Raw genomic sequence first — 101,050 nt, 5'->3', positions numbered from 1 at the left:
TGCTGTTGCAGTTTCAGAGTGAAGCAGTAGGAGTCGCTGTAGGCTGAGGTTGGATTAGACTTTTGCAGAAGGCTTGTTTTCGTTGTAGTGAATCTCGTTGAGAGGCAAGGGCAGATAAAGATTTCGTATAACGCAACAGGGGGATTTTTCGTTGGCGGGGGAGCAGAAAAGTGGGAATGGTTCTAATGCATGAAGATTTTTTCACACGAGGGGTATTTTCACCTGTGTAGGTTTCATTGTGGAGGAGTTTCACTGTATTGCTTAAACAAAAAAAGTTATCACAAACACAATACTAAGACTGTGTGCGAGACAGTAAACAGACTGGCGATGATGCGCAGCCAATCAGCTGACCGGATGAATCCACTTGTGCTCTCATTGGTCGATGTAGCATTGGGAATGAATCACATACCTTGTTTGAGTGGGCATGTACAGTACAGGCATGTACAAAGCCTCTGAGTCATGTCAGCTCTTTGTTCGGCATGCAGGGAAACCTCTTGCACATCAACATAAAACAATGTGTCTTTTCGCAACATGAATGACAATATGGTGATATTTTTAAGTTTTTAAAATTATTATTTTTGAAGAAAAAAACCCCCACTGAAGCACCTAAATCTGTAGCGCAAAGCAGCGAGGGCTCATATCTACACATTGTCATTCTGTCCCTGGGACGGAACGATCCGTCTGTGCATCCCAGATGGACACCCATTTGCCGTCGGCAAGTGCTCTTCAAGAGCCTTGCTCTTTTGTTGTTGTTTTTTGTGGTTTTTGTGTTTTGTTTTGTCACATTGCGTTTGTTGTTATGTCGTGCGGACCTGCTGTGGATTGTTTTCAGTATTTTTTTTGCCCACGACATTCGTCAAAGGAGAAGAATCTGTGCTTGGTGGTTGCGTCTTCTCGGCAGCATGCGTGTACCAGCACTGATTTTGATTGGGAGGAATGTCGACGCCATTTAACTGGACAGCCCCCGGGGCGCTTATGTTTTTTGCGGCTGAAATGGGCAGCATTTTTCACAGCGCTACAGCTTCTTGTTGCTTTCAAACTTGGCTTGTAGCAGACGTGTGCACATTTTCAGCATGACGTCTTTGATCCACTGGTGAAAGGACACTTTGATTCACTCTTCTTTCATCTAAAACTGCTTCAAACAACAAAGTGTATGCAGGAAGAGTGGTTAAGATTGCACGACTGTCTGTGTCTTATGTGTTATTTTGTCATTTTATGTTAACCGTTCTTTTGATGGCAGTGCGGGCACCCGCAGCAGCTCCTCTCTCTCCTGAGGAAAGAAATGTCATCTGTGCTGTATGTTGCACAGATAGCACATTTTGACAATAAAGTTGACATGACACGGCATGACATAACATGACATTTTCGGGACAGTTTTTTTTTTTTAAAAAGGATGAACTAAGCAAGGACGAAGTGTGTTTTCGTCCGTCCCTTTAATCGTCTCTAACCGGGTCAAGTACCTATGGACACCCATTTCATTTACGGACACCCATTCACAACGACTGACAGAAAGACGCCCAACCTGTTTTGCCTGTGTAATCCGCCAATACACGACTTCAGAGTAGACCAAATGGGAAATATCGCGACGCATGTCTCGTGCGTGTTCACTGCGTTTGTATGCGGGAGGGAGTGACTTCTCTTTGCTTCGAGCGGACAAGAGGGGGAGCACTCCACCACCATGATAAAAGTTTCCACATTGCCAGTCAGCCTGGTAACCGACTGTGTTTGGCATGGCAGCTAAATGCTATCTTGGTTGAGATGTAAACAGTTGTAAACAATGGAATCCAGACGGTTGAGAACATTGGTTGTGTTGTATACAGAGATGGGCACTTTAGCCGGTCCGTCCTTTGGCTTCCGTCCACAACCTGGGTACCCTTCCTCCATTGTCCCTTTGTCCTTAATCATATAATCGTCCTGCGTCCACATCCATTGTCGTCCTTTTAAAGCGCTTCCATCCCAGTCCGCCCCCCAGAAAAAAAAAGGGTCCGTGCATGAAGCCGTGGGAGTCAATGCCGTCAATGCCGCAACCGTATTGGATGTGGCAAAGTGAAGCAAATTGCGAACGTGCTTCCTCCATGGACATGTATCATCAAGCAAAAACACACTGCATTAATACGGAATGATTGCTTTTGATTGTATGTTATCCTAGCTCAGTTTTTCCATATACAGTACTTAGCAGAATTAATGGCTAATATTATAACCACATACAATATGGTGGATGGGCTGACAGTTTCGCTTTGACTCGGTTCAACAATTGTCTGCTGCAGTCGACACTAATGTAATACAGTATGTCCTTCCTCACTGGCCCTACTCTGTACAGCGTACAGTGATGCGACGTAACAGTCTAAACCCGTAATGTAGGAATCTACACGTGGCCTAATCCGCCAAAATTGCGATCGGTGGTCACCAAAATTTAGATGAACATCTTTACTTATGTTAACATCAACCTCTAAAAATATGAAAATGATTGCCTAAGTACTAGAGATATTAGGGTGTTTTCCTCTTCATAGAGGCACTCACTAAAAAGTTTATGTCACTTGATGAGAGAAATGCATCATCCATAAAATACAAATCACGTGACATGTCTTGACACATTGCACAATGCTGCACTTTGAAAAATGTGCAGGACACTTGCATAAAAACATTGACATATTCATCGCCAGCGGGGTGGGGGATCCCTATGGCAGGTCAGAGTTGCTGTCCAGTCAGTGCAGTGGTGGGGCGAGCGAGTCCATAGTTGGACGAGGAGGCCACTCACAGTGCTTATTGTTCGTGGGTAGATGATAAAGTCCAGGCCCACACCTTGGCCGAAGTGGCCGCCCACAGTGCTTATTTTTCAGTAACCCAGCTCAGTGAGTTGCCCTGGAGGCAAACTGAACTCAACTCTTTATTTTTAGTTTGTACATACCTGAAAGAATTTGGGCTGTAAGCTATTGAGGGTTATAAAATGGCAGCTGCTCGCTGGTCCAATATGGTACAATTTACACAAAATCTGATTACCATATTTTCTGTACTATAAGGCGCTTCAGATTATCAGGCGCACCTTCAATGAATGGCCGATTTCAAAACTGTTTTCATCTATAGGGTGCACCGCATTACAAGTGCATATAATGGAAGCTACAATAGTGGCTGCATCCACAAGATGGAGCTACGTTTAAGGGAATACAATACAATACAATAAAGCTTTATTTGTACAGAGCCTTCACAACCGCTGCAGCTGCAACAAAGCCATTATAACTGGTCACAAACATGGACATTAAACATACAAATGACATTACAAAACAATAAATAAAAGAGAAACGTTATGAAGACAATTGATTCAACAAAAAGGCTCACTTCCACAAGGGGCTAAATATCTTTATTAGCCTTGCTCGTCTCCTTCTTCTTTCGTTTGGTCAATCGTCAACTATGCTTTTGGTATTATCTTCATTTCGTAATGGCTGTGCAGAGCTCACAAAGTAGTTGTCTGTTTGAGTGTGTGTTGGCAGATGCACATGTCAATTCGTGTCGGGCAGAACATTTTTGGTTCCAATTGGTTCCCCGTTAATAATCACCACTAGATGGCATAGGAACACCTCAACGGGGAATACATATAAAGAAATGGTGTAACACCATACATAAGGAGCATCAGTTTATCGGGCTTTTGGAAAAGTTGAATGCTTTTAGGTGTGCCTAATACTGCAGAATATGCGGTAGTCAACTAATGGCAGCTCGAGGTGAGAATTCTTATTGCATAGCCTACACCGACTGGTTTAGTGTGCAACAATAAGCTGTTTTATTCACGTGACATGCAGGGAATACCCGAATTAGAAATGTGTGTGTGTGTGTGTGTGTTATAACCTACTGCCGGTAAAACTGTCTAGAACCGCTCGTGCCATTGTCTAAATGGGTGGAGTATATTTTGCAATATCCGACACTACCGCCTTGGTGATGGCTTGCGATTATTTACCTTTCATATCATATGTACTTCCTTTTGTGAATGACTCTTCCTCAAAAAGTTTTTGGGCTGTTGAATTTTTTAAAACTTGACATTTCATTCATTTTGCTGGATGCCTCATTGCAATAGCTTTAAACAAACTTGGGCCCACCCTGAACTGGTTGCCAGCCAATCGCAGGACACACAAAGACAGGCAACCACTCACACTAGCAATCACAACTACGGATCGATTAATACATGTTTTTGGAATGAAGGAAGAAACCAGAATACCCGGGGGAAAAAAACCCCACACAGGCACACACAGGGAGGACATTCAAACTCTACACAGGAAGGCCAGGGCTGGAATTGAACCCTGGACATCTGCACTGTGAGGCGGACATGCTAAATGGTTGTCCACCGTGGAGATGGGGCAGCCACATCTCCACTCTATCCAGCGTTATGGTGCACTGCTTCCTCCTGATATGCCAGATGGCGCACCTGAATTTCCACAAAGTCGCCCAGATGTCATGCGCTCTGCACTCGCGCATGGCAGTGGCAAGAGTCAACAGCCGGTTGCGAGTGTAGCAGATTATTTGTGCGGCGACGCCACATGTAAACCGTCATAATATTGTATTGCTCCACTGACCACTTTATCTCTGCTTGATGACTCTGCATATTGTCGCACAGTTTTCACTGGGTGGTACAACTGCACAATGGTACCCTCAAATGACGGAAAGTCTTTCGATACTTATTTGTCATGTCTTTGTTTATCGCAGTTGCCTGTTATTGCAAAGCTAGTGTAGTCTGTACTACCGGAGAAAAATACCTTCTTGTGTTCTACATACATGGCCAATAAAGATGATTCTGAAATGTCGTCAAAAGTGGAGAAAACATGGTGAAAGTTTGAGAAATACATCACAATATAACCCCAGCAGACCTCACAGGGTACATTGTAATGTTACAAAAAACAATTAAAAATAACGTCCTGTTGACAGTGCAGCAGAATCCACAACGCACCACACAGAAAGAGCTTCGTCTGCACGATGACACCTAAACCGCCCACTCATACAACTCGCCAGTCCGGGCCTTGTCTGCTGAGCTCACTGTCATTCCTCACATTGCAGCAGCAGCAACAGTGCATGCACAGTTAAATGTCTTGTCGCTTGACATGTTATACTCTTGAACTGCTCCTTTGTTTGCATTGTTTTAGTGTTTGAGTGAATGGAATGTTCATGCCCATTGTAGTGGGTGTTACTGATTTCATAGCTATATCTAAAATTAAGCCTTTGTAAAAAATACATGTAAATTACAAATGACACTGTCTCACATAAAACGAAACTGAAGCCTGAAAGGCTCACAAACAAGACTGAGTGAATAAAAGCTTACATAACTTCCTTTTTATTTATTTTGGAATCTGGAATATAGTTAATTTTGAAAATTCACAGGATTCTCTGTTGCATCCATCTACACTACAGTATGCCACGCAGTGGCGGGCCGTGCATTTCAACCTTCGGCCTTCAATGACGTCACATACCTGTACATTAACACAATATAGTCTCATCAAGCAGCACTTAATTTCAGGAGCATTTAAAACCATCAAATATGCATTCACAATTAAGAGCAGGAAACTAAATTTACAGATATTGTCAAAAATAAAAAGATGATTTAAAAATACTAAATAAAATGTCACCCAAATTACGCTGTGTGATCTTAAACAAGTCTGTCCAATAAATTGCGCAATGTCGCAGTTTCATATAAGACACCAAACAAACAATAACAAAACAAACTATTCTTTGAAAATAAAGTTAACAGATCATTTGCATTTTAAGAATAGGCTATACAACAGCAAATAACTGAAGATGTTGAGCAGCTGAGATTGAACGAACTTTAGTGCACGAAGGTAACTAAAATGCGCCATTATAAATTTCAGGTGAGCAGATTTATTTGATACATTTTTGTATCTTTGTCATTTTATTTCGTTACCATTAATTTAATACTAACGAAATAAAATGACAAGAAGAAATGTAAAATAAAATTCATTTACTCACCAAAGTAGTGCCTGTTCACCGAGCTGCAGATCTACGCGAGTGTCCCCAAACGTTTTTAAACGCACCGTAGCTTGTAAGTGCCCAGCCGTGCTCTGATGGTCATGTTGGTGCCTTGGTAAAACAACTTAAATGGGTAAATCCAGTGTGGCTCCAAACACCAAATCGGTCCGTTACAAGTAATTGGCATTCCCAGCAGTACAATTTGCAGCGTTTCTCAGAGGCTGTGACCCACAGGTACCGTTCATAAATGCTTGTCTGAAAATGACGGACAAACCCTTTTCCTTGCTGGGACAGGCTAGCTAGCGCAGGAGTTGGGCACAATATCCAGCTTTTCGTGAAAGGTCCGTCTTGAAAATTGTGTGGAAAGTAGTTCCGCAAACTGTCTTCCTCTTCAGCCATTTTGGGTTAAAATGCAGTGATAGCTCTAGCAGGCGCTAATCCAATCACCGAACGCGCACGTCCAGTCTCGACGTAAGGCATTCTAGCTGGCCCCGGTACGCAGACTCGTGATCTGATTGGCTATTGCAACCTGACTGTGCCCGTTCACGTACAGCGCACAGGGGCCTGCTCTGTTTAATCTGAAGGCCCCGCGCAAGTTTAATTTACTTGGCAACACAAGCTAGCTGAAATATGATTGGTTAAAAACTCTACCATAATAAATAGGTTATTTATCGAGTGGCTTTCAATGTTATTTAAAATAACAGTTATTTAAAATAACATTGAAAGCCACTCGACTAAGTGGAAATAATGTGACGTAAAGAATACAGAGAATAATTTTGTTGACATATTTATGAAAATAAAAGAACATAAATTAAATTTATGTTATTGTATGAATGTTTAGGCCAGCAGAGAAGGCCTTGCTGGCCCTGAGGGTCCGCCACTGATGCCACTCGTGACACAGTTCAAGGCTCGCTTCTCGGTCACGTGATTGGTTATCGCTAAAATGAAACCCAGGAGCTGGCAAAATGAGTAAAAAACAAACGTCTTTGGGAAGGGGAAAAGGCCCAGCCAGTAGTCAGAAGAGGAACCTTCGACTTTTAAGAAAAAGAAGGCCACATTTAATCGACAGTGTCAGGAGTCCTACTTAAAATACGGATTCATCTCAACGGGAGATTCCCACGCACCAAGCCCACTCTGCAGAATATGTGGCAATGGTGAGTCGTATTTTTCATGCACTTTGTATTTGAGGTGTATCTTATTTTGAAGGCGTTTTTAAACATTACCATAGCGACCAGAGAGTTTTGCGGCCAGATTGGACGAGTCTCGCGTCATGATTCGTGTTAATTATTATGTCTATAAAATACCAGTTTTCATGCAGGTCAAATCATATTATTTTGTTGGGGACCTCTGCATCACAGGACATTATCCATCCATCCATCCATCCATTATCTGAACCGCTTATCCTCACAAGGGTCGCGGGCATGCCGGAGCCCATCCCAGCTGTCTTCGGGCAGTAGGCGGGGGGACACCCTGAACTGGTTGCCGGCCAATCGCAGGGCACACATAGATAAACAACCATCCGTGCTCGAAATCCCACCGAGAGACAATTCATAGTGTTCAGTCAACCTTCCATGTGTGTTTTTGGTATGCGGGAGGAAACCAGAGTACCTGGAGAACACTCACACAGGTAGCACACAACATTAAAACTCCACAGAGGAAGGCCGGGGCATGGAATCGAACCCTGCACCTCTGCACTGTGAGGCGGACGTGCCAAGCAGTTGACTACCGTGCCAATTTACAGGACATTGCGATGAAGATTACTCTTCTTGTGATGTTGGTTCTCTGTTCACCGTTTTTATTCCACCACTCTCTCTCTACCAAGTGAAACTGACAATCATTTTGAGTGAGTGAAAGTACAAATAAAATTAAGCAAGGCATAATTTGTTTTGGCAGAAGCATATTTCCCTTTTTAAGATTGGGCTGAAACTGTCATGCCTTTTTTTTTTTGTGCATGGGTACATTTTCAATTCTGATGCTCAATTTACACCTTCAAAGAAGAGATGTTATTTATTCGTAAAGTAGAGCCATCCATTCAAAAACAACGAACCCCTCAACTTACATTATTACCTTGAGCTTAGAAGCTGAGTCAACCAGTTAAGTCATCTTAATTTGTCTTTTTCCATCAAACTAAAGAGTGAAGACTGCGACTAGCTGTTTTGATGCATTATTTTCAATTTTCGTAGTTTCAGTGAAGGAATTGTTAAATTACGTTTTTCGAAGGCGGTCATGAACGCCTCTCGAGTCGAACGGAAGAAGAGAAGGCACGGAGACGGACAATGTATTTGTTGAGACTGTGAAAACCAAAAATTAAGTGTGCGTTTTACAAAACAAGTCAGTATTTGTTGGGTCACTGTGAGTGTCTGTGTGCTCCTGTTATGTTTTGTTTTCTGTCATAGGTTGTTTGCTACTTTGGTTCCTTGTGGTTTTCAGGACTTTGTTCGAGTACTTTAGGTAGTTTTTTCCAGTGTACTCCTTTTTGCATTTTTCTGAAATACATTTTGGTCAGCCCACCCTCTCATGCAAAAGCTGACACTTTCTGTCTGATAAAAATCCTTACTCCAGCTATAAATCTTTCCTCTAAACCCCAATTTATTTAAATTAATCTGAAAAACCTTCTGCCCACATCATATAAGCTTTTATCAATATTCCCTACCCCTGCCAAAAAAATAAAAATACCGCCACTACACTCTCCCTATTCACTTACGCCAATCTTACTTCATGCTTTAATTTTTTGAAACTCAACGACTTAAATACTGAATGGATAATGGTCACTGCCTATCGTTGTTCCACTCACGACATCCCATTCACACACCACCAGCCAACCCATCTGAAGCCATTGTGAGAGCCATTGCTGACTCTAACATGTCCTTGTTCCTCTCCTATTATTCATACACACCACCTTTTTCATTTCTAATATCTCTTCCACTACGAGTCCATTGTCATCATTAAAATGTTCCCACAAAGTACTGTGTGTATTAAAATCCGCCACACCAAACCATCTTACCTTTCAGACACCTCATCATGTCCTCCACTCTGTGAAGGAACCCTCAGCTTCTTACATTAATTCTACGACAGTACATCAATAGCTGATCTTGTGTCATTGAGTGTGATTTGAAAAAAAAAAATCACGAGATACATGTTCAAATCATGTTGGAGGTGTCTTCTCTGGCTAGTTGTATTGTAGGAGAACATGTTTTATATTAACTCAACAGAATTAAGAGTGTATGTGTGCCCATATTTAGGTGATGGCAGCTACCAGTGGAGCTGCACAAATCAGTTCAGCGGCTATTTATAACATCTTGACATTGAGAATGTGGGTTGATCCAGTCACTCAGGATAAGGCCCAGGAGGTGATTGTCAGTGGCAAACTGATGAAACAGAGCAGCACTTTTGAGAAGACACTCCTCTTCTACGACACATTGCTTATGTGTAAATATGGTAATTGTACTCTGTGCAGCTCGGTTAGTGCAGATCCCAGCTGTCTTGGGGCAGTAGGCCGGGGTTGTCAGACAATCGCAGACAGTCTCCAGCACGCCCCGCGAACCTTGTGAGGATCAGCGGATCATCAAATGGATGGCTGGGCGGATGTACTCTGTGCAGTGCTGTGATACATGTCGAGTTGTTGCAAAATAAGGTATGAGCACACAAAATATTCATTTATGACATTTCTCACCGTAATTGCTCACTGCTGTCACGTCTCCAGTTGGTCCAGAATGCTGCTGCTCGCCCCTTGACTGGCAGATAACTCCAACTCTGTCATCCCTTCACGGCCATCCCGATACATTTTTGAGTTCTTTTTAAGATCCTGTGTGTCATGGTTTGATTTGTCTTCGCTTTGTTTGAGTGTTTCAGCACCAGCTGGAGTGTGGGGCGTCACCTTCCAGCGGTGCACCTGTGCTGAATCAGGCAATCTGTGCTGCCTACTTAAGACACCGACCACCTGTCTCCTTCGTCGGACTATTGCTCTTGTTCACCGCTTTGCCCATGTGCTTTATGTCTCGTTCATGCTTCTAGTCGCCCTCCTTGTCATCGTCGTTCGGGTTTGTGAGTATTTGTTTCGTCTTGCTATCGCACTTGGTTTTGTTTCTTGTACTAACCTCTATTTGTTTTATATTCTCGAAAATCATTCTCTCCTTGTAGTTGGCAAGTGCTTTGTGTTCTCGTTTGATTTCTCTGGCTCCCTGTTTTGCCAGCACCTTTTGTTGAATACTTTGTCGGTCCCTCGCTTTTCTTTAAATAAACCTTTTTGTCATCGCCATTTATCTGACTCTGCATTTGTGGGATCCACATTCTATTCGGTCTGCTATCAGACCCCAACCTGTCACTGTGATTTGTTTTCAAATCTTTAAATGGCCTCGCTCCATCTTACCTCCCTGAGGTCCTGCACCCCGACACCTGCCTCAGGTCTGTGGATCAGTCACGATTAGAGGTACTGAGAACCAAGCGGAGGCACAAAGGGGATCGGACCTTTTCCGTTGCTGGTGCCTTTCTTTGGAATGATGTACCGCTACAGGTTTGGCAAACACCCTCCTGACAGTCTTTAAAACTCGCCTTCAAACTCATTTTTATTCTTTGGCTTTTGACTCAGAATTTTTTGTTTATTCATTTGTTATTTTATTGTTTGTTGATGTGTGAATTCTTTTTGTTCTGTGTACAGCGGTGGTTGTTTTCAAGTGCTCTATAAATACCATTGAGTTGAGTCAAACTTTTTTTTTTTTTAAGTTACACAAACATTTTTCGTGTAATAGCAAGTTTTTTTTACTGATTATCTGTGTGCATTTCCACACTCCTGTCAGTACAGTGGCACCCACACAACTTTAAAAATACTGTAGTAACGTGTGCAGACATGATACAGTAGGTTGTCGGTACGATATATTTTTTACCCGTAGTTATGACTATGCATTTGGCTCATCATCCCATTTTGTTAGTAGTTGGTACCTTTTAATTTGATGATATTTAGGGAGTCATAATCCCTCATGTCTTCACGGTCATAAAAGATACTCTGCTGAATTAAGAAAACAAATAAATAAAACTGAAGCCAAATACAACTATCCATCCAATTCAGTTAAATACAGACAGACGCAGTGCTACAAAAGATTCTTAATCAATACTGTACATCGATGAATTATATTTTGCTGTAGATCAGGCATGTCCAGGTCCGGGCCACTATCCTGCCTGTTTTCTAGCTCTCCTGGCTGCAACACACCTGATTCAGATGATCAGCTCTTCAGCCAGCTCTGAAGCAGCATTCGAACGTTCCTGATTATTTGAATCAGGTGTGTTGCTCTTGGGAGAGCTGGAAAACAGGCAGGACAGCGGGCCTTGAGGACCGACTTTGGACACCCCTGGGCTAAATCAACTAAATGGGCTAATGTTTTTTTTTTCATAGTTCATTTTTAAAAACAGAGATGGACTTATTTCTTCTCAGAGCAGCTGGGAAAAAAATGGCTGAGATTCAAGAGTTTTGCATGCTGCTCTTTGAAAGTATTGCAGACACTGTTTTTGGGCTGTCAAATGTATTAAAAAATGTACAACCATGCCATTGTTTTTAAAATTGATTTTTATTGTCTCGGTCTTGTCTTGCTCTCTGCTTGTTCGTCTTGGTTTTGTCTTGGACTCGGTGTGCTCGGGTCTTGGACATGTCTTGGTCTTTGATGTGTGAGAGTAACATCACACACCATCAAAGACCAAGGGTAGAGTTCTTTAAAATGTGTTATGTTTAGCATCGGGGCGGCCCGGTTTCTTCTTCTCGCGTATGAGGGCAGCTTTGCGGTGTTAAATGTCCAGACGTTGCAGCCATTGGACAGTAGATTCATTAGGTGCTGTGAGGTTCAAGTTTCCATCTGGTGGTCGATGAATGGGACAGTAGTAGAGGAGATGTTCTGGTCCACAGTCGCAGAATGGTGATTCGACGAGACCCCATCGGAACATGTTGTCGTTGAAACGGCCTACCCCAGTTCTTAGGCAGTTGAGTCGTACCCAGGCTTTCCGGGGTAGCGTTGAGCCAGGTGGGGGTTCGGTGTTGGGTTGGACCATGAACTGGTCTTGCAGTATTATCCCAACTACTTCTCCACGCTTCCAGGATGTTAAAGTTGGAATTGGCGGCCCGGTGGTCGACTGGCTAGAATGTCCGCCTCACAGTGCAGAGGTGAAGGGCTCTGGCCTTCTGAATGGAGTTTGCATGTTCTCCCCGTGCCTGCGTGGGTTTTCTCCAGGTACTCCGGTTTCCTCCCACATTCCAAAAACATGCGTGGCAGGTTAATGGTACACTTTTTGTACCATTTGCCCCGAGGTGTGAGGGTGAGCGTGAATGGTTGTTCGTCTCTGTGTGCCTTGTGATTGGCTGCTAACCAGTTTAGGGTGGCCCCCGCCTACTGGCCGAAGGTGCTCTAGCAGGCCCGCGACCCTCGTGAGGATAAGCGGATTTGAAAATGGTTGGAAGGATGGATGGATGGATAGATGTTTAGCATATAGCTCCAAGAGACTTTTTATAGGTCTTAGGCTTTTAACATCCACTTCCAACTTTTCTTGGTGAAACATAAAACCTAAATTTCTTGGCGGGAGCTCAACTAAGCCAATTTTTAAAAACCGTACAATAACAACCCCTGTTGCAGAGGACAGAGATGTAGTCTGAGGCTGGTCTGTCTGCCTGTACCGCAGCCCTTTTTATTGTTCTTACTTCATACTGCTGAGCATTTGTCACTTCGAACTTGGAGAGGCCTTTCTGCAGTCTATCGCCAGGTTAACTGTTCGAGGGCTGCTGCTTAATTGGTCTGGCCGATGTTCACGGCATTTAAGTCCCTCTTACACACGTCTTTGAAACGAAGCTGTGGTAAGTCTCCTTGGATGTTTTCCCTGCACAAATTCTCCAGTTCCAGACTTCCATGACCTGTGGTAAATATTCCACAATTATTTCTAATCCCAAGGCTCTCATCAAATGATTTTAGGCTAGTGGCCTTGACCCCTTTGGTAATGAAGGCAATAGAGAGGATTATCAAAAACTCCATCACCCAGTCTGTTGAGCCCTTGATGGATACTCTGCAGTTCACCTACAAGACCACCAGGGGAGTAGACGATGCTAAGATATTCATGTTGGAGACTAATCCAAACATCTAGAGACCCACGAGACCCTCACCAGATTTATGTTTATGGACATGTCTTCTGCATTTAACACCATGCAGCCACACATCCTTGCGGCGAGTTATTAACTTGCTTCAATCTCAATCACCAGCTCATCAAGTGGATTACTAACTTTTAAACCAACAAGTGAAAGAGGGTGCTTGTTCATGGTTACTTTTCCTACATTCTCCACGGTCTCCCCACAGAGATGGTTGTTAATTGCCTCTGCTTAATATTATTTCCATTGATGAGTGCAGGTCCAAATTGCCATCTGAAAAAATTTACTGACGTCGCAGCCCTGCTTTCACTGCGCCCTGACCCGAATCTACACCATTGCTCTGTTCTGCAGGATTTCTTCACCTGGTGTGAAGGTGCTTCTCTCTAGCTGAACTCAACCAAGACCAAAGAGCTGATTGTTACATTTTCCAACTAGGAGAGACAACTGCCAGTGGCAATCACGACCAACATCCCGGGTAAGCCTGTGGAGGTGGTGGAGGAGTGCAGATACGTTAGCACACTATTTGACGGCCTCTTGAAGTTATCCCTTAACACCGAAGAGATCATTACGAAGTGCCATCACAGACGATGTCTGCTCAGTTGAGTTCATTTGGGGTCAATAACGAAATTCTGTTGACTTTGCATCATGTATTCATTGAGAGTATTCTGACTTTCTCATTCATCCCTTGGTTTCATTACATCATCCTGCAAGATCGGACCCACCTACTTAGCTTCCCCAAAGTGTGTTATAGGTCTGTCTGCCTTTTGCCACCAACAAACCTTGCACTCTGTTCACAGAATCCTGCACAACCCCTCACATGCACTACCTTCATTGTTAATGCTGTAGAAGACAGTGGAGAAGGGTCACCTTTTTCCACAAAGGAGTCTGGCTCTTGAACAATAAGCCCTTCCTGTTCCAACTGCATCTGATGTTTCACATGCACAGCACCTGCCCGTCATCATCAGTCTGTTATTTTTTCAAGCCAAACCAAATTTGCAATCGTCAGTTGGTCCGTCATTCATCTCATTTTAACTGCACTTTGGTCATTGTTTCTGTCAGTAAATTTCACTGGTCCGTCGATCGTCAGTGTATGGGTCTACCCCCACCCCCCCCAAAAAAATCCATTGTGATGAAAATGGTAAATGGAGTGCACTATCTATCAGTGCATCTACATTGTACGGTGCCTACACAAAGCGCTTTACACACACACACATTTCACATCCACTTATTTTCCAATCTATTAAACTGATAAGTACAGGGGGATCATGCTGGTGGCTGCCTGCCGCTGTTTTAACTCAACGGCAAAACATTTACTTTAAAATGTAACTTAACCAGAATCCCATGCCACATTGTAGGCAATGGTAATCCAAGTAGCTCACGCTCCTACTCCTGTCTGTAAATGGTCATAGCTGTCTTCTTCTTCTTGTTTCATTGGTTGATAACAGCTCTTTGGTGCATACCACCATACAATGTACAAGAAGCACAAAGCATTCCCAAATATAGTCAATGGAAGCAACCCTGCTTGTATTAAGGTCCGCGAACAAACACACGAGACAGACGGGGCATGTTTCTGTCAGTCGTCAGAAAACGTGCACCCATCAGTAACGGACTGGGACTCGGGTAAAATACAATCTAAGTAGTGTACTCCTACCTCTGTAGATAAATGCTTGTCGTTGTCTTATCCTTCGTCTTTGTCTTCTTCTTCTTCTTGGTGCATTAGGAGATTGCAGCTCTTTGGTGTACTGCCACCTACTGTACAGGAAGCACACCGCTTTTCCATATATCATCAGTGGAAACGGGTTGCTTGTATTCAGCCCTGCAAACACACGAGACAGTCATGAATATAAATAATTTCACCAGGACTTAACAGAAAATCACACCCATAAAGGTTGATCTGCAAATAAATATACATACATAAAATCTCAAATAATAAATATACATACATAAAATCTCAAATAAAGATTGGAGTTCTGTGTTGTCTGAACAAAGTGAAGTCACATAATATGGTTCCTGCTTCTTAGCTAATCACAGCGAGCCAACACGGTCCCCCGCAGAGGTCCGATTGAAATTATTGAAAAAAAACGAAGCATTCACTTGACACTTGCTCAGCAGCTGCGCTCAAACCGAATGTGTTTGTACATCGGGGTGACTTCACACTGAGTGTTGCTTTGAGCAGACAAGAGGAGGCTGAGAGGTTGAGGGGGACACTCCTCCTCTGACAGGGGGAAAGTTCACACATCGCCAGTCAATCTCATGACTCACCGTGGTTGTGCTGCCAGCTAAATGTTATCTTGGCTCACAGTTGTATTTGTAAACAATTCAGTCTACTCACAAGACACTTCAACTTTCTTGCTCCCAATTGTCCAAGCCTCCTGTTCCTTTTTTGTCTCTGTCCGGGCGGTACAGGAAGCTGGCTGTGCAGCCCCACAGGGATGTGTCCTCTCTCCACTGCTCTTCTCTCTCTACACAAACGATTGCACCTCAACAGATCCAGCTGTCAAACTCATAAAGTTCGCAGACGACACCACGGTCATCGGTCTCATCAAAGACGGCGACGAGTCTGCGTACCGCCAACAAGTGGAGCAGCTGGAGCTCTGGTGCAGCCGACACAACCTCGGGCTGAACACGCTCAAGACTGTAGAGATGATCGTGGACTTCAGGAAACATTCTTCTCCACAGTTGCCCCTCACACTATCCAACTGCCCTGTGTCAACCGTCGAGACCTTCAAGTTCCTGGGAATCACAGTCTCCCAGGACATGAAGTGGGAAGTCAACACCATCTCCATCCTGAAAAGGGCCCGGCAGAGGATGTACTTCCTGAGGCTGCTGAGGAAGCATGGCCTGCCACAGGAGGTGCTACGACAGTTCTACACGGCAGTCATCGAATCAATCCTGTGTTCTTCCATCACGGTTTGGTTTGGGGCCGCCACAAAAAAGGACAAAATCCGACTTCAACGGACAGTTAGGACGGCGGAAAAAATCGTTGGCACCGCCCTACCCACTCTTGAGGACTTGCACACTGCAAGAATCAAGACAAGGGCACGGAAAATCCTCCTGGATCCCCCGCACCCTGCCCACCACCTTTTCCAGCTACTCCCCTCAGGCAGACGCTACAGATCCATGCGCACCAAATCCAGTAGACACTCTAACAGCTTCTTCCCTCTAGCCATTAACTCCTTAAACAGTCACTGACGTAGTCACTCTTCTTGTACTACAAATACTGCTACTGGTTACTCTAAAATGGTTCAATGATTTGTTGTTTACGATGATACTAATGCAGCGTGTTATACCGGAGACAAATTCCTTGTGTGTTCTACATACTTGGCCAATAAAGATGATTCTGATTCTGATTCTGGTATACCCCTTGGTCCCAAAGACTGCAATGATATTGTTGTCCCACATTGTTTTGATTTCATTGTTTTTGCGCATGTGTGGTTTTTAAATTCGATAAGTATATGTATATCGTCGGCGGCCCGGTAGTCCAGTGGTTAGCACGTCGACTTCACAGTGCAGGGGTACCGGGTTCGATTCCAGCTCCGGCCTCCCAGTGTGGAGTTTGCATGTTCTCCCTGGGCCTGCGTGGGTTTTCTCCGGGTCCTCCGGACCGGTTTCCTCCCACATTCCAAAAACATGCGTGGCAGGCTGATTGAACACTCTAAATTGTCCCTAGGTGTGAGTGTGGGCGTGCATGGTTGTTTGTTTCTGTGTGCCCTGCGATTGGCTGGCAACCAATTCGGGGTGTCCCCCGCCTACTGCCCGAAGGCAGCTGGGATGGGCTCCAGCTCCCCCCGCGACCCTAGTGAGGATATAGCGGTTCGGAAGATGAATGAATGAATGAATGAATGTATATCGTCGACGGTGGGGGGCATCAAATGAAATCTGGCCTCCGGCGCCAGCTTTGCTGGCACATTGCCCTGGCTCACAGGCCTCGTTCATGTACTTTGTTATTTGGGGGGTGGGGGAGGGCGTTTCTCAGCACCTGACTCTTGATGCCTTTTCATTTATTCAATAAAATGTCTGAACTACTTTCACAGTAGTGTGCAGATCGCAGATGTGCCAGAGCCTCACCCAGTTGTCTTCGGGCTGTAGGCAGGGGACACCCTGAACTGGTTGCCAACAAATCACAGGGCACTTTTCATGCCATGGTGTTAATATTTCTGAGAATGTCATTCCAAAATATATCGCTCCATATATGTATTGGCCTTAAAATAGTCCTACAGAAACTGATGTCAAGGAGGAGGCGGGTCCGAGAGCGACTTGGCACAGCACCCCGGTGAACAGCGTTGTGACGTCACTTCCCCGTGAGAGGTGAGAGCAAGGCAAATGAAAACTGACTGATGTTTTGAATTTACTTTTTCAGTTTATTGTACGAACAATAGCACGCACGTAACATTTGTGCGTATACTGCTTAAAAAAGACGTTTTGGTTCTCTCAGACCATGTGGTACGCAGTTATATGCCAATAGGGAGCGGCGGCCCTTTTACGAGGTCTGTCTTCACATGGACTCAATAACTGTACAATGTGATGTCTGAGTGAAAGCGTGTGTATTTGTGAGAGCAAGAAAGGCAGGCAGCATCATCTTCGGTGCGGGGGGGGGGGGGGGGGCTTGGTCCTTGTGAATGAGAGGCTAGCATGACGTCAGCAAACCAATGTCAACAATGCAGCCCTTGGAGGAGAAAAGGCGTTACATCCTAACACGAACAGAACGCCGTCCACGACGCGCCGATTGATGCTTTCACCCCATAAAAATCGCGATTTTTGTTATTCGAGGACAAGTGTGGATTAACCATTATGCAGACGTACTTTTATTTTTGAGAACCAACCGTGGGCGAGCAGCAAAAGGGTGAGTTTGTCGCTACGTTACGTTCACAATGCGCGAGCGAGCACTACGTGTTGTCAGCGTAAAAAAAAGAGAAAGAAAAGCGGCGTTCTGGAGCAGCGAATTGGCGTCTGTTTGCTTGCTTCCTTCACTTGTTTTTGTCGTAGCAGTCCTCTCGTCGGTTAAACCTCAGCGTTGATGTTCCTTGTGCGGCTTGTGTGTTTTTGCCACTGTTTGGTTGTGGTTAGCAGGGATGCTGATATTACAGTGGCATGAGGTGTTTTAAATCACATTTGGTTCCTGTACGCCTCCGTGCTAGCAACCCAGGAGCTCCAAATGGCCTTAGCTTCGTTCCTTTTGTTTGTATTCTCTGCCAGGGAGTGAAATAAGTCTTGGCTGAACATAAAGGGGAAGGTCGTAGTTCCACGGTACCTTATGTCAGACTGCGACTGACCCTGTTTGTGGCATGGCAGACCACACGCGCCCGTGAATTTCACAAGGAAGTTAGCGATTTGAGTCCATGTTAATATTGCGTCGAAAATACGAGGTGGGAAATATGTTGTGCGGGCGACTGGTTCTGCTTCTTGTGCCGCTTTACCTGCTGTCATTGTGGGGCAGAAAGGCACTGGCAAGGGACAAAGGAGCTCAGCAAAGACTCTACCCCCGCCCCTCTTCTCATCTTATTCCCGCCCTCTGTTGCGGAGCACTCGGTTCATTCAACGGCCACCGCGGAAAGAATGCGTAAGAATGCGAGAATTGATTATTCTTACAGTTTTTCTGCTCAATTTCCCCATACTTTACGTAGTACAGAATTACTACGACTCCGCGTCGGCAATGTGAGAAATTGTATCCTCAAGCAAACTGAATGATTGAGAGCAAAGATTGTTTCGGTTCAACTCAAACTAAGTTGAAATTTGAAATTACTAGGATGAACTTTCATTGTTTTAGAAATGTCTAGCACTGTGTTTACCCATGAACCGATCTACATGCCCAACATAACAGCCGTTTCCATCACAGTGCTTGCAGCACTTTGTTGTGGAGAGGGGGCTTCTCTTGCTCAGTCAGCCCCCTCTTGTGCTTAACACACGCTTCAAGTGAATGGATTACAGTAGATGCGAGGTGACTGAAGCCATCAAATATTTACTACAGTTCTGGCTGCAGACTTTGTGCGCGAATGTCACTGAAAGATTCCTCAAGTTTATTTGCGCTAAATGAGGCTGCTATGCTGTGTGTGTGTGTGCATGCATATATACATACATACACACACACACACACACACACACACACACACATATATATATATATACCTGTATATATACTGTACATATTTTTTTTTTATAGCGGCTGGATAGCTCAGTTGGTAAGGCATCGGTTTGGCGTACGGGAGACGGTGGTTCGAATCCCGCTTGGGGCAAAAAAATGAGCACATAACACATCCAGTGTGGGTCAGACGCCGCCCGGCTAAACAACGTCTACGTCAGGTGCTCGGGAACCAGAGCACCTTGATGAAAAATGGGCTTCTGGAACAAAGTGGAGATGGGCGAGATGCGATAACATGGCTCTTGGAATGGTACTACTCAAGCAACCCTAGTCAGAGGGGTGACATGCAGAGAATGTGGGCTAAATGGTGACTTCGAAACCCACAGTCACGGTTGACCACGAAACAACTTGTAGCTCAGTGTTCCAACATCCACAAACGGCAACTGCTGTCACAACTTGAGATTGATGAGGTACAACGCAGGTTCCATGGTGAAGGGCTGGCAGGCTGCCAGATCAGAGGAGGAGCTCATACCAGAGATTGGGAGGCAAGCCCCAATGAATGCAGATGATGAGATTGGGAGGCCAGCCCCAATGAATGAAATGCTGAGCGAGGCAGCAACTGACCTGAAAGCTAAGATCATGGCGAGAATGAAAGCTGGGCAACCTAGAAACCGATTACAACGGCTATGTGAAGTACCACCTGAAAGCCTCATGGAAAGTGTGAATGCAGCACTGAGGGTGATCCCTACCGTAACGATCACGGAAACCAATGAGCTGATATACGCTTCAGCATCAGTGATCCTAGAGACGCTTGGCTATAAGAGCAACCATGGAAGCCATGAGATACGTTACCCACCATGGAAAAGATGGTTGGAGCCTAAGATCAAGGCGGCTCGGAAAGATGTGAGTCAATTGACGGAGGCCCAGAGAGGTGTGATGAAAAGGCCGATCCCCGAGAGGTACATCCAGATGACCATACCTGAAGCACTCGAAACTGCCAAACAAAGGCTCCAAGCCTTGTCCAGTCGCCTAAAGAGGTACACGAAAGAGAATGAGGCCAGACGAATAAACAGGCTGTTCGCAACACAACCTGCGAAAGTGGTTACTTTCTTACAACTTACTAACAACAGAGCTGACCCACCAAGACAGGAAACTGAAAGGTACTGGAAAGGCATATGGGAGAAGGAGGTTGCACATAACAGCAGTGCACAATGGCTGGTGACCCTGAGAGAGGAGCACAGCACCCTCCCTGAACAGAACCCAGTTACCATAACAGTGGCAGACATACAGAAAAGAGTCTCAGATATGAAGAACTGGACAGCACCAGGCCCGGACATGGTCCACACCGACTGGCTAAAGAAACTGACAGCACTCCATGAGCGCCTAGCAGCACAAATGAACCAGCTGCTGAGGGATAGGACTCACCCAGGATGGCTAACCAAAGGGCGAACGATCCTGATCATGAAGGATCCCTCAAAGGGTGCAGTCCCATCCAACTATCGGCCAATAACCTGTCTCTCCACAACATGGAAGCTCATGTCAGGCATCATTGCGGCTAAGATAAGTGGACACATGGATCAATACATGAGCGAAGCACAGAAGGGCATTGGTAGAGATACCAGAGGAGCCAAACATCAGCTCCTGGTTGACAGAACAGTCGCACAAGACTGCAGGTCCTGACATACCAAACTGTGCACAGCCTGGATTGATTACAAGAAAGCCTATGACTCGATGCCACATACATGGATCACTGAATGCTTGGAGTTGTATAAGGTGAACAGGACCCTAAGAGCCTTCGTTGCGAACTCGATGAGGATGTGGAAAACCTCACTCGAAGCCAATGGCAAGCCACTTATCCAAGTGTCCATCAAATGTGGCATATACCAAGGTGATGCACTCTCCCCACTGCTGTTCTGCATAGGACTGAACCCCCTAAGCCAAGTAATCACCAAGGCAGGCTATGGATACCGCCTCAGAAATGGAGCTACGATCAGTCACCTCCTCTACATGGATGACATAAAGCTGTATGCTAAGAGCGAAAGGGACTAGACTCCCTGATCCACACAATCAGGATCTACAGCAGTGACATCGGGATGTCATTCGGGCTTGAGAAATGTAGTTGGATGGTGACGAAGAGAGGAAAGGTAGTCCGCACTGAAGGGGTCTCACTCCCTGAAGGAACAATAGCAGACATTGAGGACAGCTACAAGTACCTCGGTATACCACAAGCCAATGGCAACCTCGAACTGGCAACAAGGAAAGCGGCTATGGCCAAATACCTCCAGCGAGTGAGGCAAGTCCTAAGAAGCCAGCTCAATGGCAAGAATAAGACCTGGGCAATAAACAGCTATGCCCTGCCAGTGATCAGATACCCTGCAGGAAAGATTCAGACCACGGATGTTAAGATCCTAACCATGCATGGAGGGTTCCATCCCAAATCCAGCACCCTGTAGACTGTACGCAAGCCGAAAGGAAGGAGGCCGGGGACTAGTAAGTGTGAGAGCCACTGTCCAGGATGAAACATCCACGCTCCATGAATACATCAAGGAGAAGGCTCCAACGGATGACGTACTCAGAGAATGTCTCAGACAATGGGGAACAGAGGATGAGGCGCTGGAAGAGGGACCATCATGGGAGGACAAGCCCCTACACGGGATGTACCACTGGACCATTACTGAAGTGGCTGATCTCAAAAAGTCCTATCAGTGGCTAGAGAGGGCTGGCCTGAAGGACAGCACAGAGGCACTCATCCTGGCTGCTCAGGAGCAGGCCCTGAGCACCAGAGCCATTGAGGCCCAGATATACCACACCAGACAAGACCCAAGGTGTAGGTTGTGCAAAGAGGCACCTGAGACGATCCAACACATAACTGCAGGGTGTAAGATGCTGGCAGGGAAAGCCTACATGGAACAGCATAACCAGGTGGCTGGCATAGTCTACCGAAACATCTGTGCGGAGTATGGACTGGAAACCCCAAGGTCAAAATGGGAAACACCTCCGAAGGTGGTGGAGAATGACAGAGCGAAGATCCTGTGGGACTTCCAGATCCAGAATGACAAGATGGTCATTGCGAACCAACTAGATATCGTGATCATAGATAAAGGGCAGAGGAAAGCTGTTGTAGTGGATGTAGCGGTCCCAAGTGATGGAAACATCAGAAAGAAGGAACACGAGAAACTCGAGAAATAGAGGAGAGGCTCAGAGAGGAGCGGGAGAGAGCCTGGAAGGTAAAGGTGACAGTCGTGCCTGTGGTGGTCGGAGCACTCGGGGCAGTGACCCCCAAACTAGATGAGTGGTTGCAACAGATCCCGGGAACAACATCGGACATCTCAGTCCAGAAATGTGCAGTGCTGGGAACAGCATGGATACTGCGCAGAACCCTCAAGCTTCCTGGCCTCTGGTAGAGGACCCGAGCTGAATAAGGGACGGACACCACCCGAGGGGTGAGACGAGGATTTCAAAATAAATAAATAAATAAATAAATAAATAAATAAATAAATAAATAAATAAATAAATAAATAAATAAATAAATAAATAAATAAATAAATAAATAAATAAATAAATAAATAAATAAATAAATAAATAAATAAATAAATAAATAAATAAATAAATAAATAAATAAATAAATAAATAAATAAATAAATAAATAAATAAATAAATAAATAAATAAATAAATAAATAAATAAATAAATAAATAAATAAATAAATAAATAAATAAATAAATAAATAAATAAATAAATAAATAAATAAATAAATAAATAAATAAATAAATAAATAAATAAATAAATAAATAAATAAATAAATAAATAAATAAATAAATAGAGAGAGAGAGAGAGAGAAAAAATATAATGTGTGTGTGCGTGCGAGTGTGTATTAGGGGTTTGATTTGTTTATCAGTTTTGTGCTCATGGTTTTTGGTGCGATATGCGTTGACTCTTAAAAAAAATCCATTATGTATCCAACATACATTTTCACATCATGATGATTACCTATTAATTCACCATTATTGTTATTGTATTACAACGTATTATATAAATTATTCTTTTTTTCTGTCTATGCCAGCGGCATAAAGTGGCTGGCAAAAAAAATGTGCTTCAATTATACGGCAAAAAGTAAAACAGAATAAAGCATGGTCCTCTGCAAATATATCAGCTTTGTATGCAGCTGTACAAGCCCAGATCTAAGTCGTAAGTACAATGCAAATGTGACCCACTTTCTGTCATGTCAATGATCGGCAAGCTATTATTTTGTCACAAAAGCAATCGCCCTTCACCTAACCATGATACGACGCACAGTAGCGACAATGTGTGTTTAAAGGCAATACATGTGCATTGGAATTAAGTCATAACTTGCAAATTTTTCAGCCGATTTTCATAGTTCTTACTTTTTTTTGTCATTGCCAAAGCTTGTGCTATCAACACCCAACATGCATTATTGCTATTTTTGTTTTCGAGGCACCCACAAACATGGAATGTGGCAAAAAGTTGCCCCTACTCGCTTCAACATAGCTGGAGGCACAGGCATGTCATATCTATCTGTTGTTCATATGACGGTAAATCTTTTCGGTTCCCAGACTGTATTGCATAGCACAAGTCATTGTATTAATAAGGTCATAAGCAAGGTTAATCTTGTCATATAGTATCTGCGCGTGTTTCATGTTCACATTTGTTTGATTTTATGTTGTCCTGTTTTGTATCCGGGAACACTCTAAATCAGGGATGTCAAACTCATTTCACATTGTGGGCCACATACGGCCTCGGTAGATGTCAAGTGGGCCGGACCATTAAAATTATACCATACTCTGCTATAAATAACCAAAATAATGTATTTCCTTTGTTTTGGTCTAAAGAAGCACAAGAACATTCGGAAAATGTTTAAAGTTAATGAACGTATCTTTTACAAAACATTTCATGAAGCGATTGGCTGGCAACCGGTTCATGGTGTGCCCCGCCTACTGCCCGATGACAGCTGGGATTGGCTCCAGCACGCCCCGAGACCCTTGTGAGTATAAGGTGGATAAGAAAATGGATGGATGGATGGATGTTTTGTAACCGTGACTTTAGGTTATGTGTAAAACTCTACATGATTTGCAATGCTCACCACAGCATTGCTTGGGAAGGTTCATGCCTTTATTGATGAACAGATTAATTCAATGACTGCATTTAATTGAAATATGTACGAACATTGAACGAAACAGTGGTATGAGATAGTTTACATCTCTTGAACAATGTTATGCTATAATTATTTGTCTAATATCTGTAGACAACAATATAATTGTTCGGGCACATAAAAGGAAAAATCTGATCTTTGCCATTGTCGTCAGGGCAATAATCATCTGATTTAATTAGCAGACTGATTCATCATTCTGGCCCTTGTAGGAAGTTGTGAAATATGTTAATACTAGTCGCAGGTTTGGACAAGTTACATCTACCGGTAGTAACATATTTTATGGCATACGGGCACATGATCTGTGATTTGTTATTTTGTCAGATCCACTCAATGTGATGTCACACTGTACATGGTATGTATGGGAACAATTTAAAAATTACATCTTATTATTGTTATATATATATATTTTTTGTATTTTTTATTTTTTAGCACACCCCATGAATAAACCATCATATTTATCACGGGAAATTGTCCAAGTTGCAGCAGGACACGTAACCTAACATTTTCACGGATCCATTACCCTCTTTTCCCTGTCATTAATCACACACCGACATGTGAACCACTTCTCGAAACGGGCGGTCATCGTTGAGGTCATTTCCCCGAAAAAGAAAAAAAAATCGTGCTTCAAAAATTCAGTCCTGGATTAGCGATGGCATGGTTTTTGAAATCGTTTAACCCAGCGGTCCCCAACCTTTTTTGCCCGACGGACCGGTTTAATGTCAGATTATATTTTCAGGGACCGGCCTTGAAGGTGTGGCGGTTAAATTCAACAAAATAATATGATATTGAAAACTGTGGAATTTTCTAAACACAATAATAAACAGGAATTATGACATGAGGAACGTCCTATCTGGCCACTATGGTAACGTTTAAACGTGCCTTCAAAATAAGATGTAAGTAATCTAAGTTATTTATTCTTTCTGTGCGGCCCAGTATCAAATGAACCGCGGACCGACCACGGGGTTGGGGACCACTGGTTTAAACCATTGTGGGCTGATGGCTCACTTTATACGAAGATTCAAAGAAAGGGAGCCCTCTGTTCCTCACACTCACACTCTCAGTTGAGAGTTAATCCGATACAAAGCACCTTGGGCAGTCGTGATAACGTGAGCCAAGTTGCATTTGATGGGGGCAAGTCATTGGTGCTTGTTTTGCCCTATTTATTTGCTTGTTGATGCTCTGTCAGTTGTGTGAATGTATGTTAGGCCTGCCAGGAACTGAAAGAAATTGGTCAAAGGTACCAGATACCTTTTTCAAGTGCCTTTCATTACTCGCACATCTGAAGTTATGTGGTGATGTACTTGACTTGATTGATTTATTACCCCCATCATCCCAGTAACTTGGGACTTGCATGAAACTTGAAGGCACGACTTGCGATTTGCTTGTGACTTACTGTATATACCAATATGTGATTTACTCCCAATTCTGGTGGATACACAGGTTTATTATACCTTGAGCCATCCAATGGAATATTGGCAAAAAGGCTTATAGATATTGGAAAAAAAATTGGAAAAACTATCAGACTGTATATGCTGAGAAGCCTTGGATTCTTAACGATGACACATTGATCGTCCTTGCAGTGAAAAAAATTGGGTTTTTTGTAATGTCTTATTTTGCGGTTCTGATCAATGATCAGCAAATAATGACATTACAACCGATCGCCGATTTTGCGCAAAAAGCAAAATATCTGCAGATCTGATCCAGCTGATCAGATCTGTGTAAAGTCTACTTTTAACCTTACTTTACAAGACATAATTGATTGTCCCAAGAGTCAAAGTGCACTGACCTGAAAACCGTGAACACAAAACGGAGGTACGAACCGAACTGTGGATTTAGTAAAAAACAAAAAACAAACAAAAAAAAAGACGACGACAATAATAATAATAACAGTGCGGCCTGGTGGCCCAGTGGTTCGCACGTTGACCTCACAGTGCAGAGGTGCAGGTTTGATTCCGGCTCTGGCCTCCCTGTGTGGAGTTTGCATGTTACATCTGTGCCTGCGTGACTTTTCTCCGGGTACTCCGGTTTCCTCCCACATTCCAAAAACATGCATGGGAGGTTAATGGAACGCTCCAAATTGTCCCGAGGTGTAAGCGTGGATGGTTGTTCATCTCTGTGTGCCCTGAGATTGAATGGCAACCGGTTCAGGGTGTCCCCTGCCTACTGCCCGAAGACAGCTGGGATAGGCTCCAGCACCCCCCGTGACCCTTGTAAAGATAGTGGATCAGAAAATGGATAGATGATAACAACAGTAAAAACAGAGTTACATTGTATTTGTTTCAAATCTCATAAGTGCCACAGGGAGTTTAAAAAAACAAAGTCGAACACTGAAAAACTAAGTTTACACATGGAGTGAAAAAAAGCTTCAACTCCCCCTCCCCCTAAACGAAAGCTACCAAGCATTTTTCAAAAGAACAAATTGTAACTCCTTTTTGAAAGTTACCAAACTTTGAGTGAGGAGCCGTCAGGGACTCAGGGAGTGCATTTCAGAGCCACGATGAGTAGAAGGCCGTGTCTCCGATGGTGGTGAGCTAAGTTCTGGGCTGGAAGAGGGAGTGGGCGTCGGAGGAGCTGCCGCAGGCTTCTTCTTGAGGTGCGTGGGCTGAGCAGGTTGCTGAGGTATAAGGGTGCATTTCCATGGAGACACTGGTGGATAAGAAGGCAGAATTTGTAGTGGATTCGGAAGCAGATTGCTAGCCAATGGAAGGTCTGGGGCATCGGTGTGATTTGGTCGTATTCATGACTCCTGGTCTGGATCCTGGCAGCACTGTTTTGGATGTGCTGGATTTTTAGCAATTAGAAGTGAGTTGCAATCGTCCAGCGAACCCGATCCACTCCTACTTGACACGCTTCAAAGTTTCGGCACAAATTTTAACCGTTAAGTCAAAATTAGAAAGTTGTCAAACATGAAATGTGTCTCATTTGTATTTTGGGGAATGCACAACCAATTATGATTCTAATGAAAATAATTAACTTAGAATAAGTTATGATCCCATGAGAACCGTGACTTTGGTGTTTTATTACATAGGACATCACTGTTACATCAGTGTTCCCTCTAAGCTGTGCGCACTTGCAGTTGTGAGTGTAGACTTAGTTTTTCTAGTTCAGTTTGAAGGATACATCGAAAAACATACATCACCCATACCAGTGATGTAACGCGACGCAGCTGGCGACACGCTGACTGCTCCATTCAGGAAGTCCAAACATGGGTGTAGTTTACAAACCCCTTAAATGAGGGTGAAAGAAGCGGTGAAAGAGTTTGACTAAAAATAACATTCAGAGTTGCATTTTGAAAATGAAATCATTTTGTTCATACAATTCATTTACTCAATCTTATAAAGGGAAATATCGAAAATGTTTTCATTATATTAAGGAGGGTTTTGAGTAATTCCTCAGTTCACAAACATGCTTGAGGTATATATTTTTTGCCTCAAATGCCTGCTTATCATGTACAAAGTAGGTGGTTTTACATCTACAAACCTCTTTCGGATTTACAAAAATTGGGCGGACTATCACCAAGCAACTGTTGTGTTTGGGGCGGGATATGTAGCTGTGATGAAAACCTTTCTCTGTTCGATTCAAGACGCTCTTTATCCCCGTATTTACATTGCAAAAACGACAACTGTCACTCAATACCAGGATGCTATCTCTGCCAATCATCGAGATCACTACTCAGCTAGTAAAATCAAGATGCATGCCAGTGCTGACATATTTATCCGTTGTTGTGAATGGTCAAATCAAGTTTGGTAATCATGCACCAGTTGCCACATCGCCCGATCTGCATGATGTATTGTATTAAATGCCCCGCCTTTACTGAGCAGATCTCGTTGGAGCAGTCCCGGTTTGACACTGTGGAGAACTAGTATGAGTAATTCACATTATCAATCTGGATCTTTTCCGATAAATGGAGAGAGATTTTGCGAATAGACAATGACAGGACTGGATACCACGTAGCACGTTTGTTTGACTGCACACTACGTCTTATGTACCTTTTGTAGTCACCAAAAACCACCCCCCCCACAAAAAAAAAAATAGTGACGGACGATCGTGTAAGGCACTGGTGTCAAAATCAAGGCCCGGGGGCCAGATCTGGCCCGCCACATCCTTTTATGTGGCCTGCGAAAGCAAATCAAGCATGTCAAGTTTCATGATGCTTACTAAAGTCTGAACCGAAATTTCAAATTGCCATATGTAATCCACAATACAACTCGTTATTCTTGATTTCTGTTTTTAAAACAAGTTATTCATCAATTTGTTGTGCGCTGTGTATGCAATATGTTGAGGTGGTGAAACATTTATATGGTTTCCCAAAATTTGTAACGGGCCTTTAAGGCAAACCGTAACTACAATATGGCCTGTGACAAAAATGAATGTGACACCCCTGGTGTAAGGTATGTTTTGGGGGAGGGGACAAAGAAATATTTCTGGTATTAATATAAGAAGCAAACATTAATGCGGAAGTCCCGTGCGTTCCCATACAGACTGAGTACGATTGGGTGGTCTCCTTGTCTTCTAAAGGATTCTTAACATAACAATTTTTTGCCCTCTCCTTTTCATGACAGATCGGTATGTGCTATGTGGTGATCGCTACACAATAGTGACCACAGTTCTTCCAAACCATGAAGGCTCGATCAACAATCTGTCGGTGATCACATTTGTTGAGTCAGCCGAGTGTCTTATGGCAGAGAGACGCTAACATATGACGTCATCTCAGTATTAAGTATTAACAAATGGAAACGGGCATAAATCAAATGTTCATTACATACACGTTTTCACTCAGTTCGATTATAAATGTCAAAACATTTGGATTGAACCTCATTATTGTCGGGAAGAAGACATGCCAAACACATCAACAATCAAGTTGTGCATGATGACAGCACTCCCCCAATGCGGTGAGACAGCCGACTTCAAAATAAACATTAGCTCACCAAATAATATGCGGACATCAATATCATGTCACCCTTTTATGTTGAAGTTGTTCCCGGCACAATGTCGAGGCGTAACGGCTGTTTTGACAAATGATGGTGAGATGAAGCTCCTTGAAGCATCGAGGCTTTCCATGCAATTGGTTTGACTCATGGGGTTTAACCCCCTCTGGCGCCACCAAGTGGACATTAAGTATATCGACATGCAAAGAAGAGGTTTTCTTGTACAGTTTTGATTAGGACTACAGTGATCCCTCACTCTAACGCAGTTCACTTTCCGCGGCTTCGCTGTTTCACAGATTTTTTTAGTGCAGTTTTTTAATGCTTTTAAACAGTGAATTGCATTCTGCATCCTGATTAGCTTAGGCACTAACCGACGTGAACAGTCTCCACACCTCGTCTCTGTACAGCTTGCCAAATTTACCTTTGCAAATTTTTGGTCTTTGGTTTCATCGTATCAGTGGCGGATGCTGGTCTGTCAAGGAGGGGAAGCCCAATTTTGGCCTTCAACATAAAATGTGTCCGTTTATTTATACATGAATTCTACTCTCCGTTCCTTTTCAAAAAAATGAAAAGGATGCCTTCACCATAAGATCAGTGATTGGCTCATTTCGCTGTCAATCAAAAAGATTCAGCCTCAGACAATCATCTGCAGAAAAGCTGAGCTTCCTGGCCAGCCTACAAACGCCCACTGTCCATTGACTCCCAGAGACGCTACAGTGCATTTGAAATTTCGTCCCTCTCACATTTTTTTCTTTTTTTAAAAAATAAATCCTACTTCACGGATTTCACTTATCACTGGTTCCCTTTGGAACGTAACCCCTGCGATAAATGAGGGATTACTGTACACTCATTATAACCTGAAAATTACATAGAAAGGGTGGAGGAAAATGTAGTACCGTATTTTCTGCATTAAAAGACACACTGGATTATGATGCGCACCTTCAATGAATGGCTATTTTGTAATTTTTTTTCATATATTAGACGCTTCACACAGGTGCTACGCTCCTTCCATTCAACTCTTCTGTCAAATTATTACTGTATATATGTTTTATGTTCAATAAACAAACAAACAAACTCGAGAGGCGTCCGTTCAACTAAAGAGGCATTCATGACCGCCTCTGAAAAATGTAAATGAACTATGACTGTACTTAACTCATTGAATACCACCCCTTGTCACTGGAGCAACCCCCTCAATCCCTCACATTTTACTGAATTTTGACTGATTTGCAAGGCCCACAGAATTTTCTGTTCTATGGCTATATATACATGCAACCTGTCAAAAGAAAGGTGAGACTCTCTTCTTTCAGCAGAAAAAAAAGTTTGTTTCTATCTTTCTCCGTTCGTTGGCAATCAGCATTAGAAAACTGCTAAGTTTTATGGAAAAGGCCGATTTTCTGCAGAAATCCAGAGAAAATGAGCTTTTTGTAAAAGCATGCATTTCAAGCATCATTTCAAGTTTTACACTATTTTTTGCTTTTGTGACAGCTCAAATACCTCAATAATGTGTTCCTCCTACAAAGGAACATTACAAATAATGTTTTTGTAGCAAAATGATTTATTTGCACACAAAACTATTGAACTATGAACAAAAGTGCCAATTGAACAATGAACGAAAGTGCAGCTTTGGAGAGGATGGTTTTTGGCTTCCATCCAGTGTGTCACCACATCGATTCATCCCACCACGTCCAGATGCACGACATATAAATTATGGAAACATAAAAAGTTGCAAATATATCTTGCTGCAGAGTGGGGTACAATAATTTTATTTACCTTTCTTTCCACCACCAAAGCAAGGAGTCGTCATCTTATTGCTTCTGGTTGGACAATCTGTAATTTATAGAAGTATGTACAATTACCACACTTTTATTTTTCAATTTTTTTACTGTTGCTTTCCACTTACATTTCAACATCTCTCACACACACATACATTTACACACATACACTGCGATTTACACCAATCATTCCACGTTGCTCAGCATCCAATTTGAAATGAAATGGAATATGAATTTAACACTAGTGGTTTTAGCAGAGCTGAGTGGACCGAATGTGTCCTGTTTTTTTTGTTTTGTTTTGTTTTTTTTAAAACCTATGGCGACATGCAAGTCAGCACATTTACGGCACATATTTTCATCCACATCTACGAGACGCATGAACTGTAAATAAATGATTAGTGTTACTGGCAACTTTATAGTATAGCAGGGAATGTAGCGGTGCATAAAAGTGACTGATGAGGCATAAGAAGTGATGAAGTTTTGAATGGGAACTTGCAAGCTAGTCAACAGTTACCTCCTCGTTCCAGCGGCTGTGGCGAGAACTCTCAGCTGCTTTCCGTTATGTCGAAGGCACGTATTCGTCCGTCAGATCGGGATCCAAATCGCTCTCCAATTCATCGTCTTCGCCGTCGTCATTACGAGACGATTCATGCGAATTGCTGACGCGTGCCCGGCGTCGGCCATGCAAAGCAATGCGGCCTCTTTGCCGTCATCGCTGGAAGTCGCCGGGGAGACGATTTGTGGGCGATGTGCGCCACGGGAGGCACAAAATGCTCTGCCAAGCGATGGTCCCTGACGTGGAGCATCTTCATCTTCATCAGATGAACTCGAAACTTGGCGTGAGCTATGCGGGCCGCGTGTAGCAGGCCATGTTTGCGCAGGCTGACGTTCGTTTGACGGGTGCTGCTTTTCGATTACGATGGCCATTTTTTTGCTATTTAACATTGCCGTCAAGCCTAATCCTTTGGTGAGAAGTTGCACAGACTCTCTTGCACCCTCCCCCATGAAAAAACGTGATTGATGTATTAATACGTCATAGGGAGGGAGCGGCTATGCGCTAATTGACGTATTTATACGTCAAAGGGTGTAAATGAGTTAAATAAAACTATGAAAATTGAAAATAATGCATCAAAACAGAAAATCAAGCGAGTAAATCACAAAATAAATCCTATATCCCCCCTACTGAATTTATTTTGCGATTTCCTTGCTTGATTTTCTTCGTGGTTTCATTGAAGTAAGAATTAATTTACGTTTTTCGTAGGCGGCCATGAATGCCTCTCGAGTGGAACGGAAGAAAGCACGGAGACGGACAAAGACGTACAGTACCTGTACTTGCTGAAACTGTGAAAACCATTAACTCATTCGGTACCAGCCAATTCTGGACCAAGTCTGAAAAGACGTTTAAAAACTTCTTTGGGAGTGAATGAGTTAATAAAGTCTGCGTTTAAAAAAAACAAAAAACACAGCTTTCCTTTTTTCAACAAATACAGGTGCGTTTTTGTCCGTCCCCGTGTCCCCTTTTCTTCCGGTCAACTCGAGAGGCGTTCATGACCGCCTCCGAAAAACCCAATGGCATTTCCTTTATCATAGCTCCAAGAGTACAATCAGATAAGATAAAATAAGAAAACCTTTAATAGTCTCACAATGGAGAAATTCCCACTTCACAGCAGCAAAGTTATGAGAGGAAGAAGTAGAAGAACTAAATAAATTGGACCTGCTGGAAGGGCAGCCACTCTCGCGGCGCCATCTTGAAGTCAAAATAACACAAAATGTCAGTCGTAGTTATTCCTTTGTTGTGTATTTACAAATGATGAAATCACAATATAAATGGGGGGGGGGCAAGAGAATTTATTTTCTTATATCCGCGCTTGCTTTTCAGTTTTGATGTATTATTTTCAATGTTTGTAGTTTCATTGAAGTAATCGTTAGTTTACGTTTTTCGGTGGCAGTCTTGAGCGCCTCTCGAGTCGAACGGAAGAAAGCACCGAGATAGACAAAGACGTACCTGTATTTGTTGAGACTGTTGTAAAAAATTAACACCACAGCTCTCCTTTTTTAGGAGCTGCAACACAAACTTATTTAATAAAGCAGCGACACAGTTCACTGAACCAACAGCAAGTTATAACATTGGAATCATGTCTCCAGGAAGGAGCCATCTTGGAGTCGACGTATTACCGAAATGACCATACAAAAGACGCACCGGATTTTAAGGCGCTCGGTGAGCTTTTAAGAAAATGGAAGACTTTTTGGTGCACCCAATTGTGCGGAAAATACAGTAATTGAATCTCTATTGTTATGGATAAAAATGTACTCACACCAAAAGTTTTATTCATTTTTATTAAAAAATAAAGTGCTTTTAACTCTTTTTGGGGTCAGTCTGTTTCTTTTTTTTTTGAGAGAGAGAAAGAGAGAAAATCTCCCCGGCCTTTGAAAAAACCCTTTCACATGGAAAAGATGAAGTGGGGATGCACAAGTACCTTGGTGCAAGTCCAAACGCATTTGGCTAAAGGTTTAATTTCTCTACCCAGTATAGCAGGGGGGTCATCATGCTGGTAGCTAGTGGGTTCTCCCAGGTAGTTTTTCACTTCAATCGCAGAGTCACCTGTGCAACCGATGCGCATCTGCTGTGTACTGATATCTAAATGATGCCACCGAGAGATAAACAAGCATGATAACTGACAAAATCGGGCTCACTAAGTAAGCACGATCATAAAATTGCGACCGTGCACGTTTATTTGTACAGTGCGGAGCTTCTGTTGTGACTGGTCAAAGGGCCGTGGGGGTGGAGGAGGAGCAGGAGGCAGCGGGAGCAGAGGAGGATGGCATTGTGGCCCCTTACAATGGCAGCACACTCTTCTCTGCCTCCTCTTCTCTGCTGGGCCAGTAGAAAGCGATTTTTTTTTTTTTTTAACTGGGCGGGTCTAGTAGTGTTGGTAATGAGAGTCAACTCATTGTTTGCATTGTATTTAATTTCTCCCTTATTTGTCGTCTCAAATTCTTCACCATTTCTCTTGACTCCGGCATTTATTGGAAGCCAATCTCCTCCTCGTCCAGTGAGCGACACAACATAGAAAATAGAGGAATCACCTTTGAGCCCGACACCCTCTTCTCTTCTGTTAGCTCAACTGTCGCATCATTGAAGGGTGTCAGTACTTTTAGTGATTCCCCTACGGCATAGGTGTCAAACTCAGGTCCTGGAGGGCCGCTGTCCTGCATGTTTTCCAAGTCTCCCTGTTGCAACACACCTGATTCAAATGAACAGGTTCAATGTCAGGCTTGCACAGAGCTTGCTGATGATCTGATCATTTGAATCAGGTGTGTTGCAACAGGGAGACTTGGAAAACATGCAGGACAGCGGCCCTCCAGGACCTGAGTTTGACACCTATCCCCTACGGTGTTGCGCCGCTCCAAAGTGAGTGGGGCTAAGTTCGTCCACAAGCCAGCTAACACTGCTCCAACGGGCTCAACCATGTCATGGAGCCACCAGAGCATCAGAAAAGTGCTGGTCCACCTGACGTCAACCTCCTGCAGAAGTTTCAAGGGTGTGCGGCCCATTTGGAACTGCACCTGGGTTAGCCGCTCCTATAAGATTTGCTCACAATAGTGATTACCATGTGTCACCAGAGCAAAGAAAAGTTATGATCAGAAACATTGTGCTGAAAAGAAGTCTCTCACCTTTGCAGTTGTGCTGCTCTTAACCCTGGAGAACCCATGGGGTCAAATTTGGCCCCTATAAATTCTGCTACTCAAATGCTACCCTTAAATCCCAAAGGGTCAAATTTGGCCCCAATTGTAAATTAGGATTAAAGCATTGAATTTTTGAAAAACAACAACATATTTTGGTGTTCAGTGAACATATAGTAGTCATTTAATGTACCTGTATAATTCATCATTTTCCAAATAAGAAAAGGGTTCTTGGGTTCTCCAGGGTTAAAGTATCCCACTCATTTCCATGCATTCGTGTAGATATCTGACAGTAAAGGGTTTTGGTCGACAGCCTTTTTAATGATCAGATTCAATTAATACGCTACACTAATTGTGTTGAGCAAATGAAGCTGTTGGCTGCATGCACCCATGTTGGTGCCCCGTCAGTCACCAGACCGGTGAATGATGCCCCACTCCAACATGAGCCTGAACTTTGCATGAGCCAGATTTTCAGCTTTGTGGAAACAACCGTTTTTCAAGTTGTGCTGGCGTCAATAAAATGCCCCGTCACCGCAAAGTATGCATCCTTGTTAATGGATGTCCACATGCTGCTGACACGGTTGACACCAACTCTTCCGTCCTCTCCATGGACCCCGCATACCACCTATCGACCATTTTGAAACCTAAACATATAAGGGAACACATTTTAAAACTTGACTTCTGCCTTTTTTTTTCTCATTACCATCCATACATACATGTCTGGTAGGGAGAACATAATTAGGGTTGAAAGTAGCAATGAGCTTCTTGAACCCCTTGTCCTTCACAATATAGAAGGGCGGCGAATCCTGGATGACCATGTCAACCAAAGCATCATCCACACCACTCCTCTTTCCTGACAATACAATCATGCAATCATAAAAAAATGAACTCTTGAATCAAAATTGTGTGCTCTGTGGTTTTAGAGTTACTGGAATACTCTATGCACGAACAAAATCCGCATGATAATACACAGTCACTCGGTGATTACTCTGTGATTGGTGGCTGTTTTACATAATAACCGTATGTAACTAACTCTGTTGAGGCAAGCATCACTCAACTAATTCTACTAATGGTTATATTTGCACGCAGTTTATCCTTGAAGCATGATTACCCGTACCGGTGCTGGGTTTTTCATGGCCGGTCTCCATCTTCTCTTGCAGGGCTCGGGAATGCCTCAGCATTGTTTAAGTGTTGTTGTGTTGTTGTTTCCCAGCTCTTTGGAACACAACAGGCACTTGGCCTTACAATCAAAAGAGAGGTTAAAGCAGGGGTGCCCAACCATTTTTGACTTAAGATCCACTTTTTGATCAACCAACCTCCTGCGATCGACCCATTACCGCACACGTGAGCATACGCACGCGCGTAGACACAAATGCCATGATGAGCAACAGCCATAACGGCCCCTAAAATGAAGTAGATACAAAAGTTTGTGAAAAGCAAATCACTGCCTACCTTTGTCGAGACCCGACGCGGAGGCATGGGACGCACTTTTGCAGCGTGTTAGTGATCGTAGCTAAACGTGTACTGTTTTGGATTGGATAACACTTTATTGTCAAATTTTAAAACGCTTCTCCCGGCACTCTATATTCTCATTCTTTGCCTGTGCCCTCGGTGAATGGTCCATGAAACAAACTCTGAATGAGAATAATAATAACAATAAAAGATAGCTCTGATCGCAAGCTGCAATTGCACACTGATGCAGGTCACGCGCCACCGGAGGTTAGATAAGATAAGAAAAAAGATAAGAAAACCTTTATTAGTCTCGCAATGGAAAAATTCCCAATTCACAGCAGCAAAGTTATGAAAGGAAGAAGTAGAACAACAAAATATAGGAGCTGCTGGAAAGGCAGCCACTCACGCGGCGCCATTTTGAAGTCAAAATAACAAAAAGAACACAACACAACACATAGGACACAGACAGTCGTGCAATCTTCACCACTTTTCTGTATACACTTTGTTGTCTGAAGCAGTTATAGATGAAAGAGGAGAGGATCAAAGTGTCCTTTCACCAGTGGATCAGAGACGTCATGCTGAAAATGTGCACACGTCTGCTCCAAGCTAAGTTTTGAAAGCAAACACGAAGCTGTAGCGTCCATTGACGAAAAGAGATTAGTTCACTTCTCCTGTCCCACGTAATCCGCTTCAAACTCCAAGCCGCGACTCCCAGTTCCAACGCTCCTTTCTTCTCATCGTCGGCTCCTCAAGCCTTACATCCATCCAGCCGCAGACCGTTCAACAGCACCGATCCCCCCCGCTAAACAAAGTGGGGCTGTGAAAAATGCTGCCCATTACAGGCGCAAGACACAAGCGCCCCGGGACTGTCCAGCAACGACGGTCAAATGGCGCCGACATTCCTCCCAGTCAAAAACAGTGCTGGTATACCCATGCTGCCGAGAAGGCTCAACCACCAAGCACAGAGTCTCCTCCTTGATGAATGTCATGGCCAAAAAATGCTGAAAAAAGTCCACATCAGGTCCACACGACGTAACAACAAACACAAAGTGACAAAACAAACACAAAAACAACAACAACAAAAAAGCAAGGCTCATGAGAGCACTTGCCGACGGCTGCCTACTCGGGCGCCATCTTGACTTAAAGGTGACCTTTTTTTATTTAAAAAAATATATACAGGTATATATTTAATACTTTTTGGGAAAGTGAGACTGATAGGATGCTAAGGGTGCAGAGTGCACTAATACAAAAAAATAGAGTGTATTAATAACACGCACACAGACACACATTTTTTTTTTGTTCCATTTCCCCCCTACATCGCGATACATTGCGATCGACTTGAGACCGCGAGTTACCACTCGATCGCGATCGACACATTGGGCACCCCTAGGTTAGAGAGTAACAATTCATCCCATCAAAATACACAATCGATTCCAACTTTAATTTTTTTTCCTATCTTATTCGGAGTAAAAAGATCAAAGTGTTGCCAAACATGGGAAAACCTTCTCTCCCTCAATGGCTCCATAAGAGTGATAACAGTAATCGACAAGCGAATTACAAACTGCTCACAAAACCTACCCAAACAAGCACAACACAAAACTTGTCAAATTGGGAGAGCTCCACGCAGGACCACTTAAACAGGACCACTTAAACCGGGAACTGAACTTCTCGATCTCGATCTTCCTGAAACGGTCACGTCGTAGAGCAGGTTTTGGGGCTTCAACTCTCATCACTTAGGTCATTGGAGCATTTTCGCGGTGTGTCCTTCACATACGCGCTCCCCACATCACTAGTTTTGACTCACCTTCCAGACTGTTTTTGGGCCATTTATATTGCCATCAAAAACATTTGCTGCTAACATCAAGAACAAAACATTGTACTGAAATAACGTTCAATCGCCAATCAAGGTAATTAAAAAGACAACTTAATTACGGTGACACTGTATTGTACAGAGTCTGTTGCCAGAGTTCAATGGTGTCTCCAGCATTAGCGGCTGACAGAGCTTAAGTGCCCCATAATGGCTGGCAAGAGCCGTCGGATTACTTTTCAAAGGGAGTTTTTAAAAGACATAAATGACTGTACACTTGCCCTGCGATTGGCTGGCAACTGATTCAGGGTGTCCCCCGCCTACTGCCCGAAGACGGCTGGGATAGGCTCCAGCACCCCCCGCGACCCTAGTGAGGATCAAGCGGTTCGGAAAATGGATGGATGGACTGTACACTTTGATGCCAATGGCCTGGCACAGTTGGCATTCCTACTGATCACTTTTTAACAAACCAGGCTTAATCATGAGTGTTGATTTTAGGGCCGAAAGTAATTCAACTGTCTTGGTTAAAAAAGGCATTCTGTACCGAATTTATGTGTACACTTTCAGGAAGAAGTCAAGCTAAGCAAAGGTAAGCAAAGCAAAAGTGTACACGCGATACATGACAGTAACACACACGCGCACACACACACACACGTATGTTGTGTGTATATAAAAAATCCTCGTCTCACCCCTCGGGTGGTGTCCGTCCCTCATTCAGCTCGGGTCCTCTACCAGAGGCCAGGAAGTTTGAGGGTTCTGCGCAGTATCCTTGCTGTTCCCAGCACTGCGCTTTTCTGGACTAAGATGGCTGATGTTCTTCCCGGGATCTGTTGCAACCACTCATCTAGTTTGGGGGTCACTGCCCCGAGTGCTCCGATCACCACAGGCACGATTGTCACCTTTACCTTCCAGGCTCTCTCCAGCTTCTCTCTGAGCCCTTGGTATTTCTTGAGTTTCTCGTGTTCCTTCTTTCTGATGTTTCCATCACTTGGGACCGCTACATCCACGACAACGGCTTTCCTCTACCCTTTATCTATGATCACGATATCTGGTTGGTTTGCCATGACCATCTTGTCAGTCTAGATCTTGAAGTCCCACAGGATCTTTGTGTGTGTGTGTGTGTGTGTGTGTGTATATGTGTATATATATATATATATATATATATATATATATATATACCGTATTTTCGCGACTATAAGGCACCATTAAAAGTCTTAAATTTTCTCCAAAATGGACAGGACGCCTTATAATGCGGAGCGTCTAGTGTATGCGCCGAGTTCCAAAGCCTGACTGAGAGCACCTCTGGCCGACACGCTGTTTATATAGAGAAAAGGCGGGCGTGAGTGACGACAGGCATGCGGAAGTCCGCCAATGAGTGAAGGGTGGGCGTGTAAGAGGACGCTAAAGGCACGCGCCGAGCAGGTACTAGTCGCCAATGAGTGAAGGATGAGCGTGTAAGAGGACGCTAAAAGCACGTCCCTAGCAGGTACCAGTCGCCAATGAGTGAAGGGTGGGCGTGTAAGAGGACGCTAAAGGCACGCCCCTAACAGGTACCAGTCGCCAATGAGTGAAGGGTGGGCGTGTAAGAGGACGCTAAAGGCATGCGCCGAGCAGGTACAAGTAGCCAATGAGTGAAGGGTGAGCGTGTAAGACAGGGGTGGGCAATTATTTTTTGCATAGGGCCACATGACAACCAGAAAATATTATGGAGGGCCGGATCAAAAGGGTGAACTAAATTCGACATAATATTAATTGGATTTCTTTATTTAAAAAGCAGTATTTTGCATTTTTTGGCACGTTTTTCAGACTTTAAGGGTACATTATTCCGTCGTATTGAACGGGATTTGCTTGATTTGGCGCTACTGCGGGCTTCCGTATCGTCTCCCCCTTCTTCCCTATGCTCTGCAACTTCAAGTAACTATCCAAATGAAATGAATGCAGTTGTTAACATCGAACCTTAATTGTGTACCAACCTTCGGCGGGCCGGATTAAAAAGACCAATGGGCCGGATTTGGCCCGCGGGCCGTAGTTTGCCCACCTCTGGTGTAAGAGGACGCTAAAGGCACGCCGCTAGCAGGTACCAGTCGCGTGAGTACAATAAAGTACAACCGAACTCAGTTTTGCTTCCGTTGCCTTTTTAAAAACGTGTTTTTAACGTGCGTGCATGCATGCCGTATGTTTAAGTTGGCGTATGTTTTACCATTGCGGACGTTGTATCGGTCCGTCGTGGTAAAGAAGGAGCTGAGCGAAAGGGCGAAGCTCTCAATTTACCGGTCGATCAACGTCCCAACCCTCATCTATGGTCACGAGCTATGGGTCTTGACCGAAAGAACGAGATCCCGGATACAAGCGGCCGAAATGAGTTTTCTCCGCAGGGTGTCCGGGCTCTCCCTTAGAGATAAGGTGAGAAGCTCGGTCATCCGGGAGGGGCTCAGAGTAGAGCCGCTTCTCCTCCACATCGAGAGGAGCCAGATGAGGTGGCTCGAGCATCTAATTAGGAGGCCTCCTGGACGCCTCCCTTGTGAGGTGTTCCGGGCATGTCCCACTGGCAGGAGACCCAGAGGACGACCCAGGACACGCTGGAAAGACTATGTCACCCAGCTGGCATGGGAACGCCTCGGGATCCGCCAGGAAGAGCTCGAAGAGTGGCTGGGGAGAGGGAAGTCTGGGCTTACCTCCTAAAGCTGCTGCCCCCGCGACCCGACCCCGGTTAAGCGGTGGAAAATGGATGGATGGATGGATGGATGTTTTACCATGCCTGGCTGCGCCCAATAATACAGTGCGTTTTGTGTATGTGTCAAATACAGAAATAGCACCCCTTACTGAGACTGCGCCCAACAATACGGTGCGCCGAATGGTCGTGAAAATACGGTGTGTATATATATATATACTGTATTATAATATAATTATATATATATATATATAAATTTCATCTGTGCTGTATGCACATTTGACAAAGTTGTATCCAATCCAATATATATATCCTGTATATATCTTCTATACCTATTTGTCATGCCCTTGTTTATGATGATACTAATGCAGCGTGTTATACCTGAGACAAATTCCTTGTGTGTTCTACATACTTGGCCAATAAAGATGATTCTGATTCTGATACATATATATATATATATATATATATATCGTGTGTGTGTGTGTAGAGAGAGAAAGATATCTATGGAAGTGTATGTAGTGTGCGTGTATGTGTGTGTGTGTGAGTGTATATAAAAAAAAAAATCCTCATCTCACCCCTCGGGTGGTGTCCGTCCCTCATTCAGCTCGGGTCCTCTATCAGAGGCCAGGAAGCTTGAGGGTTCTGCGCAATTTCTTTGCTGTTCCCAGCACTGCACATTTCTGGACTGAGATGTCCGATGTTGTTCCCGGGATCTGTTGCAACCACTCATCTAGTTTGGGGGTCACTGCCCCGAGTGCTCCGACCACCACAGGCACGACTGTCACCTTTACCTTCCAGGTATATATATATATATATATATATATATATGTGTGTGTGTGTGTATGTATTCACACCCAAAACCATAAATAAATAATAAATAAATCTGTATAGAAAGAACAGAACATTATGAAAATATTATTGTGTTTTTCTTTTTCCCCAGTACCGAGTATTGAGGATGTTATTTGTATAAATATCATAAATTAAGCAACCCCTGTCATGTTTATCAGCCACCCCCTTGCAGTGTTGGCGTTTCTTCTTTAATGGTGTGTAACCTTGACTGAGATCTGGCAAACCATATGGCATGGTTGGCAGTGATTGGTGCAGACATGGAGCAGATGGTGAGATGATGGTCAGTTGTTTTGGACCAAGCTTAAAACCCACATTGTCTAGGCAGGTTGCTAAGCAGAAACTAGAGCTAAAGCTGTTGTTTAGCTTAGGGAGTATTATAGTGTCTGAACAACACTCATTTGACAGTAAAACAAATACTCTACCGGAAAACAATCTACACCTTGAATGGTTGAGATTTTTTGAATTTCAAAGGTTGTCCCACCTAGGAAACCATGTAAAATGACTTATTTACAAAAAAGGCTCAAAATTCACCCCTTTTTTTTTTTTTTACAAAATCTGATGTATCTGTTGCAAATTTAGAAAATGGAATTTATGGTATTTAGGTACAGTATATCGTGCTTTCAGAGCGATGGAGGGCTGCCTGCTCTTGTGGGCCCTCTTCAGCTTGGTTGTGGCGGCGTTGTGGCACAGATGGAGTTGATCTATTTTCATGTTTTAATCTCATCTTGTTTTTAATCATGCTGTTGCTCGTGTGTGAATGGTCTTATATAAATGAACTTGCCTTGAGTTTGATGTCAAAAAGAAGCAGACAGCAAACTATAGTGGACGCAAATCTCCAGCAATTATTTCCATCGTGCTGAGAGAATAGTGAGTACTGTACTGTCGTTGTTGTTGTTATGATGAAGAGGGTTTGTTGTTTTCTCTGTCTTGTGTTACTAACGTGTTTGTGTTCAGTCCCAAATTTTTTCAAGACCCTGGAAAGTGAATTCAGAGATTTGTCTCTAATTATAGTCAACATGTTTGAAGATAATTGCTGCAAACCTGAAGACTGAGAACTCGGTAATACTCTCTTGTGGAGAGATAGCATGAAAGCATTTTTCACCATTTCAGTTTTCCTGATTTTTATTTGATTTTTTTGACGGCATCCAGTTGGGTGTCCAGCAAGAGTCTCCCCGTTTGGGAGCGCATTGGTTTGCATGAGTGCCAGGGGTGGGGCTAGGTCTCTGACCACCCCACCTCAATCTAGGGAGAGAATTTGATATCTGTGACCTTCCTGCCATTTTCACACAGATGACGTATTCTTAGATCCCTTGATACTCAATATATTTATATTGGATCAGTATACAAACTGTAAAAGAATCTGACTTCAGTCAAGAACTGTTGATTCGTATACTGTACTCAAAATCCTAACTTTCAGTTGGTTAATTTTGTTAATGAAAAGTAAACCAAAATATTTTCGTCAATGCACATTTTTCGCTGGATGATAAGAGTAGATCAAACTAAGACCTCCATTAATGAACAATAGCTGGGACTAAATCAGTCTGCATTTCCCTGGACTGATAAAGATGAGACTAAAATATAATTCATTAAAGTCAAGTCAGCTTTAATGTCATATATGCTCTATGTACAACATACAACACAGATGAAATTTCTTTCCTTTCAACCACAGTGCAAATATGCACTGCATTGAAAACACACAGCTAAAAATAAGGGCAATGAAACTGAACGGCATAAAAAAAGACATAAATATATAAATATAAAAAAAATAAAACAATAAATAGCAATCAACAGACAACCAAGGGCACTTGTGATTATTGCAGGTTAAAGTTAAAGCAGGGATGTCAAACTCATTATAGTTGGTGTTTTGCTTGTAGAGGCCATTATGACTGAAACCATATGAAGAAGTCAAGAATAACCGTAGATTGAACGATTGTTAAAGAAAATGCTTAGACCAGAGGTCCACAACCGCCGGTACCGGTCCGCGGGTCATTTGGTACGGGGCCGCACAGAAAGAACTTACATTAATTCAGTTTTATTGATTTCTGAATACGAAAGATGTTTGATTTTGAAAAATTACTCGATTCTCTACTACATCCGTCTGTGTCACTCTTGACGCACGTCAAGCCACGCTTCTCCATCACGTGACCGATTACTTCAAAACAAAACGCAGGAGCTCGTAAAATGAGTAAAAAAAAATGCTAGCGATCGCAAATGACGGCGGGCTTAAAAGTATGTTCGAGACAACAACTCTGCCGATGTTCTGGATGAAAGTTATGGTTGAATACTCTGAGATCGCCACAATAGCACTGTTGCTATTTCCAACACCCTACCTGTGTGAAGCGAGGTTTTTCTGCAGCAAAGGCGACTATAACAAAATTACGAAGTAGACTGGACATAAACCACACACTTCAGGTGTCATTTTCTCTTATTACACCGAGATGGGACCGCCTGGTTGCACAAAATCAAGCTCAGGGGCTCGCACTGATTTAGCATTGTGGTGAGTGGTCATTTTCATGCACTTTGAATTTGCGTTGTATCGTATTTTGATTAAACATTACCATAGCCATCAGATTACACGCTCCTCATGTTTATTATCTTTCGAAAACACCACGGTTTGCATGCAGCTCATACCATATGTATTTATACCATATATATTTATTTATCCACCACACTTTAAATGCCGGTCCCTGAAAATATTGTCTGACATAAACCGGTCCGTGGGGCAAAAAAGGTTGGGGACCCCTGGCTTAGACTATGTCTCTTATTTATTACATGAGAATTCAAAATTTTCGTCGACATTTTAGAAAGGATCATGGAAGTTGACATGTTTGAGCTGTTCTGTTGTGAGTAAACACAAGAGAAGAGAGAGTACGCCCGAGAGTGAACAGCGTGACCAGACACGAGGCTTCCCTAGTGTCTTGTCACCCTGGGCGGGGCCGCGAAGATGCGGAGTGAATCAGCTCATGGGATAAATCCACTCGTGCTGTCATTGGTCGACGTCACGTCGGGAACCAATCATGTGCCTTCAATGAGTGCCTGTTGCACATACAGTACAGGCACGTTCAAATCCTCTGAGTCATTGGGCATTTTTTTTCTGAATACAGTACTTTTGAAAAAAACAAAAAATACAAAACGCAATGTACTGAAGCCGCGACATAACAAGGGATCACTATATACATTTTCAGAAATTGTTATACACCTAATAGCAATTGAACAGAAAACATTTAAGATAAGATACACGACTGAACATCCATCCATCCATCCATTTTCCGATTCGCTTATCCTCATGAGGGTCGCGGGCGTGCCGGAGCCTATCACAGCCGTCTTCGGGCAGTCGGCGACGTACACTCTGAACTGGTTGCGAGCCAATCGCATGGCACACAGAGAGGAACAACCATCTGCGCCCACACTCACACCTAGGGACAATTTCGAGTGTTCCATTAACTGCCACGCATGTTTCTGAAATGTGGGAGGAAATCGGAGTTTCCGGACTCTTGGGACACCAAAATAATTATTGTTTTAGCCGTGTTATCACGATCACATTTAGCTCAAAGTCTATTATGTTTATCATAGACCTCCTCCAAGGTAAAATTAGTTTAAAAAAAAAGTGAAAACACTTCATAGAGCGTGTTTGGATTTGTTTGTCCATCTGTGTGTTAGCTAGCAGGCTAAATATTCAAAGGATGTCAAACTCATTTTAGCTCTGCCCAGATGGAGGAAAATCTATCCACAAGGACCAGTTAAATCATGATATATAAATTTTAAAAAATTGGTCTATAATTTTCAGTTTAATACATTTGGGCGTATTTTATTTGCATGCACACTGCCATTGTCAAGATGCATTGAGTGACTTGGAATGGTTGCTGCTCTCTGCAGAGCAAAAAAAAAAAAGACTACCGGTACTCACATCAGCAAAAAGGAGTTCAAACGCTACATTGCGTGGCTTTTTACATCTTTTAACCTAGATTGCACAACGGAAGTGGTTGCCTCTGTGATGCGCCCTGTCTTTTGTTTTTGTCATTTTCATCCGTCCTTGGTGACCTTATGCCGCTTGCTTACAGAGAGAACACTTGCTACTCATTAGACCAGTGGTGTGCAAGTTATGGCCCGCGGGCCACATATGGCCCATTTGTCTTTTTAATCCGGCCCGCCAAAGATTGGGACAGAATGAAGGTTTAATGTGAATGTTTGCATTTGTTAAATTTTGACTTGTATTGACAGGCACGTCAACACCAGGTGGCGCAGTAGGCGCAGTGACACCTATTTCCAATAATCACTCTTTTTCGACTGGTCAGATCGAAACCCATCTACAGCAATGTCCAAGAAAAGAAAAGTCGACAATGAGTGCTGGGTGTTTAAGAAAGAATGGAGGCCTAAATACTTTTTTTACTGAAGTCCGGTCCAAGGCTGTATGTCATATTTGCCAAGAAACCATTGCGGTTTTTGTAAGAATATAACATTACCCGTCACTTTTCCACCAAGTATGCTAATTACACCAACTTTTCAACACAAGAACAAACAACTACCGCTGGCAGGTTGGTAGCTAGCTTGCAGACTCAGCATTATTTACTGGCATTCAAAGTCTCAAAAGCCAGCAAGCCATTCTCCGAAGGGGAGTTTCTTAAATAGCCCATTGAAGAGACAGCAAGTATTTTATGCCCTGAGAGGAAGAACAAATTGGAAAAAATTAGCTTATCTAGCAGGTCAGTGACTTGTCGTATTGAAGTAATTGACAAATACTTAACTAGCAAGCTAAACAAAAATGTGGTGTCTTTTACATTATATTCTTTGGGACTGGAGGAAAGCAATGATTATAAAGGACACTCATTAGCTTTTCATTTTTATCACAGGGATTAATAATACTTCTGAGATAACTGTCACGGTTCATCTGTTTGTGACCAGCAGGTGGCTCTGTAGGGCTCCTCCTACAGCGGCACACCTGTCATCAGGTCATGAGTAAATTTTCTGTTAAAAGGACTCCCGGCCTGATCTCTCAGGGTCGGGTAATTGTTGCTGTCACTGCTTCTGTTGGTTAGTGTTTGTGTGTTACTGCCATGGATTTTTTGTTTGTATTGCTTTCACCTTGTTTTTGCATCTGCCATGGGTTTTTGTTTACTTTGGATTCTTGTTGTTTTCAATAATTTGTTGGTTTTGGATTTAGTTTTCTCAATATTTGATGAATACATTTTCTCAAGTTCACTCTGGTCCTCCACCACCATGCTCATGACAAACGGAGGAGTTTTTGGAGATGGAATCCCTGAAAGGGAAAACACGGGGAGAGGATTCATTTAACAGCAAAAATGTTCTAAATAATACTTCTTTTGTAGAAAATCCAACTTTAAAAAAATAACTTCTCTTTTCAGTGTCGTAATGGATATAAAACAGCAGCCTCATGACAATACTGATTTAACAAACACAAACGTTTTACTTTAGTTTTCTTCCACATCTTTGTTTTCTTCTTCACCCTGCTTTTCTTCTTCATCTTCCTTGTCTGCTTGGCCGTATTTTGCCGTAGAGCTGATCTTTCCCAGCAGTTTTCGGTTGCTCAGCAAATAAGTGGGAAGGTCTTTGCAAGAAGTGGGTTTGAGATTGTGTTGCACACATCGGATCCCCTTCAGTGACTCAACAGAAAGCCGGTTCCTCTCCTTGGTCCACTGGCTCTGCATCAGTGTGACAAGATCCTCTCAACATTGGCACGATGAGAGAGAAATGCAAAGACAAAATGGTGTGGATGCTGTTTGGTATTTTCTTCACCTCCATCATGGAGTTGTTCTCCTTTTCCATTACTTTAATGTGGGTGTGAAACACAGACATGAGTGCTTGTGCCAGAGTTAGATCACTCTGGGGCCCTTTTGCTGAGACCTGTAGCTGTTATGGTGTTTCACAACGTGAAATGCAAACGCACTCTCCACTGTATCCTCTTTCTTCCCGGCTCTAATAATGAACTCAAGTCAATTTTGGAGAGCAACTCTCACCTCGCACAGCTTCATTTTTGTGTTTCTCTCTGTCTGTGTGAGCTTTCATCTGTCAGGCACCTTTATTAGACACCGGCACATGTGCGCCAGCTTTGCTGTGCACTCCACCTCCCATTTGTCGCAAGCGGGACAGTATTTTATTTTTTAAATTTATTTTTTGCAGCTCATCCCTGAAGCTGCACTTGCGCTTAGGATGCAATACTGCTTCGACGTCTGCTTCCTCTTTTCCTGAGCACAGCAGAGCCATCCACGAGGCAAGCTCTCTGGGACTACGTCACAGGCAGCACAGTACTGTAGTATTCTCTGCAAAGCGCCAGTTAATTTCAAGACACGCTAATTGGTCCCTTGAAAAACAATGTAAACCAGTCATTCCCTTCACTTTATAAAACATCCCCGGGTGCCTCAGACAGGATGTAAAAAGTGGACATGTCTGGGCAAAAGAGGACATTTGGTCACCCTAGTGACAGTGTTTCTCAAATAGATAAGATAAGATAAGATATCCTTTTTTAGTCCCACACTGGGGAAATTTACAGCCTCCAGCAGCAAGAATGTAGGCAGAAAGAAGAAGAAAAAACAAACAAACACCGTCCAATTAAGTACAATATAAATACAAAATGGATAATCGCAGTGCTATTTACAGTTGTTTTCCACATCATCCAAATAGTGGGGCGGGCCCCCCCCTCCCCCCCAGGGGGGCGCGAGGCTCCGTCAAGGGGGGCGCATTTGACCTCGGGGAACATGCATTTTTATTTTTTTTACTGTCCTAAAATAACGTGCAGTTTCACCTCCACTACGTTAGGGGGCAGTGGCGCTCTCATTGGTAGAGTTTGCGCAGGGAGCATTCTAAGGGAGGAAATAAGACGAGGCGTATGTAGCACTTGGCTTCACTGTGACAACAGTGGCAGACGAGGAAAGATCGGTGAGCTTACTGTGTCTAAAAATGTTGGTTGCGGACAGCATGAAGCACCACTTAAAGACATTACACCCCAATCACGCTGATAAGCTGCTAGAGTTTTTTTTTCCAGCGAAAACATGCCGAATATTGCCAACAATCATGCCGCTTTGTGACTGAAATACAAAACTGAAATACAGGTCCCGGCTACACATTGAGCAGGACCCGAGAGTTGCTGTGTCTAGCTTCAAACCTCGCTTCGAAAAGCTGTGCATTGCAAAACGTGCTCATTGTAGCCATTAATCCAGACATCATCTTTGATTTAAAAAAAAAAAAAGCACAAATCATTCAATATATTTTTGTTTTGCTGGTTAAAGTTTTTTAAATATTGTGCTCCTGAGATAATGTTGGTGATTAGTTTGAATGCATTACAGTATTAGTTATTGATTTTATGTAATTTTATTTTTCAGTATCGTATGGCTTGACATGGTCAGTCAAAAAATATTTATCGTTAAATTAAGAATATAATGTAATTTTTGAATTTCAGATGCACTTTAAATCTTTTCAATGTGGTAGATCGTATTTAAAAAGTCACTTGAAGAAAAGGGTAAGATTGGAAAGTATCCACAGCATTTCAATTCAAGCTACATTTGCTAACTGCAAAGTTAGTAGCTCATTAGCAAGCCGGTGTCATTATAGAAATTCATTACCTCAAGTTTTGTTTGGAGAATAGACCGTCCATACCACCCTCTCACCACCATCCAGGAATGGGTCCATAATCTCTTTTTGTTTTTTTTGTTTTTTCTCCTTTTCCGAACATAGAAACAGTGCACATGCATATAATGACTCCGTCGACATGACTTCAACAGCTGCTTGTACTGCCTCCCCAACGGGCCTGCGCCGATGGACCAAATCTTGACGGAAGCACGCTTCAACAACTGGGCAGGGTCTGCTCAGTGACAGATTTGTCGCGTGACATTTCATCTGGTACAAGACAAGAACGATATTTACCTGGTCTGACAGCGCCACCGTTGTGAATGACCAAAAAGTCGTTTCGTTTGACGAGGCCACTAGCTAGCCTCAGCTCCTACAGTCAACAGCAGCAGCAGCCCAACTCGGGCACGACCTCCAAGCGGTGTTGGGCGTGCCTTCGGGCTACGAACAGTTCCCAGTCAACAGCCGACAACTGAGTCTGCAGTTACCCGGGTCGCTGCGGCTTCAGAAGCCACTTTGGAGCCCAGTTGGAGGTTGCTCAACAGCAACAGCAAAAGCAAAGCGTTCACTCTGAAAATCAAAACACTCAACACAACATAACGGAACATAGCTCGTTAAACACACAAAGGCACAGAGTTGTTACATTTTGTTTATTTAGCTCAAAATAGTCCGGTTGTAAAATACTGGTTTTAAACAATTCTGGGCAACTCTAACTTTATCTCTTATCTCACATTATATCACTTTAGGTAGGGCATTCGTGGAAGTTTGCCATTCGCGGCTAGGCTTCTACCTCTCGAACAGGGGCATTGCCAAAAATTTTTCAGTGGGGTGGCCTTACACACACACACACATACACACACACACACATTGTTGGAACAACTCTGCAAGAAGTCAGTTTTGTCCTATCATCCACAGTCAGGGCTTCATGAAGTAAAATTTGACATATACAGAACCTTGCACACACTCAGACACGTGAGAACAAGTGTGAGTAAAAAGCTGTTTTCTTGAACTTAATTTATTAGATAATGCCATTTCCTTTGCCGTTAGTTTGCATTTCTTTTATACCACATTGTCTACTGCTATCTCATGCACTGATTCGCTTACTAATAGTCAGATTGTTCAACTGTCAACGACAGCCATCATTTTCCATACTGGGATGGATGCCTCATTCATTCAAATCAAATCTGAAAAGCACAATGACACAAAGATCTACTGATGCACACTTTTGGGGTGCACAGATTCTCCCATCGACTTCGGTGTGCCACTTCCGCACCTTCATCAAATGCACGCACTCGCGCATTCTTCAACTCAGGGCGTGACCCTCACAAATATGTCAATGCATGCATTCTCTCGTAGACTTAAGTGCCTTTTGCCTTCTGCGCTCTCAAGTCTGTATTAAGGTCTAGTGCCTCTCGAAGATGAAACACCATATTTTACGTTTTGAGTGCGTTCATAGTCGCTGAAAGCGATTTAAGACCATCACTGGCCAACTCGGCTGATTTGTTTGGCCATGAATAGAAATAAGATGAACCGTTTGAAGTTGAAATGGTATGAATTGATCAACAAATGTAGAAATAAGAGGAGGACAACCCCCCCCCCCCAAAACCCCCCCAGATTTTTTGTATTTGGGGGTATTTTGATTGGTGAAAATGGTTTTGCTAAGTGAGAATGCTTGGCATCGGTGAGGGATAAGATGAACAATTTAAAGTTAAAAAACAGTTCGACTCATTCATAAAATGGAGAAGTTATTGAAGAAAAAAAGTATTTTTGTGTTTATTTTTTAATGTTGAAAATGTTGAATGTTTGAGAAGTGGTAATTTTAGCATGTTGAAAATCCTTCCCAAGGTGAAGTGAATGAACTGAATGTTTTGAATTTCATGTTTGAACGATGTACAGTAATTGTGTAATGTTGAATGTGCCGTTGGGAATGAATGGTAAATTTTTGGGTGAAAAATACAAAAACGTGGTAAAAAAGTGAATATATTAAAAGAAAAAAATGGAAACGAGGAAGGCATGAATTTTATGAAAATGTTGACGTTGGAGTAGTGAGAATCGGTCCAAAAATGTGGAAGGAGTAGGAGGATGAAAAAGTGCGAGGAATAAAACAGAAAAAAGTTGAAGGTGTCCCATGAGGAGCAGAATTTGGACCCAGAAGCAGACATTACACGGAAGTTGCAAATGAAAAGTCTTTATCTATGGAACTCCAGAGAGCCGGTGGATGCAAAAGACACGGAAGAGAGCTGACACTCTAGTAGAACGCTCAATGTACTGACAAGATGTCACTGAGTAAAATACTGTGAGACATCAAACCTATATGATGGAATAAAGGACCAAATAAAAGAGCCATAGCAACTGCTGAGCAACTGAAACATTAAGAGGAAAAAAGAGTCACAACAGAAGGTGTAGAATAACCTTCACACAATGAATAATTAACAGAATAAAAATAAGCACACAAAGCTTCCCGCTAAAAAAAATATTGTTAAATCTGTACACTGACTGCAAAAATAACGAAATAAACAAAATTGTCTGATGCCATTTATTTCCATTTAAGAGTGTCTCATACTGTGAGCAACCAAGGGAGCGGCTTAATCAACATTCCAGTCAATCGAAAGCTACGTCATTCCATTCTCGTTATTTGCATTCACAAATTCATGTTTACGTTGCCGCACCACCAACAATGTTTCCCTGTGCGGCCGTGCATTCTGCGCATGACAAGAACCAACGCTGTAAGTCTTTACATTCATCTTGTGAGATTGCTGGGTTGTGAAAAAAAAATTGAGCAACCACTTCTGGTGCTTTTTTGAGAGAGAGACCAAAATTGTTATGCGCACCCCTGGTAATAATCGTCTTCAGTCAACTTTGATCAATGGTAAAACCCCCGAAGTGAGTTGACTCAACAAACGTCGGGGTAAATGCAGCATCAGTGGGCTGTCTCCTTCTCTGCATACGCTGTCTGAAATATTTTCTATTAGTGTGAGCTAAGTTATGTCTAGGACATGCAAACACTGCGGGCTGATATATTGGTGCAAATGAGCTATATATACTGCTTAGTGCTGTTTAGGTTGCACCTGTCCAGACACATTAACATGTGGGTTTGCCTTTATGTCTGCTGCTGAGAGAAGGTGGGACTCTGTCACGTCGCATGGTGGTGTTGGACCCCAAAAAGCAGGCAGGAGAGAGGAGCAGGGTGTATTTGAAGAAGTGTATTGATAAAACACAGAAAACTAAATCCTAAACAAACAAAGTCCAAAGTAGCAAACAAAACTCATGACTGAAGATAAAACATAGCAGCAAACAAACATGACAGTAGCCAAGAGCAAACAATGACCCGACAATGAGTGGTCAGGCTGGGAGTCCTTTTAAAGCACTAATTACCTAATGACCAACAGGTGTGCAGCTGCAGGGTGAGCCCTACAGTGCCACCTGTTGGTCCCAAACCGAATCATGACACTCTGGCTTTGATGTGCTTCACTAGTGATGGCGGGATGAAGACCCGTGAATGTTTGGAGTCTTTTGGGCCAATTGCTTCGCCAAAGGGCTGATTTATCGAGGCCCCATTTAATAGCTCATTTAGTCGTGCTGACATCTGATGGTCATTTGATGTAACGCAGATGTTATGTGGTTAACAGGCAACAAACCAGTAAATCTGTGCACAAAATGGAAGTTTTGTCCATTAAACATTGTCCGTATATTTGTCAGTTGTATGTTCGGTTACTTGATGTGCTTGTGTACCTGGGACACACATTGGATAGAGGGAATGGGGTATTTTATTGATTTCTGTTAAGGAATAAAATCATTTTGACTGTGTTGGGGCTCAGTCGATTCCTTTTTTTGGATATGATTTCCCCTGCCTTTGAGAAACCCCTCTCGCAGTGTTGGGAGATATCTGTTCGAAATGCTCCCAAACTAGTGAAGTCCTTCGCTTTTTGGGTGGCTCCGCCTCCATTCTCAAGCAGTCGAAGTAGCGCAGCAATGATCCAAGACTCACGTCAGACGGTCATGCAGGGGACTCTTCCTGGGTTTTCCGCGCCAATTTATGGAGCGCGAATCACGATGTGAGTCAGTCACGTGATCGCTGAAAACGGGGCCTCGTTTACCTTGGGTCACGTGATATGAGGAAAAAACGAGACGGGCATCGATACGGGCTCCATTTAACCACGCCCCCTTTGTGCGGGGCATGACTCGCGACTCCATTTCCATTTGTAACATCACTAGTGGTAAACATATACTGTACTTTCTGCATTACAAGGCGCACCTAAATGTATTTAATTTTCTCAAAAGCCCACAGTGCGCTTTATAATCCAGTGCGTGGTATATATACAGTACAGTCATACCTCTCTATATCGCGCTTCATTTATCGTGACTTCACAACATTGTTTTTTTTCTCTAAAGTACAGTCATACCTCGGTTTTCGACCATAATCCGTTGCAGAAGGCTGTTCGAAAACCGAAACCCTGTTTCCCATTATAATCAATGTAATACATTTTAATCCGTTCCAAGTTGAGAAAACAACTTTTTTAAAGCATTTATTTTACTATTTTACACCATAAACTGTACACAGATGTAATAAGAGAGCAGGTAATATGTAAAATACTGTACAAACGTTTTGTATGTTTTATTTTTTACCAATTTTAACATCAACATTGTAACAAAAATTCAAGTAAAATCTCTCTCTCTCATTGTGACAATTGTAGATTACATTATTTTACGCCTTGAACTAATAAACCCTAAAGTAATGGCTGTAACTCTGGACACTCTCTCTGCAACCCGATGCTACGGTACGAGGGAACATCCCTCCATCCATTTTCCAAATCGCTTCATCCACACAAGTCCAGTCTCGTCCATATTAAAAGTTTGCTGGGGAAGATATTCCTCGGCCTTGATGAGATTTTCAAACTCAACTTTAAACTTTTCGGCAGCTTCCTTGTCTGAACTGGTATGCCTCCCCATGACGAATCACAGATTGTATCCTGCTTCTTTTCCTCAACTTTTCGAACCATCCTCTGCTTGCTTTAAAATCAAACTCTTCAGGAGCAATACTAGGATCCTTTTTTTTTAAATCAAATCTCCATACAATTGTCTTGCTTTGCCACACATCGTATCTTGGCTAAGACTGTCCCCTGCTAGCTGTTTCTCATTGATGAAAATAAGGAAACGTTTCTCCACTTCCTCTAATATTTGTGGCCTTTCTTTGCTTAACGCACGAGATCCTTTCGCCACATCAGTGACTTTAAGATGGTCTTTCTTTTTTAGGATGCTGCGTCGATTTCGGCATGCTCAACTCCTAGCCAACACAGACACATGTACACCTGATTCATATTTCGCTATCAAATCTTTCTTATATTCAATAGTTTTGCGCTCGATGAAGGCGGACGCTTTTTTTGCTCTGCTCCTGCCCCCCCCCCCCCCCTCCCCTTGCTCGCCACTCACTCTTTTTGGGATGGCACAGCGCGGATGTACAACACTCAGACCCAAGCGATGACTGAGCTCAACCGCAAAATTGATGCGGTTTTGGATGATGGTTATCATCTGGAGAAGTTGAATCTGCGCTTCGGAAAGAAATGACAGATTTGGCTCATCGGCGCCAGTGAAGGGATACAGCCACGGACTCAAGGCCACCTGAAATTGTTGGCGGCCGTCCCTCCAAAACAAACAACGCTATTTGGATCCTTTCCCCTGGATGGAAGCATGCACGGAAGCTAGTGACCCCACCACTCCCTCCTTCTCGGCCATGGACTGATAAGCCGGGACCGTCTCCATGAGCAGACCTTGACGAAGCAGCTGTAGCCTTTACGCACACACAAACAGACAATCACACGCGCATACACATCCTTATCATAACCGCCTTCATTGTTCCTTTTTTTTTCCCCGTGACATGACCTGATCTGCTGTGCGGTGGATGGACTGGCAGCAGGCTGGTCGGGCCGCGTCGCGCTCCGCCCCCCCCCACCATCCATCCGCCCTATCATTACATGTTATGTCTTGTGACTTGTTGTAACTGTCATATGATTTTGATGTGCAGGGATTTTTTTTCTCCAAGACTTAAATTATCCTCAGAAGAGGATCGTTCGAGCATGGTTTTTTTCCCCCTCTCCTTCACTAGTGTTATTTTCTCAACTAAGATCTCGGGGCGCTGTACATACGGTGAGTACCGACAGGCCCTTCGCACTGTATCCCATGTTCGTCATTGTTTTTCATGTTTGTTGTGCAGAGCGTGCCTGTTAAGTCCAAATTACCCCATGGGGATAAATAAAGTTTTCTGAATCTGAATCTATTTTCTTCTTTTTTTCACCATCTTTATTACTTCCACTTGCTTTCTTTGGTGCCATCATTAGAGGCTGATACACAATCCAGAAATAACAGTCTGGTTTGCGTAGATGTCAACAAACACGATGCTTTTTAAAAAAAATCTTTATTGAACACATCCGCTGACATTGGACGCTCTTTTTTTAAAAATTACATCTTGATTGAACACGTCTGCTCACAATGGAACGCTACACGAGGAAGCATCACTTCGTCGTCTACCCAAGGAAGCGTCCTTTCCTCGTGTAAGGAAGGTGAGAGCAGTCGATTGGCGTATTCAAGTGCGCTCAGTTTGGTCGAGAACCGATTTTTGGTCGTGATCCGAGGCATAATAAACTCAAACTTTTTGGTCGAAAACCGATTTGGTCGAGAACAGAGGCGTTCGAAAACCAAGGTTTGACTGTACTGTATTCAGAAAACAATGCCGAATGACTCAGAGGTTTTGTACATGACTGTACGCATGATTGGTTCCCGGCGCGACATCGACCAATGACAGCACGAGTGGATTTATCCCGTAAGCTGATTGGCTGTGCATCTTCACAGCCTTGTCCAGCACCTTCCCTTGTGTCCCGTCAGGCTGTTGACTCTCTGATCAGTGTCTCGTCACGCTGTTGACTTCTGATCAGTGTCTTGTCACATGGTGGGGGATTGCTACATGTGCGGTGGAGGGGAGAGTGAGCGTGAGAGCGAAGGTGAGAGAGAGAGAGAGAGAGATTGGGCTTGTCCGAATAAAGGAGCATGTCTCTCTTCACCTCCTCCTCCTCATCAATACCGATTAATTGTCTTGTCATAAACACATCGGCTGCGTGGGGATAACTGGCCAGGAGTTAGCTGGAGGTTAACGGCGGCTCCACTGTCAGAGAGTCGCCCTCTACGCCACCAATACACGTCTCTTCGCCTCTCTCAGAAGGCAGTGCTGATGAATGTTTATTACTGTATTTAAGTAAATACATGTACTGATGCAGTCTTTGTCTCAAATATGTAAAGTATAAATACTGTTTACATATTTTAAAAATGCTGGTACTCACATACAGTACACTTACACACAAATTCCTAGGGGGTGAGCCAACCCTCCTTCGTGGTTTTTCACCTATCATGGCAGGGTCCTGGTACCCATTAACCGCGATAAGTGAGGGAACACTGTCGATCAATATTCTGCTTTCTTGGATGTAGTATTTGGTCTGGAAAGCGCTTTGTTATAGCTGCAGCTGGTTATGAAAGCTCTACAGTTTTAAAATAGGCCATTCATTGAAGGTGCACCTTATCCTCCGAAGCGCCTTATAGTGTGGAAAATACGGTACTTTGTCTCACATATGCATGTGGCTAGCTTTCCCGCTGTTTCCAGAACAAACATTTCTCACCAAAAACGTTTCACAGTATCACTTTGTGGGGTTGTGCTGTTTTGGGGTCCAGCGACTAATGTACGGTGACTGGAACAATTTGTTACTGCTTGGACTCCAAAGGAGAGTGTTGTGGATTATGAAAAACAGTCTTAAATTACAAAGGAACAAATCAACGAGACAAATGAATGAATGAAAAGCGCTATGAAAGAATGTCACACGATGTTTGCGTTCTGTCACACATTCAGCGTAAGATTCCTTGAAGACTCGTGCTTTGCTTTGCGTGGAGAAATAGCCACCTGTCACGACCAGTACATTATTTTAATCATTGTTTTCGGTTCCTTTGAGAATAAACTCAATACTTGTCAAACTTAAAAATTAATTGCTGCTTGCTTTGTGGCTGGTGGAGCTGAAAAAAACAGATACAGCCAAAAGTATTTGGACACTGAATGAACTCAACAGTTGAAAATTGTCCAGGAAGACTTAAAAAGATTGTGATGGGCATTTATCCTCACTCACGTTCTTCGACACCAGACTCATTTCAAACTGTGCTTTTATGGATCTTTTTGCTCTGGGGCAGAAATGTGCTGGAAAAAGAAAGAACCAACTAGCAAATTGTTCACAGAAAGTGAGAAAAATGAACCCTGGCTTGTTAAAAATATGTTTTCCGCACTTGTTTTGAGATATGATGTACAATGGAATTGCCTCTATCACCTCATTTTCATTTTGATGATTTTCATGCAGTATTTGTTTATTGCCAGCAAGACCGGATAACTCCAAAAGTGTTGAAAGTTAGCTTGAATACTTATATCAACCTATCAACACATACGGTATTTGGGGACATGCACACAAAAGTTGGATCCAATTTGTATGACGGCGAAGAAAATGATCAGGTGCCTTTATGTTGTCCCTTTATCCCAGACTTTTTCGGTGACATTGGTCTTCCTGGAAAAGAAAAAAAAAGGTTTTCATGAACTTTTTGTGTAATTTAGACCGCATTGTCCTGCTTGTGAAATCAGTTGGAAATATGTGTCATCTTAAGGCTAATATAATGTTTACCACAATTATTTCCTCCCACATTCCTAAAACATACATGGTAAGTTGATTGAACCCTCTAAATTAGGGTGTCAAACTCATTTTAGTCACGGGCCAATTTTGAGTTACACTTTCCTTCAGAGGGCCATTATGACTTCAAAATTATCACTTGTACACACCAAATTAATAGATTTCTAGTTTTGAAAAGAGTCAAGTCAATTCTTATTGTTTGTTCAATTATTTTTCAAGTGAGTGTAAACAGGGTAACAATATTATTAAATCGGATGTGGCCCCCGGGCCTTGAGTTTGATACAAGCTCTAAATTGTCCCTCGGTGTGATTGTGAGTGCGAATGGCTTTCTCTCTGCATGTGGCTGGCAATCAGAATCAGATTTATTGGCCAAGAATGTAAAACACACAAGGAATTTACTTTCCCTGTCACGTTTGTGAGGTGGTAGAGGACCCCAAAATAGCAGGGAGGAGTAGGGTGGACATCAGTGAGGTCACTTCACAAGATGTATTTAACAAAAATACAAACACAAAGCAGACACAAAAAATGACAAACACAATTACCCAACACCAACTGGTCGAGCAGGGAGTCCTTTTAACAAAACGCTAACTAATGACACAATGACCAACAGGTGTGGCACTGCAAGAGGAGCCCTACAGTGCCACCTGTTGGTCACAAACAGAACCACCCTAACATTCCCAGTTACAATCTGTCCAGAACAGTGGTTCTGAACCTTGTTAGAGATACCAAACTCAACCAGTTCATATGCACATTCACCGAACCCCTCATTCGTGAAAAACAAAAATATGACTTTTTCCAAATTCAAGACATAAAAAAAACATATTTATTAAAAGCAGAAAAAAGTAAATCAAATTTCAAGACATAAGCATTAGTTTTTATTTTTATTTTACGCCGCACTATCACGACAGTCACACGTTGACTTCTGAGCGAACTAAATTTCCCGCAGCACTGATTGGACAAGCAGTGTAATTTGATCGTCTGCAGCCAGTGATGGTTAACCGGGCGTATCATAACTAATTGACATGTTGAGTCAGGTATATCTTAACCTCCATGGCAAAGGCTGTGTCGAAGCCCTGATTCCGATTCAGCGAACACCTAGGGTTACGTCGAACCCAGGTGAAGAACCACTGGTCCAGAGAAACGGCAACAAAAACAATGACGAACAGAAGGAGACAGAATGGGAAGCCCGGCGGTTTGCTATTTAGCGTCCTGGCATCTGGTGAAAGGAAGAGAAAATGACAGACTCGAACCATTCGCCTTGAAGGGGAGCTTCATTGAAAATCATCGAAAATCATGAGATTAGAATGCTTAAAACCAAGCATCAGTCTAGATCAGGGATGCCCAACCAGTCGATCATGATCGACCGGTTGCCTGTGGACTGTTCCCAAGTCGATCGTGAGGAGTGTGGAAGGAAATGGGGTGGGGGGGGCGGATATTTTTGTGTCTGTGTGTGTGTTATTAATATATATTTTTTGTGTCAGTGCATACTGCACTATGAGCATCCTATCAGTTTCATTTCACAAAAAAGGTATTAAAAAAATTTAATGGAAAAAAAGCAGTTCATCTTTAACCTACGGTGGCACGTGACCTGCATCACCGCAAGTTGTTAGCGGTCCGCAGTCTGGATTTGCAACTTGCGATCAGAGCTGTTGCGCTATATCTTTTTATATTTTTTTAATCATTCTCATTCAGAATTGATATCATTCTCCTTCAAAGTTTGTTTTATCTGCAATTCACTGATGCCACTGGCAAAGAATGGGAATCTGAAGCATCAGTAGAAGCGCTAGTCATCTTTGTGCACTTAACACCGCTGCAAAAGTCCATCCCATGCCTCCACGTCAGGTCTCCACTTCCTTTTCACAAACTCACAAACTCTTGAATCTGCTTTATTTTTCTGTTTCGTTCACGTTCGGGGCTGTTATAGCTGTTGCTCATCATGGCATGCGTGTGTGCATGCATGCGTCCGCGCACGTGTGCATGGTCGCTTGCATGTCTGTATGCGTGCATGTTGCGGTAAGGCATCGATCGGGGTTGGTTGGTTGCCTGAAAAGTCGTTCTTTGATCACAAAAGGTTTTTATTTAACATTGAAACCAAAATTAGTCCACAACGCTTTTGCTAGTGCTTTTGTTCCTGCCTCTGTGAGCCACACGTTGAAGCAACTGCAACTGGGCAAACGCACAACAGGCAAAGAGCACATACAAAGCGTCAGTGCAAAGACTGCAAAACCACGGTCCGTATGTTCGCATGGTACAGTACCATGCAGAGCACACCAAATGGTACTTGCCTTTCCCAAGTAGCCTTCCACCCCATCCCCTGTCGTAATATAAATCAATAAATCTAAACATTTCCTAGGGCGAAGCCACTGATGTTCCAGAGGGAGTGATACCACTTCTTGGTGTCCTCTGGCTTTGCTACAGAGTGCACATGCAGTTTTCGCAAATACTTATACATACATGTGCACTGCCAAGCATATATGAGCAATAAATAGTACACACCAAATATATCCGAGATGAAAGTAAGACATAATCGGGCCAGAGATGGAAAAAAAGTAGGACAGGAAAAAAAAAAATAGAACATGCCCCATCCACATACAGTTTACAGAGTGAAACTGGTGAGTTATTTCTCAGTGTTTATTAATTTATTACGTGTGCATGTGCACTAGATGCATGCTGTTCTGCTTTTGGACATTTTATTTCTGTGATGAATAATTTAGTGTGTGCGCGCGTGTCTGTAGCCACCTTAACCCATCTGTGGATGTCTCAAATTTTAGTGACCTAAAATTGTGATTGATGATGACGAGAAAAACATAAACAAAGAACAATCGAATACCCTCAAAAACACAGCGACACTCTTTCCAACTTTATGAACGCGCCTTGAATACAGTGTTTTGCGATGTCTTGTATGTGATTCTGCCCTTGCTGAGTGAGGGACATCTCAAACACTTTACACTGAATGTGCATGCAAAAAAAAAAAAAGCTTAATGAACAGTTGCCGCCAAAATTCACAGGCACATATCCACCGATGCCCACTTCGACCTCTGAAAATATCCAAGCAATCACCACAATATTTTGGATTTTATAGGCATTAAGCTTTTTCCTCACTTTAGTTGTTCACTGTAGAGAAAAAGCTTAATGTGGAAAATGCAAACTCCACACAGGAAGGCCCAAGCCCGGAATCAAAACCATGACCTCTGCACTGTGAGGCAGACATGTTAACCAGTCGACCACTGTGCCACCATATACAGTACTGTGTACATGTCATCATTGCATAAATAAATTATATACATGTGTACACTGAAACTTTTGTTCAACGACACCAGCCATAAAGAAAACACAATTTCAGCCAGTTGGTTCAAACCATAATGTCATCGACGCGTTTTTATACTCGTTATTATGGAATATAGAAGAAGTCCGCTAACCCGTTTTCAGAGTTTGGTTGTGTGACTTTCCGCATATAGCGGATTCATGAGCTCACATAACCATAGATTTGTTACGCGAATAAGCACCCATGTTTGAACCTGTTGGTGAATAGTCATACACAAGACAACAGAATCTCCTTCACACAAGACACAACACCTAAAAGCATTTACAAACAGAACACTTAACGACATTCAGAAGCTTAGCAGAGAAAACAACGAAGCTTACCAAAATTATGAAGAGAATATTTAAACACATTAACAGAAACCTTTAAAAACATTTAAAGCATTTTAAAACAAAAATAAAATATATATATATTTTAAAAATGAATGTAAGTCCTTAATCAGACTCAGATTTGATCTTAGTGTTCCTGTTTGGTGCCTTCTACCATCTCTGTTACTGATTTATTGCTTTATTGTTGTATATATCTTAATTGCTCCATGTACAGCACTTTGTATGCAGCGATGGCTGTTTGAAAGTGCTCTACAAATACAGTTAGGTAGAGAGTTAAGTAAAAGGTACAGCATAAAAGCAAAGATTTCAAATCAGCTTTTAAAAGCAATTACACTTGACTTAATTTCTCTTGGCAGCTTATTCCTGTAAGTGCAGCGTTTACTCTGGGCTTCACTGATTGACCCACGTCTGCAGATCTCAGACCCCTTCTGGGTTTATAGTCAATCAGCATTTCTTTTATGTATTCAGGACCCAAACCATTCAATGATTTTCAGCAGCAGTCCCCAACCTTTTTTGCCCCATAGACCGGATTAATGTCTAATTTTCAGGGGACGGCCTTTAAGGTTTGTCAGATGAATACAACAAAATAATATGATATGACCTGCATGAAAACTGCTATTTTCTAAACATAATAATAAACACCAATCATGACACAAGTAACGTAGTCTCTGGCCGCAACACACTCTGGTCGCTAGGGTAACGTTTAAATGTGCCTTCAAAACAAGATACACCGCAAATACAAAGTGCATGAAAAATATGACTCAACATCGCCGCATATTATGCAGAGTGGGCTTGGTGCGTGGGGACCTCTTGTTGAGATAAGTCTGTATTTAAAGTCGACTCCTGACAATCTCTATGAAATGTAGCCTTCTTTTTCTTGAAAGTCGTAGGCTCCTCTTCTGTCTCCTGGCTGCCCCCCCCCCCTCCCCCCAAAAAACTTTTCCAAAGATGTTTGTTTTTTTCTTATTTTTCTGGCTCCTGGGTTTCATTTCAGCGGTAACCGAGAAGCACGCCTTGACCTACGTCAAGAGTGACACACTATAGACGGATGTAACAACAATCCCGCAATTTTTCAAAATAAAACATCTTTTGGAAGTTATGTAAGTTATTTATTCTGGCTGTGTGGCCAGGGGGTTGGGGACCACTGATTTACAGGATATAAATACAGTGCCCCTCCAAACCAGTAGCGATGACCAAGGTTCCCAAACATCATGGCTGTCCACTACTCACCCATGATGACTGAATTGCACTTCAATTTCACTGTACATTCTATATTGTATGTGACAAAGTGCATTTACCTTTATTTCATGAGTCTAACAACACACTAATAAACTCCCGCAATCAGTACGAGTGAAGTACAGTGTGTATGATTTCCTTTAATTCGGGAAGAAAAGCCAAAAAAAAAGTTATCTACAACAACAACAAAAATTCTTATTAACGCCTTTTCTTCTGGTTTCTTTTGTCCAGGTTGCGACTGAAAGTGATGTCGGCAGGCGACGAGCAGGAGAGTGAGGCAGTAGTGCCTGTATACGTGTACGAGTCCAAAGTCCACTGTGCCAATGTGTTGTTAAGTCTTGAGGAGCAGCAGAGACAGGGCATCCTGTGTGATGTCACTGTGTTCGTGGAAGGCAGGGAGGTACGAGCGCACAGGGCCATCCTCGCTGCGAGTAGCCGCTACTTCCTACAAGCTCTGCTGGGATACAATGGGCCACCAGGGGAACCCATCATTAACCTCCCCGATAAGGTAAACTTGGAACACACTTCCTAAACACTTTTGCAAAAATTGGTTGGACCAGGGCTTTAAATTAGCACGAGAGTGAGAGAAAATGTGAGTGTAAATATGAGTGAATGGAAGAAATTGATGTAAAAATGAAAAACAAAGAAAAGCTGACATCCTGTCTTATTACGAACAAGTGTGGAAGAGAATCACATTGAACACATGATACTCAAGCGAAGTAGGCCACCGGGCTGGCGTCCACATCGGCGAAGGGGGATTGTCGTCACTACGTGGCAAGGAGTCAACGAAAGTGGAGTACTTTTAGAGGTGCGACCACAAAACATATTCAGAATCAGAATCATCTTTATTGGCCAAGTATGTAGAACACACAAGGAATTTGTCTCCGGTATAACACGCTGCATTAGTATCATCGTAAACAACAAATCATTGAACCATTTTAGAGTAACCAGTAGCAGTATTTGTAGTACAAGAAGAGTGACTACGTCAGTGACTGTTTAAGGAGTTAATGGCTAGAGGGAAGAAGCTGTTTAAGTGTCTACTGGATTTGGTGCGCATGGATCTGTAGCGTCTGCCTTAGGGGAGTAGCTGGAAAAGGTGGTGGGCAGGGTGCGGGGGATCCAGGAGGATTTTCCGTGCCCTTGTCTTGATTCTTGCAGTGTGCAAGTCCTCAAGAGTGGGTAGGGCGGTGCCAACGATTTTTTCCGCCGTCCTAACTGTCCGTTGAAGTCGGATTTTGTCCTTTTTTGTGGCGGCCCCAAACCAAACCGTGATGGAAGAACACAGGATTGATTCGATGACTGCCGTGTAGAACTGTCGTAGCACCTCCTGTGGCAGGCCATGCTTCCTCAGCAGCCTCAGGAAGTACATCCTCTGCCGGGCCCTTTTCAGGATGGAGATGGTGTTGACTTCCCACTTCATGTCCTGGGAGACTGTGATTCCCAGGAACTTGAAGGTCTCGACGGTTGACACAGGGCAGTTGGATAGTGTGAGGGGCAACTGTGGAGAAGAATGTTTCCTGAAGTCCACGATCATCTCTACAGTCTTGAGCGTGTTCAGCCCGAGGTTGTGTCGGCTGCACCAGAGCTCCAGCTGCTCCACTTGTTGGCGGTACGCAGACTCGTCGCCGTCTTTGATGAGACCGATGACCGTGGTGTCGTCTGCGAACTTTATGAGTTTGACAGCTGGATCTGTTGAGGTGCAATCGTTTGTGTAGAGAGGGAAGAGCAATGGAGAGAGGACACATCCCTGTGGGTCTCCAGTGCTGGTGGTGCGTATTGATGATGTTGTTGCTCCCAGTCTCACCTGTTGTGTCCGTACCGTCAGGAAGCTGAGGATCCACTGGCAGATCGTAGGGGACACACCGAGGTGGAGAAGTTTGGGGGTGAGGAGTTCCGGGATGATGGTGTTGAACGCAGAGCTGAAATCCACAAACAGAATCCTTGCGTAGGTCCCTGTGCTGTCGAGGTGCTCGAGGATGTAGTGCAGACCTATGTTGACTGCGTCTTCCACAGACCTGTTTGCCCGGTAGGCAAACTGGAGAGGGTCCAGCAGGGGTCCGGTGACGTTCTTTAGGTGGTTCAGCACAAGGCGTTCAAAGGACTTCATGACCACAGACGTCAGGGCGACAGGCCTATAGTCGTTCAGTTACGATGTTGCCGATTTCTTGGGAACTGGGATGATGGTAGACTCTTTGAAGCAGGATGGGACCTCACACAGCTCCAGAGATCTGTTGAAGATTTGTGTGAAGACCGGAGCCAGCTGGTCAGCGCAGACTTTCAGGCAGGAGGGGGACACTTTGTTTGGCCCCGCAGCTTTCTTGATCTTCTGCTGCTTGAAGAGCCGTCTCACATCCTGTTCGTGGATCTGTAGTGGAGAAAAAGAGGGTGGGGGGGTAGGTAGAGTGGTTTCTGGTAGAGGTGGGTGTGTGTGGGAAACGGGGGTGACCTTTTCAAATCGGCAGAAAAACATGTTTAGTTCATTAGCAAGACCCTTATTGTTCACTGTTTGGGGGGGGGGGGGGGGTGGCGTTCTATAGTTAGTGATTGCTTTCAGGCCATTCCATACAGATGCAGAGTCGTTAGCAGAGAACTGGTTTTTCAGCCTCTCTGCATAGCTTCTCTTAGCGATGTTAATTTCCTTTGTCAATTGGTTTCGGGCGTGTTTGTACAGTGCCCGATCTCCACTTCTAAATGCGGCCTCTTTTTCTTTCCTGAGTTGCCTGAGTTTGGGAGTAAACCATGGCTTGTTATTATTGAAGGAGCGGAAGGACTTCGTTGGTACACACATGTCCTCACAGAAACTGATGTATGATGTTACAGTGTCTGTGTGTTCATCCAGTGTGCCCGTTGAAGTTTCAAAGACGCCCCAATCAGTGCAGTCTAAGCATTCTTGTAGAGCTAGCTTTGCTTCATCTGTCCATTTTTTCAGTCTTAACAACCGGTTTAGCACATTTGAGTTTCTGTCTGTATGTAGGTATTAAGTGGATTAAATTGTGGTCAGAAAGACCCAATGCTGCACGGGCGACCGATCGGTATGAATTTTTGATTGTTGTATAGCAGTGGTCTAGAATGTTGCCTTCTCTGGTGAAACAGTCGATGTGCTGCTTATATCTGGGAAGTTCACGGTTAAGATGTGCTCTATTAAAATCGCCCAAAATTATCAGGGGTGACTCTGGGTATTTTAGTTCGAGTTTGTTTACTTGTTCGGCTAGCGTTTGTATCGCCGTGTTAGCGTTAGCTTGTGGCGCAATGTAAACACCGACTAGTAAAAAGGAGGTGAGCTCACGTGGCGAGTAGAATGGCTTGCAGTTTAAAGACAGCGACTCCAGGTCCGGGCTGCAGTGTGCGTCGAGCTTCGTGACATCAGTGCACCATTCTTTGTTGATATAGAAGCAAATCCCGCCACCTTTCGATTTCCCTGATAGCTCCGTGTCGCGGTCGGCTCGGAGAAGGCGGAAGCCGGGTAGATGTAGCGCGGAATCCGGGTGGCGGTCACTGAGCCAGGTTTCAGTGAAGCAGACCGCAGCAGAACGTGCAAAGGTTTTGTTGGTCTTTGTGAGGAGAAGAATTTCATCCATCTTGTTTGGCAGAGATCGTAGATTAGCAAGATGGATCGATGGGAGCGGGGTTCGAAATCCGCGCTGCCGGAGCTTGACGAGCACGCCGGCTCTCTTCCCCCTCCTCCGGCGGCGTTTCCATGCTCCGTACAGCGCAGCCGCTCCGCTCGCGATTAGCTCCGAAAAACCTTGTGGGTTTTTGTGTGCTGGTGAAAAAAGACCGAGCGTAGACTCCCCAATGCGCAGCAACTTTTCCCTCGTGTAAGTAAGCCGCTCAGGGTCGCCAAAAACTAACGAAAATGACAAAAACAGGGATAATACTAGGGAGCGTGTGACCGAGGCTGCCATACCTGTCGGCGCCCGATGATTCAGCGCATTGACTCAGAAATGTCGGAAGCAGAAACGGACATCGATCACCTGAGCAGCTTGCTGGAAATGTTATCCGCCAAGGAATGGCGTTTGTTCGTGCTAAACCGTATAAGAGTTTCTCACTACTGGACGACTTGGAGACAAAAATTGAAGTCTCTCAGGAATAAAGGGAACGGATTATTCTTTCTAAAAGCCGTGCACAGCGAATGATAAGGAAAAAGAACAACATGAAACAAATTCCATCACAGCAGAGAGTAAGTGACGCTTGTTAAGCGAGTGCATTTGGACAGAAAGCATCAATAAAGGTGCCAAAGTTGATTAGCAGTAAATGGAGATGTCAATGAATGGCAGTCAATGTGAGGCAGCTATTCACCAGAATGAGACAAAGTGTAAAAGGGAGAAATTCACTTCTTTGAAAGCCTATCTCACTGGACAAGCTGCAAACCTCGTAGCAGGACTGATGACAACAAATTAAATTCATGCCACTGCAATTGAGCTGCTGCAAACAAGATTTGTGAAAATGGATATGATGAGGTGATAAGTGTTGTGATGTTTGGGTCTGCCAGGTTGGACCGTCATTTTTCCGCATCATCAGGACAAAAACACCACCGGGTGATGATCAGTTAACCCCGGACCTCTCTTCACCTGCATGTTCAAGACCGTGTACATGACCACAAAGTCAATTATCAAACTGAGGCTTGGGATTTCCGGAGCCAAGTGCACATGTGTTATGCATCCACTAGATGGAACTACGCTAAAGGGAATACAATACAATCCAGTTTTATTTATACAGCGCTTTCACAACAGCTGCACCTGCAACAAAGTGCTTTACAGAACATTTAAAATACTCCATCCGAGAAATCTGAATATTGATCCATATATAAGGCGCACTGTCGGCTTTTGAAAACGCTTTTAGGTGCACCTGAATTGTGCGGAAAATACGGTAGCTTGCAAGGTGTTAAATAAGTTCTGTGCATGAATTGATAATGAATAAGCTGATGATCTGGATTTCTCAGTTAAAGTTAAAATCCCTATTTGATGTTTCAAATATTGTTACTTTAGAAAGATAGTCGGTTAGCTTATTTTTTAAATTAGAGAAAAACGTGATGAAGGATTGTGCTACAATGTTAATCTTATCTTTGTATTAATTGAAATAGGTTTAAGTTTTTTTTTTCCATCAGAGTTTCACTTCAGCCTTCATCTGAGCTGTCAGTGTCACTGCTTCCTTGTAACGTATCAAAAGAAAAGCTGACCAAGTCGGGAAACCTTCAAAATAAGGCTGTCCGACCCAGTCAAGGCTGCGAACCACCTGCACCCCGCAATCTGTCCGTGTTGATACAGTACTGCCATCTCAAAGCGGGCTTACACATTCCCACACAGGGACACATTGCTTCGAGAGCGGCAAGGGCTTGAAGCGCAGCTTAACTCATCAAAAAAAGTTATTGCTGAAACAAAAACAGTTGTCGCGAACACAACCCTAAAATACAGTATGCGAGACAATCAACAGACAGGCGATGTTGCGGAGCCAATGAGCTCACGGGATAAATCCACTCGTGCTCATTGTCGTGCCGGGAACCAATCGCGCCTTGTTTGAGTGGGTATGTACAAAGTCTCAGAGTCATGTAAGCTCTTTGTTCGGCATGCAGGGAAACATTCTCTATCGCACATCCACATGAAACAATGCAACTTTTCACATTATAGGTGCCGATATGGCTGTATCTTTTTATTAGTTTTGGGGGGGGGGGCGGGAACGCGAAACGCTGAGGCTGCAAGATTTGTAGCACAAAGTGGCGAGGGATCACTGTAATCTTCGCATCAATGTGAAGAACACCAAGGAGATGGTGGTGGACCTTAGGAAGGACAGATGCCCCCTAGTCAAGACATTGATGGAGCAGCAGTGGGAATGGTTTCCAGCTACTGTAAAGGTACCTTTGCGTCCTCCTTTACGAGGACATCAGCTGGATCTGAAATACAGTGATCCCTCGCTATTTCGCGGTTCGTTTATCGTGGCCCCCTCCGTGAGTCGTCACCTTACCGTGGTGGAGGGGTTTGTGTGTCCCGATGATCCTAGGAGCTAAGTTGTCTGGGGCTTTATGCCCCTGGCAGGGTCACCCATGGCAAACAGGTTCTAGGTGAGGGGCCAGACAAAGCACGGCTCAAAGACCCCTGATGATGATTAAAATAAATGGATCTAAGTTTCCCTTGCCTGGACGCGGGTCACCGGGGCCCCCCTCTGGAGCCAGGCCTGGAGGTGGGGCTCGTTGGCAAGCGCCTGGTGGCCGGGCCTACACCCATGGGGCCCGGCCGGGCACAGCCCGAAGAGGCAACGTGGGTCCCCCTTCCCATGGGCTCACCACCCATGAGAGGGGCCAAAGGGGTCGGGTGCAATGTGAGCTGGGTGGCAGCCAAAGGCGGGGACCCTGGCGGTCCGATCCTCGGCTGCAGAAGCTAGCTCTTGGGACATGGAATGTCACCTCTCTGGCAGGGAAGGAGCCTGAGCTGGTGTGTGAGGCAGAGAAGTTCCGACTGGATATAGTCGGACTTGCCTCCACACACAGCCTGGGTTCTGGTACCAGTTCTCTCGAGAGGGGTTGGACTCTCTTCCACTCTGGAGTTGCTCACGGTGAGAGGCGCAGAGCAGGTGTGGGCATACTCATTGCCCCCCGGCTCAGTGCCTGTACATTGGGGTTCACACCGGTAGACGAGAGGGTTGCCTCCCTCCGCCTTCGGGTGGGTGGACTGGTCCTGACTGTTGTTTGTGCATATGCACCAAACAGCAGCTCAGCATACCCACCCTTTTTGGAGTCCTTGGAGGGTGTGCTGGAGAGTACTCCTGCTGGGGACTCCCTTGTTCTGCTGGGGGACTTCAATGCTCACGTGGGCAATGACAGTGAGACCTGGAGGGGCGTGATTGGGAGGAACGGCCCCCTCGATCAGAACTTGAGTGGCGTTTTGTTATTGGACTTCTGTGCTCGTCACGGATTGTCCATAACAAACGCCTTGTTCAAACATAAGGGTGTCCATATGTGCACTTGGCACCAGGACACCCTAGGCCGCAGTTCGATGATCGACTTTGTAGTTGTATCATCGGATTTGCGGCCGCATGTTCTGGACACTCGGGTGAAGAGAGGGGCGGAGCTGTCAACTGATCACCACCTGGTGGTGAGTAGGCTCCGATGGTGGGGAAAGATGCCGGTCCGTCCTGGCAGACCCAAACGTATTGTGAGGGTTTGTTGGGAGCGTCTGGCGGAATCCCCTGTCAGAAGGAGTTTCAACTCCCACCTCCGACAGAGCTTTTCCCATGTTCCGGGGGAGGCGGGGGACATTGAGCCTGAGTGGACCATGTTCCGTGCCTCTATTGTTGAGGCGGCCAATCTGAGTTGTGGCCGTAAGGTGGTTGGTGCCTGTCGTGGCGGCAACCCCCGTACTCGCTGGTGGACACCAGCAGTAAGGGATGCCGTCAAGTTGAAGAAGGAGTCCTATCGAGCCTTTATGGCCTGTGGGACCCCAGAGGCAGCTGACGGGTATCGACTGGCCAAGCGGAACGCGGCTTCGGTGGTCGCCGAGGCAAAAACCCGAGCGTGGGAAGAGTTCGGTGAGGCCATGGAAGCCGACTTCCGGACGGCTTCGAGGAAATTCTGGTCCACCATCCGACGTCTCAGGAGGGGGAAGCAGTGCACCACTAACACTGTGTACAGTGGGGATGGGGCGCTGCTGACTTCGACTCGGGACGTTGTGAACCGGTGGGCAGAGTACTTCGAAGACCTCCTCAACTCCACCAACACGCCTTCCTTGGAGGAAGCAGAGCCTGGGGACTCTGAGGTGGGCTCTCCTATCTCTGTGGTTGAAGTCACCGATGTGGTTAAAAAGCTCCTCGGTGGCAGGGCCCCGGGGGTGAATGAGATCCGCCCGGAGTTCCTCAAGGCTCTGGATGTTGTGGGGCTGTCCTGGTTGACACGCCTCTGCAACATCGCATGGTCAACAGGGAGAGTGCCTCTGGATTGGCAGACCGGGGTGGTAGTCCCTCTTTTTAAAAAGGGGGACCGGAGGGTGTGTTCCAACTACAGAGGGATCACACTCCTCAGCCTCCCTGGTAAGGTCTATTCAGGGGTGCTGGAGAGGAGGGTCCGTCAGGAAGTCGAGCCTCAGATTGAGGAGGAGCAGTGTGGTTTTCGTCCCGGCCGTGGAACAGTGGACCAGCTCTACACCCTTAGCAGGGTCCTCGAGGGTATGTGGGAATTCGCCCAACCAGTCTACATGTGTTTTGTGGACTTGGAGAAGGCGTTTGACCGTGTCCCTCGGGGAGTTCTGTGGGGGGTGCTTCGTGGGTATGGGGTACCGAACCCCCTGGTACGGGCTGTTCGGTCACTATACCACCGATGCCAGAGTTTGGTTCGCATTGCCGGCAGTAAGTCGGAATCGTTTCCAGTGGGGGTAGGACTCCGCCAAGGCTGCCCTTTGTCGCCGATTCTGTTCATAACCTTTATGGACAGAATCTCTAGGCGCAGCCGAAGCGTTGAGGGGGTCCGTTTTGGGAGCCTCAGTATTGCATCCCTGCTTTTTGCAGATGATGTGGTGCTGTTGGCTCCTTCAAACGGGGCTCTCCAACTCTCACTGGAGCGTTTCGCAGCCGAGTGTGAAGCGGTTGGGATGAAGATCAGCACCTCCAAATCTGAAACCATGGTCCTCAGTCGGAAAAGGGTGGAGTGCCCCCTCCGGGTCGGGGAGGAGATCTTGCCCCAAGTGGAGGAGTTCAAGTATCTTGGGGTCTTGTTCACGAGTGGGGGCAGGAGGGAGCAGGAGATTGACAGGCGGATCGGTGCAGCGTCTGCTGTGATGCGGACGTTGTATCGGTCTGTCGTGGTGAAGAAGGAGCTGAGCCAAAGGGCGAAGCTCTCAATTTACCGGTCGATCTACGTTCCAACCCTCATCTATGGTCACGAGCTATGGGTCGTGACCGAAAGAACGAGATCCCGGATACAAGCGGCCGAAATGAGTTTTCTCCGCAGGGTGTCCGGGCTCTCCCTTAGAGATAATGTGAGAAGCTCGGTCATCCGGGAGGGGCTCAGAGTCGAGCCGCTTCTCCTCCACATCGAGAGGAGCCAGATGAGGTGGCTTGGGCATCTGATTCGGATGCCTCCTGAGCGCCTCCCTGGTGAGGTGTTCCGGGCATGTCCCACCGGGAGGAGACCCCGAGGAAGACCCAGGACACGCTGGAGAGACTATGTCACCCAGCTGGCCTGGGAACGTCTCGGGATCCCCCGGGGAGAGCTGGAAGAAGTAGCTAGGGAGAGGGAAGTCTGGGCTTCCCTGCTAAAGCTGTTGCCCCCGCGACCCGGCCCCGGATAAGCGGTAGATGATGGATGGATGGATGGTTTATCGTGGCTTCAGTGCATCGTGGATTTTTTTACATATTTATAAAAAAAAAAAGGATTTTTTTTTTCATATACATGTAGTACAGTACTGTATATGTTGCTCGATGTGACTCGCTGTTGTTTTGCTGACTTTCGCAGCTTCTTACGGACCGTTTGCGGACTTAAAAAAAAATAACAAAAAATATATATACTGTATATTTGTTATATGTTTAATGTATTTTGTTATTCATAAACTAACCTAACTTATACATGTTTAAATCTATTAGGATACAGCATTAAGTCATGTTAATTATTTCAAAATGTAGTTTTCCATGCATGTATACCATTAAATTTGGCCTTATAAATATTATGCACATGTACCTACTTCTCGGATTTTCGTTTATCGCGGGTGGTTTTGGTACCCATTAACCACGATAAACGAGGGATTACTGTATTTCCTATCTGTTGAAGAAGACTCACCTACATCACAACTTCCTCTGAAGCTGTGTCGTGCCCAAGTGGGGAGCTGTGTCTTGGAGAGTTTCTACGGATGTGTACCGCCCTTAGTACCAGCATCACAGTATGGCACCGCAGTTGGTCGGCAGAAAGGAGAGTAAAGGCTGCTCAGAAGATCGTGGGGTACAACCATCGATACCTTTTTCAGCAGATACAGAAAAAAATGCTCTCTTCATCATGAAGGAGCCAATGTACCACTCATATTCCCTCTTCCATCTTCTCTGCTCAGGCGGAAGGGTACGGCTCGTTTGGAGCACTACCACCGCATCTTTCCGCAAGCTGATGGACTGTTAAAGTACAACTGTGACATAATTTTAGAAAGTCCCAAATGAAGTATTTTTACGTCACAGGTAAAATAATTAAGATAAGATAAGGTAGTCCAGTGGTTAGCACGTCGGCTTCACAGTGCAGAGTTACCGGGTTCGATTCCAGCTCCGGCCTCCCTGTGTGGAGTTTGCATGTTCTCCCCGGGCCTGCGTGGGTTTTCTCCGGGTACTCCGGTTTCCTCCCACATTCCAAAAAACATGCATGGCAGGCTGATTGGACGCTCTAAATTGTCCCTAGGTGTGAGTGTGGGCGTGGATGGTTGTTCGTCTCTGTGTGCCCTGCGATTGGCTGGCAACTGATTCAGGGTGTCCCCCGCCTACTGCCCGAAGACGGCTGGGATAGGCTCCAGCACCCCCCGCGACCCTAGTGAGGATCAAGCGGTTCGGAAAATGGATGGATGGAAGATAAGATATCCTTTATTTGTCCCACACTGGGGAAATTTACAGCCTCCAGCAGCAAGAATGTAGGCAGAAAGAAGAAGAAAAAACAAACAAACACTGTTCAATTAAGTGCAATATAAATACAAAATGGATAAATCGCAGTGCTATTTACAGTTGTTTTCCACATCATTTAATTATTATTAATAATATTATTGTTGCTATTTTTTATTCAGCAGCCTGACAGCAGTTGGTAGGAACGAGCGTCGGTATCTCTCCTTCTTGCAGCGCGGGTGTAACAGTCTCTGGCTGAAGGAGCTACCTAGTGCTGTCAGGGCGGGCTGGAGAGGGTGGGAGGGACTGTCCATCATAGCTTTTAGCTCAGTTAGCATCCTTCTGTTGCCCATCTCCTCCAGAGTGTCAAGGGAGCAGCCCAGGACAGAACTGGCCTTCCTGACCAGTCGTTCCAGTCTCTTTCTGTCCCGGGCTGAGATGCTGCCTGACCAGCAGACAATGCCATAATGGATGGCCGAGGCCACCACCGTATTAAACTTAATGTATTAAACAAAATACATTAAATAAAGCATGGAAAAACATTCTATTTTGTATATTTGAAAAAGTAATTGTTTTCCCCAAAGTGAGACACTGCCGAGCGTCAAACCCGGAATTGTCACTTGAAAAGGTAGCGGGGCTCCATATAGAAAGTGTACAAAGCCAGTTAGAAATCAACTCGGAGAGCGATGTTTCAAACTTATCTGAAGGGGATCCGGGTGTTTGAAGAGTTGGAGGAAGAGGAGATTGTTGGTAAGATGTATAGTTGGACCCTACATTTACAAGCCAAATGCTCAGGATACATAAAATGTTGTGTCTGAACGGCCGGATGCGGAGTAGAGACGAGATTGAAAGAATGGCTGCGGTTATTAGCCTCACGTTATTGTTTGCAATTTGATGCTGTGCCGTGCTGTAAATTGCACACGATGGGATTACCTACTTGGTCCATGTGCAGGATTCCCGCTAGCAGTGAGAGCACACATCATAGTGGGATGGTGTCCTAAATTGTCATTGCGAACGTTGCGTTGTCGGCCACTCCACACATTATATCTGCAGCAGTGTTAGTTGTAAACCATGACAGAGGATTCCATCCATGCACTCACTTTGTTTGAATGTTTTCGTACAGGATTACATCCATGTACACGTATCATACGTTGAATCTAATGTGTTCACAAACAACAGCTGAAGTTATTCATTGATTAGAACACCGACCCTTTTTTGCAAATTCGGTTCAGAAAACAGAGGTATTTTAAATGCTTGAAACAAAGAAAAAAAACTTCTCGACAGTGGCGTGAGATTCATTAGACTTACGAGAACAAAACTGTACCGTTCCAATTTTCTGGTCCATTTATGTGCCCTATTTTTTTTTTTTGGTCACTCAAACAACTGTTGACCTGAATGCCATACAGTGCTGAGGCTTTTCTTAGAATAACTGCAAAGAGCAGTTAACGGCACAATCAACAATACATTACAATGGCTGACTGGCGACTCGGCATTCTGTAAATGAGGTCATTCGCCGGAGATTGCTGAACAAACGTACTTTCATTGTAAAGCGCGTTGCTATCGGTCTCACGATAAACCTGGGTAGGTTGTGTTAAAAAAACAAACTACACTTGGAATAGTTTTAGCCCTAAGTATTACTCACAAGATGGTTGGCCAATTTTACTTCACACCTGACCTTTAAATTCCAAATGTAATTTGTAGCACAGACATCAGCACCCCCCAACCGATCCCTGCACGTTGAACATTGTATTTTTTTATTCAAAAGCATCTCCTTTGTATTTTGTTGTTCTGTTTTTATTTTCAAAAGATGAACACTATTTATTAAAGTTTGTCACAAAACGGTCAAAATGATGATTATTTGAAACATTGAGCCACAGCAAAAGAGTAATGGATTTTTTTTAAAACTAACATTTTGTAAATACTAATTTTTGAGGGAAGACAAATCATTTGAATGCATCAGCATCGCTACATAAAGTTCGTTTAACATGCAAGAGTAATTATGCCCCATGTGTTCTCCAAAAATATGGACATATTTAAGTGTTGCAAACACGTTTGGTCACTTGAAACGGAGGCTGTTATGACGGCTGGTGGACTCCACCAGGCATTTATTTGGGTCTTTTACAAAGCACTAAGTAAAGTAAACTGCCCCATACTGCACTCTGTCATACAGGTGAGTGAGTCTGGCTCTTCATTTGAATCTCTGCATGAGTTGATTTTGTAAAAAAAAAAAAAAAAAAGGAAAGAAAGGAAAGAAATGCAAAAACTGAGTTCTTGACCTTAACGTTAGTTTGAATGGTATTTTTCTTCCATGAGAACCCTTTGCGCTGGAAAAAAAAACCCAGTACGTGGCTATTTTGTTGTTTTGCGTCAAACCATGGCACGCCACTATTCGAGAAAGATTTCGTTGTGCTGATGAAAAATTGTGGGCCCCTCCATCATTTAAGTTGCCCATCCCTGCCTCCGGGGTTGGGAGCACATTGCTGGGGATACATGGAAACGTTTCATCATTTATTTCCAAGATGCCATGGAAATCCTCAGTCGTTTTATAAGCCTGTCAATAAAATGGTAAATGTGCGCTACAACTTGTTTCCCCTGGGCAAAAATAATCTGTGGCACAGTTGTGCCAAAATCATAACAGTGTTAGCGCAAATGTTTCATTGAAGCTCAGATGACTGTTGAAAAAGAGTAAAATTGCTTCAGTGGATCTGAATGTTTTGTTCCTCATATTTAAAGTATAAACGCCTGTTTTAAGTGGACTCATTCAAAGGTTTTTAAAAATGTACCGGTATGTTACTTATTTCAAAGGCAAAATTACCGTATTTTCCGCACTAAAAGGCGCACTGGATTATGAGGCTTCAATTAATGGCCTATATTTTAATGTTTTTCATATGTTGTACGCACTGGACTATGAGGCGCAATCTACAATGCATCCACTAGATAGAGCTACACGTACGTCTTTGTCCGTCTCCTTGCCTTCTCTGCTTCCGTTTGACTCGAGAGGCGTTCATGACCGCCTCCAAAAAACTTAAAGCGCCACGGGAGGCACAAAATGCTCTGTGGAGCATGTTCATCTTCATCAGATGAACTCGAAACTCGGCGTGAGCTATGCGGGCCGCGTGTAGCACGCCATGTTTGTGCAGGCCGACGTTCGTTTGACGGGTGCTGCTTTCGATTGCGTGACCGAAGCAACATCTTCTCTTCCACACAAACACCATCTCCTTTGTTGTTTTGTTTCGAGGACGCTTTTATACCGAAAAAAACAATCCATTTTAGTTAGTTGTTTCCTTTTCTCCATTGTTGCTAGTTGCTAATGTTCCAATCCACTATCCACATACGCCCCTCCTCCACTATATGCTCTTTCTACTACTTCTGCGGCGTGATCCTGGTGGATTTTTGCACCACTGCCACCCGATGGCCATTTCTTTGCTATTTAACATTGCCGTCAAGCCTAATCCTTTGGTGAGAAGTTGCATCAGACTCTCTTGCACACTCCCCCATGAAAAAACATGATTGACGTATTAATATGTCATGGGGAGGGAGCGGCTATGCGCTAATTGACCTATTTATACGTCAAAGGGTGTAAATGAGTTAATAAAGCAGCGACACAGTTCACTGAACCAACAGCAAGTTATAACATTGTAAGCATGTCTCCAGCAAGGAGCCATCTTGGTCGCCGTATTAACGTAATGACCATACACAAGGTGCAAAAGATTTTAAGGCGCTCGGCGAGCTTTTAAGAAAACGGAAGACTTTTTGGTGACTATAGTGGGGAAAATACAGTACTTAGAAATCATTTATTTGTATTGTATGTTTGTTTAATTTGAGTGAAAAGATGATGCCTGAGAATTAACTGTTGAAACTAATGAGACAAAATAAGAAGACTTTCATTTAATAATCAGTTTACATACCATCAATCCATCCGTTTTCAGATCCGCTTATCCTCACAAGGGTCACGGGGACTGCTGGAGCCTATCCCAGCTGTCCTCGGGCAGTAGGCGAGGGACACCCCGAACCGGTTGCCAGCCAATCGCAGGGCACACAGAGACGAACAACCATTCACGTTCACACTCACACCTAGGGACAATTTAAAGTATTTAATCAGCCTGCCATGCATGTTTTTGAAATGTGGGAGGAAACTGGAGTACCCGGAGAAACCCCACACAGGACCGGGAAGAACATGCAAACTCCACAAAGGGAGGCCGGAGCTAGAATTGAACCCAGTATCTCTGCACTGTGAGGTTGATGCGCGAACCACTCGACCACCGGGCTACCCAGTTATAATATGACCCAGTTGTAATATGACTCTTCATTATAATTTTGCCTGATTCAGATGCCTCCTGAACGCCTCCCTGGTGAGGTGTTCCGGGCATGTCCCACCGGGAGGAGACCCCGAGGAAGACCCAGGACACGCTGGAGAGACTCTGTCACCCCAGCTGGCCTGGGAACGCCTCGGGATCCCCCGGGGAGAGCTGGAAGAAGTAGCTAGGGAGAGGGAAGTCTGGGCTTCCCTACTAAAGCTGTTGCCCCCCGCGACCCGGCCCCGGATAAGCGGTAGAAGATGGATGGATGGATGGATGGATGGATGGATGGATGGATTATAATTTTGGAATATTATCAAAACATGGGGGTACTCGTTTTCTGACAAAAAGGTTTGGAGGTACACAAGACCAAAAAAAAAAGGAAACCGGAGGTCGTAGATCACATTTGATGACCAATTTATACAGTAATCCAGATAACTCCAATTGTTTATCTTCCAACTCTATGTGAGTTCAATTCATCTCAACTCAACTGTTATTTAGCACTTTAAAACAACCACTGCTGTTTACAAAATGCTCTACATGAAGCAAAGCTCATTTATACAACAACAAACAATAAAACAATAAATTAATAACAAAGACAGCAGAAAGCACAAAAACAGTAAAACTAAAAACCAAGTCTCAGAGAATAAGACACATAAGAACAAGTTTTACAATTAGTTTTACGGTGAGTTTTAAAGATGGGCTGTGAGGGGAGTTTGCCTAACATTCAGCGGGAGGTCATTCCAAAGATAGAGACCAGCAACAGAAAAGGCTCGATCCCCTCTGACCTTGCGCTTAGTTCTTGGTACCTCTAATAATGTCTGGTCTGCAGACCTGAGGCACCGGGCATGGGCGGAGGGGTGGAACAGCTCAGAGAGGTAAGGTGGAGCGAGGCCATTTAAAGATATGAAAACAAATAATAGGATCTCAAAAAGAACTCCAAAATGAATCGGGGGTCAGTGAAGGGATGCCAGAGTAGGAGTTATGTGCGCCCTCTGACAAGTACCAGTCAAGAGGCGAGCGGCGGCATCTTGACCAGCTGGAGACACTGAATGGAGGATTGGCTGACTCCAAAGTAAAGTGCGTTACAGTAATCCAGTCGAGATGTGACAAAGGCGTGAATTACTGTTTCAAAGTGCTCTTGAGAAAGAAGAGGCTTTACTTTAGCCAGCTACCTAAAATGAAAATACCTGGATTGAAGAACGGTACCAATTTGACGGTCCAATTCATGTTAAATATGATGGTTTCGCCAACATGTAGTTTGCACTTTTTGTTTTGCTGCTGATGTGATTTGATTGGAATGTTCTTAATGGTTGTGAAAAAGCTTACTGTGTACACGATAGATGTCACATCTCCTGCAACTGTTGTCCCTACAGGTTACTGCAAAGGGCTTCGCCCCGCTGCTCCAGTTTGCCTACACAGCCAAGCTTGTTTTAAGCCGAGAGAACATCCATGAGGTGATCCTGTGCGCTGAATTCCTGGGTGTCCACAATTTGGAAGATTCTTGTTTCCGGTTCCTTCAAGCACAGCTACAGAATGACAGCAAACTGAGCATTAATGGCAAGAAGGAATATGATAATGACACGGCCAATAACGCTGTCTTTTCTGAGACAGTATACACAGACGATTTAACAGACAACAGGCAGCACACCAGCAATGTAGCAACCACAAAGCCACTTCCCATTGACCTTCCTCAATGCGCTAAATACAGGAAATATCAATATCACCACAACAGTGAAACTCATGATGGTGATGAAGATGACGGCGATGAGGATGATGATGATGATGATGAAGACGATATCATCTTTGCCAACCATACCTCCGCCAGCCCGGTGAGCTCACAGCTCACAGACTGCAGCGATGTCACACAAACACTTATTAGCCCCTCCAGTATCAAAGAGGAACCCGTCTTTGATGATGAGGGAGATGATCGGCGTGGATGCAACCAAGATTTGTCAACCGAAGAAGTGCTGGAGATGGAATTAGAGGTAGAAGGAGTTCCTGTAGCAGTTGAGCATTTTCCAAGTGGCGGCTCACCTTCGTCCTGCTTACGCTCCTACCTCCAAAGAGGAGGGCTGGATCTTAGCAGCATGCCAAGCACCACCATAGAGCAGCTGCTCTCCAACAGACTGTCCCTCAACCACTACCGGGAACTAGTCAAACACGGACATAAGGACAAAGGGGAAGCAATGGTGAACCTGAAAAGCGGCACGGCAGATGTACCAGCAGCACTGAGCAACATTGACAGGCCTGTGCCTAAAGCCTCCTCATCCAAACACAAAGGGGAGCTAGACAGACGCAGTGTAATTTTCTCTTCAGGAGTAAGTGATCATCATCAAATGATGACCCATTATGCGGATGAAAAGTTCAGTGAAAAGGTCCCAGGCTTGATGCAGACTGATTCAGCCTCTTCTGGCAGCTCATGTCTGATTACAAGCTGTCGTGCTCCTGTCAAGGCATCAACCTATTCCCCCGTTCCCTCTGAGCCCCTAACTCAGACTTCCAGCTCCCATTCTTCATTCTCATATGCAGAGGATGGAAGAAGTGGCAGCCCAACTTCCAACCTGCAACAATTTGACTTCTCCCTATCGCCACACTCTGGTTGCATCTCTAGACTATCTCAGTGCCTAGCGGGCAGGGAAGAGCCTAGGGACCTCCACAGTCGAGAGGTTGTCTTTTCTCAGGGTTGCACTAAAATCAAAAGTGAGCAGGGATTTGGTGCCAGTGGTGGAAACTCCAGTGACGAGTCGGGATCTTTCTCAGAGGGAGACAGCGAAAGTGGACTCCGAGTAGCTGGACCTGAGGTTTGTATGTCCTATTCTCTTCTCTTGAATACTGTAAAAACTCTTGTTGGTTTTTTTCTTTTTTTACCCTGCTTTTCTTCGCATTGCAATGTATCTGGTAATTCTCGTGATGAATATTCAGATTCTGGTGTTTTTGCAAATGATATGCACAATCATTGTGTATAGTCACTATCAAAAGCAAGGCCACACATGAGTCTAAAATGTGGTTCTAAACATTTTTGTTGGCAGGGTTTTCTTCATTGTCTATTTATGGCAATTTTGTTGGTCCAAGAGTTCACTTTCTATTGATGAAGAGCTGGTCTGGAAGTACTTTTATGATGTAATTACGATTACAGTAATCCCTCATTTTTGGGGGTTAATGGGGACCAGAAACCCCCTGCAGAAGGAGAAAATTGCGAGGTGGGATTTGACACCCCCTTCCCCCGGGGAATTTTCATGTATGTGTATGTGGGTACCAGAATGTTTCAAATGTAAATAGTATTGATACATTACATATTTGAGACAAAGACTACAGAAGTACACGTATTTACCCAAATCTTTAATTCTAAAACCTTAGTTCATCACACATCAACATTGCCTTCTTATAGAGGCGAAGAGACTTGTATTGGTAGCATAGTAAGTGGCTCTCACTTGACTCATACAGGCTTTAGCTTCACCCAGAGACTCGTCTGCTGGAGGCGCTGACGGTGTAGCTGAGGTTTTTAAATTGGGGAAAAACATGGTGATGATGTGCATCTTGTCTTTTTATTATTTGAAATAGGTTGAAGGTTTCTTTTATATCAGACAATGGTCTTTTTTTTTTTATGAAGAAAAAGCTGATAGTTACCGAGCTGATAGTTTCGGCTGTCAATTCAGCCTTCATCTGAACTGTCACCGCATCCTTGTGAGGTGCCTAAAAGGTGAGTCAAGGCTGCGAACCAACCCCTCGTCGCCGCCGTTGAAGCAATGTGTCTCTGTTGATGGTGTCGTCTCCGTGGAGGGACGAGTATGCTTCCACACACCCGGGAGGAATTGCTTTGGTGGCAGCAAGGAGTTGGTGCATAGCCTAATCAAAATAAGTTATCGTTTAACCAATAAAATTATCGCAAAAATAACACTAACGTACAGTATGCGAGACATGGTAAAATGCTGGGTGAGGCTGCAACAAGGCTCACAAGCGAGCCTGTCCCAGCTGTCTTGGAACACTGTAACCTTCCACACAAAATAGTTCCAAACAAGTAACAATCGCGTCAGTGGCATACATTGTTTACCTGTATGCTACAGGTCTTGCCAGTGGAGCAAACTGGCAACTTTTTAAAAGTAAACTTTCCATTCATACACTCTTTAAGTATCCGTTTTTGGTGTCTCGCGCTGCTGTGGCTGGCAAAACAAACGTGCGTGGACCTATGCAGCTTGTTGTGTTGTTTCTGGTTTATTTATAGAGCAACGGAACATCCACTGTGACGTGTGCCGCGTTAATCTCGTGAGAGAAAATGTAATCCCGTTAAAATTCATTTAAATTAATGCCAATAAAAACGCGCTAAACTGACAGCTCTAATATATATATATATATGTATGTAAAAAAAAAAATTCCTCGTCTCACCCCCCCTTGGGTGGTGTACGTCCCTCATTCAGCTCGGGTCCTCTACCAGAGGCCAGGAAGCTTGAGGGTTCTGCGCAGTATCCTTGCTGTTCCCAGCACTGCACATTTCTGGACTGAGATGTCCGATGTTGTTCCCGGGATCTGTTGCAACCACTCATCTAGTTTGGGGGTCACTGCCCCGAGTGCTCCGACCATCACAGGCACGACTGTCACCTTTACCTTCCAGGCTCTCTCCAGCTCCTCTCTGAGCCCTTGGTATTTCTCGAGTTTCTCGTGTTCCTTCTTTCTGATGTTTCCATCACTTGGGACCGCTACATCCACTACAACGGCTTTCCTCTGCCCTTTATCTATGATCACGATATCTGGTTGGTTCGCCATGACCATCTTGTCAGTCTGGATCTGGAAGTCCCACAGGATCTTCGCTCGGTCATTCTCCACCACCTTCGGAGGTGTTTCGACCTTGGGGTTTCCAGTCCATACTCCGCGCAGATGTTTCGGTAGACTATGCCAGCCACCTGGTTGTGGCGTTCCATGTTGGCTTTCCCTGCCAGCATCTTACACCCTGCAGTTATGTGTTGGATCGTCTCAGGTGCCTCTTTGCACAACCTACACCTTGGGTCTTGTCTGGTGTGGTATATCTGGGCCTCAATGGCTCTGGTGCTCAGGGCCTGCTCCTGAGCAGCCAGGATGAGTGCCTCTGTGCTGTCCTTCAGGCCAGCCCTCTCTAGCCACTGATAGGACTTCTTGAGATCGGCCACTTCAGTTATGGTCCGGTGGTACATCCCGTGTAGGGGCTTGTCCTCCCATAATGGTCCCTCTTCCAGCGCCTCATCTTCTGTTCCCCATTGTCTGAGACATTCTCTGAGTACGTCATCCGTTGGAGCCTTCTCCTTGATGTATTCATGGAGCTTGGATGTTTCATCCTGGACAGTGGCTCTCACACTCACTAGTCCCCGGCCTCCTTCCTTTCGGCTTGCGTACAGTCTCAGGGTGCTGGATTTGGGATGGAACCCTCCGTGCATGGTTAGGAGCTTTCGGGTCTTAACGTCCGTGGTCTGAATCTCTTCCATTGGCCACCTTATTATTCCTGCAGGGTATCTGATCACTGGCAGGGCATAGCTGTTTCTTGCCCGGGTCTTATTCTTGCCATTGAGCTGGCTTCTTAGGACTTGCCTCACTCGCTGGAGGTATTTGGCCGTAGCCGCTTTCCTTGTTGCCAGTTCGAGGTTGCCATTGGCTTGTAGTATACCGAGGTACTTGTAGCTGTCCTCAATGTCTGCTATTGTTCCTTCAGGGAGTGAGACCCCTTCAGTGCGGACTACCTTTCCTCTCTTAGTCACCATCCGACTACATTTCTCAAGCCCGAATGACATCCTGACGTCGCTGCTGTAGATCCTGGTTGTGTGGATCAGGGAGTCTATGTCCCTTTCGCTCTTAGCATACAGCTTTATGTCATCCATGTAGAGGAGGTGACTGATCGTAGCTCCATTTCTGAGGCGGTATCCATAGCCTGTCTTGGTGATTACTTGGCTTAGGGGGTTCAGTCCTATGCAGAACAGCAGTGGGGAGAGTGCATCACCTTGGTATATGCCACATTCGATGGACACTTGGGTAAGTGGCTTGCCATTGGCTTCAAGTGTGGTTTTCCACATCCTCATGGAGTTCGCAACGAAGTCTCTTAGGGTCCTGTTCGCCTTATCCAACTCCAAGCATTCAGTGATCCATGTATGTGGCATCGAGTCATAGGCTTTTTTGTAATCAATCCAGGCTGTGCACCGATTGGTACGTCGGGACCTGCAGTCTTGTGCGACTGTTCTGTCAACCAGGAGCTGATGTTTGGCTCCTCTGGTATCTCTACCAATGCCCTTCTGTGCTTCGCTCATGTATTGATCCATGTGTCCACTTAGCCGTAATGATGCCTGACATGAGCTTCCATGTTGTGGAGAGACAGGTTATTGGCCGATAGTTGGATGGGACTGTACCCTATGAGGGATCCTTCATGATCAGGATCGTTCGCCCTTCGGTTAGCCATCCTGGGTGAGTCCCATCCCTCAGCAACTGGTTCATTTGTTCTGCTAGGCGCTCATGGAGTGCTGTGAGTTTCTTTAGCCAGGAGGTGTGGACCATGTACGGGCCTGGTGCTGTCCAGTTTTTCATAACTGAGACTCTTTCCTGTATGTCTGCCACTGTTATGGTAACTGGGTTCTGTTCAGGGAGGTTGCTGTGCTCCTCTCTCAGGGTCACCAGCCATTGTGCACTGCTGTTATGTGCAACCTCCTTCTCCCATATGCCTTTCCAGTACCTTTCAGTTTCCAGTCTTGGTGGGTCAGCTCTGTTGTTAGGACCCTGCCACTGAGCGTACACTTTCGCAGGTTGTGTTGCGAACAGCCTGTTTATTCGTCTGGCCTCATTCTCTTTCGTGTACCGCTTTAGGCGGCTGGACAAGGCTTGGAGCCTTTGTTTGGCAGTTTCAAGTGCTTCAGGTATGGTCATCTGGATGTAACTCGCGGGTATCAGCCTTTTCATCACACCTCTCTGGGCCTCCGTCAATTGACTCACATCTTTCCGAGCCGCCTTGATCTTAGCCTCCAACCGTCTTTTCCATGGTGGGTAACGTATCTCATGGCTTCCATGGTTGCTCTTATAGCCAAGTATCTCAAGGATCACTGATGCTGAAGCGTATATCAGCTCATTGGTTTCCGTGATCGTTACGGTAGGGATCGCCCTCAGTGCTGCATTCACACTTTCCATGAGACTTTCAGGTGGTACTTCACATAGCCGTTGTAATCGGTTTCTATGTTGCCCAGCTTTCATTCTCGCCATGATCTTAGCTTTCAGGTCAGTTTCTGCCTCGCTCAGCATTTCCTTCATTGGGTCTGGCCTCCCAATCTCATCATCTGCATTCATTGGGGCTTGCCTCCCAATCTCTGGTATGACCTCCTCCTCTGATCTGGCAGCCTGGGGCCCTTCACCATGGAACCTGCGTTGTACCTCATCAATCTCAAGTTGTGACAGCAGTTGCCGTTTGTGGATGTTGGAACACTGAGCTACTAGTTGTTTCGTGGTCAACCGTGACTGTGGGTTTCGAAGTAACCATTTAGCCCACATTCTCTGCATGTAACCCCTCTGACTAGGGTTGCTTGAGTAGTAGCATTCCAACAGAGCCATGTTATCGCATCTCGCCCATCTCCGCTTTGTTCCAGTAGCCCATTTTTCATCAAGGTGCTCTGGCTCCCCAGCACCTGACGCAGACCTTGTTTGGCCGGGCGACGTCTATATATATATATATATATATATATATATGTATACATACTCTATACAGTGTGTGTATTTGTGTGTGTGTGTGTATATATACATTAAATAAACATGAAAATAAATATCTTGCCTTTGTCGTCATTCAGTCAAGTTTTAACTCAACGTCCCAACATGATTGGAATTGCGTTTGTTGTACTTAACTAGTGCTGTCAAGCGATTTAAAAAAATGTGTGATTAATTAATTAGGGTATGTAATTAATTAATGTAATCTCTATTTTAATTTCATCTAAAAATTACTGAGAAAACGCCTATTTTCATTTTAAATACGTTACATTATTGACAGAATTATTGGCAGATCAAAAGATAAAAGAAAAACTGGCATTATAAAGTATTTGATTGTTTTTCAGCAGACTTGGACAGATGCAGTCCTAGCCATTTACTTTCTGCTGTATTTGAGGCGAGTCGAAGTCCTACCTGCAACCTTTAGTTTTGACCACCAGGGGGAATATCACTGTTTTGTTTGTTTTTGTAAATCTCCAATGAATTACAAAATAAAAATGAAATAGAACATCAGGTCCTCAAAAGGTGCTTATCTTAACATATTAAAAACAGTAAGAACAATTTTCTGAGCAATACAAGTACTCAACACAGAACTTGCTTCAGATAATAAACAATAAATAAAACAGACCCTTAAATCACAGTGCTGTAAATTATCACTTCAGAAATAACACTGTTCATCATGACAAACTAAAAGTGCTGAAATAAAAATCAATCACTTCTCGTAGTCTCCAGAGGACACACATCAACTATGCCTCGTACGTGGGGTGTTATCGAGTTTAGTTTGCCAAAGAGCTTTGCCATGTATGGCTCGCTCGCTATATTGCTATACCATTAGCTGTGACTGCAGCTGGGTGCTTTGCATTGATGTGGGAGGTTAAATATGAGCTGCTTCAGTGGTAAGCAAACTCCTTCTTACAAATTAGGCACAACACTCTACCTTTGTCAATTGTGTCATCAGGGCATTTTTGGAATGTAAATGTTCCATTCATTGTGCCGAGAACTCTCACATCCTGCTCCATTTTCACCTCTCCACTCCTCACCGCTGCTTACCAAGCCCGCCCAACTCCAACGGGAGCCTATCAGCTTCGGCTAAAAAAGCCCCAAAATAATGGCAGCCAATCAATGTCCGCTTCGGGCTGTGACTAACCAGTATTTAACCACCCTCAGCAACTCGAACACAGGAAGCCAACACATGAAAAGGGCTATTACAAAAAGGCAACACACCAACAGAAACAATAAAGGCAGAGATAAAAATTTAAATTCACGCAACAAAAAAAATAACATGCTAAATGTGATGTAATTAATTCATCGCAATTAACGCGATAATTCGACACCCCTTTACTTAACCACAGTGCAGATTATGCTATTCATATCATCGTACCTCAGGGCCTTCTCTACTCAAGTTAGTATCTTGCTAAGTGTTAACAGATCAACTGTGGGCATTTTAACATTTGAGCTATTCTTCTTCACAACAGTACCTGATCACAGGCCAACAAGTTTAATTATTTTCGATCTGTCTTTGTGTGTTTTCTACTCGGGGTTTGATCTTGCTATATGTTAGCTCACAAACTGTTCTTTTTTTCGCAACAGTCGTTCGACAGTGTAAGACTCTCCATTTTCTTGAGGCCAAAGTTTGAAATAGTCCGACAAGGCAAGCCCAACTTGTGATACAGTAAATACTTCACAAATGTGGGTTTCGGACTTGCAACAGGCAGCATGCCAATTTAAAATTTCCACATATTAGAAAGCGCATCATAGAAGACGACATCTGATGAGCGAAAATTAGTCGTAAAAGTAGTCGGAGCAGTGTGTGTGTGTGTGTGTGTGTGTGTGTGTGTTGACTGTCCCACTTCTTTGCCCTGACCTGGTTGTCTCATGAATTGAACAAGTACATGCACCAGCGGGGCTGCTTGATACCCCAAGTGTAAGGTGGGCCATTTGTGTCCTTGACTGTCAACCATGATTGGCTTGACTGTGAGATCAGCGACACCATTTTATCTGATCAAAGTCATCAATCAAATCTCCCAGTATTAACACAGCGTTTTCTGCATTTGCTGTACTCATAATTACCTCACAATCAGTGATCTGTAATCTTGATCAAAATATGACTTAATGGCAGTCTATTTTTAAAGACAATTTTGCCAAATTTTCAGTTTCTGGGTGGTTCAGAAAATGGATGAATGGGTGGTTGGAATGTTGTGATAATTAATATTCAGCAAACCCTGCCTTTTAGATCTGGCCGAGTTCTCATTTATAAATAGCAGTGTCACAAATGGAAAGCGATCCTCTCACTATACAAAGAAACAATTTGAGATTGTCTGTTCAGAGGATTTATGACCATCTACTACTCACTCTGTCATCCCAAGCTTATTATGTGGCGGTTGAGAAACATGCAGCTATATATAGAAGTATACAATGTCAAGGATCTGACAACCCCATGAAGGGATAGGGACATAGCCATAATATCAGAAGTGTAGGGGGGGGCACATTTTTCAGGAGTAAGCCAACCTTTATGAGTAAATTATCATCCTAAATTCCCTGAGCGTCTCCATATTGGCCCAAAAACAAAATCAATTTTAAATAAAGAAATACCCAGTGAGTCCAATTTTGGTTGAGGTAAAAGACATGAGCAGCAAAGCATAAGTAGCCAGGTACTGTATTTTCCGCACAATAAGGCGCTTCGGGGGAGAAGGCGCACCTTCAATAAATGGCCTAATTTAAACCTGCTTTCATATATAGGGCGCACCCCATTATGAGGGGCATCGAATAGAAGCCAAAATAGTGGCTGTAGTTGCATTATGCATCCACCAGATGAAGCGACGCCAAAGGGAATACATTCATTCATACATTTTCCGAACCGCTTTATCCTCACTAGGGTCGCGGGGGCTGCTGGAGCCTATCCCAGCTGTCTTCGGGCAATAGGTGGGCCAAACATGGTTATCACCAGCAAGCTTACAAAAAAAAACAACACTGTATTATTTATGAAGTCCAAATCTTCTGATTTCAGCAGCTCAAATGTGAATACTTGATGTTTTACGTTGTCCTTGGTGCAAGGAAACTAAATAAACTGTATTAAAATTCCAAACAACTTTGATGGACACTAACCCAGTCATTTGCAAATTGTATATAGGGGCGGAAAAGTAGATCCACAGCGTCATCTTGTGGATGCTAGACAACATTGCCCTCCATAGGTCACTCGGCAACACATACCGTGGGTCGGTCGATGTCATGGTAATCTGGGCCAACATCAGGTCACAGAAAGCGGCAGATCAGCTGGTGGGCAGCATCGTTTCATTTGGTTGAAATTGTCAGACGCTATTTGCACTTTATCTGATTCAGTTTTTGCAGCCGTGATTACATCATGGTTTTACTGTTATTTTATTGTCCACAAATGTCATAACCTGAAATTATTTTTGCATTTAGGTAAAGCTACCTTTTCCCGTGGACCAGATCACCAACTTGCCACGCAATGACTTCCAGATTCTCATCAAGATGCACAAACTGACCTCGGAGCAGCTGGAGTTCATACATGACATTCGCCGTCGCAGTAAAAACCGTATCGCTGCCCAGCGCTGTCGCAAGAGGAAGCTGGATTGCATCCAGAACCTGGAGAGCGAGATCCGCAAGTTGGTATGCTGAACCAACCTTTTACGCCTTATTCATCATCATACGGAAAATAATCTTCCTTATCCTGACAGGAATAACGCTAAAGCAGCTGTCATGGTTTGTTTGGTTCCTCAAGTTAACACGCATACTTATTGGAGTACCTGTAACTGTACTTTTACCTGGTCCAAAAAGTAAAAAGTGTCTCCCAATCGGTAAAAGTCATCAAGTTACAATGCATTACAGTTTTTCTTCATTGGGTTGGCTAATTTCTTGAGAGAGACATGACATTCTTAAAACTAAAAGGGCTTCTGGCCAAACAGTCTTTCCGTTTCGCGCAACAATACGTTTCAGTAGCAAAAGCTCATAACTCTCACAAAACGTTGTCCACATTCTTCAAACTTGATCCCTTTCTCATACAAGGAATTGGTACCACCACTTTGTGCTTTTTACCTCTCCCACAACAGTTTATCCCATGTGTCAAAACTTAATTCCTTTCTCATATGAATAGTTACCCACCAAAATGCATCATCCCTTTGGCAATGTTTTGGCACTGCAAGTCAATGCTCAGATGTTTTGTCACTATGGCAGCGGTTGAGATCAATGCTGCTTAAAAAAAAAAAAGAAGAAATGACCAGCATGGTCTTGTTGTGTTTTCAATCAAAATATATGCTGCAGTGAGGGAAGAAACGGTGCAAATGTCTCAACCCATCCCCAACAACTAATCCCCTGTGAAGCCCTCGCACACAGTATCAGTTGCATTGAGCAGGGACCTCTGACCCTGAGCCCAATCTTCATACACTCTCCACCTCCGAGCAGAAAAAAAAAATCCTCAATCAGACTGAGGAAAGAAGAGTATGGTGGTAGTAGCACCAATGCATGAACATTTACGTTCTTGACTAATTTTGACAAATGAACAGACGGATGATGAATTACACAATGAAATCTAGCTGACATGTTTTGGAGCGCACAACCATTAGACTGAGAATCAACTTTTAAGTTGATATCAGCAAAATGTATTTATTTGGAAAATGTGCTGAACGTGTGCTCATTCTGCTAGCTGTAGCGGGAATGGAACGATAATGGCACCATCACGGTATGGTGATATTAAAATTACCACAATATCGTCATGGTCATATCACGACAGTAAAAGTAACACATCCGCCTCCCCTCACATTGCAGAGGTCGTGGGTTTGAATCCGGGCTACGGCCTTCCCTTGTGGAGTTTGCATGTTTTCCTCCCACATTCCAAAAACATGCATGTCAGGTTAATGGAACACTCTAAATTGTCCCTCGTATGAGTGTGAGCGCGAATGGTTGTTTGTCTATGTGTGCCTTGCGATTGGCTGGTTCAGGGTGTCCCCCGCCGACTGCCCGAAGACAGCTGGGGTAGGCTCCAACAGGTTCGATTGATGGGTGGATGGACAGATGTTAAAAAGACCCCAGATTATCTTCCATTTGTGCAGTTCTAGCACCCTCTGGTGGTTTGTCTTTTAATGCAGTTTAATTTCAATTCGGCATGTTTTGGTCCACCGACGATGTAGGTCCGACATGAAAGACCCCCGCTCATCAGTAGAGAAAGGGGAATATAACATGTTCAAGTTCCTCCACAATTTGCCTCGATTCCCAAAGTGTGTGTGTGTGTGTGTGTGTGTGTGTGTGTGTGTATTAGCAATTAAATGTCTCGATATTTATTATGTGGTATTAGTGATTGGAGGTCCTTAGTTACCTGTACCTGCGTTTGAACCTTGTGTTTCATCCTCTGCTAATTAGCATTCTAGACATTTACATGCAAAGCACACGCTCACACACGAACAAACACAGAGCAAATTAAGCCTGTGTTCTGACTCAGTATCGTTGGCACTATCTCCGCCTGTCACGTGGAAGACCGGGGTTCGATTCCCTGATGGGGAGTTGTTGTGATTTTAATTATTTTGGTGATGCCGTTTTTCACAGCAAATTAAAAAGGAGCAGGGATTGCTTCCACCCAGTTTCGAACTAGGGACCTCTCGTGTGTTAGACGAATGTGATAACCACGACACCACTGTTTTTCAAACCCTGTGCCATGATATTGTCAGGTGTGCCATGGGAAATTATACAATATGCCTGACCTTGTACTCGTGTAGTACCCTTCCATACCGGTAGGGAGCAGCAGCAGCTAGGAAATTGCCTTATGTTTCGAGGCAAGCGAAGTTTCCGACGCGAGGCAACACAACAAAAGGTATCTTTCATTTAGATTTACGTTTACTGGAGATGCAACAGCACCAATGTTCACTCTAAGCTGCGCAACTGCGCACTGGTCTCACACTCTCAGCGCATAAGAAAATCTATCCAGTGCAGGGAACGCACTGCAAATGAATTAGATTTGTAACTTTTTTTCTGTATCAATTTGCTGTGCAATTCACATACCTGCCAACTCATACGGTTTAGCCATAGTTCATACGGATTTTGTGGTGAATCTTACGTATATGGCCGTATCGCACAAATCATACGGATTCTGAAAATTTCCGGGTTTTTTTTCACCAACTCCAAATGATTTGGAGTTGGTGAAAAAAGTAACGCAGGAATACAACTCTGAACACAGTAATGCCACTAAGTAGAATGATGATTAGACATTAACCAGACATTGTATTATGGAGATCTACAATAAATATCATTGGAAATTTCGTGGGGTTTTTTTCTGCCGTTATTTTGACATATAAAATGCTTTGGTATGTGATAAGGATTTTTTGCTCTTTATAAGGATTTTTTTGGTAGTTTATACAGGTTGGCGCTCCGAAAAGTTGACAGGTATGAATTCAGTGAGTGACAGGTGTCCAGCCAATCACACGAAAAGATGAAATGATGCTATGCAGCCAATCATGGCATTGACAGTACTTGCGCATGTTCTCTGCTCCACATAGTTGCTAATTCCCTATCATTGCATAACAACCGAGCAGTGAATGTGATACGTCGACTCCCCAAATCAAAATAAGAATGAACTGCAGTTCTTTTAAGTTGGAATGGCTGTCGGAGTATGTGAAAATAGAAGAACAAGCTGTGAAACTGGATGAGATATTTTCTTTTTCGAGTGAGAAAGGTATTCTCTGTAAAACAACAGCGAAAAATATGGACTAAATGGAAGATGGACTACCTCAAGTGACACATTCAGCAGAGAAGTAATTTGAATGATATTGGAATTATACAAACACTCAAGATGGGAAAAGGGATTGGTACAATATTGCGGGAGAGCGCAAACGACCGGGAGGAAAATAACTGGCTGTCACACAGAAAATAATTCGATTGAGCAAGTTAAAGTTTGAATTGACAATATTTTACTTGCCATTAAAACGAATGCAACAAATACTGGATTGATGTTGATTTGATTCCTCTTCAATGTGCTATAATATTGCGTTAATTTTTATGAAAGAAATGTGCCTTGGCTCGAAAAAGATTGAAAAACACTGCACAACACAATGGAAACAGGTGACACCACAGTTTTTCAAAACAGGACTGTCAACCCTGTTAACTGATAGCATGGCCGATGTTTTGGCGGGGAGTCCTTCAAAGCTTGTGTTCCTCATTAAAAGGGGAGTTGTAGATGTTTTAATTATTTTGATGATGCATTTTTTTCACAGCAAATTAAAAAGGAGTAGGGATTGCTTCCACCCAGTTTCAAACTTTGAGCTTTCGTGTGTGAGATGAACATGATAACCACTACACTATCGAAGCAGATGACCCTCGAGTCTTTCATATCAGGGCTGCCTCACGTGGTGGGATGCCTCCAAGTGGCGCGAGGGGGGAACGCCGGGGCTCTTGGGCCCCAGTTGCGGCTAAATGCCCACCAGCCGGCGGGGGGGGGAGGTGGGGCCTCACCGGAAGGTGAGGCGCCCAGGGCTCACCCCGCTGGAACGGAGGGAAGTGGGAGTAGCCGCCCCACAACCCTCCTTAAACAAAGATCAGGCGAGGGCCCTTCCGGGGCCCGCACTGAGTGTGAACCTCGCGGGACACCAGCGAGAGTCGTACCGGGTGTGGGACCCGGGAGGGGGGGCAAGTCCCTGACGGGGGCCGATTGCCCAGGAAGGAAGGAAGGAAGGGCTGCCAACACTCTTCACTTGATCACATGGTCGGTGTTTTGGTGGGTAGAGTACCTCTTTAGCCTGTGTTCCTCGTTCGAAGAGTGGACATTGTCCACTGGACAGTATATATACACCTGACATGCAGAAGATTGGGTTTTATTGCCTTACGGGGAGTTGTTACGATGTCAATTATTTTGGTGATGCAGTTTTTCACAGGAATTAAAAGGAAGTTGGGATTGTTCCACCCAGTTTCGAACTGGAGACCTTTCGTGTGTGAGACTAACGTGATAACCACTACACTATGGAAACAGATGAGACAGGAGTGTTTCATATCAGTGTTGTCAACCTAGCTAACTGATAGCATTACCAATGTTTTGGTGGCTCGGGCTTGCCATAGGTAAATGTTCCTAGTCGGAGTCGTGGACAGCATGACGTAGAGTTGTCGTGATTTTAATTATTTTGGTGACGCAGTTTTTCACAGGAAATAAAAAGGAAGTCAGGATTGCTTCCACCCAGTTCTGAACTGGGGACTTTTCATGTGTTCGACGAACGTGATAACCACTATGCTATGGAAACAGGTCACACCACACTTTTTCATAACAGACTGTACAACAATCCAAAATAAGTGAGCCGCGAAGTAATAATAATAATACATTTTATTTATAAGCGCCTTTCAAGACACCCAAGGACACTTTACAATAACAAAAAACACAAAACAATACGTAGCGAGGGATCACTGTATTTCATATTGTGACGTTTGGATATACCCCAAAACGGTAGGCTACTTTTACACAACCATTTGCAAAGATGTCCTGAGACACTTGAAACATCGACAAGACATCTGCAATTTGATGGTATCAATGACAAATGCCATTCTCTTATGAAAGATTGCAAAGTGGATTTGGGGGTTTGTCCATAAGGATTTCAAGAAATGAGCCAAACCAATGTAGAAAAACTGTAATATTTCGGTACTTGGATTACGTTACCAGCCTCATATTTTTCACCCTTGACCCATTTTCATGCCGGGTAGCCAGCAAGCAGACTAGCATCTCTTTTCAAAAACTAGTTGCCATAGTTTTTTTAATGTGTATATTTTAACAGATATTTTTTATGCAGGGCGACTTGTAAAGTCATTTTAAATTCATTTGGATGTCTTTTGCGATAACACTGTATTCTCTCAATTCACATTTCTGCTCAAAAACATTTAGTTTTAATCGGTTCAAAACATGTTTATCCTGTTTGGCCCCCGATCGAAAGTGTTTGAGTTTTGAGCCCTTCTGTGAGTTTGACAGCCGTGAAGAGTGTACAGTTAAACTTCGCATGTTTGGGGGAATGTGGGAGGAGTACCCGAAGAAAAGCCATACATTCACAGCGCGAGCCAATCTCCACAAAGGAAGGCCACAGCTCGGATTTGAACTGTGGAACTCGTAACAGGGAGGCAATAATGTTAACCACAAGGTCAGGACACTATGCTTTCCCCAAACTGATGAACGCATAACATCCTCGTGAAAGGGCAATTTTCTGTCATTGAATAAGCACCACCTTTCAAATTTTGCAAGACAGTGAATAGCTCATTGGCTTCTTCCTCCACAGGTTTGTGAGAAAGAAAAACTGCTGAGTGAGCGCAATCAACTGAAGCTGTGTATGTCCGAGCTGTGGCAGAACCTCTCCTTCCTCTCCCAGCAAGTTTGCAGAGACGTACAGGACAGCCATTCACCTCCCATCTCCAACAGTATTGACCTGATGTCCAACCAACCATCTTCACCTGCCGATGAGGCCTCATACCACCCGACGTCACCTCAAGGAAAACAAGTTGTGAGCGTGCCAGATGCCGGCACTAAGGCAGGGGAGCTGAATGATGGGCAGCCGGGGGTGGAGGTCTCGGGTCGAGGGAACCCAAAAGGCTCACTGCTGTTTGAATCAACAGAGGAAATACCCAGTCCCACCGTAACTGTGGATTTCTGTCAGGAAATGATTAAGAAATGCACAACATAAGAACAGAAGAGACATGATGGCACTTAAAAGTTCAGTCGTAGAAGATTGTCTTTGTGACATATTCATACTTGTCCTTAAAAATATTGAACTGTAACATTTAAAGAGGTTTTGGAATGGACATTAAAATTGTCCGCCCAGCAATACTGTTCCACAGGTATTTTCCGGATTGGTTAAAAAAAAAAAAAAATACTGGCAGCTTTTTCTGTCTCTTCATCTTTTCTCATCTTGCCTGTTTCTTCCTGTCGGCTTCCCTCCCCATCCCCCCCCCCCCCCCCCCCCCCTACATGCATTGCGGGAGGTTAAACTCAGGAATTTCTCAGAATGTTCACCCAAGTCCTTTTTAACATCTTTAGAATGCATATTTCATCTTTTGGCTGCGGTCTGACAGCAAATCTGGCAAAACAACTGCTGAGCCTGTTGAAACTCCCAAGTAACTTTTCTCATTTGATCTTGACCATCCCGATCGCTGTCGGGCTCAGGATGCTCGACTGAATTTCCATACTGTAAATAGTGGTCAACCCCACAGTTGAACCTAAATAAATGCAAACCGAGGAGGAACCGAAGCATTTTGGTTTTAAATTTGCCATGGCAGTTTATTGTCGTGTCTCTGTGTTTGGTACCTTCTCAAAAGCGTACGAAATCTGATAGGGATTGAATCATTTCTTCTAAAACAGTCAATCATTTCACATAAAACAGTGTGTATCACACTAAACGAAGCCTAACTGACTGTGCTCACGTGCTGCCCGGTGGGAATAGGGCTCTCTTTTTTTCTTAGTCCTATTTTTCCAGAAATACAGTCATTAGAATGACAGCCTTGCCAAAAGACCATTGAAAGTTGACTTGTGCGCTATCACCGTGTCCATTTGTAAATCATACTCCACTATCCTTTTCATTTTCCCATTTTTGATCATATGTGGTGGTTGTTTGAATTATGGGGCTCATTTGGTTTAGCTCAAGTTACCTTGCAAGATGTGACCCAGATGCAAGGGAAAGCAGAGTTGAAACAAGTTTTAATATGGCATGATTCCTTCTTGTGACTGGCTCCAAGTAGGTCATTTTCATTAGCTCTAAAATGACATTGCTCAATAGATAATGCGTTCCAATAATTTTTGCTTCTGGAATTTCAAATATGTTTATCAGAGTGGAAAAGTTCTCCCCGCCACCTCTCATGTTGTCTGTGCTACGCTGGCACTGCATTGCACACTGGTTTGCACCTGTCCTGCAGACGCATCCAACCATCGCAACTTGTCATAGGTTTGATAAATCCCATTGTGTGTGCCACATTCATCTATTTGCATATTCACTTCACGGAACATTTAAAAAGCGAATTCTGCGCACTTGCCATCTTTAGGTGCACCTGCTTCGTCGACCAACTTCCATCTCTGTTTTTCAAGCAATCAACATTGCAATTTTGCCTGTGTATTAAATGAGACCCCCCAACAGTCTTCTACTCATACTCTTAGTAACTCATCAAATGATGAAACTTTGTATAACTTTGCTTTGGGCACAATATCTCTCAATCTGGCTAATTTTTGTTGAGCTGTCAAGCTGTCATGTTATCAAAGGTCTGCATGCATTTGATGTGTTTACATTGGATGAAATGGTGAAATGAACTCTTATTATGCAGCACTCATATATATCCAGCTCCATTTGTTGTGTACCAAATGATGGATGTGTCTATTTCTTCATTTTCCTTTTTTGTCATACGTGTGCCATGACATAACTTAACAATAATCACCAAGTTGGAGCACTGCCAAGCACTTCCAAGAGGTCAACTTGGCACTGATACTGAACAAATGCAGAACAATGGCACTTAAAGCAAAGTCTTAATCCCAACAGTAGGACTCCACACCGGTTAAAGATCTTGCCTATCTGAATATTTCTACAATCCATCTCACAAATTATGCAAAAGTGTTCCTGGGGGTTTCATTCATTTAAAGTGTCTCACAAATGTGACTGCACTCCTCCTATTTATGTCAATGTTTCAACGCTGAAGAAATGACACCTTGTCACAATGAGTTGTACGGCTTGTAGGACAGTGTAAATTCTCTTCACAATAACTCAACGCACAGCTAAAAATGCCGCCTCGAAGTGAAAATGTCCAAATTTGACCAAATTAGCCATTTTACTCGCCCGGTGTCAGGAAACTTGTTGATGGATCACAAATAAACTGAAAGGGACGTCGATGTGCCCAAGTGCTCTCACTGCAAATGACAGCTAACAGCAGAGGGCGGTACAGGACAAAATGGCAGTGGCATGAGCTCGATGAAAATGGATGGATTATCGTGCTTCATTTCCTGTTCCATGATCATAATATTAATTTGGGGACTCGTCATATCTTATTGCAAAGTAAATTTGGTTCCTTGAGTTCCCTTTTCAACAACAGCAGTGGAACACGTGGCGGGAGAAGCCTTCAAAGACGCGCTCGCACACGGCATAATTGTTAAAGCAGCAACCGATGCTTGACTGATTTAAAGGTCAGAGACAATTCAAACCAATCATGATGCAATTTTGCGCGAAGGCAATTCCGCAAGCCAATCAGCAAAAGGCTGATGTGACGTCAGCTCCGCGGTGGAAGGTGCGTCCCTCCGTGGGTAGTGGAATTTAACACGCGAATATTCTCGCCGTGTTTGGATTGCGGGATGACCTACTGCACATGTCAAGCCAAGTCTCATTTCTTCAGTGTTGTCACATGAAAGGACATAATCAAATATTTACCAGAATGCACTCCATTTTATGAGACGCACTGTGGTTCATATGAAATATATGCACAGTCACATTTGCTTGCACACCTCAAATACAGTATCTGATATTTCCACTCACCGGATTATATTCAATCTGTAATTAGTTATTCTTTGCTTATTGAGCTGGAAATGACATAGGAAAGCAGAAAATGACTTTGAGGTGCATTATGTTAATTTTGGTTATGTTTTTACATATTCACAAGACATTTCAGATCCAAAATGATTCATTCCTTTTCTCACTTCAGGCCTATGAAATGTCGAGATACTTTATCGAATGGTCGGTATCGTCAACCTTGTTCGATAAGAGCAGAAATATAAGCATAAATGTAACCAGTGATGAAAATATCCACTCTTACTTTACATGTTCATGTCTACATCGCAACTTCTCGCAGTTTTTTTGACATTTTGTTTTCATTCTTAGCGAGAAGATACCAAGTCAACAAATGTACTCCACCTAAAATATTGCCCGTCTATCAATGGATTTAAGAAACATTGTTAAATCTCTTTCCCCTGAATGAAAACTCACAATTGCATACTTGGGAGATGGACAGTAGGGTTTTTTTTGTTTTTTAAAGACATGGCATACCCTGAAAATGCAAACGAAGACGAACTCTCTTTTCACAATTTTTAGTTTGTACCAATGCAATTTATGCATTCTGTGATTTTTTTTTCACAAAGAGCCATACTGAAAGAGTTTTCAACACAATCTGTATGACAGAAGCTTACGTTATCCAATCCGTGCATCAAAAATATTTATGGAGACACCATATTGATGTCAACGTGGGAGTCTTCATCCCAAATAGTGTATGTTGTGTAGTTCAAAGCTAAAAACAAACACAGCGGCACGTGATTGAGTTAGGGTCATACCAAATTCATCCGCTGTTGAAAAGTCGATTGTGAGGCACGTGGCAAGGCTGAGTGTTGCCGCAGTGCGCTTTGTCACTCGGACGGCGACGTAGAGGAGCGTGTTTAGTCCAGATTGAATGGTTGAATGGTTTCAGGGCGTAATCGCGGCAGTTGTAGATACTAACTAAAATGAAAGCATTCCGCTTCACACTGCATTTAGAATGAACTGTTCCCGAGTCCCCGCCGGTAAGACCGTGTAAAGCTCAATAAGGTTTACCATTTTGAAATTGTGGGTTGTTTTTCAAAGTAGATATGGATCAGCTTCATATCATAGTGTATCATTGACTTCCTAAATGTGAACTTTTATTTATTTGGGGTTTAAGTCCGGTGTAGGTCAGGGGTGCCCTACCTCGGTCCTGGAGGACCCCTATCCAGCCTGAAACACGCCCGACTCATCAGCAAGCTCTGAGGAGCCTGATGACCAATCCCGATCATTTGAATCAGGTGAGACATCGAAAAGCAGGCTGGATAGTTGGACACCCCTTTGTAGGTAAAATGACATAGATGGGGGGTAGGGGGGGTGTTATAGTTGACAATTTCATGTGATGACACATCTTTATTTACTAGTCACGTGTAAGTTGTAATATTTTTCTGAAGATGAGTGAGCATGTTTACAATTTTACTGTATTGCGTTTTTAGTTTTTTTTGTGTGTGAAGGTACTGCTACCGCATTATTAAGTCAAATAGAAAAGTGTTGTTTTTTTTTTGTTTTTGCTAACACTTAAGTTAGCTAAATGTTGATGAATTTGTAAAATAACAAATCTGACAAGTGCAGCTAAGGTTGAAGATGAGATTTCATGTCAGTTGCTTCATGATACTCATGAAATGCTTGGATGCCTGAGCTGAGGCCACCGGAAAAAGGGAACCTCTAACTATTGCCGTACATCTTCCCTCATGTAGATATGGAGAAAGCAATTGTTCAACAGACAATAAATAATCTAATCAGTCAATCCAAATGAAGCACTTGTGCTTCACTTGTAAATGCATTTTCTGCCTTGAAATTGCAATGAGAAGAGTTGGTGGTCCGTCCCCACCACGGACGGTAGAATAAGCGGTAGATATTGGATGAACACATTACCCTCAGTATCTATGTTGTTGTCGTTTTATTTACACAAGAAGGTTCAAGCTAAAACACCAGAATACCTTTATTTCATTTAGCCAATGTTGCTTCTCCATACAGACGACAATTGCGACGCTACTCCAAACCAATGTCGTCATAACTTGACTGAGCTCAAGAAAATGAACTCAAATTGCACTTGATAAAATATGAAAATGGAGAACCTAAAGTTGGCGCTTCTGAAATACTTAAGTTCACATTCTTGAACTCTCGTCAATATTTTTGCGCCCTGGAGATGCCATGGCTCGTTTCGATGTCTGCTTTGAGCCCATCTGTTTCCCGTTGATTATTAAGTCAAATTGTACTGTCGGGAAAGAGCAACTGCTGCCACAAAATTGGAAACAACATTGTGAGTCCTTCAACAAAACACTCGCAGGGCCCTCTCTGTGCATTCCTGTTCTCGTTGTGTTTCGATCAATGTTCGAGGGAGCTGGGCGCACCCAACGGCTTCTGTAATATTCTTAAATCAGCCTTGAAAAAAAAGGCTGAATTTGGATTGCTTTTAAAAGGGCAGTATTTCTTTCCTTTTTTTTTTTTTTTTTTACTGTGGTGTGCCATACCAATATTCATGTCATCCACAAAACAGGTTTGACTGGGAACGGCTCACACCTCTTGAATGCAGCTCCCACAAAAGTTGTGAACCCTTCAAATATTTGCTCTGTCTTTTGCCTTTCTCTTGGTGGTGACAAACCAGGGTGGAATAGAAACAAAGTACACCAATCGGGGTCCATTCCAGCAGATTCATTTATTTCTCGGATTGTGGCTTTGGGAATTTCTGAAAACCTCAGTTGAACTGACTTAACAAAACGTATCTACCTGGATAATTCAGCATACCTCTTTTTGTGGGTAAGAACTGTATGATAGACATGTAGTTTCTGTGGAGTTGTTTCTAACTTTTTACAATTCGAACATTATTGTATTTGTAGATTTTGGTGGTACATTTTACATGTTTTTTTTCTGACTACATACAACATGACTGTTATATGCAGATTCTGCGTTGTTGATTTCATTTTGTACCTCTGAATGTTCAAATGACACGTTTAGTTTAGAGATTTTTTGTTTGTTTGTTTATGAAAATGTGAAACCTGTCACGTTTATTTGATATGAAACCATGTTTTAAAGACGAAAAACTTTTTTGTCAAGGCAAATTTTTTTTGTTGAGAAATAAAACAAAAAAAGCATGATAATCATGGTGTCGTGTGTATTTTGATGCCTTTGCCATTTGAGAAGCCATTAGGAAGCATTTTTTTTAATAAGTTATGATGGATCGACTGTATGTTAATGCTTGGACAAAATTACAAAGGGCTTATAAGTAAGTCTCATTTAGAAAAAAAAAATAGTCCAGGCTACAGAAGCAGTCAAACATCCTTTTGTAAATATGCTTTAAAATCCACACTGTTTGTTCA

General features: G+C 43.7%; 1 protein-coding gene across 1 annotated transcript; it reads left to right on the top strand.

Annotated features, from left to right (window-relative positions):
• The first annotated feature begins 17,702 nt into the window (after positions 1-17,702).
• On the top strand, positions 17,703-95,141 carry LOC147196770 (transcription regulator protein BACH2-like). The gene is made up of 5 exons (XM_086126905.1): positions 17,703-17,924; positions 62,900-63,176; positions 78,897-80,324; positions 88,645-88,851; positions 94,476-95,141. Exons 2-5 carry the CDS (start codon positions 62,916-62,918, stop codon positions 94,875-94,877), a joined length of 2,298 nt encoding a protein of 765 aa, XP_085983031.1. The 5' UTR covers positions 17,703-17,924; positions 62,900-62,915; the 3' UTR covers positions 94,878-95,141.
• The last annotated feature ends 5,909 nt before the right edge of the window (positions 95,142-101,050 follow it).

This window comes from Hippocampus guttulatus, chromosome 13, assembly GCF_054856545.1.
Source record: "Hippocampus guttulatus isolate MCC_2025c chromosome 13, RoL_Hgut_1.0, whole genome shotgun sequence".
Lineage (NCBI taxonomy): Eukaryota > Metazoa > Chordata > Actinopteri > Syngnathiformes > Syngnathidae > Hippocampus > Hippocampus guttulatus.
This window is presented reverse-complemented; position numbering and strand designations above follow the sequence as displayed.

What these genes read in the sequence shown, in the direction of transcription:
- LOC147196770 (XM_086126905.1), top strand. Translation starts at nt 62,916, where the DNA reads ATGTCGGCAGGCGACGAGCAGGAGAGTGAGGCAGTAGTGCCTGTATAC. An exon ending in TCATTAACCTCCCCGATAAG is followed by an intron (nt 63,177 to 78,896) that starts GTAAACTTGGAA and finishes TTGTCCCTACAG; the next exon opens with GTTACTGCAAAGGGCTTCGC. An exon ending in AGAGCGAGATCCGCAAGTTG is followed by an intron (nt 88,852 to 94,475) that starts GTATGCTGAACC and finishes CTTCCTCCACAG; the next exon opens with GTTTGTGAGAAAGAAAAACT.